The following is a 144,179-nucleotide window of genomic DNA, read 5'->3' as shown; positions in this document are numbered from 1 at the left end:
CAAGAAGTCCCCAAATGAGTGGTTTAACTGTAGCAATAGTGTAAAATACCTAGAGGGATGTGCATTTTGAAAATGTGTACAAAAGGTATTGACATAGAGCCTACAACAAACCACCGTATTTGTTATTTCATTTTTCCCTCCTCCTCAGCTGTGACTCTTTGGACAATGTCCTTTTTAAAGGTTTAAAATACTGTAAATGCAAATAAGTATTCACACTGAACAGTGAGTGCCACTAATCACTTCAGGAAAGTTAGGGCTCTTCAGCACGTAAACATTAAAACTGTAAGTTGAACTGCTGTTTTTGATAAGGTCTCCTATATGAATGTAATTATGTAAGATCATAACTGTTTATCACTTATATTCTCAAAACATGCTACTGGAAACATCTCGTAGACAAATTCAGCTGTTGACCAGAAATATTCATCACCTGCTTGAGACCATGTACCATTCCAGTCAGGATGACACTACAGAGAATAGGCACAGGGCTGGCATTAAAGCTGTAGGTTTGATATTATCTAGAGATTTCCATATCCACATGGAAAATTCTTAAACAGGCTAAAAAGTTTGATTTAGGGCTACTTTGTGTGTCAAAAAGCCTCAGAAGAAGTAAAGATCTTATCCTCTTCAGGCAGACACTAGAATGCAATCCTAAGTATGTAAAGTCACTAGATAACTATGTCATAAAGAAAAGAAGGGAGATTAAAGTTATTACATTATCAGCTAATGATTTCAAGAGTTTCTACAGCTGTGATAACAGCTGCCCTGGATGCAAAGCATAGCGAACAACTTTCAGTTACTTCTTTTTCTCTTTTTTTTTAGTTTTGTTCTTTGGTTGATGAATGAAGTAGGATATTCTTCAACTTTATGCACTTAACCATGATGGTTAGTTTCCATAAACTCCTTCCATCATCAACAGAGAAAAGAAGAGACATAGATTACTGCTACATAGCTTTACGTCTGAAGCTCCTCTCCAGGGCTGTCCAGTTCTTTGTGCACAACAACACCGGGGGGGGAGTGGGGAGTCAAAAAAAAAAAAAATCAAAAAAAGATTTTTCTTGCAAAAATTTCACTGTGCTTGAACAAGATGAAGCCAATAATCAGTAGATTTCATAATCTCCAGCCTATTTCCATTACAATTAATGCAATATTATCATTGTTTTAATAGGAACAAATATTCTGTAAATCCTGCTTCAGTGATTTATCCACTGTGTCCCCCTCCAAAAAATCAAGCAATTGTACTATCTATGTAATTAAGGACAGGTCTGCCAAGAAATGGAAAGGCCTGACTCTTTAAGATGAAATAAAATGTCACTGACTTTTAGAAATATTCTACTTTTTGGCCTTAGTGTTCCAAGTCAAAATGTCAGACTCACAAATCAGTAATTTTTCTACCTTCATAAGTGGATTGTTCGGTATCACACTGGTGTATAAAAATGTCAATGTCATTCATAGTGACTGCAACCATTTTATAAACTACTCTAATAATAGAATGATATAGTGTAGAGTTGAGATTTATGATCATACAGACAATTTCAGTAGGTATCACAAATATCACAAATACTACAGATGAGCTTTCATATGCTGTATTTATTCTGTTATCAACAGTGCAAAATATACTGCTGCAAGATATGAAGAGATTTGTAACAAATCCGTTAACGGTACGCACCATATGACATAAAATATTAAAGTTCTTAATGAGACCACTTCTAATTTGTTACTCCTCATTTTTCAGCAGAATTCCCCACAGATATTTACATAAAAATTGACAGATAACACAATCTGACTTTGCAATTTAAATTACAATGGCAGGTGAGTATGTCTGAGAGCTTTAAAAAACACTTTTTCAATATAATTATCATCTGAAGCTTTACAGAAGAGAATGTAGATCAGATTATAAGGAGTTCATTTTACAAGACAGCAATTCACTATTTTAGGAAGGAATAAGGATGATACCACCCATGTTATTTTTTAAGAGGTGTACTTCTTAATTCTAATTCTGGCTTAAAAGAGACCAAAAATTGTACTGTAATATTTTCAGACTTTGCTGGGCTTAGATCCTGAGGAACCATGTTATTTCTTCAGTCATGTATTTCTCTCACATTAGTTAAATATATATATATATATATATATATATATATTAGTGAATTAGTGAAAAAAAAAATACAGGAAGATAAAAGGGAATTTTCTTCCTGTGTTTGTATGAAGACCTTAATTGAATGTGCTGCATGCATTTAACAGCATTTGAATGCTGATGCCACTGAGAAACAATTCTCATTACCTATTTTCAGGGTACTTTAACCACCTGAAATACACTGCAGCTGGATGAAGAAAATTAGGGGCCTGAGTCTTACTCGGTCAACAGGTGAACCCTTCACAGCACTGAAGTCAGACTCCTGAATATTAATTTGAATGTGTAGTCAAAAACTATTCTATAAAACTAAAAGGAATGCTGGAAGGTTAAAATTATGTTTCTTTATTATGAAATAACCAAGAGGTCATAAAAATGCCAGGTCCTGAGAAGGAAGATAAAAGGAATTAAGATATACACAGCTTTAGCAACTCGTGACAGCTAACCCCAGGGAAGCTGGAAGGTGTCTGAATTGCTACAGCTTGAAAGCAGAGCAGGCCATTTAACAACATGGCTTTATATAACCATTTCAGTAGAATTCTCTACATGATTCATTCTTATTTTTGTTGGTGCATTTATCTATGTATGTATGCTGTTCATCTTCTGCATTGTTCTACAGTTCCTATGTAGTGATTGCTATGTTTTGGACTATAAATGTATCTCTCAGCAGGCTTAAAGCTGAAGGAAGGAATTCCCCCCAAAAGTTATAAAAGCTCCTTTTGCTCGCAAGACTCAGCTGTTCAACTAATGTTTACTGAGGTTTTTCTACTTCTGCACTGATTCTTAATGAAGTCAGGAAATCTTGTTGGTCACATCCAGACTTTGAAGGCAACCGTTTGCGTAGCGCACTCCACGGGAAACCTAAGAGCCACTGTTATTTTCCCCTACAAAGGAGAAAAGGTACAGAGAGTTTCCTGGAATGCCTGTGACTTAGAGGCCACATGAGACTTTTCACATTTCTTTTCTTTGATTCAGTCACTGGTTATTCCAGGAAAAGTTGTGTTTAGATTAGCTAGTGGATTAAAGTCGCACATTGCAGGGATTATCTTTGTTTTGAAGGAAACAGAACTTGCTTTTATACCCAGAAAAATCACAAATGCTTGTTTGCTTTATGCCACAAAAGCTTAAAAAAGACCTGACCTTGATTTTAAAATAAAAATAAAACCTCTGCTTTTATGTTAGATTTGCCTTATTCACGTACCATCTTGAGAAATAATGATCATGGCATTTTGCTTTGGATGTCTTTGGGTGGACAGCATGAATTATTATTTGTCATTAGACTATAGTCTTGCTGTTATTTTAAAGAAAGTTTTAGTTCACATGACAGGGATCTAGATGATGCCCCTAAATTTTAGTTATGGATTTGTTTACACTCCATGAACGTAAATTGCAGAAGACCTTGCAAACTATTACAAATTCTTAAGTACAGAGTGAAACAAGTCAATCATCAACAATATTCTATTTAACACATGCAAATGAAGGTTTTCAGGTATTTTTCTATTACATTATTTTCCATTTTTGACCAATTACAGACTTGGTAATCATTGCAGTTTTGAAAATTATACGTGGAAGAATTATTTTTAAAAGAGAAAATTTAGTCTGCTGGTAGGATTTTTATTGGCTTGCTTTTTTCACTGAAAAACATTATATATATATATATGTTTTTATATATATACGTTTATATACATATATAAAAAAAGAAATTTGTATTCAAGGAATATGATATCCAATGAAAATATATAGAAATCAAATGAAAGAAAAAAATAACAGCTAGTTATGTCTATGTTTCAATTTGTATTGAGTTCTTGATTAAAAATTATTTTGTGGTTCTAAGTAACTCTATGTTAAAAAAGAAAAAAAATGCTGCTTTTGCAAATGGTATCTAAATATATAAACACGTTGAAATTCCTACGCCAGGCTGAACTAGATTTTGATGTGAAAAACAAAACATGTTTTCTTCATAATATAATTCTATTTGAAATCTGTAGGGCTACATTTACATCATAAAATATAAATGAGATTTTTTTTTATTGGATTTTTCTGAAATGCAAATAAGGATTTTCAGATACCTTTCATAATTTGCATAGCTATAAAAGCTATGTCTTCTAGATTTGTAACTGAGACAGAGAGATATGAATCATTCTTCAGAGCTTCAGTTCAGATAAGCCTCCTAACAAATTTAGGTTGTACATAAAGCTTACTTGAAATATAGGTAGGAATCTTCCCAAGCTATTTTTTTTTTTTTATATATATCTATCTTGAAGTATGTGTATGAGTCAGGTTGGAAATACTATAGATTTTTTATTGCTGTTTAATAGCAATTTGTTTTTTGTGTCCTATGTACAAAAGGATCCTTTAAATGAACAATTCACTTAAATCTTTAGTAATTTTTTTCCCCTAGTCCATGTCAACCATTTTGTTGTTTATTTGCTTTTAAAGAATCTAAACCAGAGAGGATTGGTGTGTCTTGCCCCAGTACCCTCCCTTCCCAGCTCTGCAGGAGTTTCATTAGTCTGTGCTCAGCTCAGCTGGAATTCCAGAGAATGATGTTCACCTCACTGCATAACATAATTGTGGAATTAATCTGGATTTAGATCAGCATAAACGACATTGACATAGGCAAACATCTTCCGCATTTGCTTATCTTGTAAACTCATTCAGTCTGACTTTATATTCTTTTCCCATCTGAAACATGTTTAGGAGAAAATGATGGCTGAAGAAAAATAAACCGCGTATGTTGTCTCATAGTCTAGGGTAATATAGTGTACTATCAACAGAAAGAATTGATATAATTTCCATCTGTGTGCCAAGTTATAAAGCCACACAAGGCTATGCAGTTGGAAAGGGGAGGCGAAAAATCTTTTTTTTTTTAGAAAGAAGGCTATATGAACTTTTATTTCACAGGGCTGTGAAGGAGTATGTTTAACTCTGCCAGCAGAATGAAAATGTTACTACCTTTCAGGGAAAGTTTCTATTTAATGGCTAAAGATTAAGCTGCCTAAATGTAGGGGCAGATTTTTTACTTCACCTGCTATGCTGGGTGCAACAGAGCAGGACTGTGGAGGAGTTAGATACATCACGGACGATAGGGCCGATGTTACGCTAACCTCAGGGCTTGGCAGAGCGTAATGCGCCATACGAAGTATACGAGCTAGAGTCATCGCTCAGAAAAAAAGTAGCCCTTTGCCAATATATATAGCTGTCCCAAGCACTGCCTCCTGTAGCAGGGTCTGAGGAGAGCTAGTACTCCAGCAGCTGGCTTTTATGTCTGTTTTTACCAGGTGGTAAACCCCTGGGCCATGAGAGGGAGCAGCTATCTAGCTCTGTGCTGGCAGAGCAATGTGCGAGCCCTGATTTTCAGGAGACATCAAGCATGCTGTGCAATGCCAGTCCTTGGCATCCAGCAATGAGCTGGGTGGGATGGGAAATTATTATCAGTGATGGACTCTGTTTTCATTTTAGAGAAAGGCAGAGAATGTTAAAATCGGCTCAAAAACAAAAATTACCAGTAACATGTACTTCATTCGGTTTTATATTTCATGTCATTCTCTCTAATTTCTTTCCAGTGCTTTCTCTGCAGATTTTCCATCCCACTGGATTATGATATAGTTATATATGTGCTTTTGATTTTTACATTATATCATACTGACAGTTCATGAAGTGCAAAATGCCACTGAGACATTTTGGTAAGACATTATAGCTTTGTTCTGACTTTGTGCAGAATGAAATACGTTCTGCGAAAAAGAGAATTTATAGAGGTAATCATCCAAAGTGATTTCTTTCAACAGACCTCTTCATTTCACACCTTGTTCATATACCAAATAAACCTTTACTGAAGGCATGCATTTGACAATGAACCGGAACCATTTCCGCCAAGGCCTCTAAGCTTGTTTCTGTGTACAAATATGCAGTCTACAGAAACAGACTATAAAGCCATAAAACTTTGTCAATTTGGCTCACAAGTATCACTGCTCTGGCGGTGAAACAGAGCAAGTTCAATGAATATATATATATCTTTTTCATGATTATGTTTCCAGGTTGCAAATTACTCTATGTATTTCTGTAGAATAAGACATCAGCCGGCATACACATTTTATGCTGATTTCTTTTCCTTCTAGCTCTTTTCATAGATAAAGTTATATAAAGAGCAGACTGTATCTACAGATTTATGTATATAAAATGACAGTAGAAAGACACATTTTTACACTTATTTCTACTCATTACTCTCTATGTAACTACATAGAGATAGATATATATAAACGCATACAAGCATTCTAATTTTGACTTTTCTGGAACATTTTCTCAACAATTGCGTATAATCACATTCTCAGTGAAAATGACACAGCACAAACCATTTTTTTCTTACTAAAATTACAGTATGTTTGGAATTTGAATCTAAGAAGTTTTCTGGAAGTCGTTGTTACCTGAAAAGGTATATTTTATATTCTGTATTAGAATAGTCTAATACAATAGACATTACAGAAATGAAAGAAATTATTAAGCTTGTATTATTTTATTATTAAATTATTTTATTATTAATTTTATTTTAGCAGAAAAAGAATAATTTCTCAAATGTTCTTCTCTGTGTATAACACGGACCATACTAATATGATAGTTTTGATCTCATACACAACTTACTTTCTTTAGACATTTTGACTTAAAATGTAAAAGTTACCTAGACAAACAAACAGAAATAGGTGGACTTTGGGTTTTTATTTTTCTTTTTTTTTTTTTGGCTCTGATCTCTATCTCTCTTAATTACTTTAGGAGGACAAAGAAGACTAGACTGTTTTGGCTAGTAAACTAATAAGTTATTGTCCCTGTACAATATATTTTGGAGACTTCAAAATAATGTGATAAACATAGATTTTAGTCAACAAACAATACAACTAGGCAAGTATTGCATTTGTGATATTCATTTTGCGGCTTATAATACAATATATTTTACTGACTACTGCGATACAGGTGTACATTAAGCACTTGGTTCTGCCTGTGTATTACAGTGCCACAAGCACTGTTCTGTGTTGTTTGTAAGTTCATATAAAATGAAAAGGATGTTAGAAAATGTTAGCTACATAACACAGTAATTGTTCTGTTAATGTATTTGAAAATTGGACAAATGCGCTCCTGTAGTACAATTTTGACAATAGACACTTTGAACTGTAATTGATGTTCTCAAATACTACATAGTGAATATTAATTCTTTGTGATGTAAGAAGAAAGTGCAAAGGACTGAAATTTAAACAGCTTGTGAGAGACAAAATGACTCGTTCTTTAAACTAGTTTCTGCTTGCCTTGGCAGGAATTTAGTTCTATTTTCTCCTAGGGAAAAGAACTGAATACGAATTTATGCGTATAGAGTGTGATTTAAATTGTAAGTAGTCTTAATTTGTAAAGTATATGAGTTTTATCTACAGGAATAATTTCACTTATCATTTGGGAGTTAAATCTGACTTGATATGGTAGGGTAATTTTTAATGCAAAGATAGGTAGCATATTGTGGTACTGAAACATGTGTCATTGCATTAAGACAAGTTCAAGTTTGTAGGGAATGTTAATCTGAATTGGAAATAAGTAGGCATTTTCTGTGCATATGTGAGACTAACATTCAGTATTTCCTCATGAAAAGGTTTAACATTGGATGTTTTTCAAGAAGAAATCCAAAATATAATTCAAAGATTAGAACTCCAGATGACAGACTCAAACCCTGGTGCTAAAAAGGGTTTCTGACTGGAAAGTCAAAAAAGTGCATTATCCACTACAGTTACTAACAGATGAAGAAGCTTGCTTTTGTTGTGTATTTTTTTTTAATGCTTGCATTTAAAAAGAATTTGTTCTAGTCTCAGTTATACAAGAAAACAACCATACTAGTGAACTGAATGGATCATCCTCTCAGGGCACCCAAACATCACTGCAGTGAAGCTATATATTTTTTGTAGGCATCTCATGTAGTACAGGAAAGTCATGTTATAGCTTTCTTATGTGGGTTAGTATGACGGTGGAAAATAATTCAAATTCAGGTTCCCCCCCGCTCCTTTCTTCCCTGTTACACACATCTGGATCTAAGTTAGTGGTGGAGGGAAATGTGCACTAGCTGTACAGACCAGGGCACTTTGTGACATTTGGAGCTGGTGCATTAGGGAAGCTCATTGCAGCTGGTCACTGAGTCATAGAGGCCACTTAATCATTTTGTTAGCGTGGTACACAGGAGAGGCCCTAGCTGTACATGTGGATGTCTTTTTCGTGAGAGCACAGAGAGAACCAACTCATCCTTGGCAAGCTCCTCATATCATGGTCTGTAAGCTGGGTAGCATTCAAGGAATTGACCGCTTTGTCTGATGGCTTCTGGCCCTAGAAGAGCTCCATTTTTTCAAATGACAAGGTAGCTATCCTGTGCTTTTCTGTGTAGGAGGCAGGTTAATTCACTGTTTCAAATGACTATGAAATAAAGTTTTATCTCTAGACTTTGGATCACTGCCTTAAATAGTCTCAATAATAACCTATTCTGGCTGCGTTTGTGTTTGAGGCTAGCTTTATTTCCTCTAGGATGGAAAAAAAAAGAAAAAAACTTCTCTATTCATCTTCTTTGCACTCTAATTGTTTAGCACTTTGGATTGTAAATTCTTTGAGATAGAACCACATCTTATTCAGTGCTAGTGCTATATAGAGTGTATTTTCATTATTCAACACATTTTAAACAGTAAAACAGGCAACAACAAAAAAACCCCTGCATCAGTCCCGAAGGTCACAGATGTTTGCTGTACAGCAGACTGATTTATCCTGGGATTATGCTGTTGGGAAAGAGAGTGTGCTGTGAATCGAATCTATTCTCAGATTTTTGGTTGCTCTGCCAGGGAAGAAATAAGTGCTGTTTTTTGATGGAACACCAATGACCTCATGCTAACTTTTTTCTGTCATGTTGGAATTTGAGGAAGAATATTGACAATTCAGCAAAGATCCCAAAAGTTCAGATGAAGACAGCAAATGCTTAAGTCTGTGGGCTGCATGTTTGTAAGCCTGTTCCAGAGGACATTTGTTAACTTTGTTAACAAATTTAATTTAATTTGTTAACTCTTGTGTTTGGAACGAAAAGTAAAACTACTAATGTTGCCATACTGTAAAATCTTTCTAAGATTTTTATATCCATCGATAACAGTAGAGGCTGGCTGTTCTGTATTGGTGTGTGTCTCTAACAGGATTCCTGGACACAGCCCTTGCCTGGTGTGTCCTTTGGGGAATAAGTTGTCTTTACTGCTGGGAGGAGTGCAGTTGGAGAACTGCCAGTATCACAAGAGAAGAGTTTTTAAAAACAAAAAAATGAACAAAAAAGAAGCAAGATGATCTTGACAGCTGCTTCAGGTCTTCTGTATTTTATTTTTCTTTCTTTTTCTTTTTTTTTTTTTTTTTTGAAAAAAGGCAGAAAGATAGGTTTGTTCTTTTTTTTTTTTTTTTTTTTTTTTTTTTTCACATTTTGGTTCCTCCAGGTTCTGCTTTTTCTTATTTCTTTCTTTTTTTTTCTTTTTTCTCTTTTCTCTTCTCTTCTCTTCTCTTCTCTTTTTTTTCTTTTTCCTTTCTTTTCTTTGCTATATACTTCCTAGCACTTCCTCTGCCTCTTTTTCTTTTTTTCCCTTTTTTTTTTTTTTTTTTTGGTGTGGATTAAGCACAAAAAGTTCCTTTTCTTCATAAGTGTCAGAAATGTCACTGCTGCACTTGTCATTTTCTTCCACCGTGTCAGCTTCTGCCAGGAACTGCAGTCCTCTGCTCTTCACAGAAGAGTGAGCCTTGCAAGTAGTACAAGGTGACAGCTGCAATCCTTCCCTTATCTCTTCCACATTAGTAACATTATTATTATTTCATGTTAATGCATATAGCTTCATTAGCATTTTATGACACTGTATAGTCTTTGGCAGAAGAAGAGTACCTCCTATTTCAGGAATTGAAAGATATAGGACATATCATTTCCATGAAAGCAATATAGTAAGAGTCATGAAAATGAAAGCAGGAAAGAGCCTGGCTAGTGAAACTAACTTTTTTTTTTTTTTTTTTTTTTTTTTTTTTAATACCAAAACGAAACCTCTCCAGAAGGCTGAATTAAACTGACAGTAAAAATGATACATGAACATTTTGCTTCAGAAACACTATCCTTTCATTGTGTTTTGGGAATCAGATATGGATGCCTCAAATTTCCATTCTCCTTATAATTGAGCTGTTATTTAGCTTATATTTCTTATAGCTTTCAGAAGGGATCTATGTTGTGTTTAGGTGTTTCTTGGCTTCAGTGCATTATGTAAGGTGTAGTTTACACAGAGTACGTGAAGCTCTGAAGGGCAGGGAGACTAGATACAACTGAACTGTTCTGTGTAGCACATTCAGTTGTATTTCATATTTTAACTTATATTTTTCATTTGGGAATGTTCAGCCAAAACAATATTTTTCCTGCAAAATCTGCCATAGGAAGAAAAATAATACTCAGTGTAAATCTACTTAATACTCAATATAAACATACTTTTCTTTCCACTAGTTTATTCAATAAAAACACTTCTGAGTATTACAGATTGGGGCTGTCGTTCAAGACTTCTGATCTAAGCTCTCCTCTGTACAAAGCAGTGACTTTGTCACACCTCTTTAGCTAGTGGCCCAATGGATGTTGCACAGATCTATCATAAACCATCACTCAGCTCTTTGGGGACTGTTCTATTTCTCTGTCTGCTTAGGACTTTATTCCCTTTCCCAGTGGACTGTGTTTTCCCTTCCACAGTAGTCTGCTGCAAAGAGCAAAATCTGATTTGTCTTGTTGGGATGGACACCATCTTCTGGGTGGTTCAGGAGAGACACTCTCCCATTTGAAGTGTGATTGTAACTATAGCTATTTCAAGCCACACTTTGCAATCATTACATAAAGATATTTTTAAAGAATGGAGAACCTGTTGCTTATGAGGTGGATCTGGCTTACTACTTTGCTGCATGCGGATTATGACTGTTTTTTTTTCATGGCATTGTAGGCTGCTAACATGCAGACTACCAAAATGTTTGAAAATTCTAATTAGCTGTCAAAAATAAAAGGGTTCCTCAGCTCTGCTTTAAGAAATTCAATATATGCACACATCTGCACAGAGTCAAAACAAGCAACAAAGTCTCATTTAAGCCTTCAGAAATGGATAAATCCTAAATGGTATATATATCCTCTCTGGAGATTTGCAATTCATTCCAAGTGAAAGTGAATGTAAGATATAAGTTAATTAAAATGTGTGTTACTAAAAGCTGGTATTAAAGGGAAATATAATGATTCTAAATAACATAGTATTTCCATTAGGTTCTTCTAACTGTTCATCAGACGAGGGATATAACTGATGGGAATGCCTTTCAGAACACATGAAAATTTAAATGAATTTTTAGTTTTGATGATACCTAATATAATTAAACAATTTTAAATTTTGCTCTATCACAAATAATGAATCAATTCTGCTTTTTCCAAAGCTATGAATTATAAGGTATTGCATAAATAAGAGAGAATCTGGCCAACATCTGTACCATAGTTATGCTTAATAATTTTTCCTTATTGATGTTTTCCATAAGAAGTTTTAGCAATATTTGGATCTTCAGAATGAATAGTAAGTTTTCAAGGTCAAGCATCAATGAAAAATTACATTAAATAATGAAATATAAGTGAACATTGCTAAAGCAATATTATCATTTCCAAATATTGTTTTTTAAACTGTTTTTAGGAAGATAGGAAAGAACATGTAAAGTTAAAGAATTATGAGTGGTGTGCAATATTCATATTTAATTACAAATAATGACAAACGTGCCCTTCTTTATATTACATACTTGCACTTTACACTAGTGAACAGGAAGAAGTAAGTGGGGAAAATGAACAAGAGGGGTGATATTCAGCAAGCAGCCAATTTAGTAACACAGTAGATCTAGACTTCAAGATGAAAAATGTCTTTACCAAAGATCAGAAGAGTAACGACAGTTCTTTTTAATGGAACTTCTAGAGAAAATATATCCACATTTACAGGAAGATAAATTTTCATGAGATCAGTTTTGACATTTTACCATCTCCAGGTAGCCAAGGAATGTTAATCCACTTGAAGATTTTATTTGGATATAGCAGGTGGACAGATAATTTCAATTAACATGGAACCTCTCAAAACTTTGTAGATCATCACACTTGTAGGTAACCATTATTATAATTTCCCATGTGGATGAGAGTAGTAACAAATGGTTGAGAATAGTGCAGTTATCAATGGTTGAGAATAGTTCATGTGATGATATTAGAAAATTCCTGTTACACATTTCACTGATCAGAAATAATTCAAGGAGTCCTAGTTCATTTCAGTTTGCAACTAGAGTGGAGTAAGAAATTGTGTTAAACAGTCTACAACATTAGGAACACTCTCTTGCACCTTAGTAGAGAGACCCTCACCTGAAACAGACATTCTTTATCATACTCCTTTCTGTATAGAGTCTCTGCTTTCTGCATTCTATGAAAGTCTGGTAGAAATTCTATGAATTTCTGCTGGATGATAAAAGAACCAAATCTGAAAAACCTGAAGGAAATAGTCTAGGTATGTCAATATTCTGGTGACTGAAAATGTAGGCCACTGCAGACAATATAACTCTTGGCTTGCAGAAAAGTGTGGCATTAGATTGCAGTCTTCCTTTAATGCTGATTATGGGAATCTTCGTTACTTCTGCCATGGTTACTCTACCTTCTTTTCTTACCATCTTTCTCAGGTCATCTTTGAACCACTGAGAGTTCAAGGTGATTGGAGACCAACCCTAATAGTAGTAACAAAATTGAAGATACAGAAATGATTAGTAGCATAGAGTGCCAAGAAATAAAGTATGAAATAAAAGTTGCTCATATCATGGTACCTTCCTCAAGGTATTATCCTTTTTTCTCCTCTTAAAGAGAGTAAACAGCTGGTTCTTACTGAATCTAGTAGTGTTTGGGGCTGCACTATTATTACCTTTCCTTTTTCAACAAAAAGATTGATGTGCCCAGGCTTAACACTGAAGATCATCAATGTTCAGTAGTGTTAATAGCGGCTTCCAAAATTGCGCCTCTGAAGTTTTTTTACTTAAGAGATTTTCTGTTAGCAAGCTCATGAAGGTGTTGATGGAATTGAGCTTTATGACTATAGTACATAGAGTACTAGTACAAAATTTTAATTCATAATCTTTTCTCTTACTATATTTAGTCTTATTTCAGATACAATGTATGTTTTCTATAGATTCATAATAATTCTAGCTGTTCTGAAATGATCTGTACTTTTTCCTTCTATGACTTTTATTCCATTGCAAAAAGAGCTATTGAACAGATAGCATAATTATAGTGTTAGGACAAGAAACGATGTGAAATAAATGATTAAAATCTGTAGTGCAGTCTTAAGTACATAAGATATTGCCCAGGAAACCAGACAAAGAAATTGTAATTATTTTCATTTGTGTTTGTCATGTCTCTGTCATGAGATAGAACATTGCTACATTTTAAACTAATCTTATCTCCTGATAAACATAAGATGATCTGCTGACTGGTACCAAGCTAGTTTATATTTACATTTACATTTATAAGGTAATACAGGATACACATATTGGAGAAAACTCTGGGCTTTGCAAAAGCTGTCATACCCTGCCCCCAGCTAGTCAGATATTCAGGTCAGATATTTGCCAGCTGGTAAACTTTAGAGTAGTTCTCAAACCTTCCCAAAGCTATTTCATAGTGAATACAGAGTTTACTTGGGGACACTGAAAGGTAATTAACTCATGCCCTGACTCCATGCTTAACTCAGACAAGATGTAAAAGAATAGGGTAGATACGGAAAAATCATTTACTACTACTACTATTAGTGTTGTTATTTACTAGAATGAACATTAATATTAGTATTAATATAACATTAGCAGTACTAGCAAAAATCTCAGTGTTATGTCTGTGTCTGTGTAGGAGAAAACAGGAGTTAAAAAGGAGATAGAAAAGATTTTACAGTATTCCAGAAGATAATTCAGCTGAAATTCTGTCTCAAGAACATGCGAGACAAGAATTTTCTCACTCTCTTCAAGGAAAAAGTGTATTGAGATTTTCTAGCAGCAAACACTTAACTCTCCACCTGAACCACTTAGAGAACTAATGATCCATTGTAAGTCATGTCATCCAATTAAAGCCCATGGAAATAAAAATTTTCTGGACTTTTTTTTCTTTAAACCACTGACAAATAAAAATGTGTTATTTCCTTATTAGAGTTTCTCCATGCTCTACAAAGCAAGAATCCCACTGGCTTCTTTGAAGACAACTTCAGTGTAAGTTCAGCCAAACTAGTATTTCTGCTTTAGACAAAAGAAATTACCCAGAACATTTTGAAAAAGCCAGATACACCGAGATTCAGAAGAATAAAGCTTAGGAGTTTGTTATTGCTAATACAGTTTTTATGAAAAAATAAGAGAACAAGTTTGGATACTTAATGTTGATCACCATGTACTAAACTCATCTACATTTTAAAGACTGGTAACTCTCACAATAAATTAGCTAAATTGTTTATGAGGAGACAGCTCAAAACCACTTTGATGATAATGGAATGACTGTAGCCACTTTGCATCAGGCTTCAAATGAGTCACAGCAATTCAACACAAAAAATACAGTGATAAATTTAGATTTTTTTGTTTTTTTTTTTCTTTTAAATTATTAGGGAGTCTGTATCTTTTTCACTTTCACTCTTGAAAAGGGATTTGGCAGCATAAAGCATTTCAGCTGCTGTTAATAATTTTACAGAAGAACATGTCTCTATACTAATGATACATGTGAGTTTAGAAAAAGTATCAATTCAGTTTCACATTGACATATTGTTAGCGGAGATACTCATTTGAAAGAATATAACATAAAAGCTTTCTTTTGAAACCTGAAATCCAATCAGTAACAGTTTTTCAATGAATGTGATTTTTTTAAAAAAAAATTAGGGTTTCAATATAACTACTTCACCTACGTGTTTTCCTATTGCATCTTATTATGATTCCTGATTTTCTACTTTTTCTTTTTCCAATCAAAATTATCTATCTTGCTTTAAATAAAAGAAGATACACCTGATTATGATTGGCCAAAAAATTTAAATTGACATAAAAATGATTCCTTGTCAAGAATACATGAATTTCTCTATAATTTGTTCAGAACTGGAAAAAAAAAATAGGCCAGGCTGTGATTATTACCTTCTGATAAATGCACAGCAATGCTGAGGAATAGAAATTATGTTTTAATGAAGAAGAGATAATGCTAGAATAATATTTTAGTCTCTATATTTGAACTGTACTATGGTGATAAATCTTCTTTTATCTCAAAAATATGTAGAACATTCAGAAAAAGGAAATCCATAGTTCATAAAAATAATTGACGCTAGGAGTTTTCAGTGAAGAGGTGGGTGACCTCCTCTATGTGTTGCCTTGCTTAGCAGTGTTCCTTAGCAACAACAGACTATTAGCACGTATCATCAGATCGTAGGGAAACATGGACAACCAAATGCTAATCATTCTGCATCAGATGGTAGATATATGAACCTTTGAGACTGTTTTTTCCATTTTGAGTTAAGCCACTACTCCCACAGAGTTGTCTTTTCATCAAATATTTCACTATTTTTCACATTCCTTTTTTTCCTTTATCATGTTAGCACATTGTGTCAACAAATTCTACATACAATCTCCTAAGATTATGTTCTTGAATTTTGTTGCCATGTACCTCCCCTCCACAGCCCTCTGCAGTCACTGCTACATGTGAAGGGTTATATCAGTTTTATTTTAGACTCTGATTTCTGAATCCGGAAGTTCAATTATATACTTCAATTTCTATCTGTTCTTGTAAATTTAAAGTCAGGCATCTCCCTCCTGTATGGAGGAGGTGCAAAGATTGCACCAGCCTCCCAGGCTGTACATGCAGAGGTGCCTTGGGGTTTCCCAGTCCTGGAGCCTCATGAGAACCACCTATCAACAAGGATGTCCCTACTGCATGTTCCAATTCTGCATTAAAAACAAACAAATATCCAAAGTTTGTTATTATGAAACAAATCACAGAATAACAGAGTCACAGAATGGTGGAGGTTGGAAGTGACTTCTGGAGATCATCTAGTCCAACCTCCCTGCTCAAGCAAGGTCACCTAGAGCATGTTGCTCAGGATTGTGTCCAGGCAAGTTTTGAGTATCTCCAGAGAAGGAGACTCCACAACCTCTCTGGGTAACCTGTTGCATTGCTCTGTCACTCTCACAGTAAAGAAGTTTATGCTCATATTCAGATGGAACTTCCTGTGTTTCAGTTTGTGTCCATTGCCTCTTGTTCTATTGCTGACTACCACTGACAATAATCTAACCCAATCCTCTTGACACCCTCCCTTAAGATATTTGTATACAATGATAAGATATATATTTTAAATATTTTTTAAAAATATGTATTTTTAATACCGTTCAAAGTCATTAGGTTCACCTCAGCTCATAGCATACAAAGAAAGAACTGGAGGCAAAAAAGTCTAATAGGATTTTCCTGGGTAGCGTTAGGTTGCTGCTGTGAATTAGTATCCTGAGTGTAGAGCTGTGTGGCTCTGCTCCAGGGAGGTAAAAGTGTGATGGTACAGAGCCCACTAGGATGTGCTCAGTCCAGAGCTGGGATCAAATGTACAAGCAAGCTCTGGTCTTTTGTTACCTATGGATAGCATCAGTCTAAGCCTGAGCACTGTACTTTGCCTTGTGCAGTATCTAAAAAGATTTCTTCTCTAGCACATTTAGCTTCTCTAAGGAGGACTGACCCTCTTTCTCTAACCATCTGCAATCCATGGAGTGAGGTATCTCAGTTTATTTCTATGATAAAATACATTTTCTGAAAATCAACACAGTGAATTCACTGCTACATGTGATCACAACCAGTTTATTTTATATTTGATTTGAAGAAATCCTCTACCTCTTTTTGAAACTATGTAATAGCAATTCTAATGCTTAATTCCTAGGGCTTTTTTCTATATAGTACCTAAAGAAAATGAATGCACAAATCATGCTAACATAAGCTGCAGTTTAGTAATTCAAAAAGTCTTCAGTTTTTGGAAAAAATGTATGAATTGTAATGTGCTTCTGTAGTACATACAAAAGTTCTTTATTAATTTCTGTAGCTACCTTCTACAGTCAAAAACAACATTTGCATTGTATCTATATTCAAATGTAACCTAGATTTGTTGTACTACAAGATAAAAAGAATTATTAGTGTTCCATAGCTCTAATGTTAACGATACAAGTAGTAACAAGTAGTACCACAGAACCTAGTCCGTTTGTTACACAATCACTAGTTGCTCTGTCTCAGAAGGACATTTTTTTCAGCAGTTATGCTCTTTTCCAACACGTGAAAATACAGGTACATCTGAGTTTCCTTGAGTCTGGACTCACCTTGATAGACCTCCAGAGTTCAGGCTCTGAATGCTGCTGCTGAACTGATATGGGACACTTCAGCTCCAAGAACCAAGGAGTAATTCTCAGCTCATTAACTTGTACATGTAAATTAGATTCTCAGTTCCCATATTGCGGTCACTCCATTTTTCTACCATTATTTGGAGACGTTTGAGAGCTGTAGCAAATGACTCCATAGACCTTGTAGAATAAAGGTCCAAAACCGTAATTTTTTACCTCAGCTGGAATGCGACAGATGTAAGTGGGGGAAAAAGGGGGGGGGGGGGTAAGCCTTTCAGCTGTTTCCCTGCCTGAAGGTCTTCATAACTTGGCAGAACTTTGACGATTTCAGATGGGATTTTCTCAAGATCTCAAGCTGACTTGACCTTCCTGCAAAGCCTCCTCCTCTCCCCCTCTCCATCCCTCCTGCACAGTCATCGTCCTTACTGCTGTTGCACAAATCTCTCTCCAATCTTCTTGTCCCTATGAACTGCTATGAGTTTTTGTAAGATCAAGTATTAATACTGAACTTTCCTGATAATCTTTTTTTTTTTTTTTTTTTTTTTTTTTTTTTTTTTTTTTGCGGGGGAAGAAATGCTTTCAGAAGAGATTGGTGAGAGAAGGAAGAGCAAAGGCTTACTGGTAGAAATTCATGTGCACTTTGATGTGTGGCTTGTGATCCTAAGATCTTATAAAAACTACATAATCATATAATTAACGAACATATGCTGCATAGTATGCACAAGATAGGAGAATTATGTTGGTCATAGAACCAATGTAAGTGAAATTTGAGCATTTGACCGTGTAATTTGACATTCATAATTATTTTAAAATGACATTACTTACATGCTAATGGATTATTCAACTTTTACTTTTACATTCATACAGCTCCTTTCAAACAGAAGGAAAACAATGGATGCTTGCTTGTATGGGCCGGTATCCAGGAAGGAAACAATTCACACTACATCTCTGTATCACAGGTTCTAAATTACCCTTTTACCCTCCCATTACTTTCCTCATAGATGACATAAGCAAATTATATGCCCAATTTTCCTCCTTGTATTTAAACTGAGAGCATAAAGAAGGATGGAGAACAATTACTAAGCTTATGGTGGTACTGCTTTTGTAATATATATTTAAATTAGAAATCATAGGGTCTGTTTGCCAGATACAGAGGCAACTGGGTATTATTTGATATTGTTGGCAAGACCTTTTGATGCTTGTTTTACTCTACTGGGGTGACAAATACGGTCTTTTTTGAGTTTCCATCAGAGACTAAACTTCCACGGGAGAGTGAGCTTCCACTACAGGCATCAAGACGTTGTAAAGACTCACTTCAATGTTTTAACTTCTCCATTCCTCCAGAGAAACAGAAAGAAGTATTTAATGAAATGAGATTATGCATTCTATGTTGAGTCAATCATTTTCTAAGACAGAAAAAGTTTTAAAATTACACTTGCAGTAGCTCATCTGCTGTCACTTTATAATTAACCGCTTACTATTTAATTAGCAGTTTTCAATGCATTTTATTAGTGATTACTGATGAATAAACATACAAACAGCTTGTACTACTTTGTTGATAAGGCACACAAAGTGAATTGTTAGCTTGATAAAATGCCTCCAGGGTATTGATGCTGGAATTCTATGCTTATCCATTCCAGCCCACCTTTACCATATGCTACATTGCATGAAATGATTTTATTAGTTAGTTTGAGGCTTGGAACATTGAGAACTCTTGCCTAGAAGCAGTAAGTGTATGTGTGCAATGAAATGAAGAGCATGACAGTCATAGCTAAAGGTTCTGGGAGAACTGGCAAGCACAGGGAAGGGCTGTAGTTACTTACTTTTCTTTCATGTAACATTACCACAAAATGACTGGACTAGATAGAGATGATGTGTACTAGTACCTCGTTTGTCTCTCCAACAGAACATCATTTATGACTTGAAAACCTTGAAAGACTGACCAGCTGTAATTACGAGAACATGTAAATATTAAAGGATGCAGGCAGCTTGTTAACTTCCTGTAATGACATCTGAATTCCACTTTACAATGTCTTAAACTCCTACGTTTAATAAAAACATCACTGTTCAACTGCAGAAAATGTACCAAAACGTTCATCAGTCTCTGAGCCTGTGTATTTTTGATGAAGCTTCCTTGAGGAACTTCCAGTAAGAAACGTATATTCAAGATATTCTTACCACCTCTTTAGACACCTTCTTATAATTCACTTTTTTTTTTTTTTTTTTTTTTTTTTGAAAACATAGGGCACTTCTGAAGAGCTTAAATTAAAGGACTAAAATACACCATGGGCATGACTAAGTTGGGCTTAATAACAAAATCCTACGAAAACTCATTTTTTTTTTCTAATAGAGATACAAAGACACAGTATGACCTCGATTTTAGATGAGTGTATTCTAGAACATGACTGGTTAAAATGTTCAGCAGTCACAATAAGAAAAAAAGCACATCTTCGTGAGGGATCTTCAGCACATCTCAGGTCAGTGAAACACTTCTAGATACTTTCTGATCCTATGAATTCTAAGGGTACAGTCTTGCCAGCTTGAACAGCTCTCAGCAAAGCATTTAAACATAGATTTAGCTTTAAGCACTTTAGTCTTCTCAGTGCCTTCAATGGGTTTTCAACTATACTGAAACTGAAATGGGTGTTCTTGCTGCAGCTTTTTAGGTTTGCTTTAAATTTAGTAAACTTAGTCTAGCTGCCTCATAGTGGGCAAAATTTAAGCTTAGCAGATTGGTTTTATAGTGTGTTTGTGCTGATATTGTTAGGTATAAACCTGTTTTTACTGATTAAACTATTAAGCTTGTCCTATGTTTGTTTTTTGTAAGGATGGCAAAATTGATGAACTTACATTAGAAATATTTTAAACAGCTTAATTCAAGATCAAGTTTGTTCAGAAATATTAGAGATGAACACTTAAAGATCAGCTTAAGTTACACAAACTCATACTCATTTTGCTAAACAGCTTCTCAAAACATTATTTTACACAAGTAAAAAATTATGGTTAGAGATCAGTAGTAGTCCACAGACTAATGTACTCAGTGGTCAAAGTATCAAAGATGTATTACAACTGTCTACAATATAATAATCTCAAACTCTGATACACCAGCTGTCTTCAGTACATGATAAAGTCCTATATAGACCCTGTTACTGCACGGTGCTTCCAAAGAAAACAGGTTTGTGAACGTGCTTTTAGGCTCTGAGGTAGTACTTATTTTCAGTTTGATAATGATGGAAATTCAACGAGAAGGCAGGTGTCGAAAACTTCTGAGAATGGGATTCTGCCAAGCTGCCATCCCCATGCTGCTTGTTCAGTGATTCCATACTCAAGACTCTTGCATGAATTTGGAAAGAAGCATGTAAACTTCTTGGATTTGTCTGACTTGTCAAACACTCTGGTAGAGCAGAATATATTTTTCAGGTAAGTTTGCTTCTGATTTTCATCCTAAATATTTCTTTCCTTAAAGCAACCAGAAACACCTCTGAGGACAATTTTGAGTACCTATCATTTTTGAGTACCTATCATTCTCCTGCACCTATACAAGATGAAGATTGAGTCTGTCATCTGCTGTTGCAACCTTATCTCTTATTTAAATAAATCCTTTGGTATTTTGTGTTGCAAGATATTCATCTCCCACCTGGTAAGTAACAGCTTGTTTCTCTTCTATAAATTCCTTGGTCTGGTCCAGCATTTATGTTAGAGCGAAGAGACATTACGACTGAATGTTTTGTCCCACTGTCTCTTTACAGCAGCAAATACTTGTGTAACAAGTTGTGCAGGAAGGTATTTTAGAGATGTTAGAACTACACTAGAGCCACCATACTCACATTCCCCAATTATGCTGTTGCTCAATTTGAATGTCAGCTGAAGAAGTGGATGGATACTTCCGTATTTCATCCTTCAGCTTTTTGTTTTTTGGGGGGGAGGGAGGAACATGTTTGCAGCAAAGTGAGTTTCAGGGACATTCCACAGTTGTCAAAACATGTATCAAGTATTGAAGCAGCAGTAAATATGTATTAACCATCTAGATAAACATACCCTTTACTGCAGTATAATGAAAAGAGGCAAACAATAGGAGGCAGAACTATGGAAATAATTGTTTCCATCATATCCCTTCAACTCCAAGAATATCACTAGAAGGTACAATTGTTCTTGTCAATCACATCTTTGCCTCAATTTGATGAAAACCTACATTAGAAATCCATTAGCCATGCTGCTTCATGACAGGATTTTTACTTCACGAGAGGGGATATTTTTCCTCCTTTTTATCAAATCAGTCTTTAGACTTCATTTCTGTCTCTATTTTACATGGCAGCCTGAGTCCACTGAGCTGCCTATGTGCAAAAACTTAAGGGAACAAACTTAAATGAGAATGAACAAAATAAATGACCACTTTTGTTCCTATAAATAATTCATGATATTACTTCAATTTGCCTCAGCAGAACTCAAAGTCAGAGTACTGATAGGAAAGGTTTTTGGTTATGGGGTCAAGCATCTGTAACTGTAGAAAACAAAACCAAAAAAGATTAGGCTAAAGTCCGACAATTTAATTGAAATGGTTGCCAAAAAAAAAAAAAAAAAAAAAAAGGAAAAAAAAGGATGTCCCTGAATGTAAGATGTAACTGCATCTCTAAGTAGTATCCAAAGTACGAAAATTTGTACTGGCTGAGGATTTTGAGTGTGGAACCTCAAAATTTCATCCACAAAAAAAGGATTTTGAGTGTGGAGAATTTTAAAATTAGCAGATTTTCAGAGAGACTATTTCACCTTTTGAAAAATGTGTTTCATGGGGATTTTAAGTTATACAAACAAAACTTGAGGCCCCTAATATCAGAGAATATTTTGAAGCAAGTCTGTCCTGCTTCTGTTATTTGCTAATCAAAAATGACTGCCAAAAATCATCTTTTAAGTTACCTCAGAATATGAGCTTCATTTAAAAAGAAGTCCTTAAATATTTTAGAAAAATACTCTCTTCGCATATTTCACAACAAGAGAAATGAAAAGGTATTAAAAGCCAAAATAATGTTCGCAAGACTAGCAAGTGATATCCTGTCATAAAAACAGTTCTTTGCTTCAGTAATGTTTTTCTCCTTTTGTACTCACACACAATGGTAATCTGCTAACAAAGCTATTAGAAGGGATTTTGCATAAATGATGACCTAATTTCGGTAGCTTTTAAGGAAAAGAACGAAAGTATACATTAACAAATATGACTACGCACATAAAAATGTTTAATATGATGATAATAACAGAAAAGCTCTTTGTAAACTACTTATAAAAAGTAAGAGTCATTTCTAGAATTGTGACGTTACAAATACTGAGGTAAATCACAAATTAATAAATGATTTGCTATGAACATTTCAGGCCTGTACTGAAAATGCAAAATACCAGTAGTATTCTAGGTTGGGCTGTTAAATAAATCAGCGTTCATGTCTAGTTCCCAGTGTCTAGGGTCTGGCTACACAACTATCGCTAGCAAGTCAGTCTCAGCTTGGGGAATTTCTGTTAATTTAATTTACCGTCAACTAACGTTTTAATTACTAATTCAGGTACTGATTAAAAGAAAAAAAAAAAAAACACTAAGCAAACTCTTAGAGAATCACCTTTCCTCTCCCTTCCCCAGGCCCAGCACCAGTCCAGTATCTCCTCCCGGTGCCATCGCCGCCCATTACCCTCGTCCCTCCCGCCGCGGCGACCGGCAGCGCGGGCGCCGCCAACCGTCTCTTCCCCACCCCGCCTCCGGCGCTCCTTCATCTCCTTCCCTTGCCCCGCCGGGGGTCCCCCACGGGCCGCAGCCCCTCGGGGTGCCCCTGCCCCGCCGGGGTCGCCTCCGTCGCCTGAGCCCCGACAACGTCCCGCGCCTCCCCCCGCTCTTCCCGCACCTCCCCCCACCGCCCCTGGCGGCGACTGCCCGGCTCGGCTCGGCCCGGCGAGTGGATGCGCCGCGCCCCGCCCTGCCTCTGGCGGCGCCTGGAACTGGCTGTGACCGGCTGTGACCGGCCCCGGGTGGCTCCCGGCCTGCGCCCGCCCCGCAGCCCCACCTGGCCACGTCCTGCCCCGCGTGCCCGACGCGCCCAACCCGGTTCAGTGGAAATGAGCTTGGTCCCAGCGCGGTGCAGAAGTGGCTCCAGCGCATAGAGGCTTTATCTAGTTGGGCTGTCTGTGCAGCAGGCTCTGTGCCACGGGGATTGACCAGGTGAGTCAAGCTCGGTAAGGTCTGTCACACACTTTTATTGTCCTGTAGGGATGTGTCATAAGCTTTGGCAGGGCATTTGTCAGCTAATACTTGACACAGAAACCACGGTCGTTTCCCACCGAAGTATTGTTCGTCGTTCATAAAGCATGATGGTAGTTTGATTATACGGGGGTGGGGAATGAGGGCAGGAATATAACTGCACCGAAGGTAACATATATGTGAAATAAAAGTTACTTGCAACTCCGCATTGAAATTAAAAATTTCAAAAAAGTCTCAGAGTGGTGTTACAGTCTGAAATTAATATTTTAAGTCAAAGGGAGGTGTAATAAATTGTAACTATTTGTTCATTGTTTAGAGGGAGGAATAAGCCGATGGAGGGGGAGGAGGAGGTTTTACAACAATCAGGGTTGAGACATGGTGTCAGACAAATAAATTATGGTAAGCACAAAAGCTTATATGACCCCTTGTGGAACCAGTGTCGGGGCCCTAGCTATCTTGCAGGACTATGAAGAGCTGAAGTAAGCAACAAGCTGCTCAGAGGTTTTGAAGGTAAAAGGATAAAGAAAAGATAAGCAGGCGCCTGTAATTTTCTCACAGAACAGCATCCCAAAAGGGAGTCAACACAACAGATAAGCAAACCCCTGTGATCACTCACAAGGAGACGAACCAAAATAAAGAGACAGAAGAAGACCACGGCCTTCCTCTCCATGACCACCAGAGAGCTTCAGACGACCCCCCCCAGCAACTCACACATGCGCGGGACGCACCAGGAGATTACAACGCAGACTATAACGGGGGGACTGTGTGTGAGGGAGGTGCGCGCCGTTGGCGGAGCTGAGACTCCCCGGCCGCCCAGCGCTGTTTTGCTTGTGGCTGCTTGCTTAATTAAATAAATTGTTCACATGATTTAACAAACTCTCTGTATGAATTAACCTTCAAGAGAGTAACTTACGACAGGAGGTGGTGATTGTGCTTTTGTTTAAAGAAGAGGTTAGATAATAAGCATTTTACTTAAATTGAGAAATAAAATTGAATTTGTAGTGAAATCAAATGAAGCTTAACAAATTCACCTGCAATGATTTTTTTTTTATTATTATTTTTGATGGTTGCCATAGTATCTCTGGAAATTCTCTGGAAATTGGAGCTAACACTTGTCTTTCTTTCATTTCAGAGCTGTTGCAGTGCCTCCTGTGGACCACAAAATGGCAGGGAAAGAAAGAACTTCCAGTTTGAAAAACTGTTCAAAACTGAATTTACATCTCAGCCACGTGTGTTCTCAAAGATACTGAAAAGTGCAAAGTTAGAATTCTCTGAACATCAGCAGTTCAATGTCAGTGAAGAAGGTTTAGGAAGACTAGATTGTCTTTCATACGTAATTTTCAGCTTATTATGCAGGTAATAAACTTCATGGGTAGATCTTGACTTGTAGGGACAGTTAAATCTTAGTGTTACCAGTATACCTGATCATCTACTGAGGCTATACGAGGAATGAATGATGCCCTTCTTAATGCTCCATTTACAGATATGGATTAATATAAAATGGAATGATAGCTGTTTAGACAAGTAAATTTCTTTCCCCAGCTTACATCATAGTTGTCTTCTGTGCACATTTTTTCTCCTAGACACGAGAAACTTTGCTTTTTTTTCCTTATTTTGTAACATACACTTTTCAGAGTCTTTTGTAGTCCACATTTTTCCATACTTGCCTTTTTTGTTCTCGAGGAGATTGCAATTGCTCTGTAAAATCTTCTTTCTTTTCCATCAGCACTTTAAAGGAGCGAGTTACTTGGGAGGAGCTGTTTGCAAGAGCTACTTTGAACCTGAGTCAGTTCTGAAATCAGTTTCTGAAATGCTTTGTGTGTGTATGCATGTTGGGAAGAAGGGGATGAAAGTTCTGCTTAATGGCTTGACATGTAAGTCCACACTCAGCTAGCTAGGCTCTTCTGTCTCTCCCGCGTAGATACTATTGCATACTTCCATTGTCTTTTTTTTTTTTTGTCTAAAACAAAAAGCATTTCAAATCAATAAGCAGGGTCTATAGTCTCTTTCTGAAAGTGTCGTTTTAGTATCTCGGTTAACTTCTTGTAAGTGGAAAAATATACTGCCTTTTAACTCAGGATTTTCAGTCTTTTTGCCTCGGTGTAATATCTTGCTTGTTTTGCTACTTGCATCATTTTTTGCATAGGAGGATTTTACTGCGTTGATTTCAGTGCAATTTCTGATTTGCATGAGAAACGGAAAGGTGAATTCATTCCTTGATGCCTATAAAAACCAAGATTTTCCTACTGAGTTCACTATTAGATCGGTCTCATACCAGCGGTTAGCTTAGCCATAAACTTAACTTTAAGCAAGTGAAAAATACTGCTAAACTTAAAGATACATTTTCTTGTGCAGAATTGGCTTTGTTTTCTATGAGCACATTAGACATTTTTCTATTTAGTGAAGAACTATTTTGTTTCTTTTACCAAAAATGAAAATCTAGCCTTCTAAAGCTGAAGCAAACTGACTTAGCAAATCCTCACAGATCTGCTATTCATTTCCTGCTATTTCATTTCCTACTGACAAATCTATGATCACATTTCAGAGAGAGTAATGATTTCTGTGACAATTTTTCAATTTTCCTCTGGTGCAGTGATCATCAACAAGCTGAAGCAGGAATTTCTTAGGATGTGTACTTCTATCCCTGGTTTACATGTCCACTGTGAGTAATTTCAATGCTTACAGACATCTTTCAAGCATTCCTTCTCTGTGTAAACTTTCTTATCTGATGGAGTTTTAAAGAATAATTAAAGTGGAGTACACTACATCAGAAGAAGTCTTAAGCCCTGTATTTCCTCTTCAGTAGATTGTTCTTGACATCTCACAGTCAAATGCAAGAGAACTGTTCTATATGATTTTTCATACATGTGCGCCCAAATATTAGTATGTGATGCATACCTGTTTGGTCTCATTTAAAAACTATCACTCTATGATGTTCTGCTTTGGTGATGCAGTGAATACTCAGCTGATACAGTGTCAACTTACGGTTATGCTAAGTATATTACTATTATTTTATACTAACTATATTATTTTATTATTTAGAATTAAAAAACCAGATACTGTACGTTCTTCCTCAGAAAGTACATTGAGTGAAAAATAATAGAATTTCAACCAGACTGTATCTGATCACTCCAAACTCCACTTCATAATGAAGTTAAATCTGAGATATCAATGAGTTTGGATAAGCACTCTTTTTTCCTTTGGCACAGTAAAAGCAACATTTTTTACTGTGATTACAGTGATTTATAGGGACTTCCTTCAGGGATATTTGAATTTTTCTACACATGTGGATGTGTCCCTAAATAAGTAAGTTGTAGAAGAGACACAACATGTGTGTGAGTGAAAATAAGAAGGGATGATAGAGAATACTTTTGCTAAAAATCAAAATTTTATATCATGAGGTATGTACATACAGCTTTTGCATGATACTAACTGCATATTTATCTAAGTAATCACTATGAACTTAGTGGAAGTACAACAACAAATCTGAATTCTTTTTTCATACAGGAATAAATATTCATTTGCTTTTTTTCTATGAATGTTTTTTCTCCTATTGACAGTGAACATGTATCTCATCACTCACCACTTTAGAAAGATAGGTTTCATATTGTGGTCTTCAGAATTTAAGCATAGATAGAGACAACTGTTATTAGATATCAGCCACCTTGACTGATGGAAGAACTCTTCAGTTGTGTTGATGTGAATATAAACAAATTGAAAGAAAATAAGCCAACATCTCATAAATTTATTTGAAATACATAGGCTTACTTTTCAGAGATACCAAAGAGAGAGAAATAACCCATGCTTTGATCTCCTGCATAAGAAAGGTTATTGCTGTCCTCTCCTTGCAATATCAACAGAAATGCTTATACAGAAAATAATGGTAAAATCAATCCTTTTCAGACATTCTGGAAAATTCAGACTTTTCATTTCTGACTGCCTGCTTTAGGACTCACATGGCTTGGCTAATTTCACTTGACATTCTCACAGATTAGAACTTAAACTGAAGCTTCTCTAAGCTATACAAAATGAACCTTAAAATTCATCCTTCTGAAATATGATGGCTTCACACTGCTCTAATTGGAAGTACCACCTATCACTAAAATGGTGTTTAACAATACCATTATAAATATAAAGCTTGCTTCATATACGTGGAAAAACACTTTGTCCATTAAAGGTCATTCAAGAGATGTTTTTTTCTCTGTTCAAAAGGCACCTATAATTGTGTGGTTCCAAAAATTGCTTAGAAGTATGTGAGCTCAGTGTCAAGAGCTGTAATACTAATGCTCCCTTGTCTGTGAAAAACTATGTAGGACAAAAGAAATAGTCTCACAATTCACTGTGATAGGAAGAAGAAAGTGTGTTACATGCAGAGTTATTCTCCTGATTTCTACTGTGTGCTACTTGTGTGATGAGAGTAGTGAACAAGCACCTGGATTTTGATATTTTAGTCCATTACAGAAGATGAGGAAATCAGTGACTTACATGACAATTTATTAAATGGAAATGACTATTATAAGGAAGTGAAAATTCGTATTCTTCCTTCTTAACATTTTAATATTTTCTTTGTTTCTCTGTTGCATATTTCAAGAACTCTGTATTTACGAGAGGATCAAGAGTTGTTCATTAGCTGTATACTTCACAAGAATTTTTAATGTTTCAGCTGGGCAGATTTATATATATGTGTTCTGTATATCAAAAAAATGAAACTGTGCTTTTAAAAATGGGATTTATAATGGAATATGTAAAGCAAATCAATACATACCAATGTCAAAGACTAAACAGATTTGACTTCTGATGCTTAAGGACCAAGCATCTTTTTATTCCTAATGGATTAAAATGAATGAGGTACATACAAGGTAAAATAAGATGTATGTTTGAAAATGGCACACTTGGAATGGCTGATATTCATGAGAATTAATGGTTAGATTAAGTGATGAAATGCTTCAGAGCAACACCTTCCTTTTAATATCTCATCACTGCCATTGATATGCAGTAGTAAGAAGGTGTGAACTTCCTATTTAAACAAAATATATCAAAACTTCAGCTAATTTTTCTTTCCATAATTGTTCAAATCAATCTTGATCTTGTTTCTGGGCCTCTTGTAACAGAACAAGCAAAATGTTAATTCCTTACGTTGCTTCTTGATTCTTACCTTGTCATCATTTTTTAAAAAAATCTAACTTAAGCTAAGATGTTGTCATGGGATGACCAACTATCTTTACAGTCCTGGACAGTGTGGGTTCCTGTGGTGCGAGGAAGGGTGGGGGGAGGGGAAGGAGATTGACTGCATGACTCCACCTCAAAAATCAACATTTACTGTACAAGTTGCAACAGTACAAACCAGCAGTTCTTATTAACTAAAACTTTGTTTGAATAGAATACTTATTTTCTAATTAAACTAAAAGTTACGTTAATGGTAACTACTTAGTAAATAGACAAATCTAGCTGCTTTATACTAATTTTAACTACTCATATGAATGAGCCAGGCTTACTGAATGATTTTCCTCTGTCTTCCCTGATCCTCGCTGTTTTGTACTTTGAAATGCATGCATTGCTGTTTTATACAATATGTTGAAATGTATTAAATATGTTTAATAATATCAAGAAAATACATTCTCAAAGTTCAGCTGTGGTTAATACTTAACTAAATTGAGAATGAGTCAATAGAGTCAAAATACCAACAAGCTGGTTATAAATGCTGGTCAATCATTAAATCATCAGATTCTTTCTAAGTATAACCAAACTTCCTGCTGCCTGAAAAGGCTTCTAAAATGCCGTCTGTCTGTTTGATTATAAATTCTAGCTCAGTAATGTTCCTAAAGTTAATTAATTTAATAGCTTGGGGCCTGTTACATATTTTAACAATGAAACTTAATTATTCTCTGATGTATAAACCTCAACCTTGGGGCCAATTATAAAACTTCCTTTCAACATGTCTATTCTTATATCATCGTTAAAACCCTTCCTCCTTCATTCCTCCCCTGGAATTAATAAAATGCACATTTTAGTCTGCAGTCTCAACAAGCAGATTTTAGCGACCCCTATTTACCAAGAAAGTACAACCAACTAGCTTTGTGTCCTGCCTCAGGGTTTTTTGACATGGAACACGGAAGTGGAAGCTTTTTTTTAAGGAACAGCTTTCTGGTACAACAGTTACAGTCATTTAAACATAATACACTTCTCGCAGTGAACTTGTCCCTTGGTTGTCTTGCACATAAATGTGAACCAAAGGAAAAAAAGTCATTAATGGGAAAAGGGGTGTTGGGACAGGATGGAGGTAACGATTTCTGTAACTCTTGGCTCTTGGAACCTGGTGACTGAAGCTTCAGGCAAAGATGTGAACAGCTGGTAATGATACGGGTAAGTGCAAAGAAAAAAGAAACAGCTGGAATTTGTGATAATTTGTAATTGAGAATAGATACAGGGTCAAAGAAGAGAAAAAGTTACATAATAATAGGAATATTTTTCTGCTTGGAAGTTAGGTGATCTGGTTTGAAAGAAGCTTGGAAAAAATCTGAGAGGGCACAATATTCTGTGAGCTCGGACAGGAGGGATTTGAGGACTTGCGTATGTAACTACATGGTATACTCTTCAAGGCTGTAATTATGTCCAGTCCCTATGGAAATTCTGTACACTTTCAACAGTCTAGTTCAGCAGAGCTGCTTCTTTAGTATAAAATTTATACAAAGTATAAGCAATTTTTAAGAATAACAGTGATCACGTGCTTTACTTTTCAGTGAAAGCGGGACCACAAACGCTGCCATAGGGTATCATTGCAGTAAAGGTACTCATGCACATTTAGATACATGGTTTCAGCTTGCTACAAAGCTTGTCTCAATAACAGTACTTTGTGATTATGGTTATTTATAGTACTCAGTGGGCTTCTGAGAAGCTTTTCAAAAATAAAACTAGTAAAAAATGAATAGCATGTTGTGGTCAGATAAGAAATAATCTAATAGTAACATAAAAATCCAATAGATCCTCAGTGTAATAATCAATTTCATTGGAAAACTAAAAACTTTTTTACTTTGCTTTGGGGGAAGCCATTAATGTAGTGTGTGTATACATAAAGCAGTAAAAAATGGAGGTCCTCAGCTGGGAAGATGTTACTGTTTATTTTTTAAAATTAATAGACCAGAATCTTAGAAGTGTAATTCCAATGAGGTCAATGATTGTATGCTAAATTTATGTGAACTAGTGGTATGATTCTTGCTTTAAAACGTCAGCAGTCTCAGCATTGTTTTTGCATGTGAAATGGCAGGTATTACAATATAGATCTCTGCATTTAGCATACATTCATCTAGGTGACATCTTGCAATGATGAAATCTGATAAATCAACATTATTTAACATTTGTATATACCCTTTATATGGCAATAAATTGCTGTAAAAATTTTATCGCAGATAATTTATTAGATAATACTCGATTATTTTGACATCCTAGTTCCATCTTGCTAACAATTTCATGTGACAGTGTGCATGGACCGTGGTAATGTCACTATCCTGCTGGAATTTCTGCATCTACTACTACTATTTCAGATTATAACAGTATTTGGTGGGTGGTTTATCTCCATATATATTTTTGGCTTCTGGAATGAAATTTACACTTGGATGGTACTCTTGTTTAGTATACTGTGTCATTGTGAGATATCCCACAGACAAAAATCCATTTTATCCAGTGCAAGGGAAAATAAAAATACCCTTTTCATCTCTTTGTATTTATATTTAATTATGGTTCTCTATGCTTTTTCTCATTACAATATTTCAAGCTGTTGTACTTGATTTAGTACATCCTACCTTTTGATACATGTTGTGTCACTGAAGTCAACAGGACCAGTTACATCCTTAAAGCTATGCTTGTTTGTGTGTAATTTCAGGTAGAAAACATTTGTGTGGGATAATTTAGTCCAGAACTCACTTTTGAAGGCTCCAATGAAATCAAACCCATTATTACTCTACCTAATATTGTGACATATCCAGTAATAGCAGCTATTATGAGCTGTATTTGTTTAGCAAAAAGCTGATCACCCTGCAAATCAAAATCCTAGTACTGCAGGGAATTTTATATACGAGCTTCAGGAAAACAATACTCAAAATAGAGGGTAATGCTTTGCTGGATTAGGGACCGGACTAACAGAAGGCTATGCAAGTATTAACTTTTGAGGGCCGACGGATGTAAATACAGATCCACAAAGGATATTGACCCAGTTGGCTGGACGTTTGACTCTGGTTTAATTCTCTTCTCCTTTCTGTGGGTTAATAAAGGAAAAAGCTATTGATCAAAGATTCAGCAAAAAAGATTCTTGCACATATAGTAAATGTAGCACTACTAAAATGAAGGAAATTAAAGATTTTGTTGACAGCATAATCTGTTCAGTGATCAGTTTTATGATGTAGCATGTGCATACCTGGTAGAATTAAATTTTTATCTGCTTTATAAAATAATACCAATTAGCATGATTCTAAAAAGAAACACCCACAGGATGTCAGGGTCTAGTCAACATCTCTCGCATCAAAGATAAAGTTACCATAATTCCTGATTTCTCTTGTCACAATTACTTTTCAGGCTGAAGACGGTTTTCTGAAAGCAAAACCATCAGATCTACTATTCTAAGATACTTAAATATGTATTTCATGTGCACTAAATCCTTGTTTGGAATCCCATGCCTGTAACACCTAGCAGCCAAATGTACTTTCAAAATTAGGATGTCGTAACAGCAGAAGCAAAATTAAATCCTGGCCTTACTTGGAGACCTGTTATTCTGAAGATAAGTATCTATCAACTACTTAACACTTAAGTCAGTATTTGCAATGTTTGAAACAACATACGATCTGGGCATAGTTTATGACTTATGGATGAATTCATATTAGAATTTCTAGAAAGTCAAGATAATACCTTTTGGAGGTTAATTATATTTATTGATTAAAGAAAATTGAATGAAACTAAAATCCACATTAAAATGTTGCATCTTTGATAACTTGATATTTAGTGAGTTTTTCAAATTTTTTGAATAATCTGTGAGCATATTATATTTGAAGCTTTCAGGAAAAAACCAGTATGTTTCTGTATTATGTCTTCTAACTGACAACATATTCAGTGTTACTCTCTGCCTAGTAGCATGCAAATGAAATTGTAATACTGCAAAGCTATGTGTCAGTGAAGGCTAGGTACAAGTTATTCCGAGAGCTATGTGAAAAATAGTGTGAAACAGATAATGTGTCATTTTAGAGAAATTAGATAACTTTATAAGAAAGTAATTGTATTTGAATACTATTTAAGATTTATCTTTTGTTTATTTTCTTGATCTATCATCTGATTAGGCTTTACCAGTAGTTTTATAGCTATTGCTCCTGTCTATACTACACTTCTATTAGCTGCAATTTTTTAATTAAATTTCCTATTACTGCAGTATACAAACAGAAAATCTATTAATATGTCTCTATTCTGTACTGATAAAATACCAATCTCTAGAAAGCAACAGAAAATACATACACCAGAAGTCTTTTTAAATGTAAGATTTCATGTGCCTCTCCTATAAAAACAAATATAAATGAATTTTATTGGAGGTTTACACTTTGAGAAAAAATACTAGGCTAAATCTAACCTTCACTGAAGTTTATATGGATCATGCTTTTAGTTTTACCAGAGATGGAAGCAGACCTAGTAAGAATATAGCAGCTATATATATGTATATATGTATTTATAGTTAGATAGTATTGACAGTTATAATAACACTGAGTCTTCTTACCTACAATTGTTTGTGCTTACATTCCTCCTGATTTTTGCATCGTATTTAAGTTGAAGTGGCACTGACTGTACTACTTTTTCCTAAGTCAAAAGGAAAACATTTGGATTTTAAACCCTAAATCAGCCATTTAGCAGTTGCAGTGCATTCTTCATGGCCAAGGATGGTCCATGCTAGTGATGGAATAAGAACCAGAATCTGAATGATCAGTTGATGTTGTACTTCCTTACTGCTATGTTTATAGGAAAGACCGGTCAGGTAAAAAATCAATTAATTTGATAGATGTTAAGATTCTTCCTGAAAAGCTGGCATACTGAACACTTTATAATGCTCTGGATTGATGCAGTCCAAACGAGAGTACTGCAAAAATTAAATCACATTATGCTGTATGATTTCTGAGGCACAAGAACATCATGATTTGAACCTAGCTTACAAGTGCTCCACACTACTATTAGGTCCCTGCAGTGTTCTGTCAGTGAGTGGGATTAGGCTGTAACATATTTCCTCTATGCAAGGAGGTATCTAGGTCATTGGTCTTCACTATGATTCTCTCAGATGTTTGGTGGACGGTTACTTTAAAGACAAGTTCAGGCAGGTGCTGTAAATTTGTATCTTACATTGGGTTTAGGAAGAGGTAAACACGTTCAGAGTCTTTCAGATTTAGACCATGTACACTGACAAATGACCAGCAGGCAATGCTTGTGTGCAATTATTACATAGCAGAGTCTGAGAAACTGCAGTTAGATCCTATATATACAGCTATAATTAATGTGTATATTTTTAATTATGTAACTAATATTAATGTAATTAATACCATAGGGATCTGATAGGCATGAGAAGGCAATTTAAAATTGGACAAATCAGTACTGACCATCTTGTCCATTCTATTCCATCCTATTCTTCTCCAGTAGGCACTAGAGTGGGTTTACTTCATTATGCTGATCTGAGAAGTTTAACAGTTCAGGAGGGGATTCATGAGCTCATCAAATTTCCTCTTGTTCTTGCCCTCTAGTGAAAATAGCTATCATAAGAATTGGATGGACGTCAAGATGTAGGGCATATACTAGACCACTACCATGTGTTATCAAATACCTGCAATTATATTTTGCAGAAACTATTAACAAATAGAGATAGTTATCAGTGACAGTTGACAACATTTATATGTCCTTCAACAAACATATTAGTGAGACCCATTCAGCATTTATTTGGTGTGATTCTATGCAATAATCCATTTTCTCTGGAAGTCACAGAATGAATTTATTTGTCACATACCTGTGACCACCTGATCTAGTTTCATTGGAGGCTAGATATTCTAGCAACCTGAGAAGCTGCACACAGCTGCTCTTGAAACAAGCAGATAAAAGAGAACTGTTCCTCTTCCTGAGAATTATATCAAAATATTACACTGATTTGCAGTGCAAAAGGTAGGTATAAATTGGTTATGAAACAAGAGACATCTTTTGATTGCAAAATGGCTTTAAGGTCTTATGGCCTGAAATCAACATTTATACCACTTTATACCAGCTAGGGAATTTTTTCAGGTTATCACTGAGACTTCCTTGACAGTGTGGTCAGAATTTTTAAACAGCCTTTTTTGAAGTTTTATTTTTTCATAAATTACTTTCACAGAGTGCTTTTTTGTAACTGATCTTATCTATAGCTAGACTCATCTTTAGCAGACTACAATGTTTTATTGATAGAAGGAACCTTATATGGTCTCTCTCATTTTCTGCTTAGCTTTAGATATGTATTCATACACACATATACATGCATACGTATGGATATACATCTACAAACACACAATAATATAGTGTATGCTCCTGTTTGAGAGAGGCAAGATATAGTTTATATCAAGTGTCTTAAGTTAACAGTGTTTGTATATATACATGATCAACGTATTTGATGTGTATGCAGAATTAAAAACTAAAAAGAAATTATGTAAAACAACATGAATAGTGAAAGAAATACAAGCATTAAAACGTGAAAACTGAATGAACTACTAAAATATTTACCTCTGTATATTTTCATTTTTAGTGAATTTTTAGAATTTTTAGAGTTCCCTCATTTTTTCTTTTCAAAAATATGATCTGTAGTGACTCATCGTTGTGGATTGGTATTTTTATGAAGCATTATTGAGCAGCTTTGTAAACAGTATAAATAAATTAAGCAGCAGTGAAGACACAATATTGACCGACATCTTATTATTCCTCAAATGACTCAGTTCCCAGCTGCCACAGGATTATGAAAAACTGTGTCTTTTTGATAAGGAACATGTGTGTATTGCCATGTTAAACTATGGATGTAGTGCCCTTTCACTACATTGGAACTATGTAATAGTATGATACAGTGCATGATGAATGTACAAGCAAAAAGAAACTGTGAGATCAAAGAGCACTAAATATAAGCATGCACTGGAATCATGTCAATAACCTATTTTAAAACTTGAAATATTATGCCTTTTATTACATTAATTAAGTACATCAACTACACAGTTTGTTTTTATCATGTTCTACTTTTCTACTTCTACAAAACTGAGTGAGGTAAGAGATTTATGCCATTGTAATAGATAATGGCTTACTGCACATGTATATTATTGGGGGAATTAGCTAATGTTGAAAAGACATTAAATGTCATCTAAACTCCACCAAGGGCATTGATGTGTGCATGTGTGTGAGAGAGATACATTTCTTGGGCTGTTATATCTCTTTAATAGAGCTTCTTGGTTCTCCTCAATGCATGAAGTGAGTTTTTGCAGGGCACTGTTGGCAAGGAAGAGACGTAGTAGAATTATTTTTAATTATAGAAAACTGGCAAGATTCCCCTGTTACCTACAGCATTCTAGCTGATGGCATACTGCACAACCATTACTGCAACTCATTGGGATATCTCTATCCCTGGTGAATGGTGTGGCTATTGCTTGTAGCAAAACATCTAGGATGAAACAGAAATGCTTAGGAAGGAAATAGCAGAGAAGTTAAGCTTTTTTTATTTTACAAGAAATTTCAAAATATTTTTGTGAATAAGTCAGATATTGAAAGGTCACTTTTGGATTAGGTGTTAGTTGACAGGAACAATGAGTTTTTCAGTTAGAAGATGTGTTCGTGTGTATAAGAATCGGGGAAGAAAAAAGGAAGGGATTTTAAAGTTAATCATTCAAGGATTTGCAGTACAGATTAAAAATTATCTCTTGGTTTAGAGAAAAGCAAGATGAAGAACTCTGGTAATGCCTGGTGATGCTACAGGTATTTCTGTAGAGCTTTTCTAAAGACTAATTTTGTATGTAAAAATGATGTCATACATGTGCTGCTAACGGTCCTCACATCTTTGTGTTCTCCTGCCTATTTCATTTTGGTTCAGAGCTTTTATCTGAGGTCTACCACTTCATATCAGTCACCATCTGTTGATAAGCAGTTATTTAACAACAGCAGATAATTCTTAAATCACAGTAACAAAAGTCAGACACGAGTATATGCATATTTCCTAAATTGTTAGCATCTTCTTTTCTCTGCCTTTCCCCCCCCCCCCCCCTTAAAGGGACCATAAATTGTAGCACTGAATTAAATTTTTGAGTGCTTAACTCTGTATTCTCATGTCATACAGGAATATTCTATATTGCAAGTGTAGTCACACTTTTCTTGGCTTAACTGGGAATTTTAATGAGTGAAGGGTGCACGGAGGATAGGGCCACCTTTCTCACATACTCTTTTTTGCTTGTAAACCCTTTCCCATTTTTGAATCAGTTGTCTGAGATCTGTGAATTGTGTAACGTTGCACTGACTTCAGTAAAACACTGAGTGGGCATAGGAGAGCTTCTTTGACCTTGAATGGTTAGATTCTATTTCAATTAAGTAAAGAAAATAATAAGGTAGTTTGTAAGAAATGAGGTGTGGGTTAAACACCAAGACATTTTCAGTGAATCACCTTTTTTCTTTCTTTTCCTAAGCCTTATAAAAAGAATGACAAAATCAAAGATTTATTTACCTGTTTGCTTTCAAATGAGCTTGGAGAAAAGAAAATGTTACTGTCCTCCTCCCCTTCCCGCCAATAAACAAAAACAAGACCAACTAACTTCTACCAAATCGAGGTAATTTTCAATATATAAGCAGTATCATTTTTAACAAGTCTTATTTTCTATTCAACTAAAAAAAGCATCAGTAGATATTATTTTGATTAGTATTTGTGCTCTAAGAGCCTATCTGATTTGCAGATAAGAGAAACGTGTTTCTGCATGTTTTCATGTTTGAATTTTCATTTTGATGTATTTTTTTGTTTCTTGAAGGAATGCACAGAGCACAGAGAAAGTGATATTTTTTCGTGCATATATCAGTATATCTGAAGGTATTTGGCTTCCAGAAACACAAAGAAGCACTTATTTTCAGAGTGACAACACACATAAAGAGTGTTCTGAATTGTTTGTCGACATCTGTAGCTGAATTTGGATAAAGGGTAAATGTACAGTAGTTTTGTGATGACTCAGTGAGTGCACATTCTTAGTCTAGATTAAGAGTAATTTGTGCCTCTTTCACTATAATTCACTAAATGCACATGTAGATGGGTTCTGATACAAATCATTCAGTTATTGTACGCAAGTCAGTAATCCAATGACCAGTAATACCCACATCTTAGGAAAGAATTAATTGTATACTGCTATTACTCCGATGAAACAAAGAAATACTGAGAGCAAAACTATTCTAATAAACTGACCACTCACATGTACAAACCACATCTTTCCAGATTAATATCTTGAACTGGCTAGACAAATAATCTAGGTTGTAAGAGAATTTAAATCTTAGGCTGCAGTGATCAAAGGCACCTGCCAGCTTCTTAACCTTGCCATGTATTTCTTTTTCTAAGCTTTTTCTTCAGAATAAAAATGTTTAAACTTGAGTTTAGACCTATGACCTTGATACATTTAAAAGCAAATAGAAACCCAGAAATCCACATTTTACGTATTCTGGGAAAATCTAGGAAAACACCTCACGGTATTGTTGCAAACAGGAGAAAACAGAAGAAAATATACTAAAACCTGGTACTTATGTGTTAAATTTCCAGGTGACTGTTATTTACCTCTTGGCTATTCTTTTCTGAATTAGGAATAGAATTATTCAGAAGTGTTTTCAGCCCAGATTTGTCACATGATTGCAGTAGATGAATCTTTCCCATCACTTGTACTAGAGATAAGACCACTTAAGCTTCCTAATAAATTCATGATTGTCATACTAGGTTTTTGTCCCTAATTTACCTTGCATTGTCAATTACAGAAATCCATCTGCCCTATCGACTGTCTCCAGGATACTACGCTCTTCTGTCTAATGATCAGACTCAATCATGTTATTTTTTTGCTATTATAATTTTGTTCACTGATCTGTTGAGAAATTTTAACTCCCCCCTATTAAGTTGTTTGATATTCATGACCGAGGAACAAGTTGGCAATTACTTTTTAATGTTTGACTTGTTATGGATTTTACAATTTTATTTTACAAAATAGGATAGTAAAAATCAGAAAGTCCAGGCCTCATGTAGCTTCCAGAATAAACATCTTCATTCATGCAAGTCAGATTTTACTGACTTGGCACTTCTGAAAGTCAGTTCACATATTTTAGAGCTCCAGTTTTAGCCATCCAATTCTGAAGCATCAAAAACCTTTTCTCACATCATCAAAAATAGGAACTGACTGCTTGTGTCAATAAAACAGTCAAAGTCAAGACATTAATATGTTTCAAAATTGCCTTGAGGAAAAGAAATACAGAAGCCTAACCTAAAGTTAAAAAGTCACCTTAATCCTTCAACTAGTCCAACTGTGTAATTCTGGCATACAGTTCTGGTTATTATTTAATGATTTTCTTTGTCCTTTTCTTGATGTAAAATCCAAGGATGACCTTTTGGAATATGGTTTATATAGTTGCGTTGTAGTATCCGACAACAAAGCATAGCCATTTTGTTATAGAGGCAAAAAATACTCTGGAAATCAGAAAGACATGACATAACTATATCCCCGTTTACTTTTTCAGACCTCACTTTTCTTCTGCCAATCTGCAACTAGTGCATACTACTATGCCCCTCATCCCCTAAAGGTGTATATATGTATTTATGTATGTATGTATGAATGTTTGGTCTTTAGCATCATTTCATGTCAGAAATCCAAACCTACTGGACCACACTGTTTCCTAAGGTAAACAGAGATTATGACAACTTCCAGTGTGCTCGTGACTATAGCAGTCTTATCACAGATGTCTGGCAAGGACTGAAATAAGACTAACCAAGCCAGCCAATAATTAACCAAACCGACAATAATGAATTAAATTAATACATCATTATTGCTGGCGATTTTTCCTCACCAGGGTGCATCTGAACAGCAACTACCATGCTAACAGAAGGAGGAATCTGTCTGCCATATCTTTTTACGCATAGTTGTTTCTAAGGCAGGATGACATGAATCGGACATTTAAGTATTTTTAGAATGCAGATCTTTTCTATTACAAGTATGGGAAGTCTGGGTGGAGGTGAGTGTGAGGAGGGAAATGAGGAGTGGAGTTTCGATGTTTGTAAGTCTGCATAGCAGCACTGGAATTAAGAAGTCAAAACTATTTTACGTTAGAGTGTTTCCAGAAGTTTATCGTATCCCCACTTAATACTTTTGTAAGAACTTAACAAGTAATATTCCTCAGTAATACTTTTTGACTACAGTGGTAGACCTATAACGAGATCTTGCAAGGGCATTTGGGATTGTTTATCTGCAGCAGGCCTTGAGGCCTGTTCTTGACCTTGGTGGGCCAGAGCCAGTTAAGACGACAACCCTTGTTTGAATTGCACATAAAGGAGAGAATGGGCAGAAGATGAGGGAACAGACACTTCATAAAGAGAGATATTCCTGAAGTCAAGTAGAATACATTTATCCCTTTCCTTGCTAGGTAAAAATTTGGGAAAAGCCCATTAGGAAGCTTATGGAAGCGAGAGAATCTTTTTTAGCTAAGAAGCAAAGAAGGAGGGTTCACTGTCTTCTAAATTGTCGTTTGGCAGCCACAGATCACATATGGCAGATTTCATTTACAAAAAAACAAAACAAAAAAAACCAAAAAAAACCCTCTGCTCTTTCAAGTGGTTTCTAGATTACTAATTATTTAATTTAGATTGTAACTGGATGGAAGTTAAATAACATGGGAGTCTGCAACAGAAACAAGGTCAGGGAATGCAACTTACATGTTCAATGTTGTCTTTTAAAAGTCATCTTACAAAATCGGATTTGCATAACATCTCAATACATTCTCCTTAAAAAGCTGGATATGAGGTTTTGTATAAAACTGATAAAGAAGTATTGATTTGAATATTCTTATATTGAAATCTCATAAGTAAAAGCTGCCAGAGCAAATCAGCACCAGAAATCACTACAGAACACAGCAGTACTTGGGTTATGCAACTTCAGAGGTTATATTCAGCTCTCAGCAGACAGCTTCACTGCTGTCCACAAAATTGTATCACTTATACTACTGTATTCCTTAGGATCTATGCTGGACCACACTAGTATTCCATCCAACCTTATGCTAACAGAAATGCTACCAGAGAGAGACTGTAAGAACTGCATTTAGTTAAATTCAAATGAAAGTCCATTAGCAATTCTTGTTAATGTAAAACTCATTTTTTTGTTTTATTTCATCATTATTTTCAAACTAATTTGAACACCAGTTGCTAATGTCAACAAACACCTTGACAAGGTCTGTTTTCAAGAAGGTACATCAGTTTGAACTACAATTTAGTCCTGCTAATAGATATTTTTAATATTAAAGCTTTTGTAAAGTGTGAGCATTACTTTTCCCATATATTGTTCATTAAAAGTTAATTTTAAAATGCTTAAAGACCTATTATGGAAATAAATTAAGATAAATATATGTATATAGCTGCAGGTGGAAGCATTTGTTCTACAATAAATTCCTATTTTGAAGTGATGTCACCTATTGAGGACACATAAGAAAATATCATAAAACCTAAAATTAATAATTAAGTGGTATATGTTAAGCTGATAGTGAATTAAAATGAATGAACCCATTTTACTTAATGCATGGCATTTCATCTGATTAATGTACGCATCAGTAGTAAAATATGAGAAATTTTATTACTAGCAGAGGTAGAAAAAGCAAGTATGTACATGTATGTTAGAGGTCAACAGAATTTTGAATGAACTTTTCATCTTTTGAGCAATTTGATACTTCAGTAATAACAAAATACACAAAACGGAATGAGTAGAAGATGTAGAGATATATTAATGTTTCTGGTTAAAAAGTACAAAAAAAAAAAAAACTTCCATATTTAAAACTACAGTTAGGTAATACCAAAGGAAAGAGAAAAGGGACACAGACTATCTTTCAATGTTCCTTTTTTATATAAAAGATTTATTGGAAGCAAGAACTTTGGAAGCAACAATTTATATCTGTTTGTCTGGAGGTAAGAAAACTACCTTAGTGGTGTAGCACCATTACAGCCATTTGTTTGCTGACCACACTTTTGAACTGGACTTTTCCAGTGGAAATTATCATGGTTGCAGCCCTAGAATAAAGTGGAACTTTAGGAAGCAAGAGTGCTGTTCAAATACTTGTGCATGTCTTTAGATTTGTGTTAACTCCACAATTCTGCTGTTGTAACACCACTCTTTTCCTGTCATAATTCCAGTACCCAGATAATCCCTGCTCATCATTGCAGTCATTACCCAGCCTTGCCCTAATGCTGATTGCTTATATCTATCATCTACTTCTATTCATTGACTAGAAGACTTTATTTTTCCAGCTTTCTTCCACACAGATCTGGGGAGTGTTGAAATATATTTTTAGAGGGTGAATAACCTTAGATAACATGAATAAATGCAGCCAATCCAATCTGAAACTTGATGATATTAAATAAGTACAACAGAAATACAATGATATCTCCCACAGTGAGATAATAAATGCAAATTTAGCACCTAAATTCAGCAAATTAACTATGCATATGAGATAAGTGCATTCAGGTCGATAGTATTATTGCCATGTAGTTATGCATGAGTGAATGAATGTTACATTGGAGAAGACAGACCAGACAGACCAGTGAACCTAGCCATTGTTTCAAACCTAAAATGCCATAAACAGGTCTGATTCCCTGCTGGAGTTCATAAAACAAAGAAATATTTGAAGAATTTTTCACTTTTAATTTGTTAAGGTTAATAGGAAGAATTGTGAGCAAATTTACATAAAGGATATTTAGTTTTTCTAGATCTCTCTCTCTCTCTCTCTCTCTCTTTTTTTTTTTTTTTTTTTTTTTTACACTGGAGAGTCAATGCATCTGGCAACTCATTTAGGTAAAGGACAATTATTAATCACTCTCCTTTATTTCGGTTATGATGTATGAAGTCTTTCACACTTGTGAGATTTCAAAAGTATTTAAAGCTTATACCTCCCTCCTGCTAATTTAAAGTCTATTACAAATAGCTTTCTTGTGGAAACAGCCACCTGTGTTCATTTAGCAGCTCATGGTCACTCCAAAATTCATTACTCTACTGCTGAATTTGTGTTTACTTTCTTCTGGAAAAAGCTACCATTAGATGCTTTTCATTTACTGTGCCCTTCAACAGAATAAGCTCGGTTTGTTATGAATCTCTCCTTTTAGAAGTTAATCATGTGCTTAATAGGAGAACATCATCCATTTCTCACTGTACTGAAATTGAGAGAGGTCAAGAAATAACTGATAAATTCAGAGCTTAAAAGTGCTCTATTTACAGGAATATAAAGAAGATATGGAGGTAGAGGGTTTCATAATGACTTAGCTTATGGTCCTTTACCTTCTTTCTAATATATCTGTCTTTTCATGTCCTTCAGTTTTAAAGTCTTTGGCTCTTTGAAACCAATATTACTTTTTCGACAGTTTTAGTGGTATGAGGGTTTCACCTGTATTGTTTAGATTTCTCTTAAGTTATGGGAGCAAGGGACACAAGCGTTTGGAATTCAGAATAAAAACTCTGGTATTTACCACAACAAAGGTTTGTAATAGCAAGTGCTCTGACAAAATATACGTCATGATATGTGCAGTGGCAGAATGTCATATAAGGCATTAATACTTCTTCCTTGTCAGGTTATTTGTCTTTTTTATAGCAGTTTAAAGATTTTTGTTTTAATTTAAAGCCATGTGGAAAGCAGTCCAGATTCACTCAGCTACTAGAACAATGCATGAGGAAAATACGTAAAAGGCAGGCAGTAGAAGTAATAAGATAATTATTACTGATTTTTCTCAGAAACCTCAGAAATAAAAACAAGGCATTCCTGGTTAAGTTTTTGATATAAGGTCAATGATCACAATTAGATGTGATAATGGCAGCAAAGTACTGAGAGCTAGAAGTTTTGTTCTCTCTTTTCATTCAGAATCAATCTGCCATGTTAGACAATTTTTTTTTTTTTTTAATTCTAGGTGATAATCTAGCTAATGAGGATTTGTAAGATTAGACCTTAAGACATCTTTCCCTAAAGAAACAAAACAATTTTCTCAAGATCACAATAAAAAGATGTTGTGATTTTACTTAATGTCTCTGTAAATAATCATTTTCTTCTGATTGGACCAGTTTTATTGTATTTTGTCCTCAGAAAAATGTTTTCATGCCAAAGGTCTTCAGCTCTATATACAGACTGTGTCCCTGAATCTTCTTCACATATGCTCTTGCTCTGTTTTATTCCTGGTTCACAGTTTTTAATATTTCAAGAAAATGTCGAAAAAGTAACAATCAAAGTTTGTAACCATTTTCCTCATGATATTCTGCATAGATAAGGAAGAAAATACAGATGATAGAGATCAAAAAAGATCTTTAATAATGTTTTTCTTTCACTTACTTTGATTCAATAGAGCAATTATTTTGTAATTATGCTAAGTGGCTGATCAATAGTAACTGCTTTCCTCTTGTCTTTGGAGGCACTGATATTATAATGGAAATGCTGAGTGTAGGAGGTACTTTTACTGTTCACTATATTGCAACATTGTCAAAAAGTTCTGGTCATTTTCATTTCAGTCTTGTCTTATTTTATGTCTGCATTATGTGTATGTATCTGCTGACCAGAGCACAGGTAGAGAGAGGATCTTATGTTGTTAACTGATCTCCATATAACTTATTTCTCAGCTGATTTTCATAGAGCTTTACACTAAACAGCATTAATGAACAAAGCAGAGTTACTAGTCTGCTGATAATACCCTAGGGGTAAGTTTTAGTAGCTCCTGTAAAGCTAGTCAAATTATTACAAAATACACCTTCCAGTGCTAATGCTTGTGATTTCCTGAACTGATCTTTGCTTTGACCATAACTAAAATGTGCAAAAAGTAATGAATAAATAAATAGGTATATATTTCAATTAAATACATGATGAAGACAGATGAGGAAACATTTCTTAGAAATAATGCCTAATGGTTAACCTTTCAGTTGGCTGATTGATTTGGCAGAACAACTTTATCTGTCAGCAGATCAAGTCTAGGTCAAATACCAATTCTGATGTATTTTCAAAGAAAAATAGTTCTGAAAGAGAAATGCTTCCCTTTTTGAAGTGGGGTATGCTTTCAAATCAAGGGAAAAATAACAAGATACAGAATTTATGATGCCTAAGTATTTAATTTCTGCTCATGCAAGAATGGATTTCCTGTTCTTCTCAGCTGGCCAGCGTATGCATTGACTTTTTCTATGGATATCTAGCAGTTTTAAAGAGAAATATTCAGCTAGATAAAGTTTTATACTGGTCTTCTAGGGAAAGAGAAGGAAATTCATGTACAGAACGATGCATCAGTGCAGAGCCATGCAATGCAAATTTTCCTCTATGTGAAGTCCCTTAGAAGCTATTATAAACTAAGGCAAACTCCAGCTGCTTCACCTTTTGCCTTGCCTAGCAAGAATACTTGAGTTTTGTTCAGGCAAAGCTCAAAATTCACATTATGCATTTTAGATAAAATTAGTTACTTGATACTCCTGAGCTTCCCAGAAGACCAGATTATTCACATTCCTTTCCAGCTAGTCATGCATCCAGCTGTCAGTAGGGCAAGGAAAGGTTCTCTACTTCACCTTCCTCAGCCAACTGCCTGCCTGAGCAGGAAATGTGTATCAGGTGTGTGAATACAGCTGAGAATAGGCCTTTCTGCAGCTGATGAATGAAGTGGGCTTTGTTCATCTCTTCCTTCAGGTGATGACACTGGCAGGAGAATGGGTTATTGCCTGCTCAGAAGAAGAGGTTCCATCAATTCATTCATTCGTTTTCTGCTGTTTTGAAGTCATGCATGTGCTATTTGTGCTAAGGCTGCACATTTGGTTACTCCGGTTAACAATTTTATGTCTAGGTCAAACCTACAGTATGCAATTAAATCAATTTTCTTGTGTTCATTCCAGCCTAACAGTCAACAGAATTTGAAAAAAAAAAAGTCTCTTTAAAGAAATAAATTTAATAACATGGTCCACTAACCGTCATAAAGTTCAGCTTAAATGTTCCATACCTTCTTCTGTGGCTGGTATTAAATTATTTCAGGGTCAGCTGTGAGTAAAATACTGAGGCATTAACTACATATATACTTGGCACTATTTTAAATAAGAATTATCATCTTAGCTGCTAAACATACTAAAATGATATGAATTTTCTCTTGAGTTTCTACTGAGAAAAGACAAGCTAGGCATAATAATAATGAACCTGAAAAGGAAATGAATTGCCATAGGAAACAAGTTTGTGCTAAGAAGGAGCTGAGTTAAACAAAGCAGTGTCAAGCTCATCCATACATCATGAGATTTTCTAGTTCTCCGTGGGTACAAATGCAGCATTCTGTATTTTTGATATAACTGGCCATTCACCTTGTTCTTTTTCTTCTCAAGAATAGATCGTTCTTGAATGATCTATTGATCCCACAAAACATATACATGTGCTTCTTTTATATAGTCTAATTGCTTATAATTGTACTGTTCGCATTCTTGAAATTAACTATGTGTATCACTGCTGCCAGGATGAAGGCTTATATACTACGGGGAATATTCATATCAGTAGTGCTAACTCAAAGAACTTATGATCAAAAATATTCTTTGGATATTCACTCTATAATAACATACAATTTTTATTTCAAACATTGCCAATGATTTGAAACACAGGTTGCAAGAGAAAGGTAATGCTAGCCTGTGTTTCCACCTATGTTTGCCTAAAATTATGTACCAAACATAGACTTAAGCTCTGAAATAGGCAAGTGAGTTTCTCTAAAGAGCAGAAAATTGCTGGATCAAGTCTAGCAAACTGGGTACTGCATCCAAAAAATGTATATGTTCTAAAAGTAATTAGATTTTGTGTGATAATCACACTCTGATGTTATTTACAACTTCCTGTCCTTTTCAAAGCAGGCAAAATATCGTGATACTTAAATTTCCATCCTACTATTTCCTCCTCAGGAAAAGAACTAAGTGCCTGATGAGCATGATCAGACAGACTCTGCCTTCACAGTCCTGAAGTGCAGCATAGTCTACCTGAATGCAGCTTTCTTATCAACTGACCTTTTGTTGAAAACAGAACAATAGGATTTCTTCATTAAACTATACGATTTCTGTCCTGATTGTTACTTTGGTAAGTTAATTGGTCAGCTCAATAGGAAGACAAAATGGGAGATGATGTCAGGAATGTTAAAATAGGAAGCTTACTGGTTGTTTAAGAAACTGTGTGCTTAAGAAAACACAAATGGATGACTAGGCTTAACTCGCCTTGGACTCTTACTGCTCATACTGTTAGTTTAAAGCAGTGCTTTTTCTTTGTTATTTTTTTCCTTTAAATTTTTCTGATACTATTCTAATTTTTGTCTTTCTGCTTCTTCAGCAATCTCTTGATGTTGATTGCCTCTCAATATTAGCGTCAACAGACAAGGGGGCATACTGCCGTTAAGATTCAATTTAGATTAAATTCCTCCTGTGATATGTCCAAGACTATCCTGAAATGTCTGTTGACCCAGAACCTTGATCAATCTTTGTAAATTATAATTTTTGCTCCATTACACATTAGGACAGCTTAAAATCTTGCACTTTTTCCCCCCCTATGATTCCTTGGCCACTACTTATTTAGCCAGTCACATTACATCTGAGTGGATTATTTGACCTCCTCATCCTTGATGTCATGTTAGTAAATCTTGTATGCACAGACATTTGAATGGAAAATAGCTTCCCATGGAGCAGGAAATTAAATTGATTGGCATGGGAGACTAAATGCAAAATTTAGGAAAGTTAGAGATTTTTTGGTAACCAACGCAACAATAAACACATGAAACATAGAGCCTGATTATACAGCATTTCACTGGGACATAAACTTTGTTTTTGCAGTCATCAGTAAGGTACTTCAGTCTTCCTTAAATTTTAGTGCAATATGTACGTGAATTGCGTTATCACTACTGAAGGAGGTAAAAAGAAAATCCATTTGTTAGAAGTATTGTTTTCATGTCCATTGCCATTTACAGAAGTGCCCAATAGGCACTGAGAACAGCTCTATTTTTTAGAATTAGTGAAGACCCTCAGTTTCATGGTATGCATGCATATTTTGGAGATGTTTCACATATTCAGAAGTGTGAGCAGTGGCAATTGAAATGAAAAAACCCAGCTATGACCGTATCACAGGACAAAGGAGCCACAATAAACAGTGTTGGAAAGATAAATCTCTTTTTCAGTTAATATGTGCTTTACCTATCATGATGACATGAAAACTTTTATCCAAATTCATCAAGATTACTTAAACTAGAATGTAGCATTTTGGTATGTGCTTCAGCTAGCAAATCAGTTACCAATTAATGTTTGAGAGGGATGGCAGGAGATTTTTGGAGTGCACAGGAGACTTGACACCAAAAGGTTGGTGGTAGGAGTCGCAATAATGGCAAATTCAAAAGTAAAAATTTTAGCTAGACCATAACTTGTAGATGAAATGCTAAATAATCTTCCATTTTTTAAAATGAGAGATTAGAAGTAATGCCAGACATCATCTGGACTATTTTAAATCTAGTGGATTAACAATATTTTGAAAATTTGGAAAAGCTACCCTTCTTTTATAATTAGTGAGATATCTTGTACGAAAGTGAACAGTTCAAGGGGATAAAGACAATGAATTTGACTTTTGTTTACAGTGAAGATTGTTATATCTCACTATTAATGAAAATAAGAATTAAAATGTTTTAACTTTAATTTTGCCATGATGAGTGATTCTTAGAGCAGGTGGAAATTCAGGCCCATGGCTTTTCTAAAGAAACAAAGGTGTATTTTTTTCCTCACCATGCCTATGATAAATAGTTTTATATATTTCCATCACATTTGCTAAGAATTAGGGCTTCTACAAGTAAGTCAGATTTGAAGTTCAGGCACTGTAGATTTTACTGTTGAGAGATTCACAAACTAAATATTCTGGTAATTTCCATCCGACTGTAAAACAATCACTAACGCATATGCATACCTTAAATGACACCTTCTATATCAAATATCTTTCAACAAATTTTATGGTAGTTTTTATACTTCCCGTTGTAACTATGGCTTTCTCAAACACAGGGCAACTGATCTATACCAGAGCAGCAAAGGTTGCTTGACCTTCTGGCATCACTAAGATCTTAGTATGCCTTTAAGCAGCGTTGAAATAGCTGTGTACATTATGTCATGCAGGCTGTATGCATACTGACACTGAGTTTTGGAAGATGGCTAGTATTTCAGATTGGAACTTTAAAAAATATATAGGTCACATAATTATAGGTCATTACAGTAATACATTCACTGTTTGTTCTTACCTCAGACATAGTCCCTGAAACTATAAAATGGTTGTTTCTGTCACTTCATATGTCTCCACATTCCTTTCGGAGTTTCTGTCCAAAGGGACAGAGAGGTTCTTTCATTCTCTTCTGTCATCCATTGGATGACGCTGTCAGAGGGTGACACCATTCTTCACCATTAGAGGTGGATTCTTGCCTAAATTTTCTTGTTTTGGTCACAGAAAAAGTCTTTGTATCAAAAAACTGCCAACTTAGTCTTACATTCAATAGTTATCCTGAAATATTCTGTTGACTATTCTGTAGCTGGGGGTGCAATATCCATTTCCGTAATATACATATGTATTTATATGCATATTTATGTATATGTACCAAGATAATTAATATACAGTTCTGCAGATGTTCCGTGAGCAAGGAAACCTATACTTTCACTGAAATTTCTAAAATCAGTTGTTTCGTTTATTTTAGAATTCTTTTCATTTTTACTATATACAGTGATCTTTTAATTCTTTTTTGAGATCAGAAATAATTAATGAAAAAGGCTTTCATCAGAACAATTTGTTTTGAAAAATCTAAATATTTTGTATTTTTTCATTTTAGGAAATGTCTATTTTGAAACAAACATTCATTCTGGGGTTTTGTTAAACTTATGGGCTTTTATTTTTTAAAGATTATTCTCTGAGGAACTTTGCATTCAAAAGCAACTCAGAAAGTGCAGTTCATAAAATGTTTGAATAGTTGACTGAAAAGTAAAAACTGCATTGGGAACTATCGTTAAAGTCAAATTATCTATAACTCTAATTGTGGTAACAACTCTCCCTCTTTTTGCTAATGCTACTGTTGACATGGAGCTCAGAAACTACAGATCAAGACATCACCTTATGTTATGCTTTTATATAGCAAGCAGTCTTGCTGAAATCCTTAGGACTAATGATAGTGTGTTATGTTAAATAGATGGTATGGCATTGTAATACTACTGCGATGTCTTTTGGGTTGCATAAATGGTATTATATTGCCTAGACTACATGGTATGCTCAAGATACAATAATGAAGAATCTTGTAATGTCACACTGACAAAAACTTTGGAAAACAAACAATTTTGTCAAGGCAACATGACCTCTGTGAGGCTTGTATCTAGCTTACTTCTTACGCAGTATTGTAGATAGCAATAGTCAATTTAGAGGCCCAGTTAGAATGTTCTTTGTCACAGCAGCCCCATCAGACACATGCCCTGAGATGTTTGGCTGCTGATGAGATGCTCATGTAAGGAGGGTATGTGACACAGCAGTGAGTTCTTTTTTTTTTCAGATGGCTTAATCTGAGGCATGTGATATCAATTTTATTTATGCAAGTGGCAAATGTTATGTTTAGGGTGGAAGGTTCTAGGAGGTAAAGTAGAAAAGGATTATGAGTGCCTGCATTGCTCACTGACTTGATCTTCATCACTGACTCGATCTGCATCAGATGCAGAAGTCTCAACTCTGAACTACTGATCCTGTATAACTGTTTATTCAAACCCTAAATATTATCTAGGTTGAAAATAATTTCTTCTTCTCAGGTTTTCTGTGAGTCTTAAGTTATAAATGTTACTTTCATTACTTCGGTGATTTCTCTGGGAAGTTCTCATGCTGGTATATTGCAGAGAGTTTCATGATTGGACTGCAGACTGGCTATTATCTAAGAAGGATAGTAGTGGTCTTCAGGTATTTATGAGCTTTTATTCAGAAATTGGTGTTGTCTAAATATTTGTGTGAGAATAAAAAAATGCCTGCTTATTGTTGTTGTGCCACTTTCACCCCAAAATTTGCTTCACAATTCAAATTATTAAGAGAAGTAGATAAGGTAAATCCAACAAGAGTTCTACTAAGAGGCATTTATATAAAACAAATGAATGTTTAATCAATGGTGACTGTCCCTTTCAAAAGACTATATTAAATTTAATGGTCTAAATCCTCAGCAGGTCATAACTTGGCTGAGATCCACTCAAGCTAATGCATATAGAAAGCTTTATATCAGCTGCAGATCTGCCCCAAGTTTTACTTAGTTCAACAAAATGGTTCATTTCTAACATTTAAGTTTATTTTTAGGGGTAGAGCCTGATAGCTCTGACAGGGCCTCATTTTCCACACAGTACTGTATTCCAAGCAAGTGCTACAGTTTCATGAAGAACAAGAATAAAATAAGAATAAGGTAATTTATTTTCTTAGAATAAAGACTTTTCCTTTGTTTTGGAAGCATCTATCTACTGAGGTAGCTCTTGCTTTTGCTGTTCAGATAAACACAGTCACAGGACATTAAGGGCAGATGAAGAGAAGTCTTGTGAGACAAACTTTATTACTTTTGCGCTGAAATAAGGGCTGAATGTCAAGAAAAGATTGTCGGCAGCTTATAAGGAAGTGGATTACAATCTCAGTAGGTGAAATATCCCTCTCTCAGGACATGTAAAATTAAACTGTGCTAAACACTTAAAATTGTGCTTAGCGGCACAACTGTTTATCAGCAGGAAAATTGAATTGAAGATGCAGATTTATTTCACCTTATCTTCACATGCTATGTTCTGTGGTCTTTTAACTCACTGTAAAACATTGCACATTATTATAGTGCTGTTGGAAATTTTGGTCCATTGAATTGGCTCCCAATACATTTACAATAAATGAAGAAGTAGTATGAGTCTCCTTTGCTTCTAAATGAGAGCAGCTCTGCAGAGAAGGACCTGGGAGTCCTGGTGGATGACAAGTTGACCATAAGCCAGCAATGTGCCCTTGTGGTCAGGAAGGCCAATGGTCTCCTGGGGTGCATTAGGAAGACTGTTGCCAGCAGGTCGAGGGAGGTGATCCTGCCCCTCTACTCAGCCCTGGGGAGGCCTCATCTCGAGTCCTGTGTCCAGTTCTGGGCTCCCCAGTACAAGAAAGACATGGTCTGGAGAGAGTCCAGCACAGGGCCACAAAGATGATCAGAGGGCTGGAGCATCTGCCCTATGAGGAACGGCTGCGAGAGCTGGGCCTGTTTAGCCTGGGGAAGAGAAGACTGAGGGGGGATCTTATCAATGATGTGTGTAAGTACCTGAAGGGAGGGTGTCAAAGGGACAGGGAGAAACTAACTCTTTTAGGTTGTCCCCTGTGACAGGACAAGAGGCAGTGGGCAGAAGCTGAAGCACAGGAAGTTCTGCCTGAGCGTGAGGGGGAATTTCTTCACTGTGAGAGTGACAGAGCACTGGACCAGGTTGCCCCAAGAAGTTGTGGAGTCTCCTTCTCTGGAGCTCTTCAAGGCCCACCTGGATGCAACCCTGTCTAACATGCTGTAGGTGACCCTGCTGAGCGTGGAGGTTGGACTAGATGATCTCCAGAGGTCCCTTCCAACCTTACTGATTCTATGATTCTATGACTTCCTAAGCATAAGCTACCTATCTCTTTCAATTTATTTTAAAGTTTTAATACCAAAAACATCACCATGGCAGGAAGCCTTCATCTTTAACACTTAATTAAAAATGAATTTTTGTTTAGCAGCTGTGTTCTTTAGAACCTTTGCTGCTTTGAAATTGAACTGTCATGCTTCCTTATTTTAAAGTACAGGGCATGCTTTCTTGTTTTACAGTGTGAAGAAACATATGTATATGCTTCCATTAAATTTCTTCACTTAATGGGATTGTCTTTTACTGCTTTATTGCTCCTGGTTTGTTCATGTTGACCTTTTCTACATTTGAGATTAGCTGAATTTAGAACTGAGCTTTTTTTCTTTTTTTTAAGAGCTCAAGCCTTTCTCTGCCTGATAGTTATATTTAAAATTGATCACAGACTGCAATTGCATAACTTCAACTTAGTGGTGTAAGAAACCAGCACTGCTACTTGGACTGCTGGATCCATCTATTACTATATCCGTCCTTTTGCAAGAATATGTACTTGATCTTGCAGCAAACAAGAACTTGACCATTACCAGTAATTTAAGGCTTTTCGGAAAGCAGGGAATCTTTTCTCTTGTGGGCAACCAGCACATTTAATAACATATGCTGTTGAGCAAGTATTGTGTCATGATACCATATTGATTTTTGTAGCCAAAACATGATACTCTAAATACTGTTTCCTAAGAACTCTCTATACTGTTGCACCGCTACTTCAACCCATGAGCTGAGCTGAGCATCCATCATGCTGTGTCTATGTTCTAGGCAAGAGTGAGCCCTATACTGAACGACTGAACTGAGGCCACCCCCTCAGTTTCTCCTATGAGGAAGGAGTGCTGCGGTTATGCCTTCTTTCCACAGCAGGCAGCTCACCTGTCTCACCAGCCTGAGCCCCGAGGAAGGCATTTGCTGAGTTTCTAGGTGCACTTCTCTTCATTTACACCCTTGCTGTTTGAGGCCTGACTAGGTTGCAGGGCTGATTTGTTAGCCTCCTTTCAGCCCTAGCCAAATCCACAGTGCCAGGATGAGGAAGCTTGGTGGGGAATCCAGTGCTTGATAGGATTGCTGCCTTGCCCCTGGTGGAGCATCTGTGGTGGCATCTATTAGCTCTCTGGACACCAACACTGGTGGACATTGTGCTTGGTGCTGTACTAAGTGCTGCTTTCCAGTGCCACCACCATTTGTTTTTGAGCCCTAGATCTTCACACACTTTCCATTGATTGTCTCTCATGATCATTTCTATGCATCATTTCTTTCTCTTCAGCATTTTCCTGTTGCAGGAGTGACTTGGCTATTTGGTAAGAACCAGGCTAGCTCCTGGCCCTTATAGAAGAAGAACAGAAGTTCTTTTGTAAACTTGTGCCTGCTATCCTGAAAGGATGTGAGTAGTAGTTTCTCAGTGATTTTCTCCACCTTTCCTTTTACTCATCAGATAAATCCAAGATTTCACCCTAGGAGAACTGCGAATGCCGTGAGAGGGGAACTGTCACTTCATTTTCAGAGCTTCACTACCCATTTTGCATGTGGTTCAGCTGTGTAAGGTAACCTAGGTTTTCTCTGATCACGTTATCCTGCTCTAGCTGGTATTTGCAATAGGCATGTACACACAAATATTAACTACACATGGAGCAATTTTTAATCAAATCATGAATATTGGTAGGATTTTCATTTTCACCTAGAGTATATCTCCTGTCATCCTAACTAATTAAAACTAATTTCCCTGAAAATCAAGTTAGCACAGGGGTGGAAGTATTATAAAGCAAGACCATTTTTTTTTTGTTTACTTGGTATATTTTTTATTATGCAATAATATGTCGTGTAATATTTTATTCTTTTTAGGGAAAGAGAGGGGAATTAGCTTTTACAGAAAGCCATGATCTTTGCCTCCAAGAGGTTCCATCTGAATTTCGAGGTGATGAGATAGTGACAGTGACTAACAGTAGTACACAAGGAGAGGCAAAAGTAAGAGTGAAAGATACAATGATATGTTAATCCTTTTCAGCCAACTTGCAATGCATCTTCAGACAGCAAAAAGAGAGTTAGAATGGGCCAAAAGAAAAGTACAATACTTCATTCCACAAATATTCCATTTTGAAGTAGAAGGGTCAGGAATCTCCACAGCCACTATCTGATGCCGAGTAGGTTAAAACATGGAGATTAATATAAAATGTGGAGCCAAAAAGATAAGTGAGTCTTATCTGTAAAAACTGTGTTAATGCATATACTTACTAGATAGCTGCTCCCTACAAAAATCATAAAAAGCGCTAGATAACTTTTTGTCCTCGTAAGATTTAGAGCACAATGTAAATAATTTGTTAAAAGTGTTAAGTGGTTTTTTTAAGTAGAAAAGTTATTTTGGGAATTATATAATACAGATCCACAAGGAATGCTTCTTTGGAAAGAGCACTGGATAGCAAGACTCATAGTAGGTACCTGTCTTTGAGTTTCATTGTCTGATTACATGCATGATTTACAGATACATTTTGTTGAATATTTATTGTGTCTCTCAGACTTAATGTTTCTAAGTGTTCAGTAGTTGTCACCACCTCTGAGATATTCTTTGTGGTATACATTTTGCAGGAGACCTAAAACCTGTGAGACAGTATAAAGACTTAGTGTCTTTGCAAATATATGTTTCTTGTCACTGGGATAGCAGAATGTAGTTATTGTTTTTGCCAAGCCATATTTGATAGTATTGAAGAAAGCAAAAATAGAGAAAAAAACCCTACCCTTTCTACCAAAATGATTCAGAGTGTTCTTTGTCAAGAGAGAGACTCGGGTGCTTCTAACATAATAAACATGAATTTGAGAGAGAGACAATATATACTATAAGAAAAGTGTGATGTTAGACAGTGCATTGACACAAATGCTGAGTACGCTTCTCCATATAATTTTTTTCTGAAATGACGTGCATTAATTAAAAATTAAACACAAAATCATATCCTAAAGGATTTTTGATTATGTGAAGTTTTATGATTTCAAAAGAATGGGCATATCCTTATCCGCTTGTCCAGTAACTCAGTGCATCCAATAGCATTAACGGAGGAGCAGGAAATGCAGGGAAAATTCTCTAGTTTTCCAGCCTTCTTATAGAAATGTGATTTCAGTGTCAAACTTTTTTTCATCTATTACCTTCTCATATGTGAACTTTGCTATCTGTAGGAGAATGAAGGTAACTGTTGAGCTAATGATTGCCTGGTAAATACATTCCTGCTATTGGTATCATTTTATTTTTTTACACAGGGCTCATTCATGCAATGGCACATATCTTTGTGGGAAAATATTTGAAACATAAAATCACAATGAATGTTCTTTGAAACAGATATTCCACTATTCACCTTGAATGCAATACAGCAGGGTTTTGTTCCTCATGTGAAATATTACTTCTCATGTAGATGACAAAAGCAGATGTTTCAACTCCTGTTCAGCAAAATAAATGAAATTATTGAAAATCAGTGAAAATATTATTGCCTAATGCAAGTACCTGGAATGGGAAATGTCTGTTCAAATGGCTGAAGCTTGGTAAAGTTACGAGAATCAGTATCCAGTATTAGAAAATGTTAGGTGAAGTACTTTTTATGATTCTCCAACTTTGAGACACACATTAAATCCATATATATGTGTGAGGGATGTGTTAATTGCAGAGTCATAAAATGGAATTTCAATTTCCCTGACACAGTGGTCTGCCATTAAAACTAATCCTCATAAATAAGGCATCTTTCTAATGTATAGCATTGTCTTCATACAGGTTATATATAGTAAAAAAATCGATTTTAGAATAGCGTGAATTAAACTGCAAATTAAATTACTTATTATTAGGTAATGCCAGAATTAAAGTAGAGGTTGACTTCATTTAGAGTCAATTTGTTTATGCATTCTAATCCCTTATTATTTTTGCCGTCTGCCCATTGTAGGTAATGTAGGGTTTTTGCAGAATACACAGTGCAGTCCTAATGAGCACTGATATGTGATGCATTGCTCAATTCAGTATTTTGTCCAGAGATTCAATATTTATCTCAGTCCAAAGAGCCCAAACTCTGATTTTCCTCATGGATTTTTCTATGGAGAATCATCATATTCACTAATGAGTGGTTCATAAACAGTAATGTCTGTGTTCTGAAAACACTGTGATACAAGGCTTTTTTTTTATTTATTTTTTATATAGAATGAGGATTGGCACAGAGGTTATTGCCAAAAAAAGATATTATTTTAAGTTGTTTACTTTGAAGCACTTAAGACTACACTTGACTGTCTTTTAATATTACATAGCATTCACATATTCCAGGACATATTGCATGGATTTCATGTGCAGCTGTGAGCTTACAGCAACTCTGTGACTTAGGCTGCAGATATCTGAAGTTAGACATTCAAAAAATAAGTAACATACTACCAGAGTGATCTTCTCTAGGAGTCCTCACTGCATGTTTATTATTTCCTGCCACAGATGAATTAGGAAACCCAGAGTAAAGAGTGTCCTTAATTGCTGAATCATTCCTACATCCTGTTTCATCCTTAGATCTGGTTTCTTGCATGACCAGATTTTTGAGGGAATTCTGTGGAATTAATCCCCAAATAAATGGTCAGAATATACAGGGCTGAGTTTCATTAATAAATATAGTCTTAATTCTGGCTCTTCTCAGCTTTGATGAATGTAACTTTGCCTTTTTAAGAAAATTCTTTCAGTATAAGTTTTTATGTTTCTGTGCACATGTGTGTATGAAATTTTCTGATTTTTTTTATTTTTTAAAAGTAAACTGAATTATTCGACAGCTGTGTGAATCATCAGCACTTTTGGGGCTTTTGATCTACCACATAAATTTCTGTCACCTGAGCTAATAGAGAAGCTGATAAAAGCAGTAGGCTGTAATTCTCTCTGTGGGCCTTCATGAAAGGATGAAGCTGTCAGAAAATAAAATAGAAAAAAGCAAGACTAAATTCTGTTCTTGATTGTGAAGTGAACATGTACTGGGGTGTGGAGTTCAAAACCAACTCTTTCTATCTCGTGCATGACTCAGTACTATCTTTTCTTGCTCCCCAGTCTCTTACTCCTTGTCTTGTTCTCCTCACTTCACCAGTCTGTCTTCACTCCTTAGGGGTCCCATGATAGTTTCAGCTTTCCTAGTTTCCCAGACAGTCATGTATTTCTCCTTCCTAATTTCAGCTTTTCGTTATTACCACCTTTTCTCCTTTCCCTTTCTCTAACTGGTTATCAGGTGCTCTTCTTGTACCTTTATTTCAGCCTCTCTTTCTTGAACTGTAATTGCTAGCATACAGCCCCAACTGTAACCTCTCCTTTCAGTCACTACAGCTCATAGCTTATCTATTCCCTTTGGCTCCTACTAGCAGTGTCGTTAGGATCATATGATGGCCTCTCCTCTAGATGTAAGTGCACCTGCACCCAGCTACAGGGTAACGCCAAGTGTTTAGTGGGCTAGTTTCTCAAAAGCCAGCAGATGTGAAGGCTTCAAAAAAATTCAGAGCAGGCCCCTCATCTCTGCAGAAGGACAAAGAATTGGAAGGATGAAGCCTACATTTCTTGCTGAAAGCTGCTGTCTGAAGCAATTCTTGGTGGTACTGCTTATGGAAGCTCTGAGATGTAACTGAAGAGACTGTACAGCTTTCAGCTAGTACCCGTATGTGTGTTCAGGATCTTCAAGGGATCTAGCATAAACTCTAAGCCATTTCTACTGAATGTGTACCACCTACCTTTTACCAAAGGCAAATTTGGAGTACATTTTGCCCCAAAACATCAGAAGCAATGTCTTTGAAATGAAGAGTCCCAACTAAATTTTGAGTTTTTTCAGAATGTAAGAGTGACAGCAACATTCAAAGAAATAACCTTAACATTTTAGCACAGAATTAACTGTTTTCCTTTGTTTTTTGTTTTCAAAATGACTAAAAATCTCCACAAAGCATAATAAAAATAAACCCAGTAGATAAAATCTTATCTCCACAGTTTAAATTTAATGATGTTACAAGTGACTGGAAGATGAATCTAAGAATGAAAAATACTGCTCTGCTTTAATAATGAGAAATATTTCCAGTTGCCTGAGATAACTTTAGTAATTCTTAGTCAGATTAAATGGCAATCAAGCTAATATACTTCTATGTGGGTCTCTCTCATCAAGAAATACTACAATAACAGCAATGAGTCTAGTCAACTAATTCTTTTAGCAGAACAATATCTCATTTCTGCTGTCTGATAAGCAAATATATCATTGGTTGGAATGGTTTAAACTCCTTGGGACAGCAGTTGAGGTTAAAAATGGTAATGCAGCTTTCAAAAGTTTGTCCCAGGATTTTAAATATGGAAAGCAAACTTTCTGAAGTAAGAAGATACATAACTTTCATGAAAGGTTCTTTATAGAAAAAAGCAACAAATACCCTCAAAGCATGTTGCCTACTTTTGACTAGCAAGATTATTTTATTGACAGTCCATACTAAAAGCTGAAGATTCATTTTACCCTTCCTCAAAAAGTTTATTTGAATTTGGATTATACTCAAGAGTTGGTAACTGTTAGTGCTTTAAGCAATTGGAGGGGGAAAAACAAGGAAAGCTTGAGAATATATAGTAGTATCTAGCTTTGAATTGAATACACACAGAAATTAGATCTGTTAAATAGGAAAGTATCAGCCTAGATAACTGCATTCTAGAGAAGGACTTAACTTCACTAATTCAATTTCCAAGTGTAAAAGTTTTATCAGAAAAGAAAATGCTATTTGCTGTTTACATAGTAGCAGTAGGACTCAGACTATGATATGCTGAAATCAGTCATTTCTCTTTCTCTCACATTCAAAATGGTACTATCTTGCTGATCAGAGGTAGTAATTTGGTCTTTTAAAATGCATATTTATTATCTATAGTGTGTCAATTGATATATTAAAAAAAAATGTATAACAATAATAAGGTAGCTCAATCTGCCTGTCTTTTAATAGGTAGTATACTTGAGGTTCTATCAAAACTGGCATTTTAAAAGCTTGTAAGATTGCTTTGCTAAAAATTGCTCCATTCACAGCACCAAATAAAAAGCTAGACAAATATAATAAAAAAAAAGATTATCCACTCTGCCATCATTAGAGGAACTCAATTATCAGTTGGACCAAAGGAGTTTTGAATTGAAGTAATTATATTTGAGGCTGTGTGACATTGCTGTCATTTCAATGAGATCCTCCTACACTTCTCTGGTACTGATTTATTCAAACAGTAAAAGTTGGATGAGTATAGATTTGCTGTTAATACACTAAATTATTTTCTATCTGAGCTGTTCTCAAATGATTTTACAGTACTTTCTTGGCAAGAGATCATATTTCCAACCTTTCAATTAGAAATGCCTATTGAAATTTAGTATAAAACACACAAAAATAGCTAACATCACATTTTTTTCTGTTTTTTCTCCCTCCTTTGAAAGGTTTAATAACTGGAGCATGAGCTCTTGAGAAAAGTAAGATGACTAGAAAAGATTCTTTGGCTCTGCATATGAAGTCCTGAACTTGTTTATGTCTTTAGTTTCTGTTCCATCAGGTTTCTATTGAAGACAATAATATTTGCCTGAAACCCACAGGAGATGGTTATGAATGAATAGAGGAAAAAATATGAAAAATATCACACCTTCTCTGAACCTTCTCCAGTAAATAAAAAGAAGTAGAAAACTGACATCTTCAGAAAGTGTTTTACAAATATATGCGTTGAAAAGACTTTGTGATCCACTGAGAAATCCACTGAGTACCCTTGGGTGACCTTGGCTAGACTCTCTGTCCACTTTAAAAAGACAGTGGGTCTCACTGGTGCCTCTGTTCCAAACTATTCAGTAATGGGAAGAAAGCTGAAATTGCAGTGAAGTGGTCATTGATTTTTTTTGTCATCACTTACAGATCTCTGGGAGATCAAAACCAGCATCTTCAGCTCCTAGTGTTTGTGAATATGTAATACAGCAACTCCCTCATTCCACCCTCCCTTGACCCATCCCGTAAGACTTCCTCCAGGTGTTGCAGGTACTTACAAATTATTGCTGTTCCCTTGAAATAAGAAGCAACAGAACATCTGGAAGGATATATTTGAAGCAAAGTAATCAATGGACTCATGAGAGCAGAGCAAGTTGTTAGAAAAAAAGGAAGAAATAGTTTTTTTTCTTTCTTTTCCTTTTCAGTAATTTTAGGTCAGTTTGTGCTCTCCTGTTCATTAATGTAAAGCTATGGTAACTCAACTGACTCAATAGAGTTAATTCAGATTTACAAATTTATCTTTTTATCATGAACATGGAAATTACAGATTGTAGGTGTGGGAAATATCTCAAAATACCATGTGACAATTTCCCACCTAAAATGAGGATCAGTTATACTGACTTTTTTTTTTTTTTTTTTTTTTTTTTTTTTTTTTTTTAAGTGGCAAGATTGAAATCAAATATTCTTACTTGGCATCCACTTCCAGTAATTCTCTACTGTCCTAAATCTGATCTTAATCTCCTATTTATCTAATCTCTCTCCATTTCAGTTAGTTATTCTCTGTCCTACCCACATATGAAAAACAGGAAAATTTACTCTCTTTTTCTTTATAATAACTTTTTAGACATTTGAAGACCCATGTCTCCAACCACAATGCTTTCAATGCGTCTTCATTAATCAGATTTTCCAGACTTCTGCTGCTTCTCAGTGCTCATCTCTGGGCTGTCTCCAGCTGATCCATATCTTCTTGAAATGCAGTATCTAAAAATAGAATACTTTAGTAAGTAGCAGATATGAAGTAGGTGTGAAGAATTACTTAATGTGTCTTGCAAGCAAGACTGCTTTTGTTACATTTCAAAAGTGTTTGAAGTGTTTGTCTTTTTTTTTTTTTGTAAGTGTGACATAGCTTACCTATGTGCAGTATTATAGTCCTATAGTATTATATATCCTTCTTCCTAGAACTGTTATTTCTGTAGCCATTTGCTATCCTCACTTTGAATCCTTACGTCAGGATATAGACAGAATGGCATTGTGCATTCTCCAGGTTTTAGCTTCAGTTAAACCATTTTGAATTAATGTCCTGAGCTCCTATATACTTACAACCTCTCCCAGACTTGGAGCCATTTTTAAATTTAGTAAACTTGTTCTCTGAGATTTATTGGGTTTTTTTTTTTTTGTTTATTTTTTTCATTTATAAATGAAAATCTGTCTTGCCAGACAGAGAATAGACCAGTGTGAAACCCTGTACAATGTATTTCTTCTGTTTAAGGGTATATTTTCTAATATTTTTTTTAAAAGGAAACATATTTCTAAGTAGTCAAAATAAGCAACTTATTGATAAATGATAAATTGATAAATGAAAGTAGTATTTGACAGAAAACATTCTTCCCTGGTTTGTGCTGCTTAATTATAGTTTAGGTACTTGGTCAAATTTCTCCCCAACTGCACCCCACTGCACAGATCAATAGTTTTACTGTGTGTGAATCATAATAAACAAGAATTCACCCAATGCCAAAGTTATTTTCATAATTTATACATAATTTTTATAATTTTATAATACCATGTCCTCATATAATGGTTTTTATCACAGGCTCAGCTCTTACATAAAACAATTTAATCATGTTTCCTGGCAGATAAGGAAACTGAAAAACCCAAGAGATTTGCGCCAGCTCATAGGTGAAATAAGGTTATAAACCCTGTTTCCTGAAGCAGTCTCAGCCAGTGTTTGTGCATAATGAATAATGAATATAGTAATAGTTTCTGATTTTGTTTTTTTGCCCAAGAATAAATCATTTCTGCTGCCAAGAAAGGTCAGTAGATCAGGTCAAAGATTTGGTAGCTCACCGTTCAAAGTTTTCCCATTTTGACATTGACAGTCAAAAAATAAAAAACAAACAAATCAAAACAATTCCCCAAACACTATCCTTATCTTCTTTCTTTTTGGATACAATATCTCTAGTTTTCAAAGTCTTTGGGGACCTCATATGTCATAGTTAATTTTTGGTACTTGATTCGTGCCATTTTTACACATACATATACCTTTGTATTTTCAGTTTTGTCTCTAACTGTACAGTTTGATCATTAAACCAAAGTACACATACTAAATAAGATTGATTTATCACTAGCTTCATTTCCTCTTCTTGCTTGTGCTAAAGATGTATATTTATGCCATACTAATATTTCTGCTTACTTTTTTCCTTCAATATTAATATTCTAATGAGCCGGTAACTCTAGTTTGGTATTACCTTTCTTTGTCGCATTATGCTTTGAAAAGGCTGCATGCAAACTGTAATGAAGTACTTAGACTGAAAAAAAAGTGAAGAAACTGTTCAGCAGCATGGTATGTCATGCTGGCTGGACTCAGTACGTTCTGTTGGTCTGACACATAGCTATGTGGGCTGAAACACAGATATGTTCTCACGGTTGCTGGGTGGAAGACAAGTCGGGATGGAAACAGCGTTTTTTTCCCATAAGCGAGTTCCAGCACAGCTTGCTTCTTACTTCTCTGTATACTTGAGCTGTTTCCCTGGAGGCCTATCTTTATTGAAACATGCTACTAACATAATAGTTTTCTCCTTTGGGCCTGTGTCCTGTCTGCTTCCCCCCGCAATTCTGTACTCTCAACTGTGTTTTTGTAAATAGCGCACTGGCATTTTTGCCTTTGCTTTTTCCTTCTATCAGCCACATTTGTCTGGGTGCTAACCATAGCCTTTTTGCCCTTGAAATTTAGACTGGAGAATGTTTCTTTCAGGTGTAGTTCACAATTGTGTTGGAGAAATGAGGAGAGAAAAGAATACAGTTTCTGTTCAAAATCAAACAGATTGAAATAGCAACTGATTGGATGATCCCAGTTTTTCAAATAACAGCTTTCTCCTGCGTTTACTTGTGTGGGACACTTGTTTAGGCACTGAGCCATCATGGAGACACTGTGTGTTGAAGGAGAAAGGAAATACATGATGGAAGTCATAAAATACAAGTCAGATGTTTTTATTAGTACAAATAAACTGGCCTTTCTGTTGAATTTACATGAATGTCAGAGATAAACTATGTATCCTGCTCTATTTCTCAGATTAAATATGGATTTGATAAATTGGTTTGTACTGGAATTGGGGAAGTTAATGTGTCACCTAATTAAAATGTATTCAGAAATATATTTCCCTGATTTTCACACAAATATAAACCAAATACTTTTCTTTTCTCCTCCCCACCCAGTTATTGAGCAACCTATTTATGGAGTTAGATGTCCTTTGGAACACATAGATGAAAAGATCTCCCCACAAAATCACACACAAAAAAAAAAGTCTTGAAGCTTAAAATTTAGTAATATTTCAGGATCTATGAGTTTTAAATGGCCAATTTTTACTCAGGAAATTATATCTCAGAATCTTATGGTATAGGCCCTCCTAATCTCTACCTACATTTCAAAGCTGCTGCATTTCTTTAAGGTAATGTTTTTAATGAATTAATTTTTATAAGCAGAAAGGAGAGAGAAGTATTCTGAGTGACAAGGTGGAGTAGGACCTGTTTTGGGTTCTGGAAGACACTTTGAAAATTTAATTGGTTCACTTTGAAACAATACCCTTGTTTCTTTGTGGTTTTTATGATCTTTCTTTTACATGCTCTTAAGCTCACTGCTCTTCGTACCAAAAAAAAAAAAAAAAAAAAAAAAAAAAAAGGAATAGAAACGCAGCATTCTTCCTCTAATTATAGTAGTAAGTTCCAAGAGGTTCTGAGCATCATCCACAACTCCCTTTGAGGGCAGTTAAGAAAGGAGATGCTAAACATTTCTCAAAACTAGTTACTTTTAGAGAATATAAAACAATCACAAATTGTCTGGCTGCTATTAATACAGGGCAGTCTCCTGTGCCATGGTGGGAGGATTTGAGTTTATTTGATATATGAAAATTGGATTCCACTACACAGTTCAGTCACAAACTTTCTCTGTGATCCTGGGTTTTACATGTACTCTTTGCTGTCTCTATAAAATTGAAACAGTGTTTCCTTTCTGCAAACTGGTGGTGAGAAGATACAGATAGTTAGGCTTACTTGTGTTTTTTGAGTCATGATAGAAAGGGAAAGGAGAAGGAAGAGGGAAGAAGAAAGGAGGGGACCTATTCACGGCTTCATAGGATGCTATTATGGCATCTTTTCTTATATGCAGAATATACTTGTTTCTTCCTCGTTGCACTGTACAGTTCTATCATTTCTCTACAATGTAGGACAAAGGCTTAATAAGATTTCTCCTTCCTTCCTAGTAATTGCTGAAAGATTTTCAAAATAATCACTCATATTCTGTGCTGCTTAAATCCTCTATTCCAGTTGAATCCCCACATTCCCAAATGAGTTGTATAATAAAGGTTTGCATGTGAAAGAAATAGATATTTTGAAAACATCAACCGTAAATATTGATAGTCTATATTAGATTCTGTTTTCACATAGCCATATTGTTTATTTGACTGTCAAGGAATTCTGTTTTATTCTTCTGCAGGGAATAACCTTCAAATGTATGTATTTAAGAGGGGAAGAGCTCCAAATTGGGAATGATAAAGCCAAATCATTGTGAATGCTTGTTTGCATAACAATTATATATCCTCAGAATTTGAATATACCACCTTACAAGTACTTTGGGCATAGTCTGCATATTTTATGTGTGTAGTCTTAGCAATGTGGTTTACACTGTTGTGTAACATGTTCTTGTGCATTGGTGGACCTTCTTCCAGGAGTATATCCTGGTACCTCCACTTGTTGCAAAGGCTCAGCAAAAGGCCAAAATTTAGCTCTGTAAGTGTCCTCTAAATCTTGTAAAGGTTCATGCTTATTCCAGTGAGAAATATGGTCAAATAAAATACATCAGGCCATAAATATTCTAATATATTTTAGTCTTACATCTGACAGTACACATTTTTCAGACATTCCCCTGAGTGCTTATCATGTGATCAGATTGGTTTATCTTTGTGCAAAATCTGTACACTCCTTCATGGAATAAGAATGAGCATTCATGCAAAGGCTATAACAACCCATTCTCTCTTCGTACTTCTCATATTTCAATTAAATCCACTATTGCAATTAAATCCAGTATCCCAAGCCTGCTCCTTCTGGGAAAACTGCAAACCAAGCGATGTGTTATTCCCAGTGTACTACTCCCTCAAGCATTTTTGGAGCAGCAAATGCAGAGGAGGATGGCCAGGACACTCAAGGGAGCCCAAGAACATGAACACAGATTGCAGCCTTCCTCTGTGTAATGGTTCTGTACTTCCAAAATGCTAAAAGTCACCACCTTTACAATGTGAATACTTCTGGAGAGTATTTTCTGTCACAAAGCAAATAGAATGAAAGTCATTGTGTTCCTTATTAACTAGAGTTTTCATAAATCAGAAAAAGATAGCTGTAGATAATGGCAAGACTGAAAAGATGGGAAACACATGACGTGTTTTAGACTACTACTTTTCTTTTTCTTGTTATTATAGTGTTTACAACTTACTGAGATTGGATGAATGGGTATTAAATCTGTGGGTGAACACATAGATTTCTACTTACAGTCAGGAAAGATTAGAAGAAAGGGCAATTTGCTCCTGCTGCTGTTTGCCTCTGACATGTTCAAATGAATAGTTGCTGTTAGAATCAATATCAATTACCCATCTTAAACATTTATGCTACTGCTGTGAGCAGCTTAGGAGGGATTTTAACAGTAAAGCTGAGGGTCTTCTGTGGGCAGAGTCATTTGCAATAGAGCAGGAGGTTCTACGCAGGGCTTGTTGTTTGAATCATCTTGATTTCGGGTGCTAAAATTCGGCACAGGAGAGGTAGTGAGGACTGGAAGGTGGATCTTAGTTTTTCTCTGGAAGGATTTAAAAGGTTGTTGGGTATTCCTGCTAAGTTGCAAATGAAAACAGAAATCTTGGCAACTGCCGACTCATATTTTTGTTTATCCCTTCTAAATTGCAAGGATTACCTCTACATCTAAATTCTACAATGCAGGTAAATTTGTTCTGTGTATGGTGTCCCAATAGATTTAAAGTGCAGAGTATAGTCACCTGTTTATTCACCCCTACAAATCTGTGAGTGTTATGTTGATGTTATGGACACTGACATTCTCCTAATTCAGTGGTACAGAGTGTCAGAATCTTAGAAAATAACATAGGAAAAATGACTGCAGAAATTTAACACATTCATTCTACTCCTGACATGACAAATCATTGCTGGTGTACAACCTTTTGTGGATTGATCCCTATCTCCCTATCTGCACATTTGGAAATGCCTGTATGGCAAATATAAGTCCATTGATAATAGCTTTCCTTTACTTAATCACTTTTGCCATCTCCTTGGAAATAACCTTGGACACTAACGCTAAGTTTATGATACTAAGCTGAACAGCTTGAGGGCTTGGACCTGAGTGCTAGCACACAATTATTCCTTCTGTAAAATTATTAACATGCTCCCTGGCACACTTTTAGCGTGGCAATAAGCAGCTTCTCAAATATTGCCTGGACCTTAGGATGTCAGGGATTAGCATGAGCTAGGGACCATCCCAACAGTCAGTTCTGACAGACAGCCTTCATCAGGAAGAAAAGAGACTTTATCTATATGGATATGAGCTGTGCCATGCCAAATGCCTCAGATGCAGAGAATGGTCCCTGAACCATTCTACTTACTAATGTGGATGTAGCCTTGAGATCTACGGATAAGAGAGATGAAAAACCACAGCTCTGCAAATCCACATTGTCAGTTGATAAATTAAAAGTAAGGAAAAATAGAAGTATAAGAATCCAGAGAGAAATAAGTTAAGATAGGAAGAGTATATAAGCATCTCTGATTAGAAGGAAGTGTAATTTAAGTACAGGTCCAGATAGTATTAAACTGACCTACTATGTAAACAGTATAAGAATTAATGCAGCTGCTGCTGGTCCCATGTGTTCATTATGAAACCAAGCCAAAGTTTAACTGAGTATTGGGATATTGTCTGTGTATGAATCAATTAACTAAAGCTAATAATTAACTAAAACTAATATTACATGAGGTTAGGAAATGTGGTTTTAATCACCTGAACATTTACAGAATGGTTTATTATTTTCTTTCCTAAAAATCAAGGTGAAAAGTAAGAATGCTAAAAAATTCTAGAGAAAGAAAATAGAGGTGTTTCACTTAGATAAGCATAAAACTTTTTTTTTTTTTTTTTTGAGACAGTAATGTCTTGCTTCAACATTTTTTACTAAATATAGTTTCAAACCAAAAAGTCTCCATAAATTTTCCATAAAAAAGCTAATCTTTTAATTCATTTGTCAGTTCTCAATTGAAACTTTCTCCAGATCAATTGGATTCAAGAAATTAAACCTATCTTTATTCCTTGTTACAAAAATACCTGTTTTTGTGATAAGTCATTTTCTGAAGAAAATTGTTTCACCTAAAACTTCCTAGCCAGCTCTGCTAGTGCTTCTGGACTCATTTGTATTGAAAGCTCATTTTCAGGCAGAGTTAAAATGAAATTAAGCCTCTTGACAAGAGATTTGGTTAGAATACTACAGCTACAGCATTGACTGGTTTTACAGTTATTTAAAGTTTGCCCTTTCCCAACATTATTTGAATGTTTTTGTTTGTAATCTAGGTCATATTCAAAGGCAAGTTACTGCCACATTTCAGAAACTTGAAAATTTTTCAGGTTTACATTCATATTTTTAATGAATCTACTTCTTTTATCTTTGAATAATATGAATCTTCTGTGCACTGCTTTATTTTTATATATTCAGTTCTATAAAAGCATCTGCCTCCAGGAGTTAGTGACTCATTTTGGGATCCCAGACTGTAAGTGGACACTATATTTTTCCAAGGGGCTCTGAAAAGATTGGCTTTATGTAGAGGGGCAAGGGAAGTTCTGAGTGGGAACAACAGTCTTTTTTGCACCAAGAACCTTAAATGGATTAGAATGCAAGTCTGGCATTAAGAAAAACAACATGGAAGACAAGTTGTCTAGACACAGACAGCATCTAGTGAATTAGATTTTGAAAACAGTAGCAGCAAAACATTACTTTGAATTGCAATATATAATCTTTGAGTGATACAACTATTGTCATTTAATTTAAATCACTCTTCAGGCTTTCAGAATACCTCTTAAATGGAGTCTGCACTTATTCTCTGTGCATGCCTAAGCATGTTTAAAACTTTAAATGGAAGAAGTGATTTTACTGAGCAAGGAAAAATCGTAGACGATAAATTACCTGGTGATCTCTTGGGTCTTGTAAAGGTGGAAGCAGTATGTGTTGCCAGTCCAACTTTCCTGACTCTTCCAGCTTCTCAGAAGATATATTATCGCCTTAGATGATATAGGCATATTGTTCATGCAAGGTCTCAGCTGTTTTTAGTAATTTGTATCAGGAGACAAAGCAACAATTTATGGAGTATATTTCCAATGAGGTGTGTATAAGCAGTCAGATTTGTTATTTTCATTAGTAGTTATAGAAGATGTACATTCTGTTCCCCACACACCTAGCTGAATATTTTCTCTAAATAGTTCTAGAGCAAATAACTACCATAGACCTGTTTAGTAGCTAAGAAGAGACTGCAAGGACTTTTCTCTAGCCCCAGTATATACAAAATTAGCTACTTTTTGACTGCATATTTATTCATAAGGTGAGAGGAAAATTATCAGCCCCAACTTCAGTAATAAAACAGTGTTTGTATAGTAGCTATTTATGCCTCAACCTGTAGAAGTGTGAATATTAAAAAAAAATAAAGTGCTTTCACTGATTTGTGATTTTAAGCCAGTATTGCAGGTTATTACAGATGCCGTAGAGATTTTCCAGTCATTTAATTTGAGCTACTTTGGATGCTATTCCCTAATTCCAACTTAGATAGTGTCCACAGCTTTGTGGAACAACTCTGTTGGAATCAAATTTTTGGTTCCTTTAGGTGACTAGCCGTTGTTAACCCTCGTGCATTTGCATACCCTTAAAATTTGGGTAGGAAAGGTGTATTGTTCTAATTCTTCCTGATTTGCAAATTTAAGCTACTGACTGTAGATGCGAATTTCTTTGATAGGTTCTGGGGTCCACAAAAAGTAGTCATAGGTCTTCCAGGGCTTTGTGGACATACCTTTAAAAAGTGCTATAGTGGAGAGAAAGCAGAGATGAAAGAGGCTGTATTTGTATTGTTTATCCAGTTCCATATCAGACTGCTTGACATAATGGCTTTCATTTATGACCCTGTATTGTCCCCAAAAGACTCTATTCATTAATATCCGTAAACAAAAACACAGCAGGACAAATCATTATTGGACATGAGTCTTTGCATCTTGGAGAAGTTTGTGTTTTCTGAGAACCCAGCTACCACAGCATTGTCTAATGAAATTCAGAAGATTCAAACTTCTCCACATAGGATCAATCATTCATCCAACAATATCCAACCAAAATTATTTACTCCTCTTCCTACTTACTACTTACTCCTTAGCAATGCAAGGAGGCTTGTACATCAACTTTTTTTTTTTTTTTTTTTTTTTTTTTTTTTTTTCAATTTAGAATTTGAAATGGTATGGGTTATTAACATTTCTATGTACAGAAATGGCAAACATTTTATGTTTAAACAGAAACATGCAGCCATATTTGCAGTATCTGTTTGATAAGTAATATGAATGTTGTTTGCCTTCAGCTCACTATGTAGCTACTTTATGTTCGATATAAAGATTGTGACTGGACAGCCAGAAGGAGGAATGTCAGAAGGCCCTGGAGACTCAATCCCTGCCCATATGGCCTTTTGTTTTGCCTCCTACACACAGGGTCAAGTGGCATCCTTTGGAGAGAGGAGGAGATTGCTTTTATGCCCTTAGGGAAGCAGCATGCTGAGCTGGGGAAAATATCTGAAGTGCAAGCAGGGCTAGCAGAGAGAAGCAATGGCAGGGAGTCTGTAACATGAGCAGAAAAGCTGCTGAGAGGAGCAAGGGGAAGGCAATCAGGACTCTGAGGTGGTGGAAAGGAGAATTTCCTAAGGACATGAAAAGTGCTGCATAATGTTTGCTACAACCAAGGAAAGAGCTGCTTTGGATGGCTAGAATGTAAGACTAGGGCAAAGGACATGACCTCCACTGATGTAGTCGGTGTGGGAGAGATTTTTCAGTTCCTTTTGTTTTAACCTGTCTGAGTTAAAATAAGATCTGAGTTGCTTCTGTTTTAAAGGCATATTGTTCTATTTTTTTTTTGCTTGAACAAAATAGAGCTTGAAAGCCTATTAGCTCTGTTTAGTGTTCTTCCTTTAGAGAAATGATCCAAACAGCTCCACCTCAAAACTAACTTAAAGTCTCATCACAGTTTGCAAGAGCTGACATTCTAGCTTATTGAAATGAAATAGGCTTTTCCTCAGCAAGCTTTTCTTTTCTTTCTTTCTTTTCTTTTTCTTTTTTTTTTTTTTTTTTTTTTGGGGGGGGGGAGCTCTATTTAGAAATAAATTAACCTTAAACACGAGAAAATCTTTTCCTGTCTGTATTTAATCCAATACTATGATTCTTATGGGAGAATCTTGCCTTTATTCTCTCCTGATAATGGATGGCATCTAAGCAGGAGGAGCAAACCCAGCTGAAGCTGATTGCTAGTGCACCAGTGAACAAATGGCTTTTTGTATGATCTTTAGAATTCAAGTACTTATATTTATGCAGAATTATTTTTTACACAATTTCACAACAGAGAAAATGATCAAAACAACTTTTAAATCATACATCTTTGAAATTTACTGTAGCTTGAACCCAGCACTTTGTTGCTGCTTTTGTTACTAAACTAAATGAAGAATTGTATATAGTAACTGTCTAGAGCAATTTTAAGACCTGATATTTGAGGTGGATTCAATCTTTAAACATAAACACCACAAAAGAATCTGAATGAAACTCTGCTCGTCTATGTACGTCTATTTAGTTGGAGTAAATAACACATTCTCATGTTTTGAAATCCCTTGATAACCTTATGTATTGCTCTGTTAGGTCATTTGATATTGATAGCTTTTGCAATTTCTCTGTTAAGGTAGCTAGTATGTAGCTGGTAGCTTTGAACCTGTGGGCAGGAAGAAGGGGTGAAAATTGTGGTTCCTCATCTTTGGTAAAAGCCCCAAAATCAAAGAATTCTTACTACATTTAAAGGTGTCATGCACTGCTGCAGTGCATTTTAATCAAAATGAATACATGTATTCAAGCAGAATTTGTTCTATTAAAACATTTGGACCTCCACTTTAGAAAACTGGGGTTTCTAGAGTACCCTGCTATCATTTCTAGTTTCTATATTTTTCTCCACTCCTACTTCCTTTGTAACACATTTGCACTGCAGACATAGGCTATACTGGGTACATTGTCCTATATTTATAGTCCTCCTTCCTTGAGGACTCTTAGAAGTGTCTCCAGATGATCTTCGAACTTGTGAATATGAAATAAAGATGGAAAGTAAAGCAGCATCTACACTTTCTACCTGTTTATCACAGTTCTCTAAATGTCCAATCTGGTGATAAGGCAATCAAGTAATAAGTACTACTTTTAATCTAAAAAGGGGAAACATCACTGATAGCTGCTGTGAGAGAAAATATGGAATGTTTCTAGGCTATATCAAAATGCTTGAGAATAGCATGGAGGACGGATTTTCTTTGAAAGAAGGTGATAGATTAACCTAAATGAGTCCCTGAGGCTTATTTAAGACACTCTGAATGTAGCAATTAAGATTAAATGCACAAAGCAACTTTATTTAGTTTTGCATAATATATTCTTTCTTCTGCTTCATGATATACAACAGAAGTAATTTGAGAAGTAGTTTGTATAATCTGCAGGAGGGGGAACTGTAGTATTTCCAGACATCGGCAGCATCAATGATATATACTTAGTGTTATATATGATAATTTTTCAGGCTCCATTACTTGTAGAGCTACTAAAGGATAAACATTTGGATTAAATTCCTATTAAAATGTGAATTATTAAAGATTTATTATCTCTATGAACAAATTTTCATATTAAAGTTATGATTTGTTTAAATATTTATTGAAAATAAATAGAATTGTCATGTTTTGATATCAGATCCTAGAAAGTTAACAGGAATATGATTTGATGGATACATGCTTAGGAGGCAAAGGGACAGCAGTTGAATTCCCAATGTTGCCAATGACTTTTTCTGTGATGTTTAGTGAATCATTTAACTTTTATGACTGTTTCTGCATATTATAATTGCCCTAAGGATCCCTACTGCTATTGTAAGGTTGTCTGAACACCTCATGAGAGCTTACATTTTCTAAAAATACCTTTAAACCTCCAAAAAAATTCATCACTATAACAAGATAACAAATAGATTGAGTTTATCATCCACAACTCACTCCTTCATATATGATCCTCTACCATCCATATTCAGATCTTAAAGCTTCATGTAAGAGGACTAACTATTCTTTGAGTCCTAAAAGTTGTTTTTGAATTCATGGTCGTCTCTGTTGCCTGTTCTCAGAAGTAGTTAATTTGCAGTATTAGGATATTGAAACATGTATCTTAAAAGCTTAATAATTGTGCATGGATGTTTCAAATCTTGAACTTCCACTCTGTAGAAGACAATAGGTAGTCACTCTGCATAGTTCTGATCTGTATCTATTTGATGGAGCTATCTTGATACTTGTGAAAGTTGTTGTGGTACTTGTGAAAGTTGCATTTTAAAAAAGAGAGATAGATACAAAACATTTGTGGACTTTGCATAAAGATATTTTTTTCCTCTTTTTAAATGTACCCTGTAATTTTGGAAGTAAGATGCATATCAGTTTTACCTGGATGATCTTTTCAGGAAGAACAGCATGAGTCTTTTCTAAAACCATAAGATGTGAAAGGCACAAAAGAGGAATATCAGTAAAACTCACATCACCAGTTTTCACTCTGCAAATTTTAAAAATGGACAAGATTAAAGAAGAATTTTACCTACAGTGTTGGAATGACTGCAGTTACTTGCTGAAATCCACAATTAATTAGTGTCAGATATTCCAAAGTGAAAACCACAGCTCCACAATCACTAAAATCACTGAAATCACAACTTCTGAAATTATGAAGTTACACTAGAGTTTCTGGCTTTCCATTGGGTGTTCAGAAGCCAGGAATTATTTACCAAGAAAGCTACAACTTGATTAAAAAATAAAAGGAAACAAACAAACAAACAATGTCAGGAAAAATGTGCTAAAAGAAAAATGTTTGTAATTTCACATTTGAACTTGGCTAGAAAAAGAGGTGTTCTGTTAAGTAATGGAAATAAATATAATTTTCTTTTGTAGCTGTATCTCTGTTTCTCTTTACTTCGTGACTAGAGTTTCCTTAGGCTTATATCTCAAAGAATATTATACTGGAGGGATAAAGGTTGTTTCAAGTACGTCTGTAGACTTGGGGATTTGCTACACAAGCTATGAAAGTATGATCTGCTAAGACTGTTTTGCTTTAGGGGAGGGAACCCACCCTTTGATTTAAACTGCTCAGACTGTTGAGCATGTGGTATTTAAAACAGGAACTCTGAGCAGCCTTAAATACGCCTACCACTAAAATTGCCTGTTCACCCCTAAGAAATTCAGTACGAGTTTTGAAGTAGTTAATGAATGCAAGTTGTCATGTCTTGCTCCCTCAGTTAGGGAGTTTGTTTCATATATTCTGTATTTTTTTGTTAAATATTTGCTACCTATCTATAGTAAGTTTAACAATACCTACTATACTCACTCTTAAAGCATGAAAAACTAAAATATTCTCACAATGTAAGAGTATTTTTAACAATGCATTTAAAAGGCATTTACTATTATTGTCTGCAATTACTTTTGCAAAGGGCTAGAAGGTATAGTTTTTATCTTTCACTGATATGAATTGGATTGATGTTGAAATTTGTGTTGTAAGGATTCCCAGAGTGTTTAATATGAGAACAATATTTCTGGAAATCCTAGTGGGAAACTTTCCCTATAGTATAAGGAAGAAAATTAATTTTTATCCTATTAAAGAAAGAGAACTCAGGCTAATGTGAAGAATTGCAGATACTCTTCAGTAATGCTTATATATTACTTTTTAAAAGATTTGAAATTTCAATTGGTAAGGATCAGAGCTAAAAGTTTTGCACTGACACCCTGATCTCTGTTCTAAGTGTTGCTTGTATTCTAAAATCTTTCTCGATGGGACTGATAGCTCTATTCACTGATTTTTTTCAGATTTTTCTTCTCCAGTCTGTGTTCTGTGTTCATTGAGGTAAATGTTCACTAAGTATTTTATAAGAATAGCTCAAACAACCTCCTCTACCCATTTTAACATAGAAATTACACCTAATCTGCATGTAAATTAAGACATAACAGATAATGAACCATATAAAATGGGCAACTTTTCCTTTTATTTTTTTTATTTTGATTCAACCACTGTTTTGATTCCTATTTATACTGTATCCCAAGGGTCTCAATGACAATTATAATTTCTGCCTGTTTTCACTCTCTAATTTTGGATAATACATCAGAGAACTATGTAAACATTGTGTGTAGTTTTTGGCAACAGAAAATAATTATAAGAATGACATAAGTCAAGTGTAAAAAAATCAGATAATGGTGCCACAGAAATACAGATTTTTTTTCACAGAAATGACTAAAATACAGGATAGAGATAGTTTACCAGACTTTACACTAGTTTATTTGTATGCTGATTGTTATCTGGCTATAGACATATGAAATCTAGTCCCAAAACAATCTGATTAGTGTGTCAGATTAGCTCATTTGTGCACCTGCCAGGTTCCTAAAGATAGCTGAACTAGGTAGTTTAAGAGAAGCTCCTCTCTATCTTTTCTACATTGTGATCACTAACATGACGGTTGTGTAGACATTCTTCAGACTCATAAGTTAAAATGAGAAAGGATTTGAGTCTGTGATCTGTTTAATGCCACAGACACCGCTGTCTTGGGAGATGCCACATTTTACTTCAGTTGTACACAGTTATTTCCATAGCCTTTCTGCTACTGTTAAGGTTTGAACCTCAACAGTCTAATGCATGTTGGGAGACACACTTGATTTCTCTGAAATAATTTAAAAAGATAAAGTTACATGCATTCTAAACTATCTGTGGGACTAGACACCAGCAGCATAATTTGAAAATCCTGCAAGAGTAGGTTTCTGCTTTCTTGAATATCTTTTTGAGTTATGGGAGTAGAAACTAATTGTCGAGAATATATCTATATATTTTTAAGCTACATTTTAAAGACATGAAAGACCATTTCATTTTTCCGGTACTGCAGAGCAAATTCTGATACTGAAATGCTGATGTCTTTTTTGTATTTGGAGGAGAAGTTAAAAATAGAGGAGGGAGAAATTTGTCTTAATAAAATGGAAAATTCAAAAAATATATTCAGGAATGTTTAATTCCTGTTTAGTATGACACTGAAATGTGTTTGTCTAAACTACTGTAGTGCTGCACATATGCTGTAGGCAGCTTCCTGTGGGTCTGCGTTCTCCTTTAGAAGTTGAGTCCCTCTGTCAAGCAGAAGTGGTACACCCATAACGCACTGGCGGTTCAGGCAGAAGAAAAACCACAAGGCTTCACTGGAGATGTAAACCATTAAAGAAGCCTATTATAAAAATAATATAATCACAAGATTCCTAAACAGCATTTTCCTTAATTTACTGTAATATAATCTATTTGTTCTCTGTAACACTGAGTCCAAACCTGAATCCCTCCCAAACGAAGCCCAAACTCTTCACAAGGTACAAATCAACATTGCGTGACTCGCACTCGGTTTCATCACAAGAATGCCAGGATCAGCTATTTGCAGAAATAAAGTGTAAAATCAGTAGCTGAAGATACACCAGGTGTTCATGTCCGACTCAGGCAATTTGGCTTTCAGATTCAGATGAGAGCACAGCCTAGACCATTAGCTGCAAATTGGAAGTGGGGCACATGAGATGCAACCACAGTCCCAGAGGAACCAGGACTGATGCTTCCAAGTTTGTGTCCACACAGGTCCTGGAACTGCAGATACCCACAGTATCAAAATGAAAGATCCTTTGAGGAACACTGTGCTGGGTGGAAACCCACCATGATGCCTGCTGCTTTGACAAGCATTCCAGCCAGTAGCACTGTGTGGGCAGATTAATATCAAACTATCTAAAACAATGTGTTTTTCTTTTTTTCTTTTTCTTTTTTTTTAGAATGACATGTAGTTATTAGAATATGCAGTTTAATTTTCTACAATTTAAAATGCAGGCTCTGTTTAACTGTTCTGTTTAAACATGAATTTGAAAAGAAGCCCTCAGAATGTAGCGTAATATTTCTTTGCATTTCTCTGAGAAGCACACAGGCTTTTTGGTAAAAATTCCAAGGACAGTCTGTTGTATTGTCATAATGTGTAGCTCTTGTTTTGACTCTGATGAAAATCACATTTTTTAGGTTGTTCACAGTAAATGTATGACAGTAAAAGGGATGTGACGGGGCAGCAGGGAGGAAGGCTGCATTTTTGTCTTGTGTGGTACTGCACAGCAGATCAGGTGAAACTCTGTGTTCTCATCACACTGATAAAATCAGACTAAAGTTTAAATATTACCTTTTTTATACTCCAAATTTTCCTGGTAACTTTTATTTGGATAGGATAAGCAATTGCAGATATATTGTTTTTACCCAATTTCATGGATTTCCTGATGATGTTTTGTAGAACAAGAGCAGTTCATGAAGCTGTGAATGAAAGGCACTGATCTAATAGCTAACGTAACAGAACATAAGGAGACTTGATTTGCATTCTTTCCACTGCTACTTAGATGCTGTCTGGTTGTGGCCCAATCTCTTCTTTTCCCTGTGCCTTTGTTTTCTTTATTTTTGTTCTCTCTCCTTCTTGTTTGTATGTTTAGTAAACTGTGTTTCCCACTGTGATCTTATCATGCTGAATAGGATGGACTGATCTCAACTAGAGCATTTAGGCAGTGCTCTAATACACATACCAGTGCGTGTCACTCATGGGATGCAGTGTACAGTTTTGCAGTCTACCCTGGTGGTAGTTAGATTAATAAAGAAAAATGGCCATACTCTGTACAGCAGAGTAAAAACTAATGCTAGTTTTTAGCATTAGTGCACAAGATGACAAGTAATCCAGACAAGCATTAGTATGTGCACCCTGTAAGTGATGGACAGTAGTGAATTCTCAGTAGCACCATAACAATTTTATGAAAGCCATTGCAATGCATTAAGATATTGATCTACATTGAAAAATTCCATAAGATTCTTCAAAAGGATGACATAGTTGTATTTTTATTCACATTGTTAAAAAAAAAGTTACTATAAAGCTTCCTAAATTTATCTTTTTTCTTTTTACTGCTCATTATGGATAGAGACTGATGATTTTTTTGTCTTCAGCAATGATTTTGCTCTAGATAGGAAGACTAATGTAGAAACCCTGATATTATTCTTAATGGGTTGAGTGCCAAGAATTATCTGAGATGAAATCACAGCTCTTTAAAACTATTCATTTTTTCTTCAATATGGGTTTCAGGATTTCATCTTGTGCTAGGATTGAAAGTGGAAATTCTTTGGTAAAGCAGGTAGGTTAGTCAGTGAGGGATAGTTCTGCAGAAAATTTAGATTAAGAGGAATGACTAACAAGTATTTAGAAACTCAAATCCTTTCTTCAGCTATTGATCCCTGATTCAACATTTTAAGAAATTATAGTTCACTACATGTCTGATGGCTTATTTTTGTCAATATACAGCTCTGCTGAGAATGAATGACTTCAGGCAAAGCGTATGCAGCAGAATGTGGTGCTATGCAGAGATACATGTACTATGAACGAGTTAGGCTGGAACCTCATCGTGACAGAGCCTAATAATGTCCAAGAGGATCTGAAGAGTTAAAGAGAAATCATTATTCCTCTGATCATATGTCACTGAGCAATACTGACCAGTATGAGAAGATATTTCAGAGCTAAATATATGTTCAAGGTACCTAATTCTTCCAGATAAATGAATAGGTAATGTGGAATTTGATGCAACAGCTTGAGCCTAGCATTAGGAGAACAAAGAGAAAGATTCTTAGCTACCTGAAATTAAAATTCCACTTCAAATTTTTGCATATTTTTTCTTTAAAGTCTCAGAAGGAGGATGAGACATTCACAAAAGCTTATATCCCCATGAGTATTATGTTCAAGGAGAAAGAGAAGAAAGCAAACCAATTAGTTGTCTATTACAAAGTCTGTTCTAACCCTAGGGAGTTTAGGTGCTTTAAGAGGATATTCTGCCTTCTGATGTTCCCAACAGCCTTAATTTTCAATTTGTCTAGTTTAGAATAAAATAGAATTTGCATGTTTCTTCCTCCCTTCCAGACACTCCCTACCCAAACTCAGTAATTTTCATTTAACTGTTGAGATACATAGACTTGTACATAGTATGAGAGAGATTTCAGAATATCTCACGAGTTAGGAGATGCTCATTGCTATACTGCCTAGAAGTAAACTGGGCAACAAACACGGCAATCAGAGTTATAGTACATTTACTTAGTCTCCATTTGCTCCAGGAAAAAGATTACTTCAAGTAGCAGATTACTTTTCTTTTCATGCTTGCTCATTTCTGATGTCTGGCACAATGCAGAGAAACAAACTTTTTGTATATTTTTCATTGTTGTTTCTTTCTTTCCTCTGCAAAGCAAATTGGAAGAACAACAGTGTCTCCACAGAGACTTTTCTATACCTCTTCTGTCCTATATTATGCTTTGCAGATAACGGAACCTGCAAGGAATTAAAAGCATTCTGTATTTCTTTGCTGTCCAGCGGATATGGAAGACAAGAGACAATCTTGTCGTTAAAAGAAAATAACATTGTATACATTTTTTAAATAACCTAGAGGATTCTGTGGCAGAGGTATTAGAGATTAATGCAGAATTAAAACTCCAAGAATGTCTTAAATTCTTTAAATTAAAAAATAATTTTAATCTTACCCTGAAGATCTTGCCCCCAGTCATAGCTATAGAATTTTCAAAGGAAGAGTTACACTAGAATCATAGACTCATAAAATCATAGAATCGTAGAGTCAGTAAGGTTGGAAGGGACCTCTGGAGATCCTCTAGTCCAACCTCCCTGCTCAGCAGGGTCACCTAAAGCATGATAGACAGGGCTGCATCCAGGCGGGCCTTGAATGTCTCCAGAGAAGGAGACTCCACAACCTGTCTGGGCAGCCTGTTCCAGTGCTCTGTCACTCTCACAGGGAAGAAATTCCCCCTTACTACAAAAACAGTAGGTAATACTCCTTTTATTATTTAAACCTTGGTTTATTGCAGTTTTAACACACTATCTGTCATGTATTTTCATTTTACAGTACAAGAGCTGCAACTTAACAGAATATCAGTAAATCCCAGGGCTTTTATGGGCATACATTATTTTTACATGATTGTGCTCTTAATGTATGATACCTTTTTTCTCTAATCTCTTTTCCTCACAGAGGACCACTACACATACTGAGTAATTGTACAGTGCTTAAAAATGAGATACAAGGCATTCGGCTAATTTTTACCTTTTGAATACTTTGTATATGTTAATTATAAGTATTCTTATGTAGCAAAGTTAGAAGAAATATTTTGTTGACTGATGTCCAGCATACATCACTGGAGATTTATTTCTGTGCATAAAGTCAACATAAAAGGCTGTCTCAGTTTGAGAGCAATATATTACTCTTTTGCTATCATAAGAAAAACATTCCCTCCCTCCTCACCCACAGCACCAATGTATTTATACATTCAAATGATACTGCAAGTCTTGAGCTAGCTTTTCTTCCTGCTGGTGTTTGTACAAGTTGTTGTCCCTAGGTGGTGTCCCTAGGTGGTGTCCCTAGGTCTTCCTTTCTGTATTAGTAAATCATGCAAAAGAATCATAAAATATAACAGGTCTGTGACACTATCTGATCATCCTGATGAGTTTCAGTACCCTGTAATGAGTCTGTGTAAAATTTTCTTCCCTGTTAAGTGGGAATATGGTATCTGTGTTGCACAGAACATGGTCTAGGTTCAAACAGGCAGACCATGAGTAGAACTGTCTAATGTCTTTCCATAAATTTGGTGAATTCTCTGTAGGAGAAGAGCTGGAGGGACCTAAGAAATATTTTTATGTGATTTGGCAGATATAAGCATTACCACTTTCTGGCAGCTACAAATAACTACTCTGTACCTCAGTGTGTTAAGCTGATCTTTTTCACCTGAAATGAAAAATGATCTATGACTCTTGAGTTGCTAAAGGTAGATACTAAAAGTACTCCAGGAAGGAAAGGATCATGCAGATATATCTCCCAGATATAATGCTAAACATGTTTTTTTTAAAGTAAACCTCCTCTGAATATTCCCTGATCTTCTGTTGTTCTTTCCAAAGAAGTGGCCCTCAGCTAATAGTTGTGATTCTAGTATATAAAATCTACCCTTGGGACAGTCATGTAATCGTGCGCACAATGTTCTTGATGACAAATCTTATCTTTACAAAGTTATTAGATTTTGTTTTTAATTTAACTCCAAGTAATGTCATAGATAAAAGTAAAAAGATTGGTTTAATCAGCAGAAAATGTAGAAGATGAAAAAACATGATGCCATCAGGTCAAATGATGTGATGGTGATACTTCCTGTTGGAGTAGTAGCCGAAAGCTAATACATGCTACCTGTACTGACCTGCCACCTGTACTAAATTTATGTCTATTTTCACGCACCAAAGTGCACATTGCATCACTTAGAATGCTTTTGAAGGTGAAATATTTCAGTTACACTTTGTCTCAGATGATTACTACAAGGGCAAGTGCAGGGTCCTGCATCTAGGGAAAAATAACCCTAGGCACCAGTACAAGCTGGGGGCTGACCTTCTAAATGAGAGCAGCTCTGCAGAGAAGGACCTGGGAGTGCTGGTGGATGACAAGTTGACCATGAGCCAGCAATGTGCCCTTGTGGCCAAGAAGGCCAATGGTCTCCTGGGGTGCATTAGGAAGAGTGTTGCCAGCAGGTCGAGGGAGGTGATCCTGCTCCTCTATACTCAGCCCTGGGGAGGCCTCATCTCGAGTACTGTGTCCAGTTCTGGGCTCCCCAGTACAAGAGAGACATGGAGCTGCTGGAGAGAGTCCAGTGTAAGGCTACAAGGATGATCAGAGGGCTGGAGCACCTGCCCTATGAGGAACGGCTGCGAGAGCTGGGCCTGTTTAGCCTGGGGAAGAGAAGACTGAGGGGGGATCTTATCAATGATGTGTGTAAGTACCTGAAGGGAGGGTGTCAAGGAGATGGGGACAAACTAACTCTTTTAGGTTGTCCCCTGTGACAGGACAAGAGGCAATGGGCAGAAGCTGAAGCACAGGAAGTTCTGCCTGAGCGTGAGGGGGAATTTCTTTCCTGTGAGAGTGATGGAGCACCTGCACAGGTTTCCCAGAGAGGTTGTGGAGTCTCCTTCTCTGGAGCTCTTCAAGGCCCGCCTGGATGCAACCCTGTCTAACATGCTGTAGGTGACCCTGCTGAGCGTGGAGGTTGGACTAGAGGATCTCCAGAGGTCCCTTCCAACCTTACTGATTCTGTGATTATTAATAAGGTGTTTAACTCCTCAGTCTGATGCTGAATGAGGAGTGTGTGGATGTATCAAGTTAAGAAAGTAAGGAGGCATACCTTCATTGAAATAATGCTACAGGGGTGTAGACCATACTTTAAACAGTCTTCAGCAGTTTCAAAGCTAAAACTTAAAATCTTTACCTGTTTCTCATACTTTAGAAGAGTGTCCTGCAATGTAAAGAGAAGTTACATTTCCATATTCAATTACCATAGATATTCAGATTTAGTAACTGTAAGTACAAAAATATACAAAAGCAAGGATTTTTGGAGGATTTAAAATTACTTGTCTGAATAAATCAACTTTGTCACTCTGCTTATCCAGGCTGGAATAACTCTTTTATGTGTAGGCAGAAGATTCCTTGTCTTTCTCTGGTAGCGTTCCTTGGCCATTCTGCTGAAGAATTTAGTAAATGCTATCATTAGATACAGGGAACTAGTTCAGAAGATCTATTGACCTCATTCACGCCTGCAGATTCATGCCTTTGTAGCAATAACTTTGTTGACTTTTTACGGTCCCATATCTGCTTACTTGAAGTTCATATGCTGTAAAACATTTGAAGGTTTAGAGTAGATGAAGATGTAGTTAATGTGGAGAAGACTCTTCAAGAAAAGTAGATGTGAACATAATTAGGCTTTCTAAATTCTCTTAATTTATGTAGAAGAAAGAAGAGGAAAGGGAGAAACCTTTGAAGCCAAATAATAATATGTTAAAAGGATTAAACTGAATAAATATAGTATTTGCCTATGTTGTTTGCACTAAAAGACAGAAAAAAAGAAATGGCTGAACCTTGTACTTGAGTTTGTCACTATGATGGCATTTTTGCATCAAAATAGAGCAAAAAAGAAAGCCTCTTTGGAATTGTACTATTCAGTGCTCTTTTCCATGTGTGAAAATGTAGACATGCTACTAAATTGGGCAGGGGCCCTGGTGACAAAGGACACAGAAAAATCAGAGTTACTGAGTTCCTCTTTTACCTCAGTCTTTATTAGTAAGACCAGCTGTCAGGAATCCTAGTGTCCTGAGAGCAGAAGGGAAGTCTGGAGCAATGAAGTATCATGTTAGTGGAGGAGGATCAGGTCAGTGAGCACATAAACAAATGGCACACAGAGGTCTGTGGTCCTGATAGGATCTACCCATGAGTGCTGAGGGAGCTTGAAGATGTCACTGCGAGGACACTCTTGATTGTGTTTGAAAGGTTGTGATCAGGAGAGACTACTGACGATTGGAAAAAAAAACAAATTTCACTCTTATCTTTGAGAAGGTCAAGAAGGGTTTAGGGGAACTGTGGGCTGGACAGCCTTGCCTGCTGGTAGGTCCAGGAGGTAGTCCCTGGGTAGGTGATGGAGCAATTAATCCAGGATACTATTTCCAGACATGTGAAGGACAAGAAGGTGATTAGGAGTAGTTAGCATTGACTGAAATCATGCTTAACCAACCTGGTAGTCTTCCATAGTGAGATAACTAGTTTGGTGGATGAGAGGAGAACAGTGGATGTTGTTTACCTTGACTTTAGTAAGGCTTTTGACACAGTCTCCCATAACATCCTCATGGACAAACTGATGATGTATGGGTTAGATAAGGGGTAGTGAGGTGGGTTGAACTGCTGAGAGAAAGGATTATGATCAGAAATAACCCCATATACCAGTACAGGCTGGGGGGCAACCAGCTGGAGAGCAGCATTGCAGAGAAGGATCTGGAGGTACTGGTGGACAGCAAGGGTATTGTGCGCTGCATTCGGCAGACTGTTGCCAGCAGATCTAGGGAGGTAAAAAATGTCTCCCTCTCCTTCTACTCAGCACTGGTGAGGCCATGTCCAGAGTGTTGTTTTCCATTCTGGGCTCTCCAGTATAAGAAAGACATGGAATACTAGAGCAAGTCCAGCAAAGGGACACAAAGATGATTAACAGAGCATCTGAAGCATCTCTCAAATGAGGAGAGGCAGAGAGAGGTGAGACTGTTTAGCCTGGAGAAAAGACAGCTCAGGGAGAGCCTTACCAAAATTTAGAAATATCTGATGGGAGGTTGTAAAGAGGACAGAGCCAGAGTATTCTCAGTGGTGCCCACTGACAAGATGAGAGACAATGGGCATAGACTGAAATACAGGAAATCCCACTTGAACAGAAGAAAACTCTTTTTCATTGTGAGGGTGATTGAACGTTAGACCAGGTTGCCCAGAGAGATGGTGGCATACCCCGCCCTGAGAGATATTCAAAACCCAACTGGACATGGTCCTGGACAACCTTCTCTAGTGGGCCCTGCTAGAGCTGCGGTGGGAGGGTTGGACCAGATGGTCCCTAGAGGTCCCTTGCAACCCCAAATATTCTGACATTCCTTCTATTGCTTTGATCCATGTATTGGGAGTGGTATTTGGGGCATCATAAATGTGACTTACAACTGAGCCCTGACAGTCAGGCTGAGAAGATGGGATACAAAGAGTGGAATTCTGCTCTTCAACCATTACTTCTTTCTGAATACAATGCAGGAATAACAATATTAATACTGAAGGCATTTACTATGTAATGAAATTCTCTTTGCAGTTAACTTTCCCCTCAAAATTTTAGAAAGACTAATAGCCATCGGAAAGTGAGATTTAGTTTTTGTATAAACTAATGTCCTTTTATTTGTATAAGCTAGTGTTCATTTTAAAACTAATGTCCTTTTCTTCTAAGGAATACTTTTGTTTTGTTTTGCTTTTTCCCTGTAGAAGAGCTGATATTCACCAAGGCAACTTACACAAAAGCTTTTTTCAATGACTTTGATTTCCTTCAAAAAGCAGATACTTTTTATGCTCAGAAGTTCAGACCCCTCAGTATTCAAGCTGTTCTCACTCATACTTTTCCACCCCCCACCTTTCTTTCCCTCTTTCTCTCTCTTAATTTAAACCTGTGGACAAAGATCTCACAGGTTTCCTGCCACCTCCTGAGTCTAATTATGGGAGTGAAGGTATTTCTTTTCATCTGCCAGGGTAGACAGCTCTTTCCCGAAATTTCCTCTAGAGGCCAGAGATAACCCTTTCCCTTACTGAAGTTAAAATCAAATATTGTTATGCAACTAGCTAGCTTGGTCTTTCGTTATGCAAACTATCCACTTATCACTGTTTATTCAAAACCACTTTTATTGCACAGTGTGATAATGCAGAGAGTTACCTAATGAAACTTGTAAAATACTTACCACGATGCCTTCACTGGAAATGATGTTATCAAGTAAGATGACATGGAAAAATACTGTAGCTGATTTTCTTTCAAAAATGTATCTCCAATTTCTCTGCTATTCACCTTAAACCCAGTATGTGGTTTTAGGTATGCTTGATGATGCAGTGTTCTGTAATTCACAGATCCTGTAATATTTCTACAGTTATACTGGCTCAGTGAGGGAAGGTGACCCTTTTAAGAAAAATAAAACAAATGGAAAAAGAAGGTTTTGAGAAAACCTTTCCACTGAATCATTTTGTAGTACTTTTACTTCATGATTTATGTCAAGTTCAGAAGTGGTTACATTAACTTACTCTAAATGAGACTCTGAAAATCTCATTCAACATTATATGCATAAATGCCTTCTAGCTTAGCTCTTTGGATAAAACAATTAAAATATTGCTTAGTTCACTTATTCAAACTGAAGGGAGACTTTGAAAATATCTTCCTGAAACTTCTTTAGTTTCCAAATCACGTTTTATATTTTGGCTGTCCTTTTGGTGGTCTGCCCAGTGCAGGTTGATTTATTAATTTGGTATGTAAAGGGTGGAGGAAAAGGATTTTTATTGTATCTCTGTCTAGTAGCTTGGACTTGAATCATCACAGACAGCCATTTATGCCTATATGCAGCCTCGTAAGAACAAATCCTGTTACAGAGGCTGTGATTTCAGCTTTAGGGACAAGTCTGGCAAAGGGCTCATGTAAAAGCATACGTCTATTTATTCCATAAATGTCTATCTGTATATATGATCATATGTGCACACATATATTCCTTTTTTATGTTGTAATGAAGCAAAAGGAAGCAGAGGGTAGTTTTATTGTCAAAAGACTGCCAGAATGTTTTTGTGTGACCTCTGTATAGTGGGTGCCCAAGCAAACATAGGCACTTGGTGTAGACAGAGAACATATCAGGCATCTCACTGCACTGCAAAGATAGCTGGAAAGTTACTTAAACTACGATTCTTGACTCTCATTTGTGGATCAGTGACCTAAAAGATTGCAGGGATGGACAGAAGTGTTATGGTCTATTGTTGCACCAAATCTGGCCGAAAAATTCCTGACATTTTCAATCATATAACTAAGTACATTCTTACATTTTGAATAGCTTTTAACAAGATAAACTCATTTTAAAGGTTTCAAAATAGAAATTCTATTAATTTAAATTAAGACAATCATTTGAAAAGTTATAAAATAGTTTTATTATTATACAAACTGAAGAATTTTCTAATAATGGGACTTTTTTCTTGTCACCTTAGAAAGAGGGTTCTTTATAGTTTAGATTTTTTAGATGACTTCATTGTCAAATAACATTCAAATATGATTCATTTTGTCATTTATAGTGCTTTTCAGTGAAAATCTGAAAGGACTTCACAAATTTTAATTTTAATTCAACATCTAAATAACACCTATAATCTTGAGAAACACTAATAAGTATATTCCTTTAAGTGAATTAACAAAAGGTTTACCTAGTTGGTAAAGGGATTTATCTTCCTATGATTTTTTTTTAACTGAAAATTCAAAAATCTCAAAACTTTTTGCATAGATAATATTAAAAAAAGGAAAAGAAGATGTTGAAGGAGAAAAAGGAAATAATTTATTGGTGCTTTGAAGATTTGAAATACTGATATTGCAAGCCTACATTTCCTCCTACTGAAGTGATAGAGGGCAAGTAGCACTCTTACCAAGTTTGGTTTTGAAAGAGATTTCACTGCACTAGAATGCTTCTAAAGTAAATGTAGTACAGAGCATGAAATGTTCATTATCAGCAATAGGCTGAGTTCCCTGAGACTAATTTTTCCATGACATGTTACCCCTTGCTGAACAAAGAGTACAAAGAGATTAAGTGATTTATCTACACATGCAAGCTGAATACTGTTAACAGAATTTAACTTTTCTGCCTCTCTTTTACGTGGCCCATTATAATAAAAAGGTTTTCTAACATATCTGAAGTCAAGTTCAATCACCATAGTATCCCAGTGTCTATGGAAGGATACAATTTTCAATTTGCAGGCACACACAGCAGCTACACGCACAGATAGGAAAGAGACTATCCTTTCTAAACACATGCTTGTACAGAAAGAAAAAAAAGAAAGCAGGGTGGGAAACATTCAAAGCAAAAATCTCTGTACTGCAGAAAGCAGAGATTTCACAAAATATCAATATTAAAGCATTTGCTGTAGCTAAAGTGTAGCTGACTGCCACATTGCAGTCATATATTTTCCTCCATGAAAAAAAAGAGCAATTCACTGAGAGGCTGCAAAGAGATATATGTGCTCCTGGGAGAACCTATGGGCTCCTTTATTACCTGCAGTGTGTAGTTGAAATGTCTATACACCAGATGGTGAGTTCCTGCAGCACCAGGCAGATGCACCAGCTCAAGTCCTGAATTATGTTATAGCCATGTCAGCACAATCCTCAAAGATCTGAACTCAGAAGTCCTAGCCTAGTTCTTCATGGGGACTCATGTCAGCCCATCTTGTTTTGCTTTTGGACCAAAGCTGGTGCCACATAAACTGCCTTGCATGTCTGTACAATGCTTCCAAATGCTTCTAGTTTTTGGGTTTGTCTGTATAGAGAGGATTGTGACACAATTCAAATATTGCTTAGTTCACTTATTCAAACTGAAGGGAGACTTTGAAAATATCGTCCTGAAGCTACTTTGGTTTCCAAATCATGTTTCTTATTTTGGCTGTCCTTTTGGTGGTCTGCCCAGTGTGTAGAGATACTAAGCTGTTCTCTGTGAACAAATCTAGAATCCAGACATTTGCCACAAACCTGTCTGTGGGTTCTATTCCATTAGCACTACTGAAATAGGATGATATTGACAAACAACAACTATATTTGAGATTGAAAGTACTATCCAGGAGGAAGAAGCTTCACATTGGCAGAAAAATAGGGAGTATCCTGGCACTAAAGGAAGCACTGGTCACAAGCGGCTTCTATTGATGACCTCCTGATGCCAGGCAGTCCACCAGCTCAGAAAACTGAAATAAACGGGTATTTTTTGCAAGTAACTTTTTCTTCAAATGGATTAAGTTGTAATTGGCATTTGAGCTGGCTTAGAATGCTTCAAACAGTCATTTCTGTGCAATGCCTGTACCTTGCAGATGTTTATGCCTTTTACCTGGGTGACTTCAGCCTTTTCTTAGTTTCTTTGCTATCCAGCATCCTAGTAGATTTGAACTGCAGTGAAAAGGGGGGATAGAGATAAGCAATTGACTCCATGAGTACAAAGTAGCTTGAATATTTACAGCTCATATGATGTGTCACTCCTTTTTGAATCTTCAGCCACTTGGACTATGTGAAAGGTCATGTAGGTAGTAGAGTACTAGAGAATACTAGAACACCTGGGGAAATAAGGATTGCCAAACTCCTCCTCTCAGTCTGATCTTGGATAAAGGCACTAATACCCATCTGTAGAATGACTTTCATGGAGATCTGTGCCTTAGTAGTCCTTTTGCTACACTGAATGTGTTGTCTGGACATTAACTAGGCAGGCCTTGATACATCATTGGTGACAGATTGTAGTGTACTGGTCTTTTAGGTAATATTCAAGGAGAAACGAGTTGATATTCTGTAGCTTGAGGAGAAAAACACCAATGTTTCTGTCTATAAGACAGGAGGGCAACTGATAGGCAGCCTAGATTCTCTTTTCTGAGGGTAATATTGAGAAGAAAGCGACAAGATTAAAGTTTTAGGGTAGAGAAGAACAATTTCCTTTTTGGTGAGGAATTTGGCAGTAGGTGTCAGACCTACCTTAGCTTTGTAAAGATATGGCCCTTCAGCTGCCTTGGTAAGGGAAAGTTCCCTCTTGTAGTTAGTGTCTCAGTCTTGGTTACTCTGAGGTCACAGTCATAAATATGCAAGGATGAAGATCTGCAGATTCAGACTAGGACCTCACTGTGAAATAGGGTCCCATATGTGAAGAGAGACCTTGCCCTGCCCTCCTGAGGATGGAAGAGAGTGGTAATGTGTCCTTATCTCTGATATTCTCTTATGAGTCCTATTCCTTAATAAGTTAGGTACTGAGAATGTATCAGTACTGTTATTTCAAAGTAAAGTCATAGTCACAATTAAGTGTGACTACAAGGCTTATCCTGAAAAAAGAAGAAGCATTTTGGCCGCTTGTCCACCTAAAGAGCCCGAGAAACACTCCAATGTTTCTTATTCTTAAAAATATACCAGAACTGCTCTGGATCCCAAAAGACTTTTTTTTAGGAACAGGAAAATGTGGTCTGGGCACAGACCCTTTTTGTAAGGGAAAACTAATGAGTGACAGAGTATGATTAAAAGATTTGGCTAAGACTTTGTTTCTGTATTAATCAAAATCTGAAGGAGTAGCTGTGCTTAAGCTCAAAAACCATATATATGAACTAAAGTTACTTATGCCCTGTTCTTTGTAAAAAGAAGCAATGCCATTGAAGATGGTACAGCTATACTGATTTATTCCTGCTGACAATGTGCCCCTCATGTGAACAGACTCTATTTGGCATATAATGGGCATGTGTAAATTGAAGCACCCAGGAGCACTTTCCTGTTCTCAGAATGGATGTGCACTCTTGCTGTTTCTGACTTGCACATCAGGATTAGACTTGTGTGTGCACACATATTCTCTCTTCCAGGGGATAGGGAATAAGGGTCAGATTAAGATCCAGTTTCTTTCATGCTCGGAGAGGCTAGTCTTGATTAAAAGGGTCCAGGATGGTGACTAACAGTGTAGAGCATACCTACCCTTGTTATTGCTAATATGATCTCCATCTGTTTTTCTTAGAAGCTTAAAAGTTATCACGATATTTAAAACAAATCTATGATACGATACAGGAACCCCACCCCCCAGCTTCCCTGAAAATATGCTTTTTTGCAGGTTTGATTGAGTGAGTATGAAAAATTAACCTGCTTGAGATCCAGATGTCATAATAGGTCTGTACTTATATTCAGGTAAAAAGTCAGTATTCTTGATTAAAGATGTCCTAGCTGGCATATAGCTCAGTGGATACACAGCATGATCACCCTAGGAAGTCAGTCAGGCATTCATGCTAGAAATGCTCTCACAGCAGGGGAAACAGCAAGGGTATGTTATTTTGGAACAACTGGCACAACACAGCCTTCAGCCATAGATACAGCACAGGCTTTGCTCCTGTAGGTCACTTCCCAACGTGTCACAACAGATGTTTTGTTACTCAGTAACTGAAAAAAGGGGTAGAGGATGAGTGTTGTAGAAGTTGCCTTCTCTAGGTTTGAAAGCACAACAGTTTTAGAAGGGGGAGCCTGAAGCCTTGCAAGGAGGCAAAACAGCTGCTAAATCAAAGAACTAACAACAGATGAGTCAAATGTGCTCTATGTCCTTACTGGTGTTAATATTATTGCTGAAGAACCCTATGTACAACAGCCATGAAACTAAATTTTGATAATTCATTCATCAGAAATTCCTTATCCTTTGGCAGGATGGTGAATGTGGGGGCTGGTAGCATAACAGGGAGGCTGGTGGAAGACAAACGTGTTTACAAAAGGGCTTTTTATCAGCCATTTCAAAAAGCTGTTTCTGCATTTTGGAGGATAGACTCCTAAAACAGCTTCAGCTTTTATGGATAATTTACAAAGAAATGAGGCTTAGATCATTGAGCCAGAGAACAGAACTAATACTGAGAGTCTTCAAAGTCATACAGTGTAATTAGAAAAATAAAAGCTTGAAATCCCTTTATGAAACATGAAACATACACTAGCACGTAGTCATATAAACTCACCTCGTAAGTGGGTACCAAACACGTTTATGTAGACTACTGTTTGTGAATAAACAATCAAGATATACATGTAAATTAATAATGTGCATTATTACTTAGTGAAGGCAGAATAAGAAATAAATTCATTATACAAATTACAATTAATGCAGTGCAGTATTTGAGCCCTGAAGAGCTGCTAATGTTTTTACTTTCCTACGTATTCCAGATAATGCTGTCATACCTCACTGCAAGGAGTACAGATGATGTTTTGTTGTGTGCCTTAGGTTAGGCTTCTAATCAATGCAACTAATGACACACTTGTAGTAGACTTCATACAGGAAAAAAAAACAATTGTGGAAAACTACACATGCTATTTTGTCTATTCTGTTTAGTTTATTCAGAAATCTTTTGGAGGCCTTTAGAAATACAAACTGCTTCTTGAAACTTCAAAAGCTCCTAGCATAAGGGAGAATGAATTGGATTCTCTTACTTGTGTTCTTCATTAGCAATATTCAATAAATTTGAGTTACAAGAGAAGTAAGTAGAATCTCTGCAAAGCTTTTTCTGTATGCATTTGCACCAGACTAAATGAAGAGAGAGGCTGATTGATAGAACTCGCTAAAGCTGTTTTTACAGTCTACATTCTGCTGAAACAGTGCAAAGGAATGAGTTCATAGCAAACGCATAATGATATGAAATAGAATGGTGTGGTTTATGTCTCTATCTTTTTAAAATAAGAAGAATTACTAGAACTTGTAATCTGAACACTTGCATGAGAAAAGTCCTAGAATTTCTTTGGGTTATTTATTAAGTCCATCATTTATTCAGGGGAATAGGTTAGAGCCTTATTAAATACTCATTCACATCAGTAAGAAAAAAAATGTATGTGTGTATGTATTTATACATATATATATGTATATATATAAATGTATACATATATATATATATAAGCCAGTGAGGCTCTTTGTGTACTCCTTGCGCATTGATACTTTGGGGAATGATTTTTTGGAACTCTTTTTCCACCAAGATGCTGCACCCCACTGAAATCTATTCTATTTTGGGGTCCAGATCTCTGCAATTCAAAAGACGTTTAGCTGAAGACAAACTTGAGCTTTTATCTTTCACCTTTTGCATTATGGAAACTTGCCAATTCAAATATCTTTCCCTTATTGTTTAAATATAGGTGGTGTCTTTTCTAACATCCGGTGGAAATTTAAACAATAATAGCGAAATAACTAAGCAACAGTGGAGAGTTAGAGAAAGTGCTCAGAGAGAAGAATTATTTTGTGGATGGTTTCAGTGCATTTTTTAATTTTCACATGTCAGAAAGCACAATGTCAGGTACATTATTACTGCTTATATAAATAAATCTGCTAGGACGTAATTCCTGACTAGCTTCTTTATGCTTGTCATGACAGAAGCATCCTGAAAATCAGGAAATGGTTCATGTAATGTGATGTGACATCTACATGACATAGAACATCTGTAATGCTTTTTCCAAAACAGATTGGTTGAGGATTATTACCTATAACATGAAAAAAGTTTTGTTGGGTATATGTGTATACGTTGGAGAAAGGAAGGAATGTTATCCTCTCTTTCTGATACAAAACAAGCAAGCAAGATTTCTAATTCTGGGCAAGGAAAGTACATACTGCCTTAGAACTGCAAGAAAATATATGCTCAGCACATTACTGTTCACTTTTCTATGCCTCTTGAAGGTCTCTTTTCTGCTACAGACTTTTTCCTAGCGTAGTAGAATTCTCTTTGGAATTTGATAAGGCTAAACAACCATAGCCCTAAAATAGCTGAAGTATGAATGTATGCACCTTGCTGTATCTTCCTTTCATCTTGTTAATTCATATCATTAGGGGATGTTTTACATTTTCTTTCTTTTTAATTTTCTACTGCTGAGGGGATGCACATTCCCATATACATATTGATTAAAAAATTATGACCTTAATTTGAAATCCTCAGTATAATGTAGCCTGCATTTCAGCACCGTGGATACAGTGTTTTCATGATTAAAGACAAATAATTTGCAAACCATTTAAAAGACTCAAAGCAACCCAGGGTTTAAGTTCCTGGGAGTCAGGTTATGCCAAGTTTACCCTTGAGTTGCACCTTTCTCCCTTAAGAACTCCTTTACTCCACTATTAAAATGCTGCTCCATATGCAAAAGGTATTAGTGCATCTGGTTGCACACTTTTTTTTAGTAAAATTTTAATCATAGTATTTTTTCTATTTCAAAATATAGCAAACTCTGAACAACAAATGTTAAAGAATATCTTGTTTTATTTCCTGCTTGAGTTAAATTAGAATTACATTATGTCTTATGATACTATAAAATTGAAATGTATTTCCTCTCCTCCCTCCTCATCCCCCCCCCCCCCCCCCCCATTTCACAGCTTGTTAGGGAATATATTACATGTAAACAGCAAAATTTACTTTTCCCAGGTCCCCATAGGCTTAATTCATGTCTGTGCAGAGTCCTTGAAGAGGGACAGTGTGTGCTGTTACATGGTGGTACATGCAGCTGCTTTTTAGTGTGTGCATCAGGATAGTGTTGCTCTGCGGGAAACGGCTGCTTTTGGGATGCCTGCAGGATCTCAACACGAAATGCTGCCTCGTGCTGAGGCGAGATATGGACAGTCAGCTGTCCCTGCTGCGTTTCTCCAAGCATGGCAAAGCAGACTGCCTCTGGCAAAGGCAAAAGACCCCTGGTAGAGACAAGCTCATCGGGCACCAGGAGGTCCTTTCTCAGAAGAAATATCATAGTCTTCATGCTACACTTGTTTCCTGTTAACAGATGTGAAGTCAGACTTTGCCCATACTCCTTTTCCTGATGCACTGTGGCTGCTGTAGCTCACTCCCCCTCACCTTTTCCCTTTTCCCTCTTCCCACTGCATGCCTTTCACTGTGTAATGAATAACATTTGAAAGTTGAATATCAGGCTGGTTAATCGTAAATGATAGAGCTTGATTCTGAAAATGCAGCACTTTCAGTTTATTTGCTAAATCTTCTTTAACAAACAACATTACATAATGAGATGATTAAATTTATATTCAGCTGGTTCTAATTATCATATTTTCTGGCATACAAAAAGTCAAGATTTTGCATGTCATAACCATCAATGACAGATGCTTTTCTTTTAATTAATCCTGTTACATCTTCTCAGTGTCTACATATTTATTATTTGGGATATATGATCATCATATATATATAGGGAGAGAAACTTAATGACAGTTTTTCAAAATATATTTTTAAATGTTAGTATTTTCCTGAGAAACAGAAATATCAAAATTTGTACCTATGGCAATATGTTAGTGTATTAATACTATTTACATTGGTCTTTACTTGAAGAATATTAATGCTTATATGAGAACAAAGATACAAGAAATAGTACACACTAGTCGAGCTGTATTGTATTTTGGTTCACTGCGTAGCTATTAGCATATTTTATAAACATCAGAAACAACACTAGTAAAGCATAAAACCATAGATCTACTGAAGTGCAAAGTGCAGCATAAACCTATATGTCTACCAAAGTGTAAAGTAAGGTGATAATGCCATTATCTCATCTGGGAATTATTCATTGGAAAATCACATTTGTGCTAGATTTCACATAATCAGACAAAGCCTGTTGGCTTGCTACCTCTGAGAGCTCCTCAGATTCATCTAGGCAAAAGAATTATGTTCTCCAATGGCATTTTACAATAGATCTCATCTTTGAGTGTGATTTGAAATCACTAAAGACAATTAAATGACTTAATCATTTAGAGTAATGTGATCTGAACTATGTCCCTGACAAAGTAGCAAATGTTAAGATACTAGATATGTCAAGAAGATGAGAGCAAAACAATGCAAGTTTACAAAACAAAAAAAGAAGATAAGAGAATGTCACCCAGTATGGTCACGATTTGTAATGGTAACACGTCTATCTATGGCCAAAAAAAAGAAAAGTCTAACGCAAGTTAAAAACTTAACCACTGACTTCTTAACAGCTATTTTATTCCAAGTTAGTTAACTCATATTCACCAAAGTATTTTATTTATAGTATGGACATATATTTCCATTGATCCCTGTGGGATAGGAGAGCATGATAAGTCACACAACTGTACATACTCAGCAAACAATTTTTAGTTAACCAGATTTTCATAATATATTTCTCATAAATTAGTGAGATTAAAAGCATTCTCAGGTATGTACATCATCTTAAGTTAGACAGTAATAACAATAAAAGATTATATGTTACAATTGGGAAAGTTTATACAAACGATTCTGACAAAGGACATGAGAGTCAAGTACTAACAAATTAAAATGATAAATCAAATTAGTATTATCTCACAGTGAAACATTTTATCTATACTAATCTCTTCTTCTCTGGAAAGGTGATTTTATTATCAGCACAGAACATTAACTCTTAGTAAAAGCCTTATCAATCTGCTGATTAAGGTTTATTTTGATCAAAATATGGTACAATATATGGTATTTCACAAGTACTTCAAAAGTAAGAAATGTTGATAGATTCATTACTGAATAAAAAGTCAAAATTTCCATCTAGGTCATGATAACGCACAGAAAAATCATTTTTTTTCAAATGAGAGAGCCAAAAGACAATGAAATTGCTTCAATGGGAAGCAAAAGACAGCGACATTGGCTTCACAGAGTTCAGCTTTTCAGCCGTACTTTAAAAGCAATGTGACAAAAGCCGTAGACATCTGCATTGTGCACTTTCCCCCTATATTCGTCGTATTATTATTATCTCTTTCTCATATCTGGCTCATACCTGGCTCATATTTCTTCCTCAGTTTTAATGTGAATTACACCTCCTTTCCCTTCCTCTGTTCATACCCAGGGGAGAAAAGATCCACTAATTCTGCCATTTTTTTCCTTAGTTATTAGTTATGACTTAGCTGGCACGTGAGCACAGACATCTGGGAATAAAATCAGACCAGTCAAGGTACAAGGGAACTAACGCCAGCAAGATCTCAAAAACAGAATAAGCGGCTAGAATGTCTCTTCTAGCTTCTCAAGAAACTCGAGTTGTCAATGTAAAAGTCAGCTACAATGTCTCTTTCAGACTTGAATTCTCTCACAGTAAGTATACATTCACAGCGCCTCGCATGCTGTATCTGTTCAAAATAAAGATTATACCTGGCTAATGAGCCCCATTTGCAGCACTCAACTGGACGTCCTGCCTCCTAAATGAAACCTCTGTGAAAAAATAAAAATGGGGGACCCCTGCTTCAGAGGGCAGAGTTGGGTAAACTGAGGAAATGATTCTAAATACATATGATGCAATACAATAACGTAAAAATGCAAAATGTTATGCTTAAGTCAGAGTAAAATATGGCACAATTTGGAGGAAGTACTCGTCGACTTCATTGCATTCCTGCTGAAAAGCATCTCCGAAAGACTGTGTATCGTATGGCAGATGTGAGTCAACCTTTGAGTCTGTGTAAGCAATGTGATGTACCTTTGACTTTGATGATTCCTTAATAGCAGTGCTGTGTCCAGTTTTGCATACCTTTCTGAAAGAAAAATAAGGTACAGTATGGGAAAGATTATTAATAAATTGTGACTTGTGTGTAACAGTGAAAGCTCTGGGTTTGTAAAGTGTAGATACTCTACATAAAAGAATGCAAGGAGCAAGGGAATAAGTTATTATCAGAGTTCACTGGGAATAAGAGAAAAGATGTAATATAGAGCAAAAGATGCTCATATTTCTACTGTAAGGATAGTTTAGCGCTAAAATAGATTTTTTTACAAGGATTATCAACTTCAGAGGGTTATTTAACAACAGTTACACAAAGAGCTGTTAGAAGTGGATTAGGCATAGTTAGCTTTGTCTGGGGACAGGAGGAGGGATTAAATGATGACTTGACATCACTGTACCAGCTTTGTTTTTTTATGATCCCTTTTGAAAGAAGTCCAAGGCCAGAATTAATAGAGAGACTAAATGTAGGTCAGATGCTGGATTTTTGCAGCCAGATATTCTGATAACTTGTATATAAATTTAAGCACCTGGATGTTTTGGAAATTAAATCAAGGAATACCTTGAGAGAAACACCAGAAGAAGCTGCTAATATAGCTGTGCTTAGAAGATGTAACTACTATATAAGAAAGAAAGAAGGAAAGCCTTCCTCTTAGGAAGCTCAGTTAATGGGAACAGCCAATCTCTAAGCACTTCTCTGTAAGAGTATCCTCAGGCTCTTATGGAGATAATCAGCTGAAAATATGAATGTAGCACACATGTTAAAGTATAGTAGCCTCCAGTATGAGGAGGTTTATATTAATAAAATGAATATAAACTGTTTTGAGTTAATTTTTGAGGGAGAAAAGGAAAGCAACTTTCAGCTTTAGTTGATTTCTCTTAGCTTTCTTGGGCATTTCTGCTTGAGGAAGTCTTACATTTAAAAACAGTGCTTAGTTGACAAAAGTGACTGCTGGCTACTACGCCTGAGATAACTTCGAAAAACTGCTGTGAGGTATGTGCATATGTTGTTTTCCGTGTGGGAACATTTGTCAAGAAAAGGGAGATGGAGAATGATATAGAAGAGAAAGAAATGTCTTACTGAAGATTTCTCTCTCTCTCTCTCTCTCTCTTTTTTTTTTTTTTTTTTTGACATTAAGGGATTCAGAATTTCAATATATTAAAATAAAAGCAAATAGATATGTTAAACCCTCCCGCCAAAACTAGTTAAACCGCAGAAGTCCTCTCCTCCTCTCTGTCTCCTTTCCCTCTTTGGAAATGTACTGCAGGGCTTGAGAAATTGGGCTTGTCAGTGGTGACCTGAGCTTGCTACAGCTAGGAACGTTTTCATGAAGCTTCCTTGTTTTCAGTTTATGCCTACACCTGAGAGGTGGAAAGTAACACTACGCACAGAGCAGAAGGTCTGCCAAATGTCTTCATTTTATAGGTATATCCACATCAATAATATTCAGTTACATTGAAAAATTTCTACAGTACAGACATGGAAGAAAAATATGATAATAATATTAATGGTAATTCCTGAGATTACAAAATTACCTTAATTTCACAGGTTCTGAAATGAAGTTTTTTTTTTTTATTTTTCCTTTCTTTTCCCTAATTCTTAATTGTTTTTCTCTGCTTTCATTTTTTATATTCTCACTATTTCAGTGCAAGAGGATTGCTGTTCAGGTTTTTTTCGACTTTATTTGTGTCTTCTTGTTTTAAACTTTATACAAAACACATAAGTCGAACAACTTAATTGTTCAATTTCAGCTGAATGTTACACCTGCTTAGGATCTTTCCCCTAGTATTTATTTCATTTGGTGATCTCAGTAACAAAGAAGGCAAGGAAAATGTGTGAGAATACGAAAAGTAATATTCAGACTTGCATAGTTCTGTGTTTCAGAGTGGAGGTCTGAAAGCTTTAGAAAATTAAAATCTAATCCTATAACAAAAGAAAACCTTTATACCATTATTACTCTTTCAAAAATATTATTTTTATTAAAAAAATGTTGTGAAAATTAATCTCTACAGAACATACTGACACATTTCTAGCTATTTATAATGCTTTAAAGACTCACTAACAATATGTCTGGCTGCAATCACAGGAGTATTCTCCCTTCGCTGTCATTTTCTATACTGCTTGTGTACAGAGTGCCAGAATGTGTAGCTGTATTCATGGTGAGTGCCCAAGGAAACCATGCTGAAAATTATCTAACGCACGGCAAAGATACAGAATTGAGCTCTTTAGTCCCAGGTTCGGCTTTGCAACAGTCACTGAGGAAAAGGCAACAGGCAGTTGCAAAGTCGCCCATAGCAAACCAGGTGTCCATCCAAGAGCTGGATTAGCCATCTGCTTCCTCGATCACGAACCCCTTTGTTCTTTACAGGAAAGTGAGCTGCACCAGTCTTTTTGGTGGCTTAGCGTCTGCTGAGATGCCTCAGCTGCTATAGGATGAGTCAGGATAGTGTTAAATGCATCCTTTTCCCCTTGTGTTTTGTAAAGGAGGACTTCCCAATAAAGATTCCTTATGACCAAAGAGCCCAGATAGGCCCTCAGGAAGGGCCACCATTCCTGCACCATTAGCAGAGCTGGGAAGCACTCTTCCATGGCTCTGTTTTTTTCTGCCATTCTTGATTTCTTCCATATAAGCTTAATGTTTGTGGAGTTGTTTTCATTTCATTGATTTTGCTGTAGAACAATTCCGTGTTTGTGTTTCTGCAGACATACATAAGCACACATGAAAATCAAAACCTCTACAAAAAATGAAATTGCAAGAACTTCAATAAGGAAAAATCAATCACTTTCTAGGGAAAAAAAGTTTTATTATGCAATGAGAACAGCTTTTCAAAGAGAAATCATAAGGGTCTTTTTCAGTTGATTGTAAAAGATTTAATCTGTTCTATTTAGTTGGACTGGAGAACATATATTTTGTAGCTTCATCAGTGATAACGCAAAAGCTAGAGGCCAAATATGACAATGACAAAATGCATATGCATATATATATATATATTTTTTTTTCTAATCAACTCTTTATTCTCCAAATTGCAGATATTATTGGAGCGGAAAGATTTGGCTCACATTTTTGCAGTACTGGAGAAATGTTGGCATATATATTCATAGATATTTCCATTCCTAAAGACAATAGTATAGGGTGAAAATTATATATTTTTATTTTTATTCTTTACTGAGATGAAAAAGAAAAACAGAAAACTGCAAAAGATTTAAAAAAAGAACTGTAACAAAAGTTATCATAGTTGCTTTACAAATAAGTTAAAATCTCCACACCAAAGCCCCTGCTTTTATCTCATCATTGTACAATGTTTGACTGTTGATGAACACGTCCATTATTTTGAGAGTTAATGTTTTCTCCAAAGCATTTTAACCAGCACTGCTAAAACTACCTTCTACTAAAATCTGAGAACATCAGAAAATGCACATACAAAACAGAAATACACTATCAATGATTCATATCAAATACAGTATTAAAATATTGCCTATTTAATAGCTTAAAATATTATTCCAAAGGAAATATAAAGCTGAAATATGCTTCTGAGAGAGAGCAAGCATGAATCACTGATCCAAAAGGGGCCTCACTTAAATTACAGGTATTATATAATCTCTTAAGAGCAGAGGCAGTCATTGATAGCAGGCTTGTATACCACAGAATGTAATGAATCTTGGATTAGGCTTGTTTCTACATGTTTTTGTGACCTAAATGTTAAGGAAATAATAGTGCTACAGCTTCAGAGGCCAAAGAAGTAATTTTCTTAGTCAAAGTTCTAATTTGAGAAGTCATTAGTGAGTGGAATAGCTCACTTGAAAAAAAAAACCAAAATCAGAATACTTGAATAAGCTATACTAATTTGTATTATGTTTCCCTTTCAGACATGCAGAAAAGGAATTTGTGCAGAAAACAAATCATTTCTTCCTTGTGTTTTCATTTGAATTTTAGTTAGTCTTTAATGACTATGTGTCAGTTCATTCTGAATTTCATGTTTTATTGATCTCGATTACAGGCTACCCAGGAGACTTGAGACAGATTCACAGTTCAGCTCTCACATAGTCACTGAGGGAGACATCTACATTGCAAACTGAGAGAGGACCAACAGTGGATCCCTGATTATCCACTTGCTTATTTGTTTTTTTCTGAGTCATATTACTCCAGGTAGTTTTCAGATAATACTCAGGCACGGTCCTGGCACAGCTCATTTTGTGAACCGTACCCCAAAGGCAGGATGGATGAAACTGCACCAGCCTGGTGTATCTGGGGCTGCATCTTCAGCTCCATATGTCCCCACAAGAAAGAGCAGGACATATGATCTATATAGTCTCAGCCTTATGCTACAGAAGCAGCACTATGGTGGGCTGAAAACAATATCTGTTTTTCAGTCTTTTAACTGGAAAACATGTAAAAAACTACCAACAAAAACACCTCCCACAAATAAAAGTTTGTAGTTCGTCCAATCTGAGTTAAATCCGACAGCACAGGCCAGTTCCTGACTGTCCCCACACTCTGCATTTGTTCCTCTTACGCTCCATTTTCCACTGAAGAAGTTTGTTCTTGATGCTTGAGTGCAGAGAGGGAAGAAAACGGGGTCACAAGAAAGTTTAGCTCACTGGTTGTAGGTCTGACTTTTGGCTTAATAATTGGTATTTTGAAGGATCAAGTCACAGAGAAAGTCCTGCTCAGTTTCTGCAGTCCTGTAAAGGAAAGGGTTTGCTTACTGTGTGGAAATGATTCATGTATGGACAGATTGTTTGCAGGAACTTTAAGGGTAAGGACCATGGCCAGTGTAGATAGATATATCAGACATTTCAGTGCAAAATTCTAGCAAATCTAAATCTAATCTAGGCAAGCTAAATTGTTTTAGACACATAACAATTTTCTTATAATGGCAGAGCTATTTTGCTGAAACTTCCAAAATATGAACAAACAAAATGAACAAACAAATAAAATCTGTCTTGAAACAAGGAATAATTATGTAAAGAAAAATGCATTTATTACTATAGTTATTATATTATTAAGTTATAAACTGGAAATAATGCCTTATAATGGAAAATCTTAAATATAGAGTTCATTATTTTCAAGAACTGTAATGATAATTGCAAATAACAAACACAATCATGGTAATTAATTTAAAATTATGTTAAAAGTGCCAGTGGAAAAAGGTTTTAACCCTCATTTTTTGCAAGACAAAGTTCATATTGATTTTATATTTGCAACATATTTTACTACAACATTTATCATTTTAGGTGAACAACTGGGTATATTCTGCTGCTTGGTTTACTAATCACCTGGGCGCCCTATGCACTCCTCTGGTCTTGCTATATTTCTTATGAAAAATAAATCTAAAAATAAATTTAGCCATGTTTGCTACAATGGGACTGTTCTTTTATTTTGAGTCATTTGCTTACATAAGTATTTGAAAATCTGGAGCTTAAAACTGCAAGAACAATATGTTCACGCTGGAAATGAGGCAGCACTGCTTCTTTTCAAAGCTCACTGGTAACAGAGTTGTATCAGTGTTGCAGCTATGCAGACCTTTTTATCAACCATATACTTCTTCCTTGCATCCATGTGTTGTCTTTCATCTTCTATATTGGTCACATGCATTTTGGGACAGGAATCATCTTTTTATATTTATTTTGTAGTCAACATAGTAGGAGCCTGGTCCATACCTAGAGATTCTATATACTGTGTTTGTGCTATATAGCACAAAATCCAGAATAAAATAGACCTGAATGCCAGACTCTGCTTACCCAAAAACCTTGGAGGCACCTACTGGCAGAACTTTTTTTGTAAAGCATAGAAATTCTTGTTCTTTCAGATGCTCTGACTGGTATCTGAGGGAGGAATTCCTCTGGTGGAGAAGCAAGAACTGACTCTTGCTATGTGTTGTTTCACAGGTGCTCATAAGCTGACCACTTCAGTCTTGCTTTGGATCTGTATTTGCCATACAAATCCACCTACATGCTGTATACACAATGTACTCATTATATAAATATATAAGATTACGTATGTGTATCTGACAACTTTTTGACTAAATGTAAGAAAAAGGAAACCACTGTATGAGCTGCATTTCTCCTTGTTTAGTTAGATGCTGACCCATGAATAGGGTCTGAGAAGAATTAGTGATAGTTTATCTTTTCCCTCACTGAATATTCCTTGGGGCACAGCCTGGTGCATGAAATGAATAATGCAGAGCTCAATTATCAGCAGTGTTTTTTCCCCCAGAGTTGTATTTTCCCAGTTGCTGTTTGGGATCTGAGTTGGTTGCTTCCAGCTTCCATTTTAAGAAATGTATCCAGATGATACATGTAATCTCTTATTAACACATTTGGAAAATGTAAATCTCTATTATGGTTTTCCTTGAGTCTATTTTACTGATGGCTGAAATAAAAATTAACTTATGTTTCTTTGCTGGTACATTTATACAGTTCAGGAATACATCTTCTTTCTCAGGAAAGGATCTGGTAAGGTTTTGTTCTACAAAGAACATGTATGTTTGAAAACTAACAAAGATTTGAGATGCCAAGAGTATGTTCTGCCTCAGTTCATTACTCTGTTAGGTATCTTTTATAGATAAGGCCCCTAAAACTGAAGAAAAATGTGCATGCAAAGAGCTTTGTTCCTTGGATATTAGCTGTGGAGAGGTGTGATCTTGTTCAGAATTACTCAGAAACATTGCACACATATAGCATTAGAGGCAATAGATGGCAGTCTTAAACCATTGTATTGAAAATGTTGCAGTAACATCAGGATCTCTAGCCCCTCACCCAACTAAGACACAGCTATCTTTCAGCAGTTTGTAGGTCAATGTACAAACATATTTGAAAAGTTCATTTCGAAGATCTTTTCCTTCTACAAGCCCAGCTTGATTTACATCCACCCTGCTATCCCTGTAAATGCATATCAAGGTGAGAACTAGCAGTATCAGGAAGTAGATGGTTCCCTTGCATTTAGATCAGCAATGTTGCAGGATTGTACAGCATGAATATAGAGTATTTGGCACTGTGGATATCCAGTCTGATGAGCAAACACTGGGTACGCACATAAAGAAGCATGCTGCATGCCTTTCTGGATAGATTTCCACTGCACGGTCCACAGAAAGAGAGAGAAGTCCTTCAGCTCGTCTTGCTTGTCCCCTGCCTGAGCAGCAGTACTTGCTGAGGAAGTCATATAGGAGGGCATATCTGCATTCTTTCCCTCAAGCTAAAGCATTTATATAAACTGACCAAAATTAATTGTGTTATAGCCTATGGCAACTTTCTGTACTTACTCTTGAGCATTATATGGAGAAATGTTGACTAAAATGTGGGTCCCCAAGGCATGCATGCCTGAACAGTGATTTTCTCTGCCTTTTCTGCATGCAGAGAAAGGCCATGGTTTCCCTCTTTTCAGTGGAATAATCTCAAAAAGTAAAATCCTAATGGAAATTTCTTCCTTCCCCTATACTTTTACGGGGAGTAACATGATTAGAAGTCTTACGCAGGATTGCTAAGGAGCTTAATTAGTTAATAAATCAAATAATTTACTGCTGCTACAAGCAGCTGCAAGTTTAATGTCCCACTGGTAGCTTGTTCTGCTGTCCTCTGGGACTAGAGCTGCTGGTATGACTTCCCTTGCTTTCTGCAGTGTGTCTTGCAATTTCAATCCCAGAGCATTTGTGCCACTAGCCAAAAATACATGGTATCACAACATGCCTCAGCTACCATAATCAAACTGTGGTGCATGATGTAGGTCTACTCTACTCTTGCCAGAGCTTTTTTACTATCTTTATATATTGAAGCATCTTAGACAAGATTCTGCGCTGTAAGGGCTGTCACAGATGTTGAATGGAAGGGGAAATGTTTCTAAATCATTTACAGGGAATAAAATTTTATATCTAAAACTCCAATATCCTTGGCTGTTATTTACAGGAGCTCCTTGTAAAATATAGCCATGGGACTACTGGTGGCAGAATTGCCACATAATAAGACAATCTAGCTCACAACTGGCAAATAGAAATGTTCCAGGAGAATTAACAGAAACAAAAAGACACTTATGCAAAGTAAGTGTTAATGGTAGTTGCCATTACTAACCAAATCTGATGAAAACCATGTGAGAAAAAAGGAAAATATAAGAAGAGATTTGGTGCATTACAAGGTTTGATTTATTTTTTATGTGCCAATGCAAATCAATTTCAGTTATTAGAAATTTGCAATTTCCTCTGTTTTGTTGTAGTAATTATTAAACTGTCATTTGTAGATAAAATTTTAGTAGGTCATTTATAAAAGGAGCAGAAACAAAAGCCTGTCATATTGTTCATCCTAAATATATCTTTGAATTCTCCTTCGGCTTTCAAAATATTGAGTTTGATCTCTGCTGTGTCTAAGCTTGGAAAGCATTCTGCAAAAGGTTCCCACATTAGATTTTAATTTTCTATAAATTATAGAACCTCGTGTTTGAATTAAATGTGGCAGTTGAAAGGAGTGCATAGCACTATGAGGAATTCTGCTCTCTAGGATATATACGTAAAGCCATTGAAACTGTTGAATCTAAGCTCACGATGATGAATGCATCAAAAATACTTTTTTTTTACTTTCACTGTTGAAAGGCGTTATGGGGTACTTTTTACCTCAGATGCTAGGCAGTTCAAATACTCTGGCACTTGAATGCTTCAAAAATAGATAAGAGATGATTTTGTGATGAGATTTGAGTACACACGATTTGAGTGCAGACCCTCTAGTAAGAATCTGGACTGGAGGGTATGAATCTGTGTTCATAAAAGTCTATTCAAAATTTACATTGTTTTTCTCATTATGGAATAATTCCAAAATGTGACACATAAAACACGTTGTGTGCATGACATTACAGCAGTCCTGTGACCTATCTTCTAAATATTTTTCTCAAAGTTTTCTCTAGAACATGGTTTTTGCTGTTTTCTATTTGTGAAGAACAATGCTTTTTCATTCCTCTGTCCATGCTATATGATTTATACGTAAAAAAAAAAAAAAAAAAAGCAACAAAACTGCCTTTGCTTGCACTCATCATATGTGCTGATTTACAGAATACACTAAAGCACAGGCTGCAGGATAAACTTACTTCAGAAATACAGCTGGGGAGTAAGTATCTACGTTTGGGCCTGTGATAAGTCAGCGATTAACACGTATCTCCACATGGTGATACACATCATGTCATGTAGAAAATCATGTCAGTCACGCTGTTGGCGTTATGTTAGGAGTGTATTTCTATACACTGCAGTTTTTCAGTTTGTAGGTTTAACACAGATCTCCTGACCTCTCTCCTTCTGTAGCGTTGATATAGATCCACATGGTCTGACACAAGCTGGAAGCAATTTATTTCCTTTGACTTGACATACATCTTCTACTTGTAATATACAAATCTTGATTTCCTACATTAACCAATCTGTAACTAACAGTCTGGATAACATTTCAGAGCAGATCCCAAAGAACAAACAAAAAAAAAAGCGAACAAACAAAATCCCCCCCCCCACATAAAAAGATGAAGAAAAGAAAGGTAGTTAGGATAAGCATGCATCAGCAAGAGGCAGCAGAGGCAGAATCATCTTCAGACCAGTGGGAGAATGCACACTCAGCTGTATTGTTCCGTAAAGCTGCAAAATATTGCTTCTCCCTAGCTATCCTGCCTCAGAAAATTTTATCTCTGCATGTTTGAATCCTTCTTGCATCTCTTTAATTCCTACAAAAATAAATAGAGAACAGAATCTAGGTAGAGGATGGAATTATTTCTGGTCAGAATGAACAATGCAGAAGTCAGGAAAGCCTTTTTCTTCATCCATTCCTGCCTAATAACCTAATAATATTTTTTTGCAAGAAATCTATATGCTGGACTGCTATCCCTCATAACTCAACTACTGTATACTTTTGAAAAGCAAAAAGAAAAAAGTCTTTCAGATCAACATTACTTTGTGAATATTTTAGTAACAATTAAGAAATAAATTAATCTACTCTGTGTGCCCTGAATTGTTCACCAAGCTCTCTCTTGTTAATCTTCACATTTGTTATTAGGATCTGATTAGCTTCATATGTGTAATTTTTAATCAGAGACTTTGGTTAACTGAAATTCAGCAATAGAGCTGGGTGGAATTTTTCAGCAAAACATTTTTATGATAGAAAATATGAATTATAGAGAACAAAATTTTAGTGTGAATACATATCATGTTGATTAAATAATCACCTGGAAAGGCATTTCAGGTTCAGAAGAAAATTATTCAACAAAAATGGAGTTAGAGAGAGAAAAGAGAGACTGACCCTCAAATAAAGGACTGTGTATATGACCAAAACCATCAGCTGATTTACTAATCTGAAGGAATTTTATCTTAATCTCTCAGTTTTTGTTTCATGAGAAAAGAAAATCATAGATCCTGGTTTGTTCCAATGTAAATCATAAAGATTTTGAAAGTTATTTTTGCTTTTAACTAAACAAAAATCATTTTGCTTAGCCAGCGGGAGCCAATTATAATTTGCTTGCAGTTGAAGCTAAAATCTGTTTCTGATCAACTAATTATATAAAAAAGTGAAAATAGTTTCTTGAATATAAATGAATCCAAAATATGGCCTAGAACATTACTGCTGACATTTATTAGATTATAATTAATATTAATTATATTAAATGTTAAATTAATAAATATATAAAATATTAAATTATAAACAAAAAGTAATAATTTGATTGACTTTACATTGAATTTCATGTTTCATTCAATTTTACCGCACATTATCTGACTATAAACTGTAAATGATCGAGAAGAAATACATGACCAATTTGAGTTTTTTTCTCAGTAGTTGAAGCAATTGAAACAATAAAACCACCCCAAAATATGTTGCTAAAATCATCATATCAATACCATATTACTAATCACCTCAAAAAGCAACAAATTAAATATTACAAATAAATGACTTTTTTGATTCCATCCATGAGTAACAAAAAGTAAAGGCTATCTACCTTTACACATTTTTCAGGTATTTTCAAAAGTAGAACATCTAGTTTCTTCAAGAGTATCCAACTGCGGTAGCTCCTGAGTATCTCTGGTTTCTCTAACTTCAGTGGACTTCCCTACACCCTAGTTTCACCAGAAAATATTCTGTATTATGAACTACACCTACCCTGAAAGCTGAAGAAAAATAGAAGCCGGATGATAGCATGGTCTGCAGCACTTTGTTTATGAGAACGTCCTTCTAGCACGCTCCTGTATGTCAGCATGAAAATGGAAATAATATTTCTATTCTGTCCTTGAGACATAGATCAAACAATATTGTCGGAAGAGAGGTTTCTCTGTCAAACATTACTTTGATCTGTCTGGAGTCTGCGCTACTGAGCTTGTGTATCCTTTTGATCAGAGAATGTACCTTACTATGTTTTCTTAAACTACTCTATCTATAGATTTTGGTGCTGCAACCATTTCATTTATCGATAACTGTGTACTTAATAGGCAATGGGACTGATGCGCTGTTCCATCCAGTTTCTTGTTCTTTTTCCTTTTTCTCCTAAGGATAAAATCTAATTATCCAATAATTGGTAGAATCTAACACTATTTATAGTTAGCAACTATATATGTACCTCTTGCAACAGACTAAGATAGATAAGTGCAATTCGTTATTCTCAAATACTAACACATATTTTTGTATTAATTTTGGCCATATTCACATAATTTCTATTATTACATGCAGACATGTAAGTCTGACAAATAATAGACATCAGTGCTACTGAAATGATCATACCATGAGAATAAAAGCAGTCTATTAAACAAAATAAAACATTAATTCTAGTGATACACTAAACTGCTTGATCTTTAAGACCTCAACTAACATATAGCAAGAGTTATCTGATAAGGAATGTTTTCAGTAAATACAGAATACTGTGTTGTATGTATTTATGTTTCCTTTCTGACTGTTGCATGTGAATGATCTTGGTAAATTCGGTTACATCTAGGGGGTATATAGACTGTGGTATGTCCTGGTGTCCATACCATCACGGGGAGGAAACTGGGCAGAGTGTGTGTGCCCCCTTCCTTGGCTCCACGCCTGTTTCTTGCCTGTGTACACTCATCATGCTGGGCAGGTGGGAGATGGGAAGGAAATCTGTGGGAAGGAAGGAGGTATGGACCTTTGGCAGATTTTGCCCTGACATAGAAACAGGATGCAGCCCAACCACTGGCCTGAACCATGGGAGCTTGGTGGTCCACTGTTTAGGTATCATCTTTGGACCTCTGCCTCTAAGGCGTATGTGGCACGCTTTTCCTACTTTAGGGCGCTGAAGTGCTTCAGATACAGTCTTATGGTTTCCAAAGATTCTCAATAATATAATTAGAAAGGGATATGACTGCGTTTCCTCAGCTGACAGATCTTTTGAGATCTTTCACCACTTTTAGGATTTTGAATTCCCAAGAGAGATTTTTTAAAGCCTGGAAAACACACATAATGCAATTACCTGAATCACAGCAGCCTCTTCAATGACATCTGCCCAATTCTAGCTGTCAAATGCTCTAATGAAATAACAAAGCAGTGGATACAAAGGGTATTTCGTCGTCTTGTAACAGGGACAAAACAAAAATCTGATTTAATTCAGAACACAAACCACAATTTTGGGGGGCTGGAGGGGGCAGAGCACATTGCAAAATCAGATTTAGCTTTAAAGCAGATATATCCATAGAAAAATCCAATGAAGCTTACAGGTTTTCTCTAATGTGCAAGACTTTCTCTAGTGACAAAATTTGCAGGTTGGCTGTATAGGTTAGAATGTGTAGTCCTAGTGAATATGGCTGGGGGCTTGCACCTCCTTGACAGATGCTGCAAGAACACTGGCTGATAATATCATAATCTAATAGTAATATTTTTCTGTATTATTCCTGGTAATATGATAGTTTCCTTTTCTACAGAGGGAAATATATTTTTGGATATATTTTTCTTCCTAAGGAAATGGAATTACCCATCAGAACATTCAATCTGTTTTAAGCTGATCTTTTGCAGTAATATTTAGGTTAGATTGCTGATTATTTAGACAATTGCTGAAATCATTATATCTGCATTTGTCCATGTTATATTTGTACAAATAAAGAGCTTTATCTTCAAACCAGGATGCTTTCAATCCCTCTTGTAGCAATTATAGGTCATTGGAAAAAAATTAGCTGAGTTTCTGCAAACAGTGTTGATATCTATGGTATCAAGTAGCAAACTGAATAAGATATCTTTTATAAATGCAAACACCTTTGGTTTCCTATATATCTGATGAAATATGAAAGGTATGAACAAACCCATCTTTGGAAAAAATAGTATTATCTGCAGAAAATGACCTGTTAGTCCTTCTGTTCAAATTACTTCTAATGACACTGGTTGTCCTCACTCTACTAATAATTTTCTAACAAAGTTGTTGTCAAAGACAATTCAGGCATCTGTTGTTTGTTTACTGAAATCTAAATATGATAATTCATTATTTTAAATTCCTAGTAATAAAAACACTTGCAATGTTTTTCATACTATAACTTTAACTATAACTTTTTTTCATAGTAACAGAAGTTCTAATTTTATGTATTATAGTGAAGTAATATTTTGGAATAAAATGAGACTGGAAAACATGTCATATCTTCTTCTATCAATAAAGTTGATAGTTTAAAAGTTATAAGATAACATAATCTTTAGTTATTATTAGATTTGCATGTAAAAAGAGCACATCATCCAGTCAGCAGCCAGATTGGTTTCTTAAGCTCTGTGGCATTTTGTCTTTTTGATGCTGTATTAGCCCCTTCAGAAACAAATTTATCATATAAGACTAATCATTTTAAAGAGTTAAAACATTGAGATATTCACATCTCTTGCTTTAATTGCCTGTTTAGTTTATCTTATAGTATGTATCAGCTGTCATGGTCATGTATGGGACTCTTTTAAATAGTACATGTAGTAAAAATCCAGCTGTCTAAGCAGTGGTTCTTGGATGCTGGAAGTCGAACACTAGCTTGTATTTAACCAGATATCTTACAGTCTTAATCAATATGGATATTACCATGATTTCCTAAACCAGAGATGAATTAATCACAGTACTATCAAAGTAATTGTAATCAAAATATGAAATTTATTGGGATGAATTGCTGCCTGCAAATACAGATGAGTTGCTTTTATAGAAGAAAGTGGACAGAATTCAGCTGGAGGGAGTAAAAGCATTTTTATCTTCTCTGAATCTGTATTTGGCTCCTCGAGTGCCATGATGAGTTTTTCAGTTAGGTGCTTTGTGCCACCTCCTAGATTCCTCATTATTCTGTGCATGTTACAATAGCTATTTTCTCCACCACAGTGAAACTACTTTTGTGGCTTAAAGATGTCCATTATGAGCTACTTTGGGTTTTGAACCTTGAAGTGTCTTTTGTTTCTGTGAAAATGAATAAAAAACCTCACAATTCTCTGCTGCACTGCACTATCTAGAAGGCTGTAGAAAATTGGGTGTTGGTGATGTTCTTTTGAGAAACTATGCTAGTCAGTTTTATTTTTATTACAGCTATGGCTTCAGGCTGTTATAAAAATGTTGTTGAGATTGGGATACCCACATGCACACTACTTAATCATTACTTCCTATCTGCTGCAAACTCACTTTTATTACTTAAAACTCTGGGTTATTTCTGCACATTGCACGTTCTTTAGTTGTTCTCTTCATACAGAAAAGTTTTGGAAGTCCTATCCTGTCCTGCCTCAAATCTTCTTATGATGACTTCAGATGTTTTTCTGCTGGTTTTTTTTTTAGGCTGACAGTGCACCTTAAGGCAGGTGTCCTCCTAAATGAGTTTGTTTGCACAACAGTACACCAAAATTTGTTTTAGAATGTTTTTCCTCCTGTATAAATTTTAAATAATTCAAAAGCTCTGATTTTCTTTCTCCTTACTTTCCTGATTGCAAGTACACTGTTCTTATTTTTAAATATGATGTTCTCTTTGCCTTATCCTCTTTTGTTTTCTTTGTTCTTCACATTCTCCCTTGTGTGTGGAAAGGGATCTTCTCCTTGTGCAACATTTGTTGGAGTCTCTCCGAGTAAAGTGAAGATGAATTGTGGTCTCTGCTTTTTGAAGAAGATAGGGTGTCTTTTATCTTCTACAGGGAAGACTAAGTAGGTGGCCTTCTTATATGCATTTCTGACTCTTTCTGACTCTGTGAGCAGCCTGTTTTTTTCTCTTTTTGCCTACTGCAGATTTCCAAAGTTTCTGTGAGAACTCTTCAATTTTACTTCCTCTTATGATCAGAAATTTTGGCTCCCCATGTTGTTCAACAACAGTCTTTATATTTACTTTCATCAAAATGAAAGCCTTCTACAACAACAACAAAAAAAATGCATAGCCATATCAAACCAGTAGATTGTTTTTTCTCATGAGGTTTTCATCCACATGTTTTCTTGAAAAAAGCAAACTGGAAATATTTGAACTGACCCAAGCTTGATTCCACATACATTGCTAGTTATTCGCTATCTTATACTGTGCATACCCCTTAGTTAGAATATCCCTCAATAAATCTTATGCTAATATTGTAATAGTATGTTTAAGATTCCAAGACTTGGAAAACCAACTCTGAATCTAACCAGTTCAGACAATGTGTATTGAACAAGTAGAAAGGTTCCATTTAGTAGGCAACTGTTTAAATATAGTTCTGTTAATTTTAATTTTTTTAAAGTTGAGGGAATATCATTCATTTTTATCCCAAATGAAAGACAACTTTTAAATTTTAAATGCCTGTGGCATTAAATGTTTAATAGGATTTGACTTGATGCATCACAGAAGGTTGTACAAGCTCACTCATCCTCTAAAATGGCTATTGTTATTAAAAAGAACAGAGAATTTATGTTAGAATATTTTTTTAGATTTACCAGTTACCAGAGCAGAACAAACCATTTTCTGTAGACTACAAATGAAAACTATTTATCTTCTCTCTTGTATCTAAACCATATTTCACAGCTCATGAGACACAAACAGGGAGAGGCTTTCGGCTAAAATGTTCCTAAGATTTTCTTTGTGTAAAAAATTAAATAAATAGAAAGAAGAAGGAGAAAAAAAGGTTGTAAAAATAATTCATCTTGTAAAAGAGATAAAACTAACTATTCTGAGTTTAAAAACTGGCAAAAATTATGTAGAGTGAGGGCTAGCTGGCAAAATATCAATATATTATACTGACTGAAATAAAAATGAATTCTAAGAGAACAGAATTTGTTCTGTTGTTGTTGTGTTTAAAATGCAGTCCTTTTTCTTCTATATATTTACTGGTAAGTATTATTTCTTTTTTTAAGATAAATCAGCAATAGATAAGAAGCAAGTGGTAAATGTAGACAAGAAAATAAGACCTGGCAAAAAGGTATGAGACTAGCAAATTAACGAGCAGCTTCATAATTCTGCAAGGGAGTGGTCAAATGATTATAGTGAGTAAAACAACAAAAAAGATGCAAGCTCACTTTCTATATATGTTTATTTGTATGTATATATGTATATACCCACATATATCTATAAAAGAGAGAATGGGATAAGAAGATAGGGAGGGAAGGAAAGGGTAGAAGTGTTAGAAGAGCCCGAGCCAGTTTGGCAGCCAGAAGAAACTGTAAACTTCCCAAGCTGTATACCATCATTCTGTGGAAAATAAATAGCTGGCTTTTATGCTCTTTAATGCCCAATTTTATAAGCAGTGTACCAAAGTTTTGGCTGGGCAAAGGGGTGTTACTGTCCCTGCTATTTAACCCGCTGGCCTGTACTAGTCAGCTTGGGTTATTGCAGGTTGCGGATCTGGAGGTGTTTCGAAGTTTGTTAGTGGCTACATGTGTATCCAGAGGTCTCTGAACGACTAAATTCGCTTTCCCCTGTATTTCCTCAAATTCTATTCCAAATGTAGACACCAGGCACTCCTTCTCTAAGTGCAAGGGGAATCTGGCCCATGCCAAACTGCTTCTCACCAAAGCTGGTAAGCACAACGATTGACCTCCCCGGCAAGCTTCAGCTGCTAGATTTTGTACGTCGCTCTAGTGAAAAAAAAATACAACCCTCACTGAGCAGGGTTGTGTGTATCACCCCATCTGGCCTGGAAAAAGGGAATCTCAGCAAAAACAATGCCGGTAGGGTTTATTTTTAATTCATGTGTCAGAGGACTGAATCTCTGAAACAGGCCTTAGTGGATATTATTCTTCTTCTGCCTGAGTTGTGCTGTGTTTGGATGCAGATATGATTTCTTTCACACTGGTGCAAAGAATTTAAGCAAGTTCAAGGAACTAGGGAGAGCATAGTGTTTAAACAGGATTTTGAGTCAGGAGAGCTGACTGCTGTTCTTAACTGTTGTATTGACTTTCTGTGCATCACTTCCCTGTGCCTCTGCTGTTCTTCTGTGTAATAACTGTAAAGTGCTTTGAAATTCTTTGCTTGATGCATAACTGTGTTATCAACAAGCTGTGTCTGGGTTTCTTCATATTTTCTGTGGACTAATAAGTATGAACAATTACTTAATATTTACATAAAGTAAGGTGCCCATGGCTGTATTTTGAAAACCACTGAGATGTAGATTTTCGAGCTGATTTTTAAGCCCAAGAACAGCAAGTTGAATCAGGGGAACTCTTTGATTTAGTTTATTGGAACTGGCTGTCATTTGGGTGTATGTAACCTAATGACAATCACAATTATTCAGATCTGATATTTTAAATAAATTCCATCCACCAACTGCATGAATAGTTCAACTATTTGTAGCTTCATTGCTCTCCAACAGGATGAAAATGGTTCACACAGGCACTTGATTGTAACAGACAAAAAGCGGCTTTCCCCAGACTGCATGCATTCATTCAATGCAGTTTTCATTAGTGAAAACAAACAGAAGCTAGAGTTTGAGGTGACAGGTTTTTGGTACTCATGGGCATTGCCAGTGCTCGAAAGGAGGAGGGAAAAATTCAGTACTTTAAAAGTGAAACAGAAAAAAGCAATAAAACACTTGCCTGGGAGCTGTGTGAGACTAGTCTCTTGATTATGTAAATAGGGTAAAAGACAAGAAGTCCAGACTTCTCAGCTGCTTCATTGCAACTGTCTGTATTCTAACATCTGATTAAAGAGAGAACCAACACATTTTCCATGCTTGTTTGCTTTTTATTTTTCTTTAAATCTGTTGCCTACAGGACTATGTTAGTAAGCCTGCTGAAGTGATTTTAGTTCCTAATGAACCACAGTCTGTATTACAAAACCTTATACATATTGCGTGCTTGGTATAGTTACCAGACTAGTGCAAGTGATAATTTCAGTGTTGGATATCCCCACAATTACACCTTTTACTTTGGGTCTTATGCGAGAGGATGTGAGGTACGTTGTTCTGCATTTGGTTCTGGTTCATCTGCAAAATTCCTGCTCCTCATTGCGGCTGTGCTGGGCTCACCATTTTTTGCAGATTAGGTCTTTAGCGTGCAGTGAAATGAATGTTGTACCTGGGGAGAGAAGCTAGTATCCTGGGAGTTACGGATCTCACCCTGGGACAGCGAATTGCCCTGCTGTTCCCTCCGAGGAGCTTGTCTACAAGAGGAAATTTTACCGGTTATGTTTCAAGTGCTGCAAGTACAGCTTCCTTGGAGGACACCCCATTTCAGCCATTAGAAAGTTTAATCTGTTTACCTGAAACATCTTCTCTTGTAGTATAAATCAGCTGATAAATGCACTACTTCTGAAATAAGAATATCTATATAAGAAGTGCAGTTCCTTTCCGAGCAAATTTTGTTAGGTGTGTCAGTTAAGTGTGTCAATTCACATTCACACTTTGGACTTTATCTAGCAACATTTTACCGCAAATAAGGCTTCTGATATCTTATTAATGATTCATATTAATGACCTTACCAATAATACTCACCACACTTCCTATTTTTGTATTATATTTTAATATTTCTACATTCTACAAGCCCTGGTTTAAAACTTCTAATAAAAGTCTTTAGTTCACAGTTAAAAATCTCAAATACGTTGTTAAAAAATCTTTTTTTTTTTTCCTTCAGGTTCAGTGCCAAATGTAGGTAATATATTTCAAGAAGCTATGTATGTAGTTACAGCATATTGCAGCAGCATGAGGGTTATTAAGGACCTTGTCTCTCCATTAATAATGATTTCAAATTTAATGGGATGACTAAGACCTTGTTTAGTCCCTTAAGTCTTTGGTGTTCCAGAGAGAGTTAGCCATAAATCTTTACCTTTTGGAGTGCAGTATTTTTGGCTTAATCTGATGAAAAATACTATTGTCATCTAGTCTTACACTCACCAAAAATCACTCTGTTATGAAGGTAGCCATTATTTGAGGAATCAAATAGTTTGAAAATGAAGACAATGGCTTAGAACTAGATATATCAGTGATTTCTGCAAAAGGCAAGTGTGAGGACTTTAAGCATTATTCGGATAAAATGTGCACCCTGTGTTTAGTAGTGTAACTATGCTACATTTCCCTATCAAAATTATTATAAAATTATCTTCAGTGCAAAGAAGACTTAGACAAAGCCCTTCTGTAACCAGGGAAGACTCTTTTTTAAAAGTATATTCAGACACATTTATTTTTCTCTGTACTATTTTCTGAGACTGATATTACAGAAATGCAGAAGTTCAGTATGAAGTGCTCCAGGTCATGGGTTTCTGAGTTTCATATTCAGGCAATGGTTGTGAGGTTGTGAAGAACCTTATGTCTTTGGAAGGCCCTTATAATCTTAAATACACATGAATAATTGTAGGCAAGTGGGGCTTGTAGAGACAATCAGCTGGGGCAAATATGCTCTTCTTCTGAGCTCTCAGTGTCTAGTGGAAGCAAGGAAGGCAATGGCATAAAAAAAGAAAGGCAAACTTGATTTCATGGCTACATTAGGCCATGTAGTATATTAAAAAACTGAGCCTTTTTTTCAGTGCTACAAGACTGCTGATAAAACTCCAGTTATATTTTCTCTCTGTTATCCCTGTATCTTAATGCCCATTATTCCTGCACTGGTGTAATATGTGATTTATTTTCATAGTATACTATGTCCTACTGAGAGTTAATATACTCAGGTAGAAATTTGCATCGATTGAGATTATTCATAGTCTCCACATCTGAATTTAAAAGGACTCACATTTTAATGTCACTTACCCATCTTCTTCAAACTTCTGGAGCATTTTTTTTCTTGTATTTGATCCCAATACTTCAAGTGTAGACTGGATAAAATATTATTAATACATTCTTTAGTCTCATTTCCAAATGATTAACACTATTTAACATATGAGGCTTGATGGCCCTGCTGCATTGCTATTATATGTTTTACCATTGCCTGAAGTAATCTACTGTTGCTTGCCATCTTTCAGCAAAAATTTGATTAGAGTACCTGTATTCACAGGTATTTCTTCTGCATGTGTAACCTCTTTAAAAGTATGGACCATTCTTTATTTAAAGATATGAATATTAGAGAGTTCATTCATTCAGGCTACTGATTTTGTGTTTAGATCAAGAAAGCTTTGGTTCATACAATTAAGCAACGTTCAATGTAAGGTTGCACGGCTACTTTAGTTCTGGCATTTCCCAGTTTTGAAGGGCCTCATTCCTGTCTTTCATCTCTTTATGGAGGTACTCTGTGGAACATGTCAGATATATACATTGTTTCATTGTTATGTTATGTTTTCCTTTTACATTTCTCTGTTTCTTCATTTCTTTTTTCCTCAAGAAAAATGGTTGCCATAATTGAATGAAACAAGAAGCTTTTATTGAAGGAGGAATTTTTGTTTTGGCTCATTTAAAAATAGAAAGAGACCATGCTGTGCAATCATGGGAAAGTTGTATGTGGCAAGCTCAAGCACCAAATACAAATCAATACATTCTAGTCACTTCTATTGGCACCTATTGAAAGGTTATTCCTGATGTTGTCTGTAAATACTGACTGGTTGAAAATAAATTATGGCTATGTTATCTCATTGAGATAATATTTAGAGCAAAAATGTTAAATGCAAAAGCAGTACTGAGGTTTCTATGTAGATTGTTTTCAGTCTATGTTTGTCTTAAAGATCTTATATAAGTTTAGGGTCAGAGAAAAATCTTTTCCCACAACTGCCTTCATAAGATGGTTCAAGTATCACACATTCACAGATGTACAGATTTTTCATTCACATTGCCAAGCAGTTCATCATTTCTTTCTTTAGATCAAGTAAATTCCTTGTCACTCACCCTCAGAAACATCTATGAGAGACTACTATTAAATGCTGAATGCTGAGAAATATATGTATCATCATATTTATCATCTTTATGTATATGAATCACTCACATATATCAATTTCTAATCCACTCAAGGAATTACCAAGTCATGCACCAAACTTGAGACACATACTCATATTCTGTGTAACTGTAGCAGGTCTTACTGCAAAATTCAGAAACTTCATGTAGACAAATAATGAGAGAAAGATTGACAGCTAAGCATGGGACTTCTAGAGCTAGATTAAAATTAGTAATGAAATTCTCCATCCTGCATGGGAAGATTAAAACCCTCAAAAAAAAAACAAACAAACAAACAAACAAACAAACAAAAACAAACAAACAAAAAAAAACAAAAAAAACTTCAACTAGTCTGTTTTAGATGAGGAAAATTCCTTCCTGAATTAAAAATTGGATATGAGGTTAGTCCTTAAATACATGAAGAAATAAGATAAGGGAGCAAGCATCTATGAGAAAATTTGCTACAGAACAGTGAACCACTGATCCAACAAAACTATTCCCTGTTTTTTCCTCTCCATACATTTTCTGATAGTAAAGAAGAAAGTGGGCAAATAAGCTACACACATACAAGCCTTCAAATATCTCAAGTATAATTTCTTTGGATGATTATAAAATATGAGATAATATGCCTAAGTATCCTATTATTTTATATACACAGATTCACGTTTCACATTTATGAAAGCAAGGACATTTATTTCCTTTTCAAAATTAATTAACTAGAAAGTGCACTAGGCTATTGCCTTCTTGATATGGAAGTCTGAAAGAGAACAAGGTAATCGATTTAAAAAGGAGTTCTTTGCTTCTTTAAAGAATGTGACTATGAACTATAGATTGGGAATTGTCCTTTGGTGTTTCCAGAGGCTCTGTTCCTTAAGGCTTGAATGCATAAGGTGAGATTGGTCCTCTAATGTGCTATAAAGTCTCTTATGTACTCTCTTCACTTTGATAGCAAGACTGTAAAATTCTATAGTGGCTTTGCTATCTAAAATGTCCTTCAATATTCCTTCCAGAAGAAAAGCAAACCACGAATATATGCACGCTATGTACAGAACAGCAGTAGCCAAACGCTGGCTGAGTTCCATCCTACCTGTTTTTTAACCACTCTGAGAACATTTTAGCATTATTCTACTTTGGGTTTTTTTTGAAGAACTCACAAACCCAGGTCAAAATTTTCAAAAATTCTCCAGAGATTTTGAAGTGTATGTCAAAATTCTTATTAAGACTACTGATGAAGAATTTTGTACCCTAATTTTATCAGTTAATCAAAGAAATCAAATAAAAAGCCTTTGTTAGAAAAACTTTATTGTTAAGCTAGAATTCCTACATTATTACACAAGTCAGAAAACAATGTGAAATACAACTTATATATAACAATTAAGCAACTCAAGAACTGAGTGAGGGAAATAGGGGAATTCATCAAGATGATAAGAAGTACTTCAAAAGGAGGCTCATTTATCTAGGTTTTATCTATTTTCTTCAAGACTGTGGCTCTCTGGTCTGTCTATTAACATATATTAATATACCATTCACCTACCCTTCAGAAAGAACAGGAGTAAACCCAGGTTCTGCTTGGAATAAAAAGCAACAATAACTCTCATGTTATGCATAGTTCCTCAGCTTTATTTTGTTCTTTTGGGAATTTAGTTATGTTAGCAAAATATCCACATAAATTCTAAGTTTTCCTTATATCTAAAATTTCAGGTCTAGTTTGCAATTATTTAACATAGTTTCTTAACTCCTATATTCTTACCTTCATTAAAATTCAGTAATAGTACTGAATTCAGATTCAGTAATAATAATGAATATCTTAGTAAATGTTTCATAAGCTACCACAATTCTTGACTGAATCTTGTGGGAGATGTTTTTTACTAAAAAAGAAAAGTTATAAAGAGATTACCTTTACTTGCATGCTATTTCATCTGCCTACAGGAAGGAAAATAGAGTAAGTTGGGAGAACCGCTTGCCTTGAAGAAGCTCAGATGATTTTTTTTTCAAGTTAACTGTAGGATGATTCGTAATTTTCATTTTAAATATACTGGTATAGTTATGCAGGCAGTTGCTTTCATTTTGGATATTAAAAACAACACAATCTGTTTTTCAGTTTAACATCTCCAAGAAGCTAAGTAAACATGGACATATGTGCTTTAGAAAGGAAAGTCTGTTAAATCATTTACACAGCTATATTTCTCTTCTCTCTTCTCCCCTTGACTGGAGTTCTTATTCCCTGTAATGCACACTTCCTTTCAGAAACACAGGGATTCTGTATAACAGCAAGGCTGTCTAACATACATGTAAAAAGCTGAAATCCAGTATAAGGAAATTGAAGGCAAACTTACTTTAGTTATTGCACCGTAACTGAGAGAAAGAAAAGAAAATAATAAAAAAAGATCCAGATTATATCTGGCTGCTTCAGTATATATTTCTACTTTTAATATGTTATTCAGGAAGATAGTGCTGGACAGAAGGTGAACCCTGTTAAAGCCAAATCTGGCATACAGGCTGTGCAGAATTATGGATGGCAGTGACGACTGCCCAGAAAGAGTAGAGCAGAGAGACACAAAGAGCCTTTACTGCCTCTGCGTCCCATGTTGTGACTGTGTGCTGCAGAATTATCGTTTCTGCATCGAGAAACACTGGGGTTTTGACTCTGACTGTTGCAAACAAAGCAAGTGGAAAGGACTATAGCTTTATCTGTGTTTTGTTTTCTAATTGTGAATAAGGGGGAATAGGGATTTCTGAACATTTCCAATCCCAGAAATGGGTCAGAAAGACAGCTCTTCCAATAAGGTTTTATTTAATCTCTGGAATTGCACAAATAAACTCATGTGCACTGCAGCATCAGTGCTTAGTTCTTTACTTTTTACCAGCATTAACCAAGTAAATCTTATGGCAGGTGTAACAGGAAGAGAAGTACTTTCTTGAAAATAGAGGGAGGTTAATTAATTTAGGGACATGTAATTAATCAACAGTCTTTGCAAAACTGAAAATCCTTTATTTCAGTTGGTATTCTCATGCTATCTTTATACATATGTTGGATAATATATTCCGGTGGCCAATAAGTATAGGAAAAATTACTTTCACAGAAGTCAGGAATCAGAATTAATGTATATATATCTCCATTTCATATAAAAATTACTTTTTGGTTCACATGTAGGTGACATTTGTTATGAATCATGAATAGTGTCTAAGAATAAAAGTACACATTTGAAAATATGAGTATAATTTGAGATTAGTTATATATTATTTCTCTCTAAAGTAGAAGGAAGCAGAATGCGAGGACATTGTTATTAGGAAAGTGAATGATGAAGAAAGATTCGCAATAAAATTCTGTCTAGAGAACAAAATTGTTCATTGTAAGGCTATACTATTCAGAAGAAATGGAACAAAATATACAAGTATATTACTTTTTTCCCAGTTTGCAGAGTATCTGTGACCAGATGGTATATACTGTACCATACACATATGTGTATCATTTTATACAGTACATACTGTTTTATCCCATAGTGACCACAAAATAACTTTCCATATGCATTCATTAATGGTTTGTTCGTGTTACAGCTGGAATTGGTAGATTTCATCCTGTACTGTTGCTGCTAAACTGGTGGAGTTTGCAAATTCTATTAAAGATGCTACAATATGAAGTTTGGTTTCCATGGTTACTTATAAATGTGTCTTCAAGTTTCACTTTGCACATTTGTGATAGTAAAGCACAAGCAGTCACATGTTTATGGAGAGTGAATTTGGTAGAAAAGTGATTAAATGCTTTTGTGCCTGGTGTTACAAAAATCCTTAAAATATATTTTTTTCAGTATATTATGATTATATGTGACATCAGTGGAGTAGTGTACCAAATATTCTAAAAGTCTAACTGTCTTATTTTAGATATGACTGTAAAATTATTAACCATAAAGCAGAGGTAAACATAAGAATTAGGGTTACAGTTGATGTTCATTCTTTAAGAGTGCACAGCTGTTGCTTTAATTCTTTCAGGTGAAAGAAAACACCATAAACATATAATTCAGAAATCTATTTTTCTATTTTATGTATAATATGTATAGTAATTTAATTGATTAATAAATGTATTAATATAGTTAAATAAATGAGACACTTTGCATAAGTAGTTGTGGATTTAAACTTTGATCATAATCTTTTGCTGAGCAGCTATTATGAAAGATGTAATTTAATTATCAAAATATAATTAATTTTAAACAATATACTTCTTGTTTTTTCAATTCTCATATCAGTTTCCCACTGTGACCACTCAATGATTGACATTGTTTTTTCTGAAATATTTTCAGTGGACTTTTTGACAGTTTGGGACAAGATTGGGCAATGATCTGACAGCTAGAGTTTCTTGAAACCTCTCAAGCTCTACAATTTGCTGTACAGATTAAGGGTATATCTTTCACATACATATCTTTTGTGTATATATGTGTGTGTGTGTCTATGATCATTATATATATTACGTTTATGTTCATATACACCTGCCTGCATACATACATATGTAGTTGCGGATGCATCAGTTACCAGAACAGGACAGACTTCATCTTCCACATGATGAACAGACACTAAGCACAGGAGAGACCCCCCTGCTGTGTGAAACAGATAAAAACTGAGGCACCCTTTTCTTCATTTGCTTGTGAGTTTCCCATGCTTTTTGAGAAAGTTTTGAGAAGCCAACCCCAAAAGCTTATCATTCAGGTCTAGTTACGAAGGTATTTGTGCATGCGTTTTGGCGTTTGAACCTCACTTGGCTATTTCTATCGCTTTTAAGAAGCTTTAAGACAAATGTGTAAATATTGAAATTAAGACAAAATATCTCCATTCTGAATAACTGGCTTCCCCTTACATGAACTCTTTCAGGCCTTCTAAGGCTCAGTAAAGCAGGTTACAGAAGGAAATAGAAATTCGGGAACGTTCATGGGTCCTATTTGTATTGATAGACAGTGGCACAACATGACCATTTACTCATGAGAGGAGAAGTGTCACTGATTGGATTAGAGCAGGAAAGACTAATGCAGTTATGTCCTTAAGGGTTAGATGAAAAATGAATCTTTCACCTCTGCAAGTGAGCACAACAGGCAACTCAGAAGCATTATATGTGTGAAGTAGTTTGCAGAATCTGTTCTATTTATCACTGGAATTAGCTGTAGAGCACTTGGCAAAATCTGAGTTGTTTCTACCCCAGGATCATTACCCCAAAGTTCTGTTCTGTGCTTAAACTTTAAAAGTGGTTTAGGGGCATCTAAAAAGAAAGAGGAAATCATAATACATTTCTGCCATTTACAGCAATACCATCACTTAATACTTTGAAAACAAATGCTTCTTATAGGAAATACAGGACTTCAGTACTATAAGACCTAAAAACTAAACACTGAAGACTTTAGCATCTGTGAAAAATCTTCTCAGATTAAGATTTTCAATGACACCTAATGAACAAGCTGCCCAAGACTCAACAATAGGCACCAGACCTCAGAGAGTCCTCAGAGAGTCACCTAACTTTCTTGTTCACTTTGGCAGTTGAAGAGTTTACCTCCATACAGGCATTTTTTTTTCCCAGAACATTATATTATCTACAGAATCATATGGAAGTTTTCATTCTGATTAGCTTTAAAAGCAATCTAAAAGATAAAAATGAAAAAAAAAAAAAAGAAAAAAAGAAAAAAAAAAATATCCCTGCCCGCCCATATTCTCTTGAAACAAACATTACTGTGAGGTAATGCAGATGACGTTACTATTTCTTTGAAACTAATTGTAGCCAATATTTTTTTCTGTCTGTGAGCTGTTTGCTAATGAAAACTAATCACTTTTTGAAAATATTATTTTTCATCTGAAAGAGTGTCCTGTTTACAAATTGTAATCTACATCTCTGATGTTTTTTCAACAGTTGTGTTTTTGTTTTTCATTTATCAAATATGCACTGGCTCTTGCTAGTCACCTAAAATAACAAATCAGACCAGCAAGTTCTGTGAAATTATTAGTTGTTATTTCTACTGTTTTAATAGATGATTTTGAATGGGAGGTTAATGAATGCCCAACAGTAAAAAAGAGTTCCTATAAAATTCCTTTTTCACTGTAATATATGGGCATTCACAGGTAGGCAGTCTTCAGCAAAAGTATTTTCTCACATGATAGTTGAGGGAACTCACTAAGTTCTGGTGAAAGTTCACACCATCCTGCGACCTCCTCCACTGGCCATGTTCCATTCAGACATGTGTGCACACAAATAATGTCATTAATTTTCTCCATTATTACATAAATAACAATTACTCAGTACTATTGTTAATCACAGGCATTTTTCTCTTGATTTTCTTTTGACTCCTCTGAAGAGTCAAAAAGAGTCTAAAAAGGAGTCAAACATGGCCCAAACCCCTGCAAAAGCTTTCATCATGAGAATGGTTAATATCTGTTCCATCCATCAAACTACACAAGCTGGAAATGGCTCCACAAGCTGGCATATAAGAAACGGGATCTACAGACTCCATCACATAAATAATTTTCTGAAGTACTTGTTTTATTCACTTACAGAAACAAAAGTCCCCTCCCCCAAGAACTGCTGAGAAGGTCAATATTTGGAGTATAATATAATAATTAGGAGATTATAATATTAGGAGATAAGTCCTCTGCCAGTTCAGGTCTGTAGAGAAGAGCTGAGAGTATTTCTGAACTGTACATAATAATGAGCGTAAATAGATTGAGCCAACACCCATCAGGAATGTAAATGACAGATGCAGAGCCTGTTTTAGCATCCCACAACTAGCTCGATTAGGTTAAAATCAATCCCTGCTTGAAAAACTCCTGTTGTAAGTCAACTCCAGAACTGATCTTTGGCATTTTCCTCATATTTCCCTCTATTTTGCAATGTATACTTATCCAGTCCTTTGACCTGAATTTTCACTTACTGTTCATTTTCATTTATTGTAGCTGCTTTATGCTTTCCTAATTATTTTTTCTCTCTTTTTATTACTCCAGAAATATAATATAACCATTTTGTGACCATTTTTGAATATTATCGTTATATTTCCTTTGAAAGTTTTCCAGTTACATTTTCAATAATTCTGCTTTTTTTTTTGGAATTTTACTGATCTCTTATTCCTTACGTGGTGTGAAGATGCAAAAAAAAATATAGCTAAAATGTTCTCCTGATTTTGTCCCCAAGTTCATCTAAACAGTGACTATTCTCTTCAAAGTTTGCTCTCTGAAACAGTTTGGACTAATTTTTTCTTAACCATTAGCACATTTCTTATTAAATAGCAACATAAAATAAAATCATTGACCACACCACATTTTCAGTAAAATGCAGTTTAATTTCCATTCTTATCTAATATTTGTTATATTAGTCCTATTACATCCCTCATTAAGAATGAAACACATTTAACTTTTATTTACTTGCTTTTGCAGTTGCATTATCTAACTGATTCTCTGTGGTTTTGATTCTTTCATTTATTTCTACCAAATATAGTGGGCAAAATATTAGTACAGCAAGCTAAAAAACTCTATAGAATAGACCACTGCAATTGTCTCTGTGGAAGTATTAAAAAATATCTTGCAATGAGGAAAGTCTGCTTCTAACCTTCTCTTCCCAGCATCTGAATGTAAGAAATGTGTTTAATTTGTAATTTATGTTTTATTTATCAGTATGTATTTTTCCAGTGTGAAGCTATTGAACAGAAATGATTAATTCTGTGAGGTGCTAAAAGCCCAGCATAACTAATATTTTTGTGGACATCAGTTTCTTGAAAGATGCCTGCTTGGTTGGACAGTAGAAAATCCCATATGAATAAAAATAAATTTGAATTGAGAAGTTAAAATTTAAGATTCCAAAATTTAAACCAAAGCTGTTTAAAATTTACAGTTGTCCCAATAACTTGCTTTGAAGCCCAAGAATAGGTCCTAATTTGTTTACTATTTTATAAGCCATTTTTTAAAAGTGCTATTCAACCTGCTATTTTCAGGAGGATTGCTAGAGGCTGAACACTCCAGAAATCCAGTCTATTAATAAAATCCTTTCATATTGTAACTCTCACTCTCTGGACCATGTTAGGCAACTTTTACCATGTAAAAAGTGACTCTGCAGGCTGGATGTACATAGTTGAAGAACATAAGCCAGTTATTTTTATGTAATACACAGAGTAGATGGCTATGCCTAGTAAGTTATTATGCAAAGCATTAATATTCTCACCATACCCGATGAGACATTTATTGAACCTCACCTGGCCCAGCAGGGGCCAGTCAGCTGAGGAAGGATCAGCCTTCATCATCCCTAACCATAGACAGACTCTCAGTGTTGCAGAATTGCCATCTTTATATTCCTTTTTAATTTTAGGATTTATGCCTATTCACACTGGTATCTTCCCATTGAGCAGCTAAATATTTCTGTCTTGACAATGGCACTTTTGTCTGGCTTTTTATGTATCTTACCTTGCATGGTTATAGTTCCCGTACGTTCTGTCACCTGAACAGTCTTCTCTGTGAACATGAGCCAAGATCCTAGAGTTGAGCTACACCAGGCAAATCCTCAGATCACAGACAGCTGAACCCATCAGCTGAAGGCTACAATATTTCGTTCAAATAGAAGATGCTATAGATAAAGTGAATTATGTATTTGTAGGAATTTAAAATCCCAAATCCATACTGAGAGTGTGTAACATGTATTTTTTGCCAATAATTCTATTTAAAATAGTCTCTGAGTTCCCAAATGTTATGTATTAAATGAAGACTGCAACCCGCCAAAGTGCTTAGATATTGCTCACCTGAAAACAGATGAATTGTCAGTGGACCAGCAGTGGATCTGCTGGACCAGAGATTTACCAGAGATCTGTTTCTTTACACTTAGAATGTAAACTTACTTAGAGTGTATCTATACTAGGAAGGAACGTGTATTTGGGACCATTCTCTGGTACTAAGGCCAAGTGGCACAGAGTGACCTGTGTACATGCTACTAAATTCTTTAATCCTTCAAAATAGTGCAGCCATACTTAAACTCCTTAAAGAAAGCGCCTATGGTGCCCGGCCTGTGCTAACTTCAGAGCTATGGCTGAAAGGTGTTAGTGGGCCTGGGCCAAAACTGTGCTGGTGACAGCTCTAACCATTTTCCAGAAGTGACAACCACATTCCAGCACCCATCAGTGTTCATGAGTGCTGCTTATTTTACTTGTGCAGACTTAATATTTGACTAAGGTTATGACTTTGTTTGTCTGTGATAGAAACTTCATTTTAATCATCTGATTGTAAACATTCAGTCTCTTATTTTTCCTGGAGTTAAGATATAACATTAGAAAATGCACCATCCAGCATTAACTCTAACTTTAGTTTGTCATATGAGCTATTGTTGGATTATTTATTAATTATATTCTTTGATAATATGAGAAATTATCCAATAAAAGTATGAAAAACAAAAGGGAATCCTGGCCAATAATAGATTAAGGTTTTATAGCACATATAGAAAATTAGTAAATATACCTTTCACCACAGGACCACAAATCTAAACCACTAGATTGCTCTTATCTAGTGTTGCTTACTGTTTTCATGAATGTTCCAAAAAAGATAAAATAAATTTGTCCACTTAACACTGGAAAAGTGTATTTATGTACAAAAAAATCTTAATATCAGCATGCAAAGTAAAGAAAAATGTGGTTTTGAAGAGCTCAAGTGTCATTTGTAATACATTGTGAAGTAAATGTATAATGAATGTGTTTCTACTAAGAGGAGATGTTAAGAATGTGGAGGTAAGATCCTGGAGCAGTGTTCACTTCCTTTGAAAAGGACACAAAAAGAAGAATGCCATTAAGCCCACCTTGCGGTCCTCTGAGAAAATTCTTGTTTGCATTCTTCTAAAGAAGTATTATGATGTTTTGTGAAGCAAGAATCTGTCTTCTTCTTTTTTTTTTTTTAATAATAAACTCTCTAGATTCAAATAAACTCTAATTGTAATATTCCCGAAGCAAAACACTGTAGATTTTGTCTATATTGAAAACACTCATTTTTCATTGAAAACACTCATTTTTTTCCTTACGGAAGAATCCCATTTCTGATGAGATATTCTTGGGGGTAGGAGGAAGAGAGAGAGACAGAAAATTTTGCCCCACAAACCTGTGCTTCTTATACTAAAATTCTAAAAGATCAGATTAACATTACTTAGTCTTTTAACCAGCAAATCATCATTTAGTAGTACAACTGTATGCATGAAAAAATAAAATATATTATTGTTAGTTTTCTACTACTTTCTGCAAATTTTTTATCTTCATTAGGCATCATTACATAAATGACCTGCGACAGTGTTTCAGGGAGGCACACTGAAGTCGCTGTAATGGTTCAGTCCCTCTTTTTTGATAATTGCTAGGTCTTCTCTGCAAGTGAGTAACAAGAAGATAGCAGGACCCTTTGAATGTGCTTTGAGCATTAATTATAGTTTAATGTGTTCTTTCAGTCTTCTCAGATTTGTTTAAAATGTTGTTCTTCTTGGAAATAAAACCTTTGACCGTTAATTGTTTCTTCCTTTAAAATGTATTGGGTAACAATGTATGGCTCAAGCCACAGTACTTCTCCTATAAATCTCACATTATTCTTCCACGAAAGGAAAAAGGAATAAGAAAAAAGAAAAGCTTCTCTTGTGTTATTACTGTGCCTACAAATGACTGTGCAGCTGCAACAGGGAAATAAACAAGAATCAGATAATTAATGTTTTCAGCTTGTTTTTTTTAAAAAATTCAGTATTTAATGTATCTTTTACCTAATTATCTTAATATGTGCTAATCAGACCTTTTCACTGGAGGTTCACCAGTGGCAACTGCTAGTGAACAAGCCTGAGAACAACGGGGCCAATTTTCCTTCTCCCTTTCCTGTCATGAACTTCTAGATTCCTGTTGCTTTTCGACCATCTAAGATCTGCCTTCATGTCAAAATAATGTTGTGAGACCTGATAACCTCAGCATTAAAGAAGAGTTTGCTATGTAAATTATAGGATATATATTCGCATAGAAATTCAGTCCTACACTTTCTGCTGTAACTGGGTGCCTATTTTCAAGGGAGAGTGAGGCACCAGGAATTCTTTGCAATGGTCACCTATAGGCACCTTTTCTGCCAGCCCTGCTCTTACACCTCCAGCTGCAGGAGCTGTAACCTGCACTACGTAGCAATGTTCACTACCAAGTTTGCTGGGGCAAGGTGCTTTCTGATCACTCCTTTTCTCGCAGTGCTTCATTTAATCTCGTCTGGAAATAGTGGTGAGCTGGAAGACAAGTGCTCCCTGACCTAAAGCTAATCTACCTGGAAGCTCCTCCTGTTTTTGTCTTTTAGGACACTAATTCCATCATCCATAAGAGACGAGAGAAAAGGAATTGAGCTATAGCGTACCACCTGGTCCAGTGGGTGATCTTTGAAAAAAAAGCCCTGCCATTGTTTTGCACATATGTTGGTTCAGTTCTAACACGACACATATGATGTTAACTAACTAGTTTCTTCTCACTTGTCCAAATTGTCAAGTTAGTTTTGTCACCGTTGTGACAAATGTGAACAAGGACTAACTTAAATATTTTGAATTTAAGAGATTCTTAGTCATTTTCAAGGGAAATCATACTGAAATGTGAGTATCCCAGGGCATAAAAAAATACTTCTTTTTACATGCATTTGCTATGTTTAAACATTGGTAATAACTTATTGACTACATGACAACTCAAGAAATCTATGTGCAGCTAGTGCATCCTGCTGATACTATGAGACTTCTCAGAGTATCTCCATCAACTTAGCAGCTCCAATCCATATGTGAATTTACTTCAGTATCTATTGTCATTTTGCCTCCAAGTTACACTGCATTACAGAACTAAGAAAATGAGTTACTAAGTTAAATATTCTGACACAATGGAATCCCCTTAACAATAGCCCCTAATTCCTGGGCAGTCTCACCTGAGGAGATGCTAGTCACCGGCTGTGAGAATGTGGGTCTGCATTACCATACTGCACAGTTCCCCGCTTGCACCGCTCCATCATTGCATCAGGACAGCTGGCAGCTGTTTTTGGAAGCAAGCAGGAATAAGGCTGGAGAACTACACTGCAAGTTAAGTTAGCTCTGTGTGTCTTTCATGATTTATTTATTTGCTTGTTTGTTTAATTTGGACTAGTTTCCTGAACAAGTCTGTCATGTGCTCCATTAAACAGTTGAGATGGCATAACTCACTGTGGGGAAGAGGGGTGGAAAATACCCAAGCTGATGTTCTCTCTGAGATCATCTCCTCTGGTTTGCAGCCTGTACCTTGCTGAGACTGATAGGTAAGAAACATGGTAGCAAATCCCAGCCAATTCTCTGTTACTGTTCAGCTACATTCAGTGGTCAAAATTGAAGGACTGGTGTTTTAGCAGCTGTAAAGGAGTCAGAAACAAGGTCTGCCAGTAAAGTTTGTGCTGAGGGTACCAGAATCAGAGATCCCACAGACTCTTCTGGTATAACTTTCTTAGACTTCATTTAATATTTTCTTGATGTAAAGACTGTTTCTTGACATCTCATAACTTCCTTTATTTTCATTTTTTGTATTTGTCTTACAAAAACTAATTTAGAAATTCTTGCAAATTCTGCTTCTTTATCTGCTTAAGTGGAGGCTTTATTCTTATTAAACTTATTCCTAACAATTTTGTGAGGATTTTTTAAGCTGGTGTTGGTGCAAGGAGCAAGCAACACTTAAAAAAAAATGAAATTGTAGGCTGACTACCAAGAGAAAAGTCTTGACAATAAGAGATGAACTAAATAGGTTGTTTAGCTAGATGCTGTATAATAGATGTTTAAATAGGTTCCCCAGGAAAGTTTGCAAGGGCATATTACCTGGAAAATTTAAAGTCAACCTAGGAAAACACTGGAAGTGGAACTGGAGAAAGAGAGGATGAACTAAATGCCATTATATTGCTAAATTTTGTAACTTCCATGATTTTAAAGAACATGGAAAAATCAGAAGAAATAATGTAATGTCATCACATTTCTACCTGATTTTCTCTGCTGTTCCACACCAGCCACTCTATCTTTTCCAGAACAGGAACGTTTAGTTTACTGAGTTCCTTTTGGGACCTCAGCTTATCATGGGCTCATGCCCAATTTCATCGTTTTGAACACCATTCTCCCTAAACAACATGTCACTGCAAATTGAATAGAGAGAAGAGAAATAACCCTGAAACAAGCAAACAAACTTAAATGGAAAACTTCTATATTCAGCGTGCTCTGCTAAATAACACCAGGTTATACTGGTTGGCAGCTGTCTCAGATGTGACACTAATAGAAGCAGGGTGTTTGACAAATTTTGTAGAAGATGAAAGGAAATGAGAGTGAGTAAACCAGCTGCCTCTCCATTCCTGTCATGACACTGTAGCACGAGCTTTCAGTAGAGTCTCAGCTTGCAGTGATAACAGCATTGTAACATGCCAGCATCAAAATACCTCTTTGGCTATCTAGAAATACAGAAATATGAAACAAAACTTAGGAAAAACTTGCTAATTAACAAAATCAGTAAATCCAATGCTATTGCAGTCTTGTGTTAATCTTTCTCCTATGTTCCATATCTCAGATATCAGAAATCCATTTGGCAGACAGAGATGCAGAATTTCAGTTCAAGGAGAGTTAATTTTTGTTCATTTAAATGTATCCTTTACTTTAACTAGTTTCAGATCAAACATTCCTATAGCAACCATGAGAAGCAAATATTTTACCTTTTCACATTACAGCAAGTAGACAAACAAACTTGGAGAGCTATATTAACAAATGTACCTTTTTATCAGCATATTTGTTCAAATAAGCAGAGTGTATAATATCGGACACAGTGATAGGAGTTGCTAGCATGGGAAGCACAGGCTTCTAAAATACATGTCTGCTAGAACCACAGTACATTCATTGAAAGCAGTATCTGCTTTTGTGAAAGCCTCAGCTTTCAGCTATTTGGCTCTGTTATTAGGAGTTTTCTTACATGTCCTGAGATAGTTCTGTCATTCAAAATACGGATGCCAAGAGAGTTTGCTGGCCATTTCTGCCTAAAAAAAAAAAAAAAAAAAAAAACAATGACAAGAACCATATCACAATGTTTACAAAGCAGTAGATCTATTATTTGAAACCAGAGTTCTCAATGGCCCATATCAGCTTTTATTACTAGTTTTGATATGAAATGGAAACACTCAACTTTCTTTAAATGAGTAGCAGAAAACTACCTTCCTCCATTTCATAGAGAGGACAAATTTATAGACAGCCTATTCTCCTCTTTTGGATCTTTAAAATGTACTTATTCCCTGTGCACCCAAAGAGAATACATCCAAAGAGCATCATTATGAGGACAAGGTACCTAAAGTAGTATTAATACCCCTATGAATTTTTACCAGCTAAAATCCTATCCATTATTAGAATGAGTTGTAAGAGGGAAAAAAGGAAAAAAAAATCTCTGGAACCTTTGAAAAAGAGCTACAAACTCACTCGGTCTTCATCAAAAATTCCTGTCAGATTAACAACTTCCTCTTGATATTAATCTGTTGTTTTGCTTTCCTAAAATGCAACTCTATGATGACACATGGCTTTTATGACCAGATGTATACATACACATCACTGTGGTACTTTGTCATTCAGAAAACAGTGAAATAACCTTAGGTTTATAGACGGCTTTCTAGAGTCTTCACTTCAAGTGAAAATAATTTGATCTTAACTGTTCAGAGCTATGAATACAAAAAAAAAAAAAAAAAAAAGCATCATTAGTTGATCTTCTTCTTCTTCTTCTTCTTCTTCTTCTTTTTTTTTTTTTTTTTCCTAGATTAGGTAGGAAAAGCTAAGTTAGTGCCTTTCATATAAAGGAAGAATAAAGTAATTTGTTAAAGATGTCTACACAATTATTTTTAATAACTTGTCTGCTATAGATGACATGAAGTTCATGAAAATCCTTGCTAATAACAAATTGGAAAAATTGCTTATAGTCACTTTACAATCACAGCACTAACTATTTAAATTATAATGTTATGAAATAGAATTGATGAATTGCAGATAAAAAGTACATTAGCCTCTCTCTTTAAGGGAAACATAAAACTAGTTACTACATAGAATAGGAGGTGCTGAAATGCTTTCCTAGTTGTCCCAAAAATGTGTGTTCTGTTTCTCGTTTACTTAGTAGATTTGCTATTCTCTGTTATGCAGAATGTAGTGCGTAACAAACCAAGAGGATAAGAATTAATAATTCAACCCTGAAAATCACATTATCTAATATTTCATATTCTTTTTGGCTTCAGAGCTTGACCACCACAAAACCTAAGAAATTGCCATCAAAGATGCTTTAAATGATGTTCTGAGTTTAAAGCGCAGTGAAGCTTCCCCACTGTCACGTGTGAGAAGAATCCAAATATAAAGGAAACTTGTTTTTTTTACAAAGAGGCATCTTGGGATTTCCAACTACAAAATTACTTAGATGGCTGAGATACAAAGAAATATAATGTCATATCACAGAATCACAGAATCGTAAAAGGGTTGAGGTTGGAAAGGATCTCTGGAGACCATCTAGTCCAACCTCCTTGCTCAGGCAGGATCACCTAGAACACATTTCCATGAATTGTGTCCAGACAACTTTTGGATATTTCCAATGAAGGAGATTCCGCAATGTCTCCGGGCAACTTGTTCCAGTGCTCAAGTCACCCTCAAAGTAAAGAAGACCTTTCTCATATTCAGATGGAACTTCTTGTGTTTCAGTTTGTGCCTGCTGCCTCTTTTCCTATCGCTGGGCACCACTGAAGAGTCTGGCCCCATCTTCTTTACATCCTCACTTCAGAAAATTATATACTCCCCTGTCAGCCTTCTCTTCTCCAGACTGAACAGAACCAGCTCTCTCAGCCATTCCTCATGACAGATGCTCCAGTCCCTTCACTACCTTAGTAGCCGTCTGCTAGACTCTCTTCAGTAGCTCCCTGTCTCTCTTGTATTGAGGAGCCCAGAACCGGACACATTACTCCAAACATGGCCTCACTAGGGCTGAGTAGAGGAGGAGGATCACCTCCCTGGACCTACTGGTAATGCTCTTCCAAATGCAACCCCAGGATATCATTGGCCTTCTTGGACCCAAGAGCACATTGCTGGCTCATGGTCAACTTGTCCACCAGCACTCCCAGGTGTGGGAGCTCTGCAGAGCTGCTTTCTCTCAGGTCAGCTGCCAGCCTGTACGGTGCATTGGGTTATTTCTCCCTAGGTGCAGGACCCTGCACTTGCCTTTGTTAAACTTAATGAGGTTCCTCTCTGTCCATCTCTCCAGCCTGTCAAGATCCGTCTGAATGGCATCACAGCCCTCTGGTGTAATTTAGTGCTCTTAGTTTTATATCATCAGCAAACTTGCTGAGGGTGCGCTTCCTCCTTTCATGCAGGTCAGATAAGGCTTATATTAGTACAGGCCATTTTTTGAAAGTTAGCAATTGGCTATTTTTCTCCTGCTCAGATGGGAATTTAACATTGGCTCTCATATGGGATTTTTAATGATTGTAATGAAATAATTATTATTTCAGAGAAAAAAAATCAAATCAGAAGTGTGCATTTTCATAAAGTTTGCACTGTCTTATTGAATTGTATATTGAACTATGCAATTTTAGGCATTTTTTGTAAGTTCATGCTAAGAAAGTTCATCTGTTCTGGAAGCCAGAGATAGTTCTGTTGGAAAGTTTCTGTTTTAGAGAAGTGGATAAAGTGAGCAAAGATAATTTTGCTCTTCATAAGAAAGAGAAATCCCAGGAAAAGGGTGTGAATTCCAAGTCATCAAAGCCCAAATATTTTCCCCTAACTGCATTTGAAGCCTTTCTGAATATTTCTATGATAAATTTCTTACTCTCGCAATAGAGCTGGGGGATGCAAATAGAAAAAAGAAATGTTGGGGAAATTTAATGGCAAAGCAATGCTTTACTCTTTGTTGTTTTCATGCTGAAGTGAAGTTTAAGGAAAAGCATATCTGGTACAGTAATGGGCTGAACATTTTCTACCTTTTCAGTTGAAATTGTAGATAATTAGTTGTTTCTGTATGTAGAACCCTTGAAAATATAAACAAGTCTAAGACTTGACACGTGTGTGAGGATAACACCAATCCAAAGTCCAATCAGATTGTCTGAGAAGGATCTGGACAATCCTCCAAAAATACTATATGTTTTCATATAGTATATGAGGATGAGTATATGATGTATATAATGAGTATATGACCTCAATGGAGGTCTTTTTAATCTTTTTAATTAGGTTTTCATTCTGTAGATGGATGGCATTAGAGCTTGACTTGCCAAAAGAGAACACACAAACGCACGCGCGCGCACACACACACACACACACATACACATATATATATGTACACATATATATAAACTACTGCTTAGAAACACATTGCAGACTTTTGGGGAAGTCTATAGCAAGTACTAGAATAAAATATGGAATCATTTATAAATTATATTTAGAGACATACATGAACTAAATGGGGAAAGAAATAACTACAGAAATATGCAATTGATTTCAAATTTCTAGTAGAAATCAGTCATATAAGATTTGCAACTCATAAAGCTTTCAAGTGTTTTACAAAGAAAGAATTCACACTGTTAGCTTTAAAACTAAGAACTGGGAAATTAATTGTCAGCAATTTGCACTAAATTACACAAGCTATTGAAAGCACAGCTATGAATACAGCTTAGATGTCCTGAGCAGTAATCCCATAGCCAAACTAGCATTAACAAACTTTGCTACCTACCTGGAGACATCAGCTAATAAATCTTTCCAATGACAGAGTAGCAAGTGGGAGCCCTGATGGGAGTTGTCTTTATCATTTCTATCACTTTTATTGATTTATCATTTTTATCATTTTTATCGCTTTTACCACTTTAATGCTACGTTCCTCTAGAGTGAGAGTCATCCAAATCCGAGGTCCTGGAGAGCTATGATTAATCTGAGGAAAGTAGAGCCACTACTACGCTACCACTGCACTGCTTTGTTGTGGTGGTGGAGGCACGTACAGTACTAATAGATGTAGTGACACTGAATCTTGTTGTGGCCACTGTTTTTTTGCAGTTGGTTATAACTGTTATTTTCTAGCCGCTTCCCTAAATTTTGGCTCTCTTGCAAACTCCTGAAACAGGGGGATCAATTAAATGTTGAACTGGGTTTGAGGGAAGATAGAATATGGTGAGAGAAGCAAGCAAAATATACGGACTGCTGCAGTAAGGCAACATGAATGTTATCTTTTCTTCACACCTTTTATTTCATGAAGATATTGTATAAAATTTTATAAATCTAGAAGTTGCACACTTTGCTCCTTATATAGAAAACAATATATTTGGTAAAAAAATCTGTCTCTTTCAATTATTAAACCTTTATTTTCAAATCACTGAGTGAAATATGATATTAATGTAGACTTCTCATTTTGTGATGCCAGATCCTCTCCTCATTTGGGGTTCTGAATGTTTTAGTTTTGAATTTACCTTAATTTTGGAGATTGCACATATCATAGACAGTGAATGTTTTATTTAAAATGTGTGTACACAATGTGCTAGGAATAAGGATCAAATAATCATTTTGATTCATATAGTATGGTAGTGAAATGTCATTTCATCTAATGCTATTTATCTTTTGATTTGTTATAATTCCTGCTGTGTTAAAATGACATCTAATCCTTTGAACTGTTACAGAATACAGATCTCCCTTGGTATAAGCAGATAACTATATTGAATAGAAATTATTGACTAAAACAAAAAGTTGAAAATAGAAAATTCTGCCTACTTTAAATTAAAATAGAAATGAATAACAATAATAATAAACTTAATGATCCAAAAATAAAACAAATCAATGTTTTCCTCTGAAACTATGTAGTAATAAATGTCCTTGCTCAGTACTTATTCCCTTGCTAATAAAGAAAATCTATTAAACAAATGTATTACAACTGAAAAAAAAACCCAGTAAAAGTTCAATTGGCTCTTTTGGTTTCCCTTAATGGAATAAAACTGTTCTTTATATTATCTAGATTCCCTGCATACTAGAAACATATGTTTGATAAACACCAGTTCAGTCATATAAATCAGAGATTCAGCTGTCTTTTTGGTTAGAGCCACATAACATTCTCTCTTTCCATACTGTTTGAAGTAAAAAAAAAAAAAAAAAAAAAAAAAAAAAAAAGTCTGAAATATCTTTTTTCAATGACTGCCTATCTCAATGCTTGTTAATAATCAAAACACTTGTAAAAATTAGGATCACCATTATTTTCTAATGCATGTATTCAAGAAACTTTGCTGGCAGCAAAAGTGATGAGTCACAATCACAAAGTTATTTAAATTCCTATATATGGTAAAGTTGCAGTAATAGTTCTGAGGATCTGTGTGTAAATTCACAGGATCAGATACGCTAACAGCCTTTCCAGTGCTTACTAACGCATAACTTCTGAGAAGGTCTCTCAGGGCACATTTCAAGACTGAGTTCCAGCTCACAGTGTATTTGTTTAGCATCTGCTTTCAAAGGAGTCTGCTAGGGAACATTGGAAATGACTTTTATAACAGCATTCTATTTAATTGTAATAGTGTTGACTGCTTTTGGTTACTTTTTTGCTTTGTTTCTGCCCTTTCTCTTTCTTTTAATTTTCTCCTGCAAGTTGTAGACCTAATGAGTGTGAAATCAAATGAACCTTGGACCATGTTGTTCCATCTCATAACAACCTGTTAAAGCTGTTTTGTTGCTTGAGGTAAACAGTTCAGTGCTGAGCAATTATTAAAAAATTAAAGTTTAGACCATTAAAGTAGAACCCTGAAGATTCAGTATTTCCCATTAGGTGCCTTGAATATCATTTTCTTAACACATAAGCCATGTCCCTAACTGTTAGCATGATTTAATTCTTCCCCGTTGTCCCTTTTAACTCATAAAACTTTGCAGTGGGAAAGAATGTGCTGCAAAATTTATACCCTAAATGGCCAGACAAGGGATCTGCAAGCTGGCCTATGTGCAGAGAGAGAGATTGGTAGACTGAGATATTGAATGCAACTAAACATGAAGCGTAAGAGTGATTGTGTGTCTGCAAGAGGCAGAGAAAGAATCTGCTTTTAATTATCTTTTTAAATAGTTAAAAACATCCATGGAAACCAAAGCTTATAGGAAGTACCAGTAGAGCAGAAACCCCACTTACACAAACACAGATATTCAACATCTTTAAGCTACTCAATATTTTTCCAAAAGTGTTCATAATAATGTTGCTAGGAGTTAGTGGTTAGTAGTCACTTAGGGATCAGTTTCAGTGAGTTTTCAGACACCTATAATTATTTTTTCTTTCTGAGTATTGTTGAGGTTTTCTCAACAGTACAGCTATGGCTAATGCACTGGATTCCTCTCATTATTCTTCTGAAGAAAGAGAAGGTGACAGCATACTACCTTTAAGAAATTTTGGGATCTAGCTACTCACTTTTATCTAAAATATTTTGAATTTGGCAGTCTTATGGAAATGTTTTGAAAAGTGTGTTGACTGAATTCTCGGAGATGGGATGTAGGGGATGTTCCTACATAGATATACAGGTGTACTCAGTGATTTACTTCTCCTTTCCATTTCTACAGCTAGCCATAATTTCTATGTCACCCTGCAGAACAACACTAATATTTGGTAGCCCGAAGGAAGAATTCATATTTTATTACTCATTTTCTAACAAAGAGAGGATAGCAGGTGATAAGATGATAGGATTCATTAAGATCTAAAGAACACCTTCTGGACTTGAAGACAATAAATCTTATAAAATCATATTAATCGCATTATTAGCACAGTGGAACGTAAAAGTTTCATCAGAACTTTGCTATATTACAAGGGTCTAATCTAGGCTATGCAGGCCTCTATAATTCTGTTTTATTTTGTCTTTAGTGCCAAAAGGCTACATAACAATGGTTTGGGAAGGGTATGGAGAAAACAAACAGAAATAGTGAAGTTAGAGAAATAGGAACAAAAAGGAAACAGTTGGAGATGTATAAATACGTCAAAAAGTAAGAGTGATATTGTAGCCAGTTTTAGGCTTTAATCCCCTTTTCATTAGAGGGCTATTGAAGGAATATTATTATCTAATTGAAGCATACAGGCTATTTGAGGATAAGTGGTAGCAGAGTATGGGGGAGAATGAAACATAGGAGAGAACAGATGTATGGCTGGGAAGGGACAGAAAGACATTGGAGACATGCAACAGACGCTATATGTCATGAGTATAATAGCTGAGAAATGAGAAGCAATGAATCAAATAGATACTGAATAAGCCAATTAGTTATGCAGGAAATCAATGCAATAAAGTGTAAACCAAGTGATCAAGAAGAGAATCAATATAACAAAGGATGAACTAAACAATGAGGTAATCAAAATCTAAGGCAAACAATTAAACAGGCAATTCAGACTATATAAATCACAGGCTATATTAACATTAATTAGTCATGTAGTGGATGCATTAAATGAAGGATCAATAGATTAAATAATAATTATATTTATAATATATAATATATATTATATATTATATATATATTATATATTATAATATATATATATTATATATATATATTATATATATATATTATAATATATAATATATAATAATAATAATAATAATAAAAAAATAATTAATCTATTAATTAAACAATAAGTCAGATAGAGATCCATGCAATTAAGTAAACAGAAAATGCTGAATTCAAAGAAAAATATTTGAATGACTCAAGCAGTTAGAAGCAGGCTGAAGTGTGAATTAAAATGCTGCGAGTAGACAAAACCATGCAGGAGAAGAAGGTCAATGTGAAAGTTGCAGTGCAACAGTGGACCACGAGAATGCTGGAGGGCATTGTAGCCACTCTGATCACTGACATGAATAGATCATGTTTAGAAATAAGGAGCCACATTGTTATTTTAAGACATATGTGGGCACACAGAGCAATTAAGAAAAAAAGCTTTTGGTCCAGATTACGAATCATTTGAGAGGCAGTTTCTTCTTAATGACACATGCTGTTACCGGATATACGTGACACAGCAGGGCTGCTTGCCATGCAGCACTGAACAACGATTTGACTACCTGACTGTGATATGAATATGTGTCTGTAATGTTACACTTCTAAAGGTGTAAGATTTCTAGCGTTTTTCTCCAGCTGTATGTATCTCTAAAAAGTTCAATGTTTTACTTGGTATTCCAGTAAAGCATTGCAAAGCTGATTGGACTTACCCTTTCTTGAACTCCTTACTTCATGCACCACTGACTTTCCCATTGTGTGTGTACAGTCTCTTCGAATGTACATGAAGGTATAATACCAAATACAAAAAGCAAGTGCGGTTTGATTTAAAATTTAACCAGACTAAATCATGATTTTGGAATGTATTTTTGTTGAAGAGAGGCAAAGTTCAAATGCATTTGCTTTTATGATACTTTGGTACTATTGAGCCCAGTAAGCAACTCAATAATCTCTGCAGGGATAGTAACAGTCTTAAAAGACAAGGTAGTTAAAATAGTTCTTGTCTGTCCTTCAGGTTTATTGAACTAATTCTTAGCTTAAAGATGTGCCTTAAAAAGAATAAAGAACTTAATGCTTACTTCAGAAAAGCTTCAGCAGCAGACAATCAGGTCTTTCTCACCTAAGAAGACGTCCCTATTTCATTACAGTCATTTTGACTGTACTGGTAGGTCTCTAAAAAATACAGACTGGCAAGGTTCTTAACAGGAATTAGTGAGTTAATGGCAGAATCCCATAGGTCTCAGTTTGGAGCTGTTCCTCTTGCATATCCTCCATCTACTCAGTCCATCTAAAAATGAGGACTATAACATTTAACTATCTCTCTAAATTATGCACAGATAAGGGGCTTGAACAACTTCGGTGCATTTTATTTTTTTCTAAGCTGTAAAGGTCTCTTAATCAAACCTCATTTGGCAAAATGGAACATGCATAGTATGAGAGTGTTTTCTGGAAACACAATACAATATGGAGTGAACGCTACATTATGTAATCTTTAAAATAAATTATAAAATTTTATTGCATTATGTATGCATTTCTGTTATTTGGCCTAACAGTTTAAAAGGATAAAATAGTAGTCAATGCAATACCAGGCAAAACAGTATTTTGTACCTTGGTGATCTAGACAGATGACTGTAAGATAGGTAGATATTTCAACTTTATAGTACTATAAAGTATAGCTATGTAAGACCTACCACTAAATGCCTTGTTTACTTCCTCTGACTTTATTGGACAATGAGTAATCTTATCATCTGATTTGTATGGAACAAGTTAAATGTTTAGCTGTTTTCTATGAATATTGCTTTTGACTGAGAAAAGATAATGTGTTCTTTTCATTGAATTTTAAATGGTATTTTTTTTTTAATTTTTGCTTTTGCATATTCATTTGAGAGGGAGGTTGAATGACCTTTCTATATTTATGAGATAAACACGTTTCTATCTTTGCTTACAAAAGCCAAACTTATAGGAATAGCGTATGTTTCACAACTGAGAGATTTCATAGTTAGTTGCCTTCACTAATAGTTTTATCTAGTGTTAAAGCTTCTTATAATCTTATTATCTATGGTAGCTAAGATACTGTTAAGGGCAAAAAGTGGTGAAAATTCTGGTGACACCTTACAAATCACTCTTGTTTGCAGATTATCCAAAAGAGATCTAATTTAATAGGAAGCAAAATGGAAAATTAGAGCTCCGGTCAGTGAAAATGCACTTTGTTTTCATCTGAGTAGAAGGAAGTTATAAACAATTATGGAAGAAACTAACATCTTTCTCATTATACTCAAAGTCCTGAACTAATTTTCTGACAGATAGGATGCCAACAATGCACAAACACATAGTTACTGTGTTCAGTTCAAAAAAAAGCATTGCCTTGTAAAGACAATCTCTGCTTCTATCTTTTGCTCTCTAATCTTTCTTTCTGGGGGAAAACTTCTCAAAAAGTTGTGGTAAGCAGCTGTAAAGTCGTTTCATTTTTCTTTAGATCTGGTATGAAGCAAAAATTAGTTTACTCTTGCTGATTGAAGATTTTTCACATTATAGTAGGATGCCATATCACCATGCTGATTCTCTTAAATCTCTCAAGAGCTTTTTGGAGTTCATTAACCAGGAGCTTTTGTTGAGATAGCTTTCATCTTTGAAGGGGATGAAATGACATTTGCTTTCATGTGACTGCTTTTTCTTCTCTGTGGAGCTGCAGTTGGCAATACTATTCAATTGACCTTTTGCACTCTTCATAGTTCTTCAGTGACTGGTATGGCTGAAGGAAGGGGCAGGCATTTCACAGGTTTAGGCCAACTGAAGGCCATGCTTGAGACCAGAGATCATTTGAACAACTCTAAAAATTAGGCATGGCTGGAGAGCATCTGTTAGAGTACTTGAGTACTCACACACCCGTGGATTCCTAGAAATGAACATTGCTGCCAGAGCTACTGGCAGAGTATTTGCAATTTGTCCATATGCTGGGTGCCTGTTGGGGGAGACAGCATTTGGCCCCGGGGATCACTTTTTCAGCCTGAATTTACTTGAGCTGTAGCCGTTCTGCTGAAAACTACTAAGGGGAATGTTGAAAATTATAACTCTTTCCAGATTGTAATCTGCAATTACAGTCATCATGTTCAGTCCTTGTATATGTGATATGTTTTTAGCGGCACATTTGTTTCTGTTCTTTGTTGGTGATCTTTATCAACTTAACTGAACTTACTTTTTTATGTTTGTAGGTCTCAACTAGAGGTTTCCATACTTTTTTTTGGTTTTAAAAAGTCACTTTACTTCTAGTCAGTTTTCAAAACCAATTTGAAATGCCCTTTTACTTTGTGCAGATACTGACCAGTTTGCTGATTTTCTAGCATAGCTGAGGACATCATACATGATTCAGTATGTTGCACTTGCTTCCGGTTGGATTAGGGGCATGATCTCAAGTTGATTGAGTTGGCTGACTTACAGATCATTTTTTTCTCTCTCCTCTCATTTCTATCCTCTCTGGAGCATACTTGAAGAGGACACTTGACTATGGAAAATACAATATGTGGTCCCAGTTGTTTCCTGCTCCGTAGCCATCTTTGGCTGACCAAATATAACTGAGGCATACAAGATAAGTGATTCAGGAGTCTTTAGGGAAAATAAAAGCAACAAGAACCTCAAGCCTATAGTTTTGAGGGTTCAGCTAAGCCATGCTGTCTTTTTCTCCTCCTTACTATTGTAATCTTGGGATATAATCTTGTCCAGGGCTGGTACTGCAGCTGGAATTTTCCTTTTCACATTAGGAAAAAGATTAAAGAAGAGAACAAAAAAGCAAGGTATATGGTCCTGTTACTCTGAAATCTCTGTGTCTGTCACTTGAAGTACAAAAGATCATTGTAATAATTAGCCTTGCAACATAAAAATGTATTTCAGATACAAACAGTGAAAGTAAACAGTATTTATTATGTTAGAGAAAAAAGGAAGAGAGGTCTGTTGAGAACACCATATGAACATAGTTCACCCGTTGCAGTGGGAATTTACTAGGCGAAGAGAAAAGGCAACAGTGATTTGTTTCAAAACAGTATGTCACTATGAAATCACCTCAGTAGAAGTCTGACCACAGCTCTAAAAGGGATATGGTTTTGGGACTCGTGTTTAGCTAAATTCTTCTGGCATTTACAGTGGTTAGTGAGGGATTTCTTGCATTTCTCTTCGTAAAGGCAGAAATGGGATATACTTCATCCAGTATTTTCCCTTTCACCTAATACAGATGCAAAGCTGGGATGATGAGTGAGCTATGGGCGCTCTTCTTCTTACCACTTTAAACTCCAGTACTTTGTAGAGTCAAACAAGCAGGATTTAGCTTTAGGTTTCATATTTGTTAAGTTTTGATCTTGGTATGAAATGGAGTTTCCCTTGTATTTGAATTCTGTATATCTTTTTTTCTTCTGTTTCTATTATTTCTAAATGTACTCATACTATACTTTTAGTGTAATATCTTGTGAACAGTCACTTCAAAATGATATCTGATTTTTCATCTGCTTTTCAACATAAAAAGTTATCACTATGCTTACAACATTTAATTAGCGCTATCACCACCAAAGAATATATATTTAATGGGTCCATTCAGCTTTGGCATGGTCATTCAGCGTTCCTAAAGAGTATGCAGTTTTTGCATCTGAATAGTTTCTTATAATCAGCTGATTTTTCTGAATCCTTACTTTGGAAACCTTGTAGGGAGACAGTGCTCTGACATTTCTTAGCTTCCCACTGAATTCTGCCCAAGACGACTTATCGATTGAAGAGAGAAAAAGAGGGATAAATTTAGTCATTGTAATTCCTTTAATGTGAATGTCATTCCCTCAGGAGTGAATATGGCCCACTATTGATTTTTTAAAAACTTTTTTGTTAAAGAAGCAAAATGTAAAGTGGGTAGCTCCTTCATTATTCCATTCATTTTGTTTTTTCTGTAAATGTGGTGGGAGGTTAGATCTTAATTATTCAGATGTTTAGT

This window comes from Rhea pennata, chromosome 1 (genome assembly GCF_028389875.1).
Source record: "Rhea pennata isolate bPtePen1 chromosome 1, bPtePen1.pri, whole genome shotgun sequence".
NCBI classification, from domain to species: Eukaryota; Metazoa; Chordata; class Aves; order Rheiformes; family Rheidae; genus Rhea; species Rhea pennata.
This window is presented reverse-complemented; position numbering follows the sequence as displayed.